At 47.0% G+C, this 141,142-nt stretch overlaps 4 protein-coding genes and 2 non-coding genes across 11 annotated transcripts; 2 read left to right on the forward strand and 4 right to left on the reverse strand.

Annotated features, from left to right (window-relative positions):
• Window positions 1-729: 729 nt before the first annotated feature.
• On the forward strand, window positions 730-67,213 carry ARMC9 (armadillo repeat containing 9). Of its 6 annotated transcripts, XM_027751054.2 has the most exons (26): window positions 730-769; window positions 1,402-1,489; window positions 3,153-3,272; window positions 3,831-4,001; window positions 4,987-5,142; window positions 7,624-7,716; window positions 8,967-8,991; window positions 14,896-15,053; window positions 16,981-17,079; window positions 24,285-24,320; window positions 29,489-29,523; window positions 30,588-30,699; window positions 31,680-31,772; window positions 33,046-33,136; window positions 33,992-34,115; window positions 36,018-36,157; window positions 36,951-37,027; window positions 39,016-39,090; window positions 40,106-40,196; window positions 41,500-41,558; window positions 46,016-46,120; window positions 47,270-47,385; window positions 51,164-51,288; window positions 54,669-54,795; window positions 58,695-58,867; window positions 62,235-67,213. In XM_027751054.2, the coding sequence occupies exons 2-26, from the start codon at window positions 1,439-1,441 to the stop codon at window positions 62,255-62,257; spliced, it is 2,475 nt and encodes an 824-aa protein (XP_027606855.1). In that variant the 5' UTR covers window positions 730-769; window positions 1,402-1,438; the 3' UTR covers window positions 62,258-67,213. The 6 variants fall into 6 exon arrangements, with proteins under 6 accessions (XP_027606855.1, XP_039233992.1, XP_027606856.1 ...); XM_027751055.2 differs by lacking the exon at window positions 730-769 and having other exon boundaries at window positions 1,276-1,489; XM_039378056.1 differs by lacking the exons at window positions 730-769; window positions 1,402-1,489 and adding an exon at window positions 1,657-1,809 and having other exon boundaries at window positions 54,672-54,795.
• A 16,647-nt stretch (window positions 67,214-83,860) lies between these two features.
• B3GNT7 (UDP-GlcNAc:betaGal beta-1,3-N-acetylglucosaminyltransferase 7) lies at window positions 83,861-91,799 on the forward strand. The gene is made up of 2 exons (XM_027751067.2): window positions 83,861-83,883; window positions 88,354-91,799. Exons 1-2 carry the CDS (start codon window positions 83,873-83,875, stop codon window positions 89,552-89,554), a joined length of 1,212 nt encoding a protein of 403 aa, XP_027606868.1. The 5' UTR covers window positions 83,861-83,872; the 3' UTR covers window positions 89,555-91,799.
• A 1,732-nt stretch (window positions 91,800-93,531) lies between these two features.
• On the reverse strand, window positions 93,532-101,563 carry NCL (nucleolin). The gene is made up of 15 exons (XM_027751061.2): window positions 101,380-101,563; window positions 100,641-100,748; window positions 99,760-100,060; window positions 99,366-99,518; window positions 98,769-98,951; window positions 98,476-98,559; window positions 98,087-98,222; window positions 97,600-97,736; window positions 97,002-97,128; window positions 96,643-96,776; window positions 96,150-96,285; window positions 95,886-96,037; window positions 95,248-95,374; window positions 94,600-94,820; window positions 93,532-94,341 (listed from the first exon to the last, which is right to left on the reverse strand). The coding sequence occupies exons 1-15, from the start codon at window positions 101,395-101,397 to the stop codon at window positions 94,265-94,267; spliced, it is 2,094 nt and encodes a 697-aa protein (XP_027606862.1). The 5' UTR covers window positions 101,398-101,563; the 3' UTR covers window positions 93,532-94,264.
• On the reverse strand, window positions 95,682-95,758 carry LOC114003784. Its single transcript, XR_003546350.1, has one exon. It is a non-coding gene; the product is annotated as a small nucleolar RNA SNORD20 (small nucleolar RNA).
• Window positions 98,303-98,372, reverse strand: LOC114003783. The gene has a single exon (XR_003546349.1). It is a non-coding gene; the product is annotated as a small nucleolar RNA SNORD82 (small nucleolar RNA).
• Window positions 101,564-117,904: 16,341 nt separating the features above from the next.
• NMUR1 (neuromedin U receptor 1) lies at window positions 117,905-122,784 on the reverse strand. Its single transcript, XM_027751012.2, has 4 exons — window positions 122,714-122,784; window positions 121,804-122,130; window positions 120,460-121,356; window positions 117,905-119,217 (listed from the first exon to the last, which is right to left on the reverse strand). The coding sequence occupies exons 3-4, from the start codon at window positions 121,352-121,354 to the stop codon at window positions 118,814-118,816; spliced, it is 1,299 nt and encodes a 432-aa protein (XP_027606813.1). The 5' UTR covers window positions 121,355-121,356; window positions 121,804-122,130; window positions 122,714-122,784; the 3' UTR covers window positions 117,905-118,813.
• Window positions 122,785-141,142: the final 18,358 nt, after the last annotated feature.

The raw sequence follows: 141,142 nt of genomic DNA on the forward strand, positions 1-141,142 counted from the left end.
GCAGATGGAAATCTCTGTGTTCAGTTTCGGCAGTTGCCTTCAGGAGCCTGGATAAAGGGAGATGGATGGTGCTGTGCTGTGTCTGGGTGTGGAAAACAAGGCTGCACAAAGTGATGCTGAAACCCTGGGCAGGATGTTGCTGGCTATAAAACATTTCACTGTGTCGAGCAAATACTTTCTAGGAACTCAGCGTTAATGGCAAGAGGTTCATTAACACCACTGTTAATTGAAGAAGGGACAAAGCCTCGATAAGGGGCTTGGCCAATCCTCCTGTTTGCTCTGGTGAGGCTTCCATGAGGTAACGACCCACGGGGCTGGTCCTGGCATCTCTCATCTCGGCTGTGCCAGGGCTATGGATCAGGCTCCTCACGCCGTGCTCGGTCTCAGCAAAGCTCTGCCCTGGTTGCCCAGCATCTTTTTCAAAGGTGCCTCCTAAGCTGGGAGGTTTCAAACGAAATTTCCAAATTAGAAAGCTCCTGGCCTGCTCAAGGTGTGAAGGGGATCCAAACGCATTTGTTAAGGCCGCGAATAATTTTTTTTAAAAAAATGAAGCTGCCCCCAAACTCCGTGGAAGTTACACGGGAGAGCGGGAACCTCCTCAAGGCGTCAGCGGCACCGCCGCCCGCCAGGGGGCGCCGCCCGCGGGGGAGGGACCCTCCTTCGTCACGTGACGCGCGCCTTCCCGGGCTACGATTGGCTGAGAGGGGTCACGTGCGCGGGAGGGGGCGCGGCGCGGAGAGAGGCCGCGGTTGCCGGGGAGACACGGACGGTGAGGGAGGGGGGAGTGGGACACGGGGGATGGGGATTGGGACGCGGGGAGTGGGACAGGGGAGACTGGGACAGTGGGAATGCGGGACAAGTGGGAATGGGGTTGGATGGGAATTGGGACGGGATTGGGGCAGGGGGAATGTGGGACAGGTGGGATTGGGACGGGGGAGTGGGAATGGGATTGGGATTGGGACAGGGACAGCGGGGATGGGGATTGGGACAGGGCGAACTGGCATGGGTGGTTTGGGACAGGGGGAGTGGAAGAGGTGGGATTGGGATTGGGACAGGGGAGACTGGGACAGTGGGAATGTGGGACAGGTGGAATTGGGCCAGGGGGTATTGGGACGGGGGAGATGTGGGACAGGTGGGATTGGGACAGGAGAGATGTGGGGCAGAGGGGCAAGGGGGATGTGGGCAGGTGAGGTGGGATGTGGGCAGGTGGGACGAGGGCAGGTGGGACGATGTGGGAGAGAGGGGATGGGGCAGGTGAGACGTGGCAGGTAAACTGTGTTTCTGTGGGTGTGTCTGTGTGTGTGTCTCCTCCTCGTGCTGTTTGGAGATGCGGTGGCTGACGGGCTGTGCTGTGTGAGCCCTGTGCTGCCACTGACACTCCCGTTCTTTACCATTTTCCAGCTCTATCAGCGATGAGGCGTAGCAGTAACGCTTAGCAATGGGTGACGTTTTAGCGTACGAGGCTGAGTTACTTGGACTGGTGAGAGAGGTTGGTTTTCTCTCATTATTTCTTTTCCTTTTGTTGTTGCTGTTGAAATAAGCAAGGCAGATTTTCATAGCCAGACACTGTAACTGTGGTCTACATTCTGGAGTTTTTATCTGGCCAAGTGTTGCTGCAGTCTGAAATCATACTGACTCCTGTCATGCTCTATAGGTTCAAAGGGCTCAGTGTCTGTAAAATGTCAGCAGTCAAACAGCAGATCAATCCAAAATTATCTATTGTTCATTGGAAATGAGGCTGTCATTAAGGGAAGAATGAGGTTGATTACATCTGACAAGTTTGGGGCTCAGGTCCAGCCTACGGTAAAGGTGAGATCTTTAAAATCTTGCTTGGCTGCCACCTTATTCCATGTGTGTATACAATCAGAAGCATATAAAAACCCTAGAGCTGACAAAGCCCAGACAAGTCCTGAGACTACTAATCTCCATGGTTTAATGCCTAAGCAGTATTTTCCAGCTAGGCACTCCTCTACCCCTATTGCCCATAAGAGGAAATCAGAATAAAGTGTGAAAGAATCCTGTGAAAAAGACAGTGAGAGACAAGTGTTGAAGGGCAGGTACCTCTATGGCAGTCTGTGCTTCTGGATAAATTGGCTAAAATGGGATGTTTATGAATTAGAACAAAGACACAAACTGTGATCTCTGCTGCTTGTTGCTTCCTCATCCTTTTAATTGACCCTGTGTTGGTAGCCTTGCTTAGGGCCCTGAGTGGACACCAAACTGAATCCCTCTGCCCTGTATGATCCATCCTGTTGCAGATTCCACAGGTGCTGGTGCTGCAGAGGGGTGATCAGGAGTGGCAGTCAGCTCCCACTGTGCCCAGCTGTCACCAGGCTGTATCTTGAAAGCCAGGCCAGTTACTGCCTCCCAAAAGAGTCAACCATATGGCAAAGTCATACACAGCTTAAATCTTTTTGTGGGTCTCTAAAAAAAGTTCTGAAAAGAGGTTTAAGTTCATAATCACTACTATACTACTGTTTATGTTTATTGTGAAGAAAGCAATTCTTGTTCTCTGTGGCAATGTTGGGAATCCAGGTCAAGTTTGCAAAACGAAGTGTGATGTCTTCCCTCAGCAGCCAATGACTAAGACTCCTGAGATGAGGGGAGGAGGGGAAAGCTGTGTCTAATATATTGACTGTACACTGTGGGAGGAAGAGGCAGGGCTGTTTATTTCTTCCCTAGAAGAACAGTGCCTGATGAGTTGGTCATTGGCTTGTACAGCTTCACATGAGGGCTCTGGCTAAGAGCTCAAGCTGTCTGACTGCTGTGCCCTCTAAGAACATTGTTTGCAAGGAAGTAATTTACTTGTTTCTTCAAACAGAATATAACACTAATGGATTTTACTTAATTTTCTTCTTTGGTAGAATGAAATTCCTGACTAAACCAAGGGGCATCATTCTTTCAGAGAGGATGTACTTGGTTGTCTCTAGGATGCAGGAGGAAGTTTAGAGTCAGTATTTTCCTACCAAAAGGTATCAGTTCCTGGTTTGTCAATGTGCAGTTTTTGGCACTTATGGATCCTCCTATACAGAAACTTTGGCATTTCATGGGTCATTCATTGAAGTATTAATCATCTAAAAAATGATTAATCATTTATTTTGAAACATTAATCATCTAAAAAAATTTTTGTTTCTGCATTTTTTTTCTTGTAGTATTTGGATTTCGCAGAATTTGAAGAAACAGTGAAGGTATTTAAAAAGGAATGTAAAATAAAAGGGAAGCCACTCCCTAAACCAGCAGATGTTTCCTCAAAAGATCCATTGCCTGTTCAGGTAATGCATCATTTACATTGAGTAATGCTAAAGACAGTTAAAGGCCACTAACGACCCTGTGAGTTACTACAGCAGTGAGATTATCTGAACTGTCTGAACAGATTCTTGATTATTTGAAGAAGTCTTCTAGCAGTCTTCTTCCAGTACAGGAACCCTCAAGTTTGGGTTTAGTTTTTTTTTTTTCAGAACTCCAGTCCTTTTGAACACAGTAGTTTTGATTCACACTACTTTTAGTTTTTAGCTTACCACAGGTTGAAAAGACTGATTTTCACACACTCTGAGCATTTATTTTTCCCTTACAGTAAAGCTGGGTTCCCAGAACTTTTGAAAATTTGGGCTTTACCTCTTGTATTCATGGTTGCTTCAGGCTCTCAAAGATATTAAAAATACATGGTGAAAGAATACTTAGGCAGTCATTGAACTGTGATAGATTTTTGGATAAAACCTTTAATTTGAGGTTTTCAGATGGCACTTGAATTCTTCATTCACTAAATTACTGCTGTGCAAATGTAGCTCTTCTGTGTTTGTTTTTTCACTGAATGCCTTTCCCCTTTGCAGGAAGATCTGCTTGCAGCATTTGAAAATGGTGAGCAGAAAGTTTTCTTCCAGCTCTGGGAGGAGCACGTTTCGTCTTCAGTGCGAGACAATGACCCTGTTGCTCAGAAGTTGGAGTTCTATCTTCACATACACTTTGCCACCTTCCTCTTGAAACAAACTATGGGAAAGCCTGTAAGTTTGGTTCACAATTCAAACCTCAAATTGCTTTTGTTTGTTTTGCTTCGTTTATCTGTCTTTAGTGTGAATGAGGATGGGATGGTTTCTAAGAACACCCGGAGCATGTATCCAGTTTTGGGCCATAATCTGCATTTTAGTTGAACCAGACCCTTTGTATTGTGAAGTACAGAGATGGAAGTTGGAGCTGCCCGTATCTTGGAGCTCCTGAAATATTTTAACTTGGAAAATACCAGCATGCCAATACTTTCACATCTGTAATTGCAGAGCATAGAAGATTCTTAAAACACTTTGCTTCCAGTTTGAACTGTAGCTGTGAGTTAAAATATAATAATTTCTGATGAAATGGGGAAGCTGAATCTTGACCAGCTCAATATATCATATTGAAAAATATAATTCCAAGCTGTTATAAAATAAAATCTCTCTTCCACGGGACTTTTATGATGAAGAGACATTTAAGTAGCCTGTACTCAGCCAGATCAGCTGGGACTTAATAGCTCCTGCCTTTTACCTGTCAGCTGCTACAGGAGTATTTGGATGCCTTTTGTGTGTTTTCCAGCCTCTAAGGAACTTCTGTTCTGTGTGCCAGCTTCCCTTCCTGGTGCTGTGCACCAGGATTTTTGTGGTTCTAACTTATCACTGATATAAAGCATGTCTAGTAGGTGTTTCCTCTTTGCCTGAGTGTGGAAATGGCATTTTGCTTTAGAAGTCTAGCCTGAAGTGAGCAGGAATGATTTACGTTCAAAATCAATTTTCTGTCTCTTCTTTTGTTGGACCTACATGACAGAAACAGCAACATTGGTTTAAATTTTCTTTTATGACTGGTGAAAACGTGATATAATGTTCTCTAGTTAAATAAATGTTGGGGTTTGGAATATCAGCCTTGGTATTAATATACTTGGGTCTCTGCTTGTATTTTCCAGCTTTGCAGTGCATTCAGAGTGGTAGTTTTCTAAATTAAATATGCTACTTTGTTTCCTAGGACAAAGCTAAGCTTGAGGAAAGGATTTCACATTTTAAGGCATACCTGGAAACAAAAGGAGCTGCACTGAGCCAGACTACAGAGTTTCTTCCCTTCTATGCTTTACCTTTTGTTCCAAACCCCATGGTACACCCTTCTTTTAAAGAACTTTTCCAGGTAAGTATCTGTGTTGCATAGATGGTATTTATGATGACTTTTCTCATGGGGTGATAAATATTCAATAATGTTTAGTTTGGTGTTTGCCTTTATTGTTCCTTTTAGCAGAAACTGTACAATCCTAAAAAAACATATATACAATGGAGGAAGGGTTGTGAGAGTGCTATCAATAACAGGGTGCCATCTTAAATATGTATTTTATATTTGCTTGAGTCTTGAGTGGTATGCCATCTTTGTGTCCATAAATTAGCATTGCTGCCTCTCCTTTTCCACACATCCCTGAAATATGAATGCTTCTGGGAATGACTCTGTAGTAGTTCAAGTCAACTTACTTGCTTTGAGGTTGTTGCCCAAGACCACTATCTGTGTATATATAACTGCATTTAAAAGCATGATATTTAGGCATAAGGAGACCAAAGTGGTTTCATTTAATGTGGAAAAGAGAAAGTCGATTTAGTAAGTAATCCTCTTGAAAAGGAAAACGAATCAGTGTTGTCTGTGTTTTGAGACTTTTCCCCCCACCTCCCAAAAATAAGTGCTGGAAGAGCATAGCTGTGCTTTGTGGTTTGGTGACTCTTGCCACAGGCATTTTTCCTAGTTAATTTTTTTTGTTAAATATGTTTCAGCCTTTACATTTGAAGGAATGTTTCAGAGTTGAGTTCTTAGACTTGCATGTGCAAGGTGAGAAGAGAGTGTAGAAGTTTGGTGTGCTTGAATTTCAGAATAGGTCTCCTTTCCAGGTGCACTTTCAGTGTGATGATGATCTACAATTACTCTGCTGATGAAGGGGTAATAAACACCCTTACACTGACCACTCTCTGGGCAGATGGTTAGGAAATGACTTTCAGAGCTGGGGCTTGATGTTCCAAAGTATTGGTGGCAATCCCTGTGGGGAGGGTTATCTGCTGGGAACGCTTCTCTGTCTGACCACGTGGGCAGTTGTGCTGGCCTGGCTAAGCAGCTGTGGGCAACTATTGTGGTGCAAGGAGATGCCTCCAGCCCCCATTGCCACACACTTTTTGATATCAAATCAAAGCTTAAGTGATATTTGCCCTAGGGCTGACTTTGGATGTACCAGCTGTTGAGGAGCTCCAGTTTATCACCAAAAAAGGCATATACTGCCATTTTCCTTTGGGACTAGCTATAAATAATGAGATGGACTGGTTGACCTCAGAGATGGGATATGCCTACTCTTTTTTAATTATGCTTAGCAGCTTTTTTTTTTTAATGCCTTATCTAAGACAAGATCCTCAGGTTTATTCATAGTAACCCAGTGTCCAAGCTCTTAGTCCACAGTCACTCATATTTTCTTGTGGGAATTGTACAACTCATTCCATGTGAGTGTTGAAACACAGATTGTTTTATGTTTGAGAAAGAGCAGCAGTGAGTCACTAGTCTAGTAAGCACTGTTCTGATGGCATATATTTTTCTCAGGCATCTGATGCTTTATATAGTAGGAGTTCCTGTCAGTTTGTGTAATACATCTTGAAAAATAATACACACTCCTCTCTGTAGGAGACAAGGTTCCTTAGGTAATATACAGTGTGCTGTGGTACACCGCTGTCTGGATACTGAATTGGTAAATGCAGCAAGTAAATTCTGTACATTCTCCAGTGTGGTGAAATAAGGGCAAATCTGAGCTGTGAGAACAGCTTGCAACATAAACATATACAGCAGTAAATTTAGGAAGCTCCTGTTACTTTTTGGAAGATAGAGCTTTTTCATCTGTTGGCTAGCTTTTCCTCAAGCAGAAACTGGCTTCACTGAAGGTGTGAAATAGAAGAAATGAGTATTTGGTGGATTCCTAGGTGTATTTTGGCTTTTTTCCTTAGCTGTTATTTTCTTGTGCCTATGAGACACTACATCAGGCAGAAGACAGCATTCCAGTTAATGGTGTTGATCTGTTATGTTGGTCTGTTTTTTGTATGAGTTGTTTTTCTCCAAATCCTTATTTTAGAAATGTTGTACCCTGATCACCAATGTCATGTCATGATGCTTGCAACAGTTATTGACAAAATCTACAGTTCCCAGATCTTGTTAGGAGTGAAAGATGATGAAAACTGAGCACTGCAAAATTATTCATTTTGTACTCTATTTAATAAATGTAAAATTCATATTAAATTCATGTTAATTTTTTTATCTTTTTCTCAAGTTGCTTGTATTTAAAGGTACTTCTACTTTCGGGGCAGTTGTTGCATGTACCTGCAAGGCACCAACACTATGTGATAGTTTTGCACTTGAAATAAAGCCACATTGTGCTTCTAGAACTCTTGTCTAGAAATAATCCTGAACTCCTGTCTATCTTCTTTAGGCTTTTATGGGAAGTGAGCAAACACATTCACTTTAGTAACAGTGAAGGGGAAATCTTTTCAATCCAATGCTGGCTGCCTTCTAGTGGAAGGTTGCTGTGATCCAAACAGTACTTTCTGCAGAGTGTACATATTTGGTGAACAACTGTCATTATTTGTTTTTCTTTTCAAGGATTCTTGGACGTTGGATTTGAGGACGAGATTGGAAAAGTTCCTGTCTCTGACTCTCAAAGCCAGACAGACTCCTCGGCTTCTCACTTTATTTGTATCCTTTTGAGAAAACACTTTGATGATAATTAGAATTACTATAAAGAGGCAATATCATTTATTGCAAGAGTGTGCTGATAAGATTTATTGCAGAATTGCAGTAATGTTACAGTTCAGTGTTTTTATGACAGGAAACGTTGTTTATATTCCACATTCAAAAAAAATTTTGTAAAAGTTATGTAAAGACAATGTATGGATACATAGAGACATATGAACCTGCACTTTTATCATATGACCATTCTTTGTTTCCATGTATAAAGTGCAGCATACTTGAAGGCACCAACCTGACCCGACTTCTTTCTCAGCATGTCTAAAGCTGTTAGTCTTTTAAATTAGCCATTTCAGGGTCTAACTGAAAGTTTTCCAGGGATTTTAAGGATTCCAGAAATTATTGGTTCACTGAATGGCATGTGCTTCAGACTGTATTGTTTTTCTGACAATACTGTTTAAGCTGTGTTGTCAGACCTAATTTGCAAACTAACTAGCTATATGGCAAATTTTCTTCTCCAGTTTTGGTCTGTACAGTTAAAGATAAGGTAGACAGAATGGAACTGGAGTCTCTGTTTCTGGCTTTTTTTTTTTTATTAATGCAACATAAGTTGAAAGTCCTTTTCCTGCTATATCCTACTTTTTTTCCAAAGCAGCATGTTGCTACGGTGGTATTGAATAACGAGCTGGAAATTAGATCCCTTCTGTTTCATACCTGCCCATTTACCAGGAGGAGGAGAAGCAATCAAAACACTGCTTTCACTCCCATATTACAGATGTTTGTGTGGGAGTCTGCCATACAACAGTTGAAGAAAATTTTCTCTTTGCTTATTCCTCTTCATGGAGTAATGGACTGAATCCTAATTAAGCCTTGGATATTTCTTAGATATAAAAACATCACTTGCCTTAAAACACTTGTAGGTTGATTTTATGTAAAATCAGCAGTTTGACTTTTCATTTTGGTATTAATGCAGTTAGACTGGAATTCCTGTATCTTATATATCAGGGCTGGATCTAATGTCTTTAAAGGTCAACCAAAGGTCTCAATACTCTATGCAACATTCTGCTTTGTGCATTTAAGAGATTTTCATGTATTTATTGTAGATTATTTTATTCTTCATCTCCTGTGGCTGTTGCCTGGGGCAGCAGGACTGTTTAGTTGAGTTTGCCAGTTGGTTGAATTTCTCATTCTGTGTCTCTGGAACAAACATGTACCGAAAGGATGCACATTTTCCTGAACTGCTCCTACTTGTGCAACAGAAAGAGAATGGACAATGCAACAAAGGTAAATGCTGAGATGTGGTAAGGATAACCTGGAAGATTATTAGGGGCTGTGATAGTAGCAGAAGGCGTGCCTGCAGGGAGGGGGAAACTAGTAGTGCGTGGCAGAAAGTCCTTTGAAATCCAGACCCCCTGCCTTGGGGTTACTGCTGGACTGCTTGAGCTCAGAGGGTTGAGCATCAATAGGCATGTACTAGAAATGGGAGAGAGCCCAGTAGTGGGATTTGTATTTAATGTCTATTCTGTCCTGAAACGTGGTAAAAAATAGTGGAGAACTCCATAAGAAGTGCATACCAGCTCTCCACTTTTAGTTCTGATGAAAGTTGCCTCAGATTGCTTTCCCTTACCCGCTTGTGCCTATCTGTATCTTCCACATTTTAAATCTCATACAGTTGTTCTGATCACTGTCTGATGACCTTAGACATGTCTAAGTTGATTTCACTCATCCTGTTTAAACTCCTAAAATAGTACATATTAGTATCTTCTGAATAATAATGTGTTAATTTAAATGTGACTGGCTGATGTGTTGCATTTCGAGGTGCTGCTTATATGCGCTGAAGTGTGTGTGTGACGTGGGGCCCTTTAAAAATAATGAATCCCATTAGACGCTGATGACACTTGAAATATGTGCCTTTAAAAATCAGTTCAATAAATAGAACTTAGTTTCCAATACCTTGCATTCACTTTTTCACATGACTTTCTGCATACACTTTATAGGTAGAGATCTGTATGAGACCAGCTGGGTTCTTAAAATGACTTTTCCTCTTGAGTTAATTTAATCTGTAGGTTTACCCTGAGGATTTACTCTTTGTAGATTGAATTAAAGAGAAAGTTAGGCTTTCTTCTAGTGTGAGTTCCATATATTTTCTTTGTTATTTTCAGCTTTGTGTTGCATTAGACTTTCACTGAATATTAGAAAGATCTTTGTGGATTTTTATTTTCCAGAAGTTACTCTTTTTCCTCATGATGGACTTTCCTGAAGGCAATAATTCCATACTCTGATTAAAAAGAAATTACTATGTGATTGTGCCTGAGTTATTTTGGGCCTAATTATTTTTCATTTGGGAAGGTTCTGTGCTTTCTACAAGTACGGGAACTGTCATGGAATTGAATCCATGCAGGTCAGCCTTTATTTGTAGATCTGTTATGTACCTTGGAGGTTGAGTCAGTTTGGACTTTTCATAAAGGTTACTTGAGGACTGTCTCGTATGAAAGTTTTGGATCCAAGAGGTTATTTTTGCAGTAACTGCTCAGCTCACGTGGGATCCACAGCACTTCCTCGCTGCTGGAGAATGTTTCCTTTATCAGTGAGGGGGAAACGCAGAGAAAATTTATAGGCAACACATGAATGAAGAGCAGTATGTCAGAGTCCTGGAAACAGCCTTTTATAAATAGTTGCCAGTCATCAGTCTGACACACTGAAGTACTTCAAGTTTGGGTGGGGTGGTGCAAATGCTCTTGCGGGTGCCCAGGAGAGTTCTGTGTGTTTACCTTGCCTGATTTACCTGCACAGTCTGGCTTTTTACCCATTTGCTAAAAACCTTCAATCCCTGTATGACTTTGAAAGCTATTTGTGTGGCAGTGGTGCTTAACTTTCAGCTCTCCCATATGTTTTCAGTTTGGCTGGAAAGGAAGGAATTGCAGAATGGTTGGCATCTTGCACTGAGAGCTTCAGACCTTCTTTGTGTCCTCTGTGCTAACAGGAATGGAGGGAATTAAGTATTTGGAAGGGTGTTCAGCTGCTGTTCCCTTCACTGCCTCATTACAAATCTGTGGATGAGTTCACAGCCACTCTTCCACTGTTTTAAGGAAGGGGAGGGTGGGAGAAGTGTGTCAGGCTGCTGCACAAGAGAAAGTGAAGTGTGACCTACCTGTCTGTCAAGATTTGCTAAAGTCTAAATGACTGTTGATGTGGAAATATGTCAGAATATGGATAGTCATTTTTATGGAGATGTGATAAGCAAGAAGGAGACTCCTGCCTCTTCTGAGAGCAAGGTTTCAGTGTCGCCTAAGGAGTCCCAGTGTCTGACAGCTCTTGGGACCTGCAGCTCCTCTGCTCAGAGCTCTGCTGCATTGTGTGCAGGAGCTCAGCCTGGCCAGTGTCAGTGCTTCTAGCAAAGTATGTGAGGGTAGGCTGAGATTAAGAGAGAAGGAGACAGAGCAAGCACAAGTTCAGGAAGCCTGTTTTAGGAGTAGGTAAGTTGTTGTAAAGGAAAACAACCAATCTCTCACTTAGAACAAGAAGTTTCTTATGGAATTATGTGCATATGTGTAACCACACATGAGAAAGCAGGCAAGAATACTGGTAGAAACACACAGTAGTTCAGCTGATGCTTGGTGCCAGCATCTTCATTTGGCAGAGTGACAAGCTTTGCTGTGTGTTACATCTTCCTACACCAGGAGGTTAGTCCTCTGTGCTGTATTTTCCTCTCTTTTCCTCCATGTATGAATAATGTTTCATATGAATAATAAAGGTCTAGAGAGCTTTTTTTTTTTCTTCCTCTATTAAGCTTATCATATGTAAAAAGGATTTGTGAGTGTTGGGAATTGTGTTTGGGAGAGGAAAGAGAGAAGCCACATGTCTTGAGTTACCCTCTGATTCCTGTTATGGTACAGTCTGATCACTTCTGCAAGGTGACATAAATGTAAACTGAAATGCCTCTGAAAGGCACCAGTTCCTTTTACCCAATCTTGACTCAGAGGGTAATGATTTAAGGTTTCAAACAAGCCACTAAATACTGATTTTTACCTGGGCTAGTAGCTCCCTGATCTAAGTGAATGCCTTTATTGGGATGTGACAGGAGTGCAAAGGGGAAACGGGGCAGAGCAGGACCAGCTCTTCCAACAGCCCTCTGTGCTTGGAAGAGGTACTTGTCAGTGATGATCTGCACTGAGTTTTGGTTATGTAGTGTTTTTCCTACTGACTCTAGTTGGAAGATGGATTTTCCTCATTGGAAATTTTACCCATTGGGCATTGAAAAGCAGGCAAGCTTTGAGAAGGTTTACGCTTTGTGATTTGGTGCTTCCAACTTTCCTCTGAGTGAAGTCACGCTCTAGATACATCCATTGGAAATTTCTGAATCAAATGTGTTGTGTCACAGTTAAATAAAAATATATTCCAATTTACTTGTTGAGGCAATGGAATAAAGTGCTGGAGTGGCTGCCTTTTGTGCCATGGTTGCTCTCCGAATCTGTTAGTTTAGAAAAATATTCTTGTTTTGGAGCTGTATCATATTAAAGCTGTGGTAGCAGTAGTGGCTGTGGAATGAAGATAAAATCAGAGTTGAATTATTATTATCAAGGCTGAATAATTTGGGTTGCCTTTGGAAGCTATCTTAACTTCTCTGAGTTTTAAGTTAATGAATATTGATTGCGGTTGAGATGGTTTTAAGAGCTTACAGAATTGTAAAAAGTTTGGTACTCTCAGCAGAATTGCTTAATGTTACTGGGAGCTGTTCTAGTAGTATTTCATTTTTTGTTTTTGTTTTTTTTTGAGTTCATTTGCTGGATTTGAACAGGATCTGTGGCTTGTCACAGCTTCTATTGTTATTTCACACTGGATTTGGCTCCCTTCTAGAAAGTGTAAGAGAAATATCATTATGGTAGTTTGATTTGCAGCTTGATATCAGGTGTCAGTGACAAACCCTGGAGGTACAGAATGCTGTGGCTCATGAATGGTTTTCAGAAAGAAGCCACCCTTAGAGGGGAGGAGGCTTTGAGAGTAAAATAATTCTGTGGGGGTTTTTTTCTCTTAACTTGTAGAAGTAAGAAAATGTACCTTCTGTGTATATTCCATGTTTAATTTTAAGATTGTCCATTTATAGCTACAGTTTATAGCTAAAGTCTGTTAACACACATTTTCTGTAAAAGATCCCATTAAAAAGATAATTTTTCTTAAATTTTCTGGTAGCAAAAATGAGCTGTTCTGCCATCTACTGCTTTTAGTATAAATGGGATAAAAACCCCAACGTATTTCAAAAACTCCAAAATCCATAAGATGTGACAAATTTTTGAAGCAGTCTCCTACATTTGAAATCATAGAAGAAGCCATGGTCCTAACACAGGACTTCCCCTCCCCATTTTTCCCTCTCCTAAGGATTACCACCCTGTGCCACCTGCCATGGGACAGCAGAGGTTTGTGCCCCAGTTCAGAGAGCAGTGGAGCAAAGGGACAGATTTTGAGTAACTACACCTTAATTCTCCAGAGCTTTTTTATCATAAGGTGTTATATGCGGAGCTTTTTTAAACTCAGAGGTAACTGTGCAGTGAAACTTTGTACTACTTAGAAATGAGGATCCCAGATTTCTACTTACATCAGTTATGTTTCCCAATACTTTGGTGTTCCAGGGACATATGACCTACGTATTTGTGGAAAAAGATAGTGAATCATGAGAGAGGGTAATGGTTTCCTAGAACGTCGTGGGCAAAATCTGTTCAAAGCCAGGAACAGGAACTAGTTTCTCTGGTTTCCAGTTTTTATCTTGGCTATTTTGTTTTTCTTCCCTTTGGGTCTACTTGGACCTAAACTGTGTCATATCGGGCTGTTTGGAATGCTCTACCCTCACCCCAAATTTTTTTAAATCTGTGAGAAGGAATTCTACTTCTGTCTGAAACTCTGGAGTCAAGCTGATTCCTGCCCATTGTTTCACAGAAAATCCTATGGTAAATATTCCCTCTGTTTGCAAATGGGCCTGATGCCATTTTCAAAACACTAAAGCAATACTGGCTTCTCAGCAACCTAATTTAAAACATAATGTTCTAGCAAAATACAAAACATCAGCAGTAACAATAGGATTATTGTACCTCCCTTCACAGTTTTGTCTAGTCACAGAGATGTGCACTGTGGTACACAGCTCCAGATTCCATGCCTGAGTTCCATGTAGAACTGATTAGGATGAGTCTGACACTGGGGTGGAGGGTACAGATTCTGATACTCAGTTTGCTTTGGTCTGTAAAGTAATTGAACCTGAAGGAACAAAATGTGTCAGAAATGTAACAGCTATTATTAATAATTTATTTACTAAAAAAAGACCAATTTGAGTTATTTTCAGAAACTGAAGGTACTAAAAGTGACTGATACAGCTTACCATCAACCAGAGTCACCTGAAAAATTTTTTGAAGTAGAGAATTCCCTGCAACTTCAGTGAATTCAGTTGAAGGAAATAGCAAATGAGGAATTGGATAACTTGAATGTTTTGGGGTTGGATTTGGGGTTCTTTTGTTCTGTGAATTGTACTATTTTCCCCCAAAAAATCGAAGACTTAGTCTTTAAAATAAACAAAGCACTACATAACCTAAATACGAATTCCTATACATTAACTGGATACAACACCCAGCCTCATGGTGTAATCTAGCAAACAGTGGCTTGAATCTCGGGGTAGTGTCCTTCTCCTGTTTTGGTGTTTTACCTTTGGAGTGGCTACTTGACCTTTCCAGTTGCTGGTCATGATAATGTTTTCTACCCTGTGTTACTTTAGTGAATGTCACAGATAGTGCATGACTGCTCTGCAGACAGCAAGTCCAGTTAATCAGCTGTGTATTGTCATTTGTTCTTCTGATTCCATGCCCAGAGTCTTGTTTCGTCATGGATAGCCTGGAACTTCTCCTAGTCACAGACCTTTAAACCAGTGTCTTCTTCACAAATGTGTTCAGTGCTGTTCACTGTCTAATAGTTATGTTACTGCTGTAACTGGGAATCAATTGTTTCTTTCGTGATTAAGGCTTAATAAATACTTGTAGCTGTTGTGATGGAATGGAATCACACTAGAGGTGCTGAATTATCCTTGCAGTGAAATTCCACACCTTGAAGTCAAAGTTTGCCTTCAGAGCAGTAAAAATGCCTGTGGGTTCTTTTGTCCTTTTGTTTGAAAAGGTGATGCTACTTCTCTTTTGATTATTCTCTTGACAGAAATGTTGCAACATCTTCATCAACAGTTAGTGGAGTCTGAGCACAGGACCATGACCTACCTGAAACGATTTAACAAAATGCAGGCAGACTACCACAATCTCATTGGAGTCACTGCAGAGCTGGTGGATTCTTTGGAGGCCACAGTCAATGGCAAGATGGTAAGTAATGACTCAGATGGGTGCTTGCTTCCACACCCCCTGGAAAATGGAGATCAAAATGTGAATTAAGCTTTGTAGTTATGAGAATTTCTGTTAGTACTGTGGCTCTTTACTGATGAAACACAGCACTTTAGATGAGAGGTTCTTCCTTTGACCCTGTGTGGAAGGATAAATGTAGTGCAAAAGATGAGTTGAATTGTGCTGGCTCAGAAATCTTGAAAAAACTAATCACCATCTCACAAGACACCTCAGATCCCTTATGAGAGTCCCCTTTTGAGCTGTGGCATCAGCAGTGATTAGAGGTTATTTCTGTGACTACTGACTGCAATCCAGCCCATCAACAGTTGTGTGTTTAAAACTTCTTTCAGGTCTGATTTAAGTTCCATGGTGCTGGAAACAATCTTCTCATCCAAAATTTTGGTGAGGAAAAGCCTTGCTCTCTGTTTTGCTAAGCTGAACTTGTTAATTTAATTGATAAAGGGAACTGGGGTAGGAGAGAATGAGTTACCATGTGAAATGGGCCACACGTACGTGACTGAAGAAGGTACAATTTTCTTATGGGTATTTTTTATACGAAGTTTATCGTATGTTTCCTCTGTTGTGCTTCCTTCCCCGCGAGCGTGCCTCTGTACTATCACTTCTGTGTAACCTGAAGGTTATTCTTACAGCAGATGTTAGTGGCCTCTAGATGGTTTTAAAGGAGCTGTGAATTGTTAGCAGGAAGAATGACCTGGGGTTTCCTGTGCTGCCTACTGAAAAGTCAATATGTACTGTCCTTCTGCCATCAGCAGGAACATCTTGTGGTTTGCTACTGTGCATCTGGGATCACTGACTGCTCACGTATTACTGCAGGGAAGAATTTGCCTGTAGGTGTGGATTATGCTTTACAGCAGATTAGGGAAGGTGTCTGCTCACATGGACTTCAGAAACAATAAACACATAGTCATTCATTTGCTGCTTCCCATTGCACACCTCAGTGCTCTCCAGGGTGATATCCAGTTACCTTCTGTGGGAGAGGAACCAGGCGCTGGTTCTGTTTTGTTGCAGATGCTTGTTTTAATTTCCTTTGTAAGCCTCGTGCGGGGCAGTCATTTAATCCTTCCCAAGTGTGTCCAGCTGAGGGTGCTCTTCTGTTATGAATCTTGGTTTCTGTCATTCCTGAATCCAAAGTGGAGTTGGATACTGAATAAAGTCATGTTGAAGCTGCAGCATTCTGAATTTGAAGGGTTTTGTCGTCTTGCTGTAGGTCTGGGAATATCAGAAGTGTCCCCCATTTGTATTTCTGTAATCTCGATGCTCTTGCCTCTGTTCTGGGGAAGTTAATAACTGTTCTGAAATCAGGCTGTTCTATTGTGGTGTAGATTTCCCAAAGCAAAACCCTAAATCCACTGAGATGTTTTGCATTGAAATGCAAAGTGCTGTACTGTGTAATTCATATTTATTCTCTTTGCATTGAAACACAAAGTGTTGTACTGTGTAATTCATATTTAATCTCTCTGCTGTACAAGACAGTTATGTAAGTTCTGCTCTCTAGCTAGACAACACATCAACATATGATTGTTTAAAGCACAAAACTGCTTCATTTTTGAATTTGATTTGATTTGGAACCTTTTGGTTCAGGAAAATCTGTATGGAAACATAGGTGTGACAAATTCTAGTTTTTTTCTAGACTCTCTGAAAGTGTTTAGTGTTAGTCTTGTTAATAGCATAACAATTCCCAGATAAAGGGAATTTACAGTTATTTTAATTTCTGAATGGAACAGTAGTTGCAGTATATTCCTTGTGCTCACGTCAATGAGTCTCAAGTGTGTGATTTCTTACTCTCTTTAAAAAAATCAACCAAACAACCTTTAATACAGAAATACTTGTCTGGTAGAAGGTGTAAGTTTTATATAATCCTATTCTTGCTTTGTTTTCTAATTTTTAGATCACGCCAGAGTATCTTCAAAGTGTTTGTGTTCGCTTGTTCAGCAATCAGATGAGACAAAGTGTAGCACACAGTATTGACTTCACAAGGCCTGGAACTGTAAGTAATAACGTTTGGGATTTTTACAGTAACTATCTCAATAGACAATACTACTTAAGCTGCATATTGAACAATAAATGTGAGATGGTAAAGACAAGACATATGTGTTCAAGCTAATATAAGAACCTGGCAATACGTAACGTTTTGTTGATCTCAGCTGCTGGTGAATGACATGGTTATGCATTCGTAGCTGCATAAGTATATTTAATTCTGTTGTTGTGAGGACAGTAAAACTTGTATCTGTTAAAATGCTAACTGAATGTTTTAAAAAAAAAAACAAAAACAAAAATAAACCCTAAAGCTAATGTTCTGAGTGGGTCTGATGGCACATATTAGCCAATTTAATTTAGCTAAAAGGGGGAGTGGTTGCTCAGCTCTGGACTCGTGCTCTGTTCCTTTCTGCTGTCAGTGATGTTCCTATAACCCTAGAGAGAATTGGCTTAGCCAGCTAAAGGAGAAGCATCACACAGGATCATGAGAGCAAATGAAGAAAAGAGGAGGAAGGGAGGACTTCCCTCTTCAGTAAGAGCCAGTTGTTAGATGAGCAGTTAGAAGATATACCATAGCCACCTTATTGATTTACATGATGGACTTTTAACATCCTATCTAAGAATCTTTGATCTTATTGATAAGCAGCTCAGGATCCCTGGGGTTGTTTTTTCCCCACTTCACCAGCCTCCAGTTTCTTTTCAGATGACTGCACTATACCTTGCTCATTAATATTCTGCTCAATCTCTTCTGCCTGAGCAGGGAAGGAGCTTTAGGGTTATTCTTCAGCAGCAGAACCAGTTTAGGATAGTTTCTAGCATCTATGAAACTATTCCTGTGAGATTCTAAATTACTTAATGATAGCAGAAGAGCAATTCAGTGCTACAACCTTTTTTTATACCTAGCTTGTTCAAATTATTCAAATAAGTGTTAATATTAAAACGACATTAAAATATTTTAATAATAAAATATTGTGTGCCACTGTTTTACAAAGACAAGCCAAAATCATGAACTCTGCTTGTTGTTTTTGCTGTGGCAGGTGTTCATGTGTATTTGTAGTAGGAGAGCTTGGTGAAGAGTCAAAGGAAAAGCAGAAGAAAACAAAATTCCTTATTCTAGCCAAGATTTCTAATAACAGTGACACTATGGGTACGTTTTGTTCCTCTTGGAAATCTGTTACAGAAAGATAAGGAGATAATAAAAATGTTCCCTTTTCTTGACTACATGCTAATATTTTCAGATATCAATATTATTCCTTGTTGTTCTTCACGCTGTTTTAAATGCCTTCACTTCCCTGTTAATGGTCAAAACTCCTCTCTCTGACTTGCCATGAATTTAGGAGGTGCTTTCTTATGCAATCTGCAAAAGCCACTACTCCAGGGTTTGAAGAAGGATCTAGGATCTGTTTTGTCTGCTACCTCAACATTATGGGCTATCTGCAATTCCTCTCTGCTCAGATTTATTTCTGAGCATTAGGTACCCCAGTAGTCTTCTGTATTTTTGCCATCTGATGTTGGGGTTGTATGTGTCTCCCCTTCCATGTACTGAGATAATCCATTCTGTACAGCCATGTTTCCTTTTCTCTCTGTTCCTGCTCTCTGCTTGGATCAAGACTTTTCTTTTTCTCCTGTGCTTTCAAGGTGCTCCATTTGCCCAAGGTTTTGCTCATTATTTTTTTCTTTCTATCATAAATTGATCCTTCAGGCTCCTGAACCCTTTTGGGAAGGGACCAGAGGGAAGAGTGTCACCCTCATTGAAGGTGCTGACTTGTTTCTTTATCTACTCTGCAGAGAGTGCAGAGTGGCTGAAGCTGTGTCTTCTCTGACAAAAGCTGGCTGGGTTACTGCTAGGCTGCATGTTTTTCTGTACACCTATCACATAGCTATTTTAGCATAAACATCTGTCCTGATATGGTTTAGCGTTTAGGTATAGGCATGTTTCCTTCTGTGTGAAAAAAGAGACTTTTAAGAGTTTTAAGAACGATAAATGATCATTGAAGAAGTCTGTGGGCGGCAGAGTATGATCAGTATTTCAGCCAGAATCTCTGTCACTGGAGGTTTTTAAGAACAAGGTAGACAAAAGTTACCATTCACGAGGAGTGGTTGATGCTGCCTGACAGCATTAGGTGACCACTCACTCTCTTACAGCCACACTTCTGTTTGCTTCTACTAAGAGATTCTCATCTGTGAAATGATTGTTGATCTTGTGCATCATTACTTCTGCTGCTCTGAAACTGTCTCTAAAAGCCTTTCTTCTCTGAAAGCACCTTTTCCACTGTACTTAAGCCACTCCAGCCACTTTAACAGAGTCTCCAGCTGTGCAGATAGGATAGAGAAAGACAATGTGTCAGTGGTGGATTTTTTTTCCTGCTGGAGGTAAATCTTTGCCTCTCTTTTGTCCCAAATTAGCCAGGTTAAACTGAGTAAAGCTGTGTTTTTCTAGCACAGTTGTATCTGTTTTTATACTAGGCTTTACTAGCATAACTATTTCTGTGTGACTTTGTGGCTCCTTTACCCACACTGTTTGAGGTAGTTGCTGTGCCATCCAAGCTCTCTGGTGAAGGACCAGTCCAGTTATAGCACTGAGACTGTTTAGATTACGGGTTTCTTGACTGTTTCAGGTCACTCCTTGACAATGAGGTTATAGTAGCTACTGTGGTTGAAATCTAATGTCATTTCTATAAGCAGATCCCCACAGGCTGTCTGAGGCATTTAGCCAAGTTTTGGAGGGCTGATCACAGTCTTTGCATATAGACATTCTCTGTGTCATAATCAGGTTTCCTCGTCTTATTCTTGATTGATCGTAATTTCTTAATTTGTTTCCAAAGTAAAGAGTTCTGGTTTTATACACGAATAGCAAACATGTAGAAACACAAATAAGTGTAAGAAGAAAAACATACATATAGCCTATCTTATGAGAACAAAAACGAAACTCCTTTCTCATAATCTCAAAAGATTTCTAGCCACTCCCTGACTGTTGATCCAGGAAGCCAGATGAGATGGACTAAAATTCTGACTGCTTGCCACTAGGCCACTAAGCCATCCCATTACTTTTTCTTCAGGGATTCAAATACTTCATTGTTATACACTCAGATGTTATTGTTCTACCCTTAAGTGGTTTCAGGTTTTTGCATAAGTTTTGGAATAAAGCTGGAGGCACCGTGACCCAGACTAAGCAGTAGCACAAGTTCACAGCATCTGTGCTGGATTTGTGTTGGAAGGTTCCCTCACTTTTTGCTCATAAATACTTAGAGACACCGGTCCTTCCAGCTACTCCATTTCACAAAACACCCTCTGCTGTAAGGGACAGTCACCTGTATAATTGCAGAGGGAAGAAACTTGCAGAGGGGCAACTTGTTTGCTCATCCTTACCATTAGGTCTCTGTATAGGCAAGATGAGTGAGAGGTTTTTTTGAAAAAGTAATTGTCTGAAGAGTTTTGACAGGCATTAAATATGGTGGTTTGTTGTTTGGCTTTTTTTCCCCACTTTACCTTGGGTATTCAGGATTTGATCCTCTCTCACTTGACATCACCAGTGTCAGGGCCAGACCCTTAAATAAATTGGTTCTGGTGGATCAATGTCTCTAAATAGATGAGCAGAATAGAAAATCATTAGCAAGGAAATTACTTTTTTGTGGTGCTGTCATGCAGCCTTAAATTCCTATCTCTGTTATTTAGGGAATGAGTAAATGTGCATTACATAGTTTGGAAAGACGAGGTGCTTGAGTTTACAGTCAGCCATACTGGTACAACTGAGGGCACAACCCAGGTTTTGGGTCAGGTTCTGAGAGCAGAAAATGCTAAAACTGCAGCATTCTCTGAGATCTGTACTTGAGCTCTACAGTGATTTTTTTTAATCAGCTACACTACACTGGTAGTTTGAAGTTATACAGGGAAGGAGCATTATATGAGTGCTGTTAACCAAAATGAACAATTGCCCAAGGAAATTAAGGAGAATACTTTGGATTATATCCTTGGTAGCATTATTTGTATGCAAACTTGATTTTTTTCCCCAATGCATTGTGCTCAATTTTTAATGTCAGGAAAGCAGTACTGTGTAATAGAAAGCCTTGAGGTCTCAGGTTTTGAAATTACAATAAAGGTGACATGTATCGGTTATTAATGTGTGCTGTTACTGTACAAACATCAGCTTCCTGGTTTGCCCCCCACCATGACTGAAGGCCTGTATTTTCATCCTGGAAGAAATTTGTATCAGGAGGACAAATCCCAGAAGCAAGTCTGGCTTTAAGACTGCACTGGCTTTAAGACCTGAGGCACTAATAAGCAAAAGAATTTTCCATTGTAATCACACTGTGAACTCTTACTTAGCAAGGGCTTCTGATGTCAGCTTTGTGCTCTCTGATGATCTGGCTTGGATCTCATTCTTTTGCAGTGCAACTCCATGTCTCTTGCCATCTCTCTGACCTCCTGGGTCAGCTCATGAGCCTGACCCACAATCCATTAACAGGATGCATCTGCTGCACGCAGTGGGAGAGAGGCCACAGAACTGTATTACAGCTGGGAGATGTTTCCAAGGCCTCTCTAAAGCCCTGTTTTACCATAAGGCTTTTTTCCTAGCTGCAGTTGAATGTTATCACCACCTTCCATCATGTCATTTGGCATATATGGTCCTGAACTGGGAGATAAGAAACCTGAGAGAATTGTCAGAGCAAAAGGTCTGGGTTTAAGAATAGGAGGCCAGAGCACCAGGCCTGACAAGCTGAGGAAACATTTATTTAAAGGTTTAATTGGATTTCCAACTTTCTGATATCCAGTAGGACAGGGGACTGATGTAGGTGGTGGTAGATTTGAATAGTTTCAACTACAGTATTCTATCACAGTACTATCACAGTTTCTTATGTCTTTCGTACTCTGGAGATGTGGTGGTTTAATTTTTTTTTTTTTTACCTTTCTGGTAGTGATTTGTCTGGTGGATAAGAAGCATGGGTTGTGGGCTTTTTCTGTTCATTACACATCATGAAGCCAAGAGGATTCTGGCTTTTTACCACAAACCTAGCACATTCACTCCCTATCAAAAGTAGCATGGGTTCAAGTCTTAAACCCAGAAAGAACCTTTTTGGATTGAAGTAAGATGTACACCTTCCTAGAATTTCTTGGATTAGTGATAAGGTAATAAGATTTTCTAAACTTTGGATTGAAGGGCAAACTGGAATTGTTTCTTCAGATACACAGTTTCTGTCAGTAGTAGAGGTGTGTGTTAACCAATGGGGAATCTTTCTGTGACCTGAAAGCTGTGTAGATGTTTGCATATATTGCACCTGTGTCATGGAATAGAATAAATGCCCATTATGTTTTTTGCTGCTATTCAGTCTGATTATATTTACCTGTAGCTACAATTAGGTGAATTAATGTCCCTTGCAAGTTTTAGGTCTCTTTTGTTGTTTGTTTTTTTTTTTTAAGTTCTGTCACTGAACAAAATCACCAGCTACTCTGTAAAGTGAAACTGTCATTTACAAATTGTAAACCAAGAGGAAATTTTATTTTAATTCTTGGGATAACTGTAATGACTAGCACAGGCTCCTGTTTTTCTTGTGCTCTGTGCTTTTGTCCTCAAACACCCTTTCTACTGCAACTGTGCATATGCCATCAAACCATAACAGTTTGTGGCAGGTGTTCAGCTTCTTACTCGTGAAAGTTTTCTGCACCAGGAGACCCCATGAAACCCAGGATCAGGGTAACTGAAGGTTTTTAGTTTGAGTTTTTAATCACTTTGAACCACTTAAAGTGGATTCACCAGGCATGATGTGGATGTACCCTCTTTCATTTAAAAATAATATCTGCATTGCAGCAAACTGCATCTACTCTAAGTGAGCTTTTCTTAGGATGACATATATGAGTCTTCTGCATCCCTGTCCATGGGATGATTTTTATATGTTGCCATTTATGTATGGAAATGAAGAAACAAACGTCTCTCTTTATGTAAGCAAGAAGTTCTTTTTTCTGCTGATACAGTATATGATGCCTTTTTCACAAGTTGCTGCGGGGTTTTTTATTTACATGAATTCTTCATCTCGAAAGGTGAGATGTTGCCACCAGTAGGGGTTTCCACAGACTTTTCCTGTTACTGTCCTCAAATCATGGAATAGCTCAGGTTGCAAGGGACTTTGAAAGTTTGTTTGGTCCAACCTTTTGTGGTTTCCTTTATTGTTAAAACTTACCTTTAATGTAGTCTTTGTCCAGATGCCTATGTCCATTTTCACTGGCTCAGGTCATGCATGTGTTGAAATGTCTTTCATCACAATACAGGTTATCTCCTGGTTTCTGCCACTGAAGAGTGGCAGGTTTCTTATGTCTTCTTATGTAAGGCTGTATATGTCTGTTAAAGAGCAACCTCATAAATACAGTGTTTATGTGCTTATTCATCTGCACAAAAATGTCCTCTAAAGTAAGTACTGGCAGGTTTGCACAAAAAGATTGGAAGCAAAGGTAATTAGCATTGGTCTTATTTCATTGTGTTGAACTGTGTACTTTTATTTTGAATTAAGACTGTTCTTTTCAGATACAAAGCTGTTCTAAGTGTTTTAGTCTAATTAAAGAGAACATGACATATTTTGTACTAAACTACTTGAACCATGAATTATCACCATCGTTTATTTTAGTAACAACATCTTAGGCTTCCTTCCACAGATACTAAAAACTTCCAGTTTTTCTTAGTTTATCCTTGGAGCTTTTTGAGATGAGGAATTGCTAATGTTGCTCAAACACCTTAAATTGTCTGTCTTGGCTTTTGTTATGTGCTGATCAGAAAAACCAGTCAAAGCAAGTATGGAGAACACTGGCAGCTGCTTTTCTCAGAAGCTGAGATCTGATCGATACCATGTTCATTGGTATCTCTCTCTGAGCTGCCTCACTGAACAGTACAAGCCATATATTCACATCCATGTGTCAGTGCTTCATATGTAGCTGTTCTAATTAATGATTACAGTGGAATAATATGCAGACTAGGTATGTTTGCCAGGTGTTGAGAGGAGAAACTTGTAAATATATCACAAGAGAGACACACCAGTTTCCATTCTAAGACATACCAGTATGAGGATTAGGAGGTGACTATTCTTTTCAAAGCTAATAGTCTGTTAATTTTTAGCTGATTTTTCTTGTTATTTTTTTTAGGACTGTGCATTTCTCTGTGATTTATTTCTGTTAACTTATTTTTTTTTAATCTTCTTTATTTTAATGTGTACCTGTTTGCCCATAAAGGGATATTACTCTATGAGCCCTTGTGATGACGGATATGTAAGTGTCTATATCTTTATATCCTTTCATGTTGCCTGCTCAATCTGTCATGCTCTATATTTCTCTTCGTTTCACAATGTGGAACAATTTTCTCTGCATTTTAACTTGTCATGACACTAACTGTATGGTTTATGAAGAGCCAGAAACTGTGCAAGGCTTGGAATTTCTGCATGGGGAATGGAATAGATGTTCTTCATAATATACATAATGCAGCATGTCAACACAAGAGCAGCTTTGCCCACAGATTTTACATTAAACTTTACAGCTTCCTATAGCATGCAGAAAACAGTTGTTTCTTCCATGTTATCATCTGTACATAGCATACAATGTCCCTGATGTGTGCCAACACCAGCTGATCCCACAACACCTTTGACAAAGCAAATAAATATTATTGCTCAAGGTAATACAGCAAGTTGAGTTGTGCTCTTCAGAGGGGTATCGTGTTCTACGTGTTTGTATTTTTAATTCCAAAAGTCAAACTTTCTTTCCGTAGTAAAGGTTATAAAATTCTTTCATACAATTAAAATGGATCTTTTTTCCTTGAAAACTGAAAATGCAAAATTATATTCTGTGTACTGCCTGTGACTTCTGTAACCCAGATGGAAGTTCCTATTCTGGCAATACTACAAGTACACCATAAGTATCTAATTTTGCCCATATTCAGTGCATTCTTTGTGAAGAAAGGAAATGAGTTTGCTTTTAAGTAACTCAGTATGTAATCAATTCATAAAAGTGATTGACACCAATTCTGAAAAATGTCAGTCAGCTTAAAATAACACATATTTATATTTTTATTGCTTTCTTTAGGTAAAACAAGATTTTGCCTTTCAAGAAAGACTACCTATTTTTCCAACATATTTATCACCTGGAATTACAGTAAACCTGTGTGGGCACTCAGCTTTCTCCTTAAAACAACATTTTGTTTTGAGAAATAGTCATAGAAGTATTGAATGCAATAGACAATTCCTTATGTGATTCTTTTATCTTGATATAGAGAATACTACCCCTATTCACCTATGGTAAAAGATCACCTGTGTCAATCAACCTGTTCCTACTGATGACATGAATGTTCATAACAGACACCTTTCCCTTGATCTTTAGGATTTTGTTCCCTCACATAAGTCTGAGGTTTGATACTGAGAAAAGTTGATTACAGATGAGCAGTTATGAATGAAAATATCTCTGCTAAAAAAAAGTTTTTCCCTTATACAGATTAGTATAAAGTCTTAGTTAAATGTAACTTTATACAATGTAGAATGTAATAACTTACAGTGTAGAGTTGTTTATAAAATTTCTGTAAAGCTGTCTGACTCTAATTCTGAAGCGTTTCTTGAATACATGGATAGCTGTCAGCTCCTCTCACTGTTTATATATAGTATTTTATACTTTTTTTCTGGCATTTTGTCTTCTCATTACATTATCACCCAGTATTACAGTGTGACTTTTTTATGTACACTTCAGATGTCTTAGAGAACCTGTTTTATATGGCAAGTGGGAAGTTTTCATAACAGCATATCTCTAGTATAAGTAAGAAAAAAAATGAAAAACATTTGCAGATCTTCTTATGAAATAACTTTGCATAGCCCCAGAAGACCTGCCAGGTTACACAAGCTCAGAGTCTAATCCCTCATAGACTACATGTGGAGCAGTCTTGTTATTAGCATGTAACAAATGAGCTCAACATAAATTTGTGAGTTTTAATATGTAGAAATTTGCTCAAATTTTGGTTTTACTCATCACATATTCATCACTTATCTTTGACTATTAATTTGGAATCTGCATTGAATTTACACGGAATTCTTACAGCACATTTTCAGAATGGGAACTGAAGACAGAATCTGGCTTTCAGCTTCACCTTCAGCATATTATGAATATATACATCAAATAGCAAAGGGGAATTGGTTTGAATACAGGGCTACAGTATTCGATAAAATCAAATCGTGGTCTTGGCTTGCACATGAAATGCATCTGTTTTCTTTTATAAATATTGATTTTTTTTTTCTTTCCCTTTGAACTTCTTTGGTTTATTCCATGCTGTTCATATTCATGCCTCGCTTTGTTCAAAAATGAAGGGCTGCCATCTGTGGCTAATGTGCATCGTGACAGAATTATTTGACTTCATGTGGCACCTGGTTTGGCTTTGGCAAGAACCAACACAAACATGTCATACCCCATGATCCTACCAGAATGAGCTGTGCTTGGGCTGTTGTTTTCTTGTGTTTCTTTCCCTTTCCTTTAGACACTGAGCTTCTGCATGTGTTTCAATTATGACAAATGATTCTGTCTCAAGATAGGTTTTGCATGAAAAGTATTTTGTTCAAGATTAAGTCTTTGAGCGCTGGGACACGCTGGGACATGGGAACATGTTTGCTTCATGTTCTTCACACTCTGTCTTTCACTGGCAATTTAAGGAATACTGTTTCTCAAAAGGTTAAAGTAATATTTAATCTGTTCCAGGAAAGGTAAGACTGGGGAAAGGGCTTGGAAGAAAATGCTGAGGAAATAAATCTTGTAATCTAAGAAAACTGATAGTGAAGAGGAGCTACTAGATCTGTTGTTTTTCTGTTTGTGGTGGCTGTGCCATAAGCATTCAATTGTTTAATAGCAAAATAATAATTTTTAGCTCTTCCACCCTGCCATTCATTGGTAGATCTCAAATCCCAGCTTATTCGAGAGATTGATGCCTGCATCTGCTTTCCAGATGAGAAAAATTGAGGCCCAGAGACACGAAATGATGTGTTTTGATTTGCCTGCAGTTGGTGGGTGAATCAGGACTAGCAGGGTATCTCCTGAAACCCAAGACAATGCCTTACTCATTGTGCCACACTAGATGGATACAGATTAGCTTACTTATGACTAATGGCAATAATGCAGATATTTAAAGCAATAATATAGATGAAAATGAAGAAAGGAAACATCTGCCTGTAACATGGTTCCATTCTTTCTGCTTATCAGTAGTACTGGCCATAGTCAGATTGTGAAATGATAACGCAGTGAAGGACAAACTAGCCTCCCAAAAACTTTTCACGTTTCTGTTTAGCCTTATTGAACCTGATGCAACTTTATCCTTATTGCTTTCCCAGAAACCCTGAGAGCTTCCTTCTCCCTGAGCAGGTTCCAGACTGATTAACTGAGTCTGATCAGCAAAGTGACAAGTCTCTCCAGCTCAGTGGTGCTGCCCTCAGAGCTCCAGTGCAGGGCCTGCCTCACTCTGTGGTGCCCTTCTGGTGTAGGTAGACTGCAGAGGCAAACCGTATTAAATGCTTTGCTGTGCTCCATCTGCCGGCCTAAAAAACGAATTGGGAATTAACAGGATTTTGTCCTGCTTGATCTGATTGATTTGTAAAAATCTGAATGTTTTTCCAGTTGAAGTTTCTGCAGTTTGAAATTTATAAATGCTTGCAAAGTCTCACACTTCCCCAGAAGTTTTATTTGTGTGGAAGGGTGATGCGTGTATCTTTACCAATTACATATCCTTTAGTTAGATTTTGAGTGGAGCACATGTTTTCCTAAGTCAACAAAGAGGTGGGTAAAAAGGACTTTGCTGAGAAGCAGAGAGCCTTTATATACATCTATATACCCCTAATGTCCTGCTCTTTTCTCACAACTGTTCTCTGTTTGACCTCCTCATCTTCAAGGGCTCTGTCATTTCTTTTGCATTAAAGTACCATAATCACTTTCTTTCCTGTTTTCCTCTAATGGAGGAAGGTGCTGAGGAAAGCAAGGAAAATGATTTGTGATTTCATTGCACATTCAGGTACAAGATGTTAGGTTTTGACTGGGAAAACAGTTTTGTTTAAACAGAATTAACTCTTTATACTTACCAAAAATGCTAAGGAAAATGAATACAAATAAATAAGAAGAAGATAGTCTAGGGGTAGATATGATAATTTGAAAGACCTGTATTGTGTAAGATAAACTATGATGTGAGAACTGCTGTCAAGACAGGTTACTTTTGAGGTGTATGACCTGTTAATTGTCTATTGTGAACAAGTATTGATAATATAAAATGCTTTCCAATGTGCCTATAAGCTTATTTCACATCTAAGAGAGCAGTTCCTTGTATTAGGAGGGCACCCATGAGGTAGTGTGTTCAAGAATATGTCAGCTGGTGTAATTCAATATTCTCTATGGTATTTCATGCTTTTTGTCTCCTAAATCCCACAGTTTTAAATCTGACAGTAGACATTGATTATATAGCTCCCATTGAAAGAGCCTCGGTCAGAAGAAAAGACCAGTTTTACAGGCATAAGTGGTAATGAGAGATTTTTAGAAAGTGAGTAGAGAGATCAGCACAAAGAGATGACATTGAATATTCTGCAAATATGCCATGTAGTTGACATCATGAATGCATGATATGAAGCACTTTTATGCCAGAATTACTGCTTCCTGGCTCACTTACAATTAACTCTGGCAAAAAATATTTACTGAAGCAGATAACTTTTATGTGGAACTTTTATATTGTGTTGGTGTTTCTAAGCTCTGACTTGTTGTACAGTGGTGCCTGTATATGCACTGTGTCCCACTGCACCAGAGAGGATATATCCAGGATTAAACTGAACATATCTTAGGCAGAACCACGGAGAAATTACATGCTGTTCTATATTGGTTTTATCCATACTAGAATACATAGTCTTTTCTTTACATATTAACATTTATACATAGGAGTATATTTTAGTAGCAACAGGCACTTGATAACATTAGTGTTGAAACAAAGAATTACAATAAATTTGGACACAGGAATATGTGCTGAGTCTTCAATGAAATATTGCAACTTAAACGTATGAACATTTATTAAATCAATGAATGTGCTCAGCAAGTTCTTCATCTTCCTCAGTAGGCTTCAGACAGTAGTTTCTACTATTTTTTATTATTATTCTTTTAAAATGCTTGAAGTGTGGATAATTTGTGGAGTATGAGTGTGAGGATAACATAACCAGATCATAAAAGAAGAGGTTTTTTACCTGTTAAGCACTTTAAGTGAAAAGAAAGATAAATACTGAAGTGCTCTTTCTTTAGCTGTGTTTCTGGGTTTACAGCACAGGTTTTATAGGAAAAGAACTGCAGAACCTCAGTGAAAGAATTCACTGTGGACCTCATTAGTAACGTTGATGTGAAATTTGGACTAATCTGTTGTAATTTTTTTTTTCTTTATTTTTCTGATCCAGGCTTCCACAATGTTAAGAGCATCTTTAGCCCCTGTGTAAGTATTTGTTGCTGAGCTTCATTTCTGTCTGTGGAGAAGAGAAGGAGGGGTTTGTAAACTGAAGTGCATTGCCAGTTGTCTGCAAATGGAAATCACTCCCCCTCTGTGCTTCCTCTGATCTCACTGAACATTCATGCAAATACTGTGTGATCTGTATTCTTCTGTTGAGCAGCTTCAGTTCCATTCTAATTACAGCAGGATGTTGCTAATCCAGTAAATCTGCCATTCCACACCTGTGAGGTTGTTTCTGTATTTTTACTGTTTCCGCATGTTCCACTCCTGTTGTTGTAATTGGTTTGATTCTCACAAATCCAGGAAAAGGGGAATTTTGAGTGCTTCAAGTTTAATTTTTTGGGGACTGAATTAATTTAAGCTTATAATATCAAATCGGGATGGTATATCCAAAGTGAAGTTTTATTAAATTTTTGAGACACTGTTTTGATTCTTCTGTTGTTTACAAGATAAACAGTTATACATATGACATAAAACTTGTTTTGAAAAGTGGTTAGATGGAAAGATAGTAAAACATTTTAGTGTATTATATTTAAATACTAAAATTAAAACATTGACTGGAAGCAATTTTATTAAGGGAAACTTCTTTTGGAGTGTTAAAACTCAAAATAGCAAGATACTACTGATGCATAAAAAGTGGTCCTGTGTTAAATCTCAGGCTGTGAAAATCCATTCAGCCCACGCACACACCACCTTTGTCTTGGAGAAGACATTTATGTGTGTGTGAGGGCTTAGAGGTGGAGTTGGAGCTGCAGCTTGTTACTGCATCTGTTTATAATTGTGTGCTAAAAGCCAGGAGCTGCTGCCATCATGCCCTTGTGGTCCACACAGGGGAGGGAAAAGTGAGCTGCATGCATGGTTAAAAAAATAAACCCAAGATTAACAAGTCTGTTGTTCTAAAAGAGAATAAAAGTAACAAAAGTGTGAAAATGTGGAAGCTCTTTTCCTGAAGCAGACTTCCTGTTTTGGCTCTTCTCACCTCAGTAACATCAGCTGCACTGAAGGAGGAGAGAGAGTTTTGATGAAATGTCTTTCCCATTTGCATTTAGGAAGATGCAGGATGTGCCATTGTTGCCCTCTTTGGATTATGAGAAGCTGAAGAAAGATTTGATTACAGGGAATGATCGTCTCAAGGCCTTCTTACTGCAGGCTCTGCGCTGGGTAAGGAGAGGGCCTCTGGAGAAATAAAAAAATAGATCCCTTCTGAAGGAATCCAGAACTGAGACCCATTTTGCAAGTGAAATGGTTGTTCTGGTGATCAGTTCAGCATTACAGGCAACTTCTCTCTTTGTCAGTGAAGTTTGCTAAGGATCTTGAGATTATGAAGATAGCTCAGGGCAGTAGGTATCTGTAGAGTAACCCTGTCCTTCTCATCTGAGGAAAGACAGATTCCTCACATGAGGAATTTCCAGATTCCTGGGATATTCAGTGGAAGTAATTTCTGATATATTTTCAAATAAATTGTTGTTGTCTGAGGTAGTTCCTTTTTCCATATGTTGCACTGGTTTACATTTATACAAATATTGCTGTATCCAAGACATATCTGACTCTAATCACCAGTTTTTCTTTACAGTCAAGGTATTTTACAGGAGCCCTCCTTTTGTTTGACTTGGACTGTGTAATGACATTTCAGAAAAAATACAAGTGACAACAGGAAGTTACATTTTCCTGCTGAAAAGGAAGCTGATGGGTTCAAAGTGACAGACATGAAAGATGATAATAGTGGAATTTTGACCAAGGTGCAATGTCCGTTTTCACATAAAAACCCATCCATTGGGTCTGACCAGTGGTGGTTCTATCCCAGTGCTCTCTCTCAGATGTTTTAGAAAAACACCACATCTGTAGCTATTAAGAGGGGCTTTTTTAACTTCATGGGAAGTAATGCTGTATCCTTCCTGTAGGGACAGTAATGACAGCTGCTGCCAAGTAACAGTTTTGTAATGGATCGCTAAGCTGAGGTCAGGTCAGTTCATTTCATCTCTTTCCCTTAGATCACTGAGGCTGAATTCCTCCCCCCTATGAGAAGAGGTTTCTCAGCTATGGAGTATCAGCACCTTAAAAATCTTCAGAGGTCATTAATCTACACTACCTTTTTTTTTTTTTCTTTTTTGACTGGTTTATTTTATTGTTATTTATTTTAGCGCTTGACGACATCATATCCTGGAGAACAGAGAGACACTGTCCTGCAAGCCTACATCAGTAATGATCTCCTGGATTGTCACAGCAACTGTCAGGTCAGCTGGAACTGAGAGTTGTCAGTTGTCCAACTTCTGTGTGATACTGCTCATTTCTGTCTATAAAGTGCTGATCATAAAATTTTATTGCTCTTTGAAAGAGGAGGGGAAAAAAAAAAGTAGTAGTGTCAAACTCAGGTGATATATTTAACTTCTACATCCTAATCTTTAAATGTGGATGGCAAAACTTTGCATTACAAGAGCTCTCAATGTAGACACAGTTCTTGTAGACAAATGGAAATTTATCACCTCTCCTGGTGCTTAACTTCTGTGAGTTGAGCAGAAGCCAGAGCCCTTATTTATGAGTTAGCTCTTGCTTATCAGATCCTGTTTGAGTGATTAGGTATTGTTAAATAACACACTCAATTCATTTCACTGATTTACAATAAGAACTCAATTAGTACTTCAGTCCCAATACTGCTGTGGAATATGTCATTATGCACCTGCAATAACAGGTTCAGCAGTACTTGTATGAATTTGAAATGGTTTGGTACCCTTCTATAGAAAGGGGAATTGCTGATTTGTTGATTTTGAAAGGTTGTTTCAGTCCTTGATAATCCAGTACTGTTGCTTACAAAAGTGCAACTTGTTTTCATCTGTAGTAGTGAATTTAGTGCATATTTGAGTTCCCCAGGTGTTTGAGGCAGTGGGTCTACTTGTTATGTTGTGGCTCCATTGTCATCGCAACAGTAACTTGTACCTCTAAAAAAGTTAAAGGATTATTAAATCAATGATCTGTTTTTCTCTCTGTAAATTTCTGTAAGAGGGAAGTTATATCTATAAGTAATGCCTGAAATAAAACAGATGAGAAATAAGTTGCAATGTGGTGTTGTTTGTAAGTTACTGAGCTGCCTCCCACACTCTTAGTTGTCAAACAAAACTGTTCTTATTCAGGTAACTTTACTGCATTTCAGTTCATAAACAAAATTAAGTTGTTTGCTTTGTGGGCTTTTTTTTTCACTGACTGAATATTAATTTTAGATACCAGCTTTAACTGAACTGTGTTGGCTCATTGTAATTCCCACTCTACCCCAGTGTTTTAACAGACTGAGCTGAGAAGCTGTAATTTGTTTGTTCGTTTTCCATTTCTCCCTCACCCCCCGCCAATAAAAAAGAAATTGAAATGATATTGACATTACTTAAGATATCAATATGCATTCAAAGTTTATTTGCTGTGTAAATTTAATGAAGCTTTCAAAACAATACAGAAAACTAACTTTGCTTTTTTCCTTCTTTAGTGAGATGTAATTAATGTTTGCTTTTTTTTTTTCAGAGAAGTGTCCTCAAATTATTAAATTCCAAGAGTGAGGTAGTCAGACAGTATATGGCAAGACTCATCAATGCTTTTGCTTCACTGGCAGAAGGTAAAAGATTCACTGCAAAAAATAAGGTAGCATTTTCAGCTAATGCTGGCTTATAGGTACTTCACAAGTGCATGTCACTGTATGTGAAAATTTAGAGCCTTATTTGCACCCTTTTTCTAGGGATTCACTGTCTTTTGTTACATGCATTCAGTATGTAGAAAATTTTCATTTTGACACAGTGTATTCAGCATTTTTGACTTGTTTTGCTGATTTGTGGTCTATGTGGGAACTTTAATATAGTCTTCAGTCTCTTCATGAGGGTTAAAAAGAAAAATCCCCATTAATTAGAGGTCCTGTGAGCAGACCTGGTACCAGGCTGTGCAATAGTGGCTACTGTGTCTGCTCCTACATTTTCATGGTCCTCACCTGAATAAATCTTTGTGCATCACTGCCAACTAGATGCATATGTATATCCAGCTTTCTATCTCCACCTGTCCCAAATTAGCCTTTGGTTTGCTGCTGCTTTTGGAGCTAACTATTGCTAGGAACTGAAATCCCACTTAAAGTCAGTAGCAGCAGGGCACTTGATTTTCCCAAGCTCTTTGGACACCTCTGTTCTTTTCCTTGAGTGTACAAAACCGTGATAGATCAGAAAGCATGTACTGAAAGAGGAACAGTGGATTCTGTGTGGTACTGATTTGGCAAGTGTGGGCCTCTAATGCCCCAAGTGTCTGGATTGAAGGCAACTGGTCTGCTACACAACTTCATTTGTGCAGGTGTGTTTGGGTTTTGGCACAAGACTGTGGCTTTTCAAGAAGAAACCGAGGTCAATCCTGCTTACGTTTCCAAGGATAGGGAGCTTTTCTGTCACAGCTGATATCTCAGCATCTGTTCTTTCATCACTTTTTGCATCAGGTCGTGTCTACCTTTCTCAGAACCCAACATTGCTGCGAATGCTGGAGGAGAGACTGAAAGCTGAAGACAAGGATTCCCTTACATGGGAGAATGTTCTGGGGGCTCTGCAGAAATTCAGCCTCAGGTGATGAAAGCACAGCATGCAGTGGTGACAGCGGGAGAGGAAATGCAGGCTAGTTAGGCTCTGTTCAAGGAGGAAAGAAGAGCACTTGATTTTCCCATAACAATCATCAGAACCCCTGATGGCTGATGAAAGCAATGGCATTTATTATGGAGGAGAACTCAGTTTTGCTGAGTGAATTAACCTGACTTCCTACCAGCTGTCCAGACTCAAGTAAATATACATCTCCTGCCACTACCTCGTGTGCTTTATATGTGTTCCTTAACTGAACAAAGTGAAAATCTTAGTGTAGAAGCCTCTGACGATCCTACACAGAAAAAAAGAGTTGTGTTACATTCCAGACATAAGGTTTTCATTATCCTTTCTGCAAACATATTTCAGGGATTTCATCTTCATCCTGTTGATCCTCTTTCCTGGAGCTGGCTATGCAAGGCCTGTCTTGTTTCTTACTTTTGCATTAGCAGTCTGACTCAAATGCCCACCACAAAAGAAATATGCAAAAGCAGTAAAGGGTATGATGGTGCTCTATTTATCAAATAAATATGATCTTAGGAACTCTGTTTTCATAGTACTCAGGAAGAATATTCAGCCCTAAATAGTTAACTAAATGTAAGTTAACTAAATCTAATTGTTTAGCTCTTGATACTTTCATTCAAGTTTTTTCTAAATTCAGACTGCAAGTGTTCATTTGTTTTTGTTTGAGTTTGTTTGTTTGGGTTTGTTGATGAATGAGGGCTGCCCTTGGATTTGCTTAATTTAGAACTTGTCTGGATGAAGCACACATAAATGTGCTTTGTGTAAAATTCTGCACTGCTTTCTGACAAGATACCTTGTACGTATCTGTGATGAAAGAGAATAAATCTTCATACCCTACTGCTTGAAATCCTAAACCAATCTCAGAGAAAATGGTATTTCTATTAAAGCAGTTGTTGGTAGTACAAGTTAGTTTGGATTTTGGGGTCTAGGCACTAAGCTGCTGAAAATTTGAAAGTTTTTTACTTTCTAAAGAGTAACAGTTAATCTTATAGGAGGTTAATTCTAGATTCTCGAATGAGGGAAACTCTTTTAACATGTGGTCAGGTGCTCCCTTGTTTTGCTTAGTCCATGCCATAGGCCTGCTGCAATATCCAGCACTGAGAAAGTATGTGAGCTTTCAGGACTAAAACTAGGAAAATACCTGCTTTGATCTTTGCAATTTAAACTTATTGCCTCTTGGAAATAATGTTATTAAAAATTGTGTTCTTCAGTAAGACCTTTCTACCAGTATATACTTCTTTTTTGTATTGTAACGCGTGGAATTTCAGTTGTAGAGCACAGTTGGCCACCTGGCACTTTATTCAGTGTACTCTTCAAGGGCAAATGCAGGTTGAGTTAAGAGAACATGTGATTTAAGAATCTCTAGAGAAAAGAGCAAATAAATTCAAGCAAAAAACCTCATTTGTCAAATCAACAGTACAAAAGTGCTACAGTGCTGTGGCTACCTATGTCAGGAGAAGTAATTAATTTGTTTTATGGAGCTGTTGTGTGTAGCTGGTTTTTTAAACCAATTTTAAAAGACAATTGAAAATGCCATTCTAGATGGAGTAAGAAGCCTTAGAAAACAATGAAGAAACTTACCTCAGCAGTTTGCAGGTTTAAAAAGAACAAAACAAAGACAAAACCACCCCAACCTATCCAACAATGTTTTACTCCTCTAACCTATGGGAATCTGAATCTTCACTTTCTTCAGGCTTTGTTAATTACTTAGTTTAATGATTCTGCCAAAATGGGTATATTGGGGATTTTTTTTTGGCAGGCTAGTGTGTTTTTAATGTGCTTATACTAGCTATAAATGTATTTGAAAACTATTTATGCAGTGATCTGATTTTTGTGATTTGTGATCTGATTTTTGTTTTTTAATCCTAGGCGTGCACTACAGTCTGCAATGATCAAAGATGGGCTCATTTTCTGGCTGGTTGATGTTCTAACAGATACAGATTGCCTGTCTGATTACACCCTGGAATATTCTGTTGCCTTGCTCATGAATCTTTGTCTACGAAGTGCAGGTGTCTTACATTTTGTATTACAACTTTATTCCAAGAAATGGAGAGGGAAGATTGTAAATCTTTTTTTTTCCTGATATACCAGGATTCTTTCAAGTGACTATAATCAGTAGCAGTGATTTACATGACCAGAGATATTTGAGTGTTATAACTAATGCTTTTGAGCAGATCTCTTTTCCCAAGAATCCCAGTTATGGAGGTTAGCTTCACCAAACTCTAAAGAATTAAGCAAGGAAATAAGCAATGGAACCCTATAAGATTTGATTATTTTTTCATATCAATGAAGGCTGCCATTCCTACATTCCAGGCCCACTTTTCAAAGGACACTTTGTGTCCACTTACACAGTCTGTGTAAGAGATTTCTTTGTAAGCAAGAGAGACCTGGGTTGAGGAGTAACGGAGAGGAGTTTAACCTTCACCTTGTGCAGTGAAATGCTTACCTGCTTCACTTCTGCAATGCAGAGATTCTCCCCAAGAAAATAAGGTCCTATCTATGCCCAAGAGACTTAAAGAAGCTTAAAGTAAATTTCCTTTTAAAAAGGAGAGTAAGGTAAGGGGTGGAAAATCGATCTGCTTGTTGTAAACAAAAAAATGCCTTTGTTAAACTTTTTAAAACCCCTTTGCATCCTGTCCAATATTACAACTGCATAAATCCAGAGTAACTTCACTGATTTCAGCTCAATTATTCAGCATTTGTCAGGAACAAGCAACAGTATTGCTCTGTCTAAACTAATAAAGAAACTTACTCTGATCTGTTTTATTTTTCCAAACATATTTATGTGTTCTGCCTTTTCAGGGAAGAAAATGTGTGCAAGGATTGCAAACCACGTGCTCAAAGTTCTCTCTGATCTTCTTGGCCATGAGAATCATGAGGTATTTGTACAGCAAACTTTGGGTTAATGAAAATGTGGAAGGAAAAATTAAATATTAAGAAAAAAAACAAGAAAGGAAAAAAATGGAGAAAGAATTGCTTTTGTTTCCCCTGTTAGACCGTCATGTAATTAAGTTGCATGAAATTTTCCTAAAATTCACGATTCCTTAAATTTTATTTTATTGAGCACTGGTCTTTCTAGCCATAAGTATGTCTTCCTTTAACAAATGTGGGCAGCTAAGAATGGAAGTCTTTTAAATGCATAGTTACCATGCAGTCCATGTGCCTTCTTGATTGTAGTTTCTGATGCTGTTTAAATTTCATCTTGCACCAAATCATCTCAAGCTTAACTAGTTCATGAGATGAGCAATGTGTGGTGCAATTCCATTATGCAAAACATCAGGTGCAGAGAAGCACATTTGCTAGTAGTTTTAAGGAATGCTAAAAGAAAACACTACACTCCTGACATTCAAGCCCTAATATCTTTTTATCTACAACTTTCTGTCTCTGGACACGCTTTCATCTAAGATGCTAAATTGAACTACATCAGAGGAAAATGCTAAAAATTATTGGTTATTTCTACCTAATACTTTTCAACACATCACTGATGCCTAATGTGTGATATAGAAAACATTGCTTCAGCTGTCTCTGCAGAGGGGCACTTCTTTAACCATGGAGTAAAATTCAAGGCAGGAGGAAATGCAGGCAAATACTGTACAGACTGAATTCAGGGAGGCAGAATTTTTACCAGGATATTCTAGAGTGATTCCGTGATGATTGTGCAAAGTGTCTGGGGACTTGTGCTAAAAATGAAATATGAACTCTAATGTCTTTATGTTTACATGCAATGACTGAGTCATCAGGGGTTTTTTTGCTTATAACTTGAACTGAAAATAGAGAATAAATTTCAGTGAAATGCTTAGTCTGTGTTTTGTAAATTCATTAGAAGATGTAGATCAGTTCTTTACTTTTTATTAAGTTTCTTTTTTTAAGAAACTTGACATACCTTTATTGGATTCTTTCACTAGCTTGGTTTTTGTGAATGATGAAAGTTTAATACAATACATATTAATACAAAATAACATCTCAGTCCCTAGACTGGAATACTTAGAAAATGCTACCATATTGTTGAAATCTGTGCCTTAAAATGACTTTGAACTTTCTCTCGGGGGTGCATTCTTACAACCCAGTTTGCTCCAGCAAAGCTGACAGAAGTTTTATTATCAAAGGTAGAAGACAGTGCTCTTGGGTGTCCGGAGAGCTTCCTGAGGAGCTGTGGAATCCTTGTGTAAATCCCAGTCCCTTATCTTCCCTTTTTTCCCCTTGCTCCCAGTCTAGCTCATTGTTCATTTTTCCAAAGGTATAGACAGGATGACTGAAAATCTTAGTGCTGCAAAAGTAACTGGCCAATTGAAAGGGTCACATAAGTGCTGATAAAACGTGTTTGACAGATCTGGTGGCTTTCACTAACCATATTTCAAAGCTTTCATGCTGGCTGGCTTTTTGCCTCTCCTGAGGGACAGTAACAGGCAGCAAAGTGTTTGAAGCTGCTACAGCTTTTATCATCCTGCCTAAGGCTACAATGTTTGAAGCTTGTCTTGAGTTCATGCTGACAGGGTCTTGTCCCTGTTCTTTGTCCTATTTTTTGTAGTGCCACTAGTGTTTATCAGAAACTAACCTTTTTCTGCTTTTCTCTCCTTTTTTCTCTTTTTTTTTTTCCCCATGGTTAAGTCAATTTGCAAGAATACATTTTTGGAAGGCAGAAGGTTTGAAATTGGCACACAGCGATACTGATTTATATCCATATCACAGTATATTTGCATCCTGAAAGTTCATTGCTTCCCAAGTGGGAATTTTTGCAAGTCCTGTCTAGCCTGGCCTAACTCTCTGAAGTGTAGTTGTTCTGCACTTTCACTCTTACATTTTGTTTTAGTTAACTGGGATGAGCGTAAGCGTTTTTCTTAGTGATATGATTATTTCTTCCTCTCAGATCCAACCATATGTGAATGGAGCACTCTACAGCATTCTTGCCATCCCTTCTGTCCGAGAAGAAGCCAGAGCAATGGTAAGAAGTGCTGCATGGAGATCAATGCCTGTGCCAGAGATGGCCCACACAGGCACCTGCTGAGCAGGACATTCTGAGAAGGGAACACACAAGATACTCAGGATAGTGTGAATGTATGTCTCAAATGCTTTTGCCATATTTGCTGCTTTTTTTCCCAGAAGTGGACCCCCAGCAGTGTGAGGGATTCTGTCTAAATTAAAAATTAGAATATTTTAGAAGTGTGTCCTTCCAGCATTTTGTACATTCCAAGTGGCCCAGGAGATGCTTTCATCTGCCCTGCTACTTCTTCCATTTATGTAACTCATTCTGCACCAGTGAGGAGCCACTAAAAGGATGAATTCCTCTTACTGCTTTTACTTCTTCCTGGTATAGGTGTAGTTAGTTGTGGAAGGCAGCAGGAGGAAGGTTTTAGAACTGGGAACTGATCTCCTGTGGAAGTTAGTCTAGTGGTAATGACTGTGTTTTAGCTTCTGGATTTGAGGAAGCTGCTCCTGGGATAGCAGCATGTCTTTGTAGCTGAAGAACTAACCCAGAGAGTTATGCAGACATAATTGTTGTCAGGTGTTTTACCTCACAGAGTGCAGAGGATTGGAAGTCATCTTAAATAATTAAAGACACAATATCAACCCTATAAGGAGCCATAAAGAGAGAGCAGGTTTAATGTCAAAGTGGATTCTGCTTTTTTGTTTTCCCTCTGAACCTTGCACTGTTGTCTCTGTGGATGCAAATTTGCCCTGTTCTGATGACTACTGTGTACTGAGTTCAGAAGGCAGAAGCAGCAAATCTATTGAGAAAATTTGCTGTTCATCATGGATATGTCTGTATTTAAACCTAGAAGCAATCTAGACAGCTTATTCCTTTTGTGTAGGGTGCACTTGGAGCTGGACACAGTGGTTTGCTTCACACTGCCTCTGTTTTTCCTGACAATAAAAAAAAAAAGAGGTTTTAGCTAACAAAACTCTTTCAGTGTGATCACATGAAATACTGATCTAGCAATGTTTTCTGCTACATCCAGGGAATGGAAGAAATTCTGCGCTGTTTTATCAAGGAAGGAAACGCAGAGATGATCCGACAGATTGAATTTATTATCAAGCAGCTCAATTCAGGTCAGAAGAACAGATGCAGCTATCAGAGCTTTAAATCTTTCACAAAAGCCATAAAAAAGCTCATGTTTTCACTTGGCGCTGGAACGCTCAAAGAATAACAATACTGTGATGGTCTGAGAGAGGGTGAATAGTGAGTGTCAGGATTTGAAAGTCAGATGTATTTTAAAATTTCCTTTTATGTTACAATTATAAAGAAGATATAAAAGGCTGAGTAGGTCTCAATTCCAGAGTTTTGGGACTGTAAATAGAATGACCTTGACTGTTTACTTTCATGCCAGTGGCCTCACAGTAATGAGAGACTGCTGTCAACTGCAAAAATGTGATACAAATTTGTAAAACAGGATTTAGGGACTAGGTCTACCTGTGCTCATCTCTTGCTCTCTTGAGGTGTAGCTTTATCTGAAATGGCTTATCAGAGACCATCCTTTTTGGAGAGTATGTTGATGTAGATGCTGCGTTAATACAGACAGGTATGAGGATGTAGAATATTTATTCTATTTTCTGATCCTTATGACTGAAAGGAAGGCTGAAAAAAGAGAGCGCAAATAATGAAAAGGAGATTAATTCTGATTAAATCTTTCCATACAGTAAACATAGAACAAGTTTGACTGCTTTCTTTGGCTTTTGGAAAGAGAAGAAATTACAGTTTAGCTTGTAAAAGACATTACAGTTGTAGCTTGTGACAGAACAAATAAAGTATTTAAGCACTGTATTGCCACTATAGAAAAACTGTTCATCAAGGTTATGGAACTGCTCCTCTTCTACCTGGGAATGGTGTTTTTAAGAGGCTTTGTCTGATTGGTGAGTCCAAGTAAATGCAGTTTTCCAGCATAAGCCTGGCTGCTTTTTCCGAGGAAATAATTTTGTCCAAAAGTTACAAGAAGTATTCTACGTGAGTACTAACTTTTTATGTACAGAAGCAGTATAATATTGAAGTGTTTGTAGGGAGAAATAGGGTCTTTTATCAAAAATTAGTTGAAAAACAGACAAACTAGCAAATGCACATTCTTCCATTCAAGTCTTGTCAGTAAATACAGTGAGACATCACAGTGGGTTTTATGAGAAAATAAAAATTCCAGAGTGTTTATATTTCTGCCATTTTTCAAAATATGAATTGATTTTGGTGATTTCTAGAATGCTTTATAGGAGCAAATGATTCCAATAGTTGTCTGGAAAAGGATGGGGCATCTGTATGAGAAGCAAGCTAACTCTTGCTCTTGTCAAAGTGGGTAATAATGAGATTCTGTTAAGTTGTGCATGTACAACTGAACTTCCATAATTTTGTGGGTTTTTTTCTTTTTAGAAGAGCCATTAAATGATGGTATTGTGTCTGATGATGAAGAGGAAGAGGAGGACGAGGAAGTAAGTATAAAAGCCTTCTGACACCTTTTAGAAAAATCCTTAACCTTCTAGCCAGAAAATATTTATGTCAATAAACCAGACTTTGTTTTTTGGTGGATTTCGGTTTTGTTTTTTCCTTTTGTTTAGTTATTCTTGCTTTAGTAAGAAAATTGGATCTGTTTCCATTACCTTTTCTTCATTTGAAGTCCTACTGTTTTCTTTTGGCAACTCACCACCTCTGTGATAAGTAAAGGATTATAGCTTGACACAAGTGAAGAGATGAGGAGTTACTGTAGCAGTAGAAATCTTGCTTTCAATCAGACCCATTTCAGCAGTTAAAAATAAAGGAAGCAAATGAACCTGTATATTACCAAAATAGTTTATAAACAGGTTGTCACTTTTTCTTAAAGTATCACTATCTATTCTGGGTGTGACTTCTTTTGCTGTTTAGAAACTTTGAAATATATTTAATAAATTGCCTGAATGTAACGAAGAAAAACAGTAATTATACCTAAGGAATAAGTCCTGTGAGAAAATAAAATTTTAAAAAATGAAGTAAGCATGAGAAACTATATCATAGTAAATATAACATGGTTATCTAGTTTGTGTTTTGGCACAATAGTTGGTGAACACAGTGAACTAATCACCCTTGTGACTGCCTAAATTTAGAGCTATGTGGAAATTCTAAGTTTAGAGCTAGAAGGAAGTTTTGTTTAACAGTCAACTCTCCCCCTTTTGTTCTAAGGGGGTACAGTTAACTTTTTTTTAAATAGAATTAGATTACTGTAATTATTTCACCTCCTGCAGTCCTGAAGTCACTTTTTGGTAATCTTTCCACTCCTCCCACCAAAATCAATGCTTGCCCTGCAAGATTGGCTTCCTGGGGACTAATCACTAGAACTTCCCTTTGTTTGAAATGCTACTTAACACCCTTTTAACTGATATTCCAAGGCTTTGAGTGTCTTAGATGTATCCTGAGAATCCAAGGTGGCGGTGGGATTGCTTGAACTTCAGTATACTTCTTTGAAGGATACTGTCTTTTGGTGGGAAAGCACATAGATAAGATTTAGTGCTACAGATAATTAACTCCTTCCTGAAAGGTGTGGCATTGAATTGCATGATAATGTTGAACACTTTCATCACTTTACCTACTCTTGGGAATGAAAGGATGAATTCTCCTGTTCAGTCATACCCTCTAGATGAGTTGCTGCTGCTCACAATCTCAGCCAAGGCTCTAGGTCAAATAATTTTGAAATGCGTTTTTGCCACTGAACTACCATGTGATTAAAACAGGCTTCTGGCACTTATTATTTGACTCGAAAAATAACAGTAGGCTTTTGAAACAGAGAAGTGTCCAATTCCAGTTTTTCATTATCTTTGCTAGTATATTAAAAAGAAAAAATCTTGTTAAACAAAGTGTAAAACTTTTTCTAGTGTAACATTAATTGCAACACATTTTAAGTCCTTATTGCTCCTGGGAACTATAATTCTGTTCTGCTGCAAGGACGCCTGGTTTCTTAGTCCCTCAGTTTAGAAAATATACTTTACAAACAACATGGCAGCAAAATGTTGCTACTTTGTTAAATAAACAAAGATTTGTTGACTCACTACCTCAGTGCTTGGAGGCCTTTTGTATTTTGGAATTGCAGTGAGTTATTGTTCTCTGATGGCGTTCTGTGATAACATCTGATATGGTGATCTGGCAACCGAAAGTTTTGGAAAACTTTATCACCAGTCTGGCCTTTACTTAACTTTTAAACTACTGCAGACTGAATGCATTCCTTGCTCAGTACGGATACTTACACCTTTAGAACTTAAGAAACAACAAACAGACATTCTTAGGAGCCTTAGTTTGCAGGTTTTGCCCCAGCTTTTATTGTTTCCAAGAAAGTTCCCCTTGCTATTAGAATTACCTTTCATGAATTTTTTTGCTTTTATCTGTGTTTAATTTAGGATGAATTCTCTCCTGGCTTTGAGCAAATCTTGTGGTAATGACTACTTCCTCCTAAATACTGTGGCCAAGATACAGTTGAGCCTGTTAGAGTAAAATTCTGGGATTTCTAAGAGTATCATACACTCAGAAATTTAAGATTCTGTACTGTGTGACACTGGAGCATATAAGCCAAATAAAAAATATAAATGTGTATACTCTTATTAGAAATAAATTGGCTTTTGAGTTTGTCTGGTGAGCTTTAAGTTCACTAGAGTAGAGCTCAGGATACACTGACTCCTAGAGTACATACCCAACTTTGAAACGTTGCCATCTGGGGTGTGTTGAGACCCACAGTTGGTGTGTGTTTTCTGGTGCTTAATACTCTCTTGACTGGTCTGTTAAATACTAACTTAATTTATCTTCAGTATTTGATCTTTACATTTTCTTTTTATTTGACTTGGACCATCGTAAAAAGCTGCTTGTAAAAGTGAATATGTGATACTGCAGCTCTAATTCAAAAGTTTAGTTACAAGCTGGAGCTGTGTTAGATAACTGTACAGTGATGATTTATCAGACACCCTCTGATCCACCATCACTCAGCACCTGGCAATAAAATCAGTAAACTGCAGTGTGAAAATACACTTCAGCTAGAGAGCACATCAAAAGAGAGAGAGCTTAATCCCAGGACTTCAAGCCATTACATTACAGGGCTTTGCTGCCAACATCTGCTGCAGCCTGTGAGCAGTGCTGAACAGGGCACCAATTGTGTTATTTCAGTAGTGGAATGATGGCACGTCGGGCAAAGTTCTTGTTTTGTACAAGGAGACAGAGCAGGGACACTTTCAGGCTCAGTTACCTGTTATTTTAAATAACATCAGGGAGCAAAATTGGCTGCATTAACAAACCATGTAAAAGAAAATTCCATCAGACCTATTTATAGAGCTCATCTGTGCAATTTCCCCCTTCCCCCCCCAAGTACAATATATTATGGACTTCGGAGTGTGAGGTTTTGTTGGGTTTTTTTTTGCTTTGCTTGATACAGATGATTGTTGCCTAGTCTACAAGTGTTTATCTTTCTCCCATTATCTGGGTTATTTTTCACACGTACCCAGATTTTCAGGTAATTAAGAGCTGATGGTAATTTATCTTGCCTTGGAGAGAAAGGCAGATTGAACATCTTGGTGAGGTCCTATACAGCCTTATCTTCTATGGCTGAGCATCCAGAGAATACATCTTTAGGAGGATAAAGAAGATTAACAATCTGGTAAATTACAGAAAAACTAAGGTACAGAAGAATTAAGTTTTTTAGTAAATCCATACATGAACAAATACATTATGGAAAAATTTTACTCTAAACCTTGGAACACTGTGTATTTTTGGCAGTATTTCTGTAAGTACTACAGTTCTTCACACGCAGGCATCTAATGTCTCTGAAGTTTAACTACAGCATCAGAAACACCTGCACAAGGCTGTGGGATGTGACTTGGGACCTGTGAGAGGCTTGTGCCCTTTCAGAGTTGCAGTGGAAGACCAGACAGGATATTTCAAAGCAGGACTGGATGGTGCCTTGGGCTACTGAATTGAGCCCTTTGTGTCTGTACTTTTTACCTCTGCTTGACATCTGTGAATGAGAAGGTGATGAGCAATGAGAATAACTAAATCAAAAATTATGGGGTTTAAGCCATTTGATACAAAGTTCAATTAACTTGAAAAAAAAGGCAAGCCTGCAGAGCTCTGGGGAAGCCAACACCTACTTTTTCCAAGCGATGGTAGTCTTGTTTTGCACCAGACAAAGACTGGAATCGGTTATCAGCCATTTCCATTCTAGGAAATACCTCCTCTGTACACACTTCCAATGTTTTTCACGTTTTTTTTGTAGAGCACCGTCCAAGCATCCATGTTATTGGCGAATCTTTGTGGCAGAGGGTATTTCTTACTTTGACTATGTAAAACTAAGTCTAAATCTCACTAAATTGAAACTGCTTTTCATTTTCTTTGTGCTCTGGGGCTCATTAAAGTCCAGTGGCTGTTGTTTTTAAAGGAGTTTATGACAGGCTCTCTACATTACTATTACAATATATCTTATTAGAATGATTTCTGTACTTTTTCTCATTTGATTTTTCTGACAATCATTTACATTTGCTGTCACAACCTGTTTCAAAAGCAAAGCACATTTTCTTCATGTGGAGTGGGTCTTATTTAGGGTATCTTGTGCAGGACAGAAGAGAATTCTTTTTAGCAGCAAAACACTGCCTTGTTCTTGTATTACTAGTTTTGGTTTGCTGGAGGAGTCCCTCAGACTTTAAAATTTCCTGGCTTGTTGATCTGTAGGAGCTGCAGAGCTTCCATGAAAGATTAATCACCCATAGTTATTCTAGAAATAGGTACTGGAGAGTGAATTCTTGGTAGTTTTTACTTGAAGTTGATTACATTTGGGTTTTGTGTACGATATTTATATCCCAAAGTACCGATTCCAAGATATTTGTACCAGCCCCATATTATCAGCTTTAAAGCTTCCTTGGAAACCTGCGTGTTGCTGTTGCAGGAGGACCATGACATCCTGGAGGCTGATCTGGACAAAGATGAGGTTTTGCAGCCTCAGCTGGGAGAGCTTTCAGGGGAGAAGCTGCTAACAACCGAGTACTTGGGAGTAAGTACCACTCCTTAGACTATTGAAATAAATTAATTTGCTGGATTAAGTGTTTAATTTCAGTAGTTTCACCACTTTCTTCAATTTGTTGCTTGAAGAGCCAGGTGCTACCCGCATAGCAATATGAATCTTTGACAGTCTCTGCATGAGCTGCTGTTCAGGAGAAGTAGAACAAATCTGGGAAATGATCTACCCTTTCACAGGGCGTGGTCAGGCTGTGGCTTAATAATAAGCTACAGGCAGTCTTAGGGTTTTAGTGCTACATCAGTGTGTGTGCTCTGGGCACACAAAGCAAAGTACTGAGCAGGTTAATACTGGAACATTCTGCTGGTCTGAAATTATTTTGAAAAAAAAAAAAGAAGTTGAAAAGTTAACTGCTCCTGCAGGCGTTATGCCGGATCGAGTATTGTCCGTCTTACTTCAAGCGGCAAAAAGCTATTAAGAGAAAAAGCATAAAGTTTGTATGAATGCCATTTAGTGTGCTGTGACTAATCTGAGATATTCAGAGGGCTGAGCACTTCTCCTGTGAAAGCAAGCTGAGGGAGTTGGGATTGTTCAGCCTGCAGAAGAGGAGGCTCCAGGGAGACCTTATTGTAGGGTTTTAGTCCTTAAAAAGGGCCTACAAGAAAGCTGGAGAGGGACTTTTTCACAAGGACATGTAGTGACAGGACAAAGGGGAATGGCTTTAAACTGAGAGTAGATTTAGATTAGATATAAGGAAGAAATTCTTTACTGTGAGGGTGGTGAGGCACTGGCACAGGTTGCCCAGAGAAGCTGTGGATGTCCCATCCCTGAATGTGTTCAAGGCCACGTTGGATGAGGCTTTGAGCAACTGGTCTAGTGAAAGATGTCCCTGTCCATGGCAGGGGAGTTGGAAATAGGTGATCTTTAAGGACCTTTCCTATCCAAACCATTCTATAATAAATGCAATTCTATGCCTTCCAGATCCCAGAGTCCAATGCTGCTGATGGAAACATGACCTGAGATAAAATGTCATGGAAGAGCCTACAGTGATTCCAGGCAGTTTTATCTAGTGACACCAGAATGGGATATAGTTTCTGATACAGTGTTTCTATAGAATGTTCTCTGTGGCTCCAATTACTTGTCTTTTCACTGATTTATTTTTTTTCTTCATTTTCTGTGTATCAGATAATGACTCATACTCCAAAAAGTAAGAAGAAGCTATTTTCTGGTGTCCATCAGAGTATAGATGAGCCTCTCCAGAGACCTGTGACACCAGGTTATCACAGAACTGCCTACCTAATGTAAGTCCAAACAAATGAGACCAAGTTGAGTTTTTTAAGCTCCTTTAAAAAGCAAAACAACAACAAAGAAAAAAACCACAGCAGTGCCTAATGAATAAACCTTCCCTACCTAAAAGTGCATTGCCATTGTCATTCCTTAAAGATAATTTCAAAAAAAGGAGTGGATTATTGTAGGCAGAGGTAGATCCATTGGCTGAGGTCACATACTTGAAATAGTTGAGTGCCTTAATTTCTGAGATGATACCTGTCCTGCTCACTGTCCTGACCGTGGAAGTAAAATACCAATGAGATTTCAAATTTAAATGATTTTTTACTTTCAGTTCCATTCAGTTTTGTATTTGGTCAAATTTAGGTAGCTACGATACAGGCAGCTGTTATTGCGAGGATTTCATGTTTTCATTTCTGTGGATACTTAATCTGAGAGACTACATGTCTAACAAAGGATGAATAACAGGTACTCAAAAGTCACAGTATCGATATAGCCAAGTGTGTTAAAATGAACAGGTAACCTGAAACAGAACAGTGCAGTGGAGTTAGATGTGGTTCTTAGAAGAACCCATCAGCACTGATGATTGTCCCATGTCATCCCCCCTGCCACTGTTTGCTTTCACATTCATATTTTCTTAGGATACATTTCCTCCTCTTTTCAGTGTGGAAGATGGATACAGAGGACAGTGAGGACTGATTCAGGCTGTAGTTACACAGGTGTAGTTGAATCTGACTGAAGTCTGTTGTTGTTTCGGACAAGGAGTGGTCGCAACTTTATCTTGCCCATGTTTATTCCCTCCTACTGTCTCATGCTGGCATTAGCATTCCTACAAGCAGATGATCTGACTAGGAGCCCTCCTGAGCCATCCAAATATGTCTTTTTGGCAGGTGTACTGTTTGTATGGGATTAAACATATCAGGTTACCAGGGCCTTAGAACAGACAAGTGTAACGTACCAGATCTGGGCATGGAAAAATGACCGGATGACATTTAGTTTTTTAAAAAGCCAGATGAAGGAAACATACACTTCCGAAGCAGGAAAAAAAAGAACCTTTGGCTATCCCAGGGCAGAATTTGTCTTGCAGTCTTCATTTTTATTCTGAGTACTAGCCTGGATAAAATGGCATCTGTTTGAACGTGGCATCTACTTCATCTGCCTGGTATAGCCTGAATGTGAATTTGGTGTTCTTACTTTGTGTCCTTTCTCACTGTGGTCAACCTTCTGCACCATCATAATGTCCACAGCTTTTGCAAGACCTCTCCCTATGTGTTAAATCTGTGTGTTTGTATGTCAGCAGAAAACAGCAACTAATTAATATAAACTCATATTAGTAACATAGTGATTATCTAATCTTTTTCCTGCAGTCCTTCAAAAGAGCTGCAGGCCTTAAAAATCTAGACTAGCTAAAATATGACTAAACATATGTTGCCATTTTACTGTGGGGTCAGTGTTACAGAGTTCAAGGTCCCACTTTCCCGGTGCAGTATTTATCCCGTGGTGGACTAGGAGACCTGGACTGATTCTGTGGAACTGGCTGTTAGGACAGCCTTACAGCCTATTTAGAAAGTATTTTTTCAGGAAAAAATATTAGTTACCACTGAAATGTCTAAGCATTATGTTCCTGCTTTGTAAGCAGAGAGAAAACCAAGCTTGTGAGAACGAATTGACTTTCTTATGGGAAGTCAGAAAAACGGTGGCAGACCTGTGGGAGTGGCTTTTTATTTCATGGTGCCATGTAGTGCACTGCAATTTACGCATCAGAAATAACCTCTGGAAGCGATCTCGTGCCTCTCTTTACCACCACCTCCCCGGGCAGTGTGTTTGCTTAAGCGTCCCGGGATACTGGAGTGACGCACATTTTGGCGAAACTTGAATCTCCTCAGCTGAACAGTTGTGCAGCTCGTGCCTCTGCAAGATGGCTTCAGGTCACTGCTGGAGACGAATTAAAAACACATTTCTGCCATACTGGTTCTGGTAGCTTTGGGTCTAAGAGAAGTGTTAGTTTGAAGGTGTGAAGCAGCCTTTACAGGTTGCCCCACTGTGCAAACTAGGAAGGAAAAATGTAAACGGCAGAAATCTAACAAGGTGAAAATATCTGAAAATTAATTTCCCTCCTGCTCTGGCCAAACGGTAGAAATAATATGAGTGTTTGGTGCTCACACGTTTTAAGTAGGAAACAAGTGATACCACCCTGAATGAGAAGCTTGTCCTTTCTATCCAGCTAATTTGTGCACAAGAAAACTGCAGTGAATAGATGAAGACATTCTTGAACTACATTTTATAGCAGAAAAGGACAAGCTTTGATGGCTTTTATGCTGTTCTAATTTTAGTACTAATTCATTGACTAAAATGAGGACGTGCTTGCTTAGGAGTTATTGCAAGAGGAAGACGGTAAAATCTTACCTGCCTTGATTTGAAAGCAATATCTCAACTGGATGTATTTAAGTGGCTTGTATCAGATGAAAAGTTATGAAAAATGTTAAACACTTCTGCCTCATATACAACTTATCTACCTGATACAATCCAGGACAGTTGATCTGAATTATCTGAAATTTTTGATTCATCGGAGTAGTTAAACTACATTAAAAATTTGTGTAAATGCTTCCATTCAGAATTGAAGTGAATGTAACTTGTTTGAATTTCTTCATGTGACACTCCACGTAATATATTCCGTTTAAAAACATCATGAAAGAGGAAGCAGTTGGAGATATTATAACGTATCTCTTTGAGTTGTTGGTTCAAACCTCCAAAAGGAGGAGGAGGGGTGGAGATTTCTAGTGCTGAATAGAAGTATTCACACAGAAAATTAATGCAGAATAGCCACTGCACATGTAGCAGCTATTCCATGCTAATTTTTCTATGACTTCCCAGTGCAGACAAGGCTGTAGTTACTTCAGATGAATTGTCATGGGATCCCTGTATGGACAAGCTCTTGCTGTATGGAGCTGAGGGAGTCAGGAAATACTGGAAAGCTGCCTTCTTTCTTTTTATTTTTTTCATTTTTCCCTCCTCTTTAAAGACTCGCTGGCTGAGATCACTCAAGGGGGATTGAACTATTTAATATTCTGCTAGCTGTTCCTTAGAAACTGATTGAGCTGTGAAATCATTAACTGCCTCCTTGGACTGCATCGTTTTCACTAGAGATATAGTTTAGTTACCTTAACCTGATATTGGGCAGGGAAACTTTCTGTGTCTGCCAACTTCTTTTCACACATTTTTTCGCACTGCTCTTGCTTTTGCTGTGTTTTATTGCTTACTGTTAAGCAGTTGTGTTCCTGTTCTGTCCTTCAGCTGCTTCAGTTTCTCACTAATCCACCTCACTTGTGAAATCAAGAGTTCTACTTCTCACCTACTTTGTTTGAAGTCTGTGTTGCATACTGCTCTTTAAAGTGAGATCAGGAGTGAATCTTAAATCCTTGAAAAAGCTAATTTTTGAAGATCTCTCAGGCCCATTTCTGTAGTCTTTTTCTTTAAGTGTCATGCTGGTATTTTGGATCTTCAGACTGCAGGGAGTTATGGTTTCCTTTCCAGTTACGGTTTCCTTTCCTCAGCTCTTTTATTGCAGTAGGAATTGCAGTAGGAAAAAATGTTAATTTCAAATACATCTGATGTCAACTGGTTTAGGGGAGCTACAGTCAAGCAGTTATGTCTTTAGCACTGGTTTGCAATATGAAATATAAAATAATTTCAATATCTACTATGTCATTACAGGCAATTAGAAGAAATTAGAATTTACTCTCATGCAACTGTACTGTAAGCATTCACCCTGCATTCTCCTTTCTCCTCCAGGCCAGAAAACGATACCAGTTCTTGTCACGATGGGGATGAGAAGCTGCAGTCTCCTCCGAGTGGTCATTCTCCCATTTGTGGTGGGAGCCAGTCCAGCATTTCTGACCTCTGCATTTCCCCTTCATGTAAGGATAGTTTGTGAATGTTGTTGTTAATTGCTGATGCCTTTCTTGACTGGGGCAGCTGTTGGGGCCCTCGCTTGTGTATTGTAGATTAAGATTTTTTTGTTATAGTGTGGAGATGTCCCTCTATTTATAGACCCTGCATCAGTCTGCAGGACCTTGGTGCACACAGTAGACTTTGGCTCGAGCTGAGTGAATCTGTGGTCAGCAGACACCAATGGTTTCACTTGCCTGGCTCCATCTTGTTTCCTGTGGAAGTACCGAGGATCAAACCAAGGGCTTCCGATGCATGAAGGATACTGTATTTCACTCTGCAATGTCCTCTGCCGAGGCAAAGAGCTGCAGCCCAGAGACAGTGCACTTCCCAACAGGCAAAGCCCCTTGCATGATCAAATATACCCTTGTTTGGATCTAAATGAATCACTGTCTGCTGGCACCTGCAGGCTCTGTTGGCTGGACCTCTGTGTTAAAGTTGAAGGCAGCTGCAGTTCTCTGCTTAGATTTGCAACTGTATTCAGACCATCCAAGGTTGTGGAGGATGGGCAGCCTGACGCTGTGTAGTTGCATTGTGGGTGATGCTGCTAAAGATTCTGCCCTTGCAGCTTCAGCTGAAATGAATGCAAACTCAGCTGGGCCTGAGAGCTCAGAAACATGTGGTGGAATTTAAAAGGGTATAGACTTCTGAAATACTTGATTTCTGAATTTCTGATATGCACAAGATCATGGAACTTTGAATATGAGAGTTTCTACCTTCTTGCAGAGATTCATTAACATTTTCCAGTTATGGATTTAAGGCAAAATGTTCAGCAATCTTAGATAAAGGATCTCGCAGCATATCCGGGACAGAATTATTAATAGGTTGAAACAAAGTGTGCCTTTACTTTGCTGAAAAATATGCTTTGAAGCAGTAAGGGAAGAGCATACTTTTTACTTTCTCTTCTATTTTTTTTAAATTTCCTAAAGGAAATGAAAGGGATTCTGAGAGAAGTGACCGAGGCCTTGCAGACAGGAATTTGCTTGCATAATGCCTTAGAGCTGATAAATACAACATGCTGAATGGAAGCTGTATGATAGAAGCAGGTGAAGCTCCTGTCCAAGATGGGCACTTGAGTTCTTGCTATTGTGTAGGAATGAGAGTTTCCGTCCTCAGCTTGCTGTGCACAGTAACACCTTGAGTACAGCTGAGCCCATCCCAGGGCCACGACTCAGGTCAGCAGAGGTTTAAATTAGTCAAAAGCATACTGACTTGACAGTTTTCCTATAGAGAAGAAAATAAAGAATGCATTTTTACATACTCATGCTTTGTAAAGGAAGTTAAGCCAAGAAGATATCAAAAGTGTTCCTATTTGCTGTTTTAAAGTGTAATTGGATGCAATTCCTAACGTGTTATGCAGCCATTCAGAGCTCAACATGCCTTCTGAACCACATCTTGATAATATCTTGCCAGTGAAATGCATTCACTCATCTCTGTCACTTTTTCTATGCTGCTGTTGCTGTCTGATAGTTTACTTGTAGAGATTTGTGAGGAGTTTTAAACAGAGAGCCTCAGTAAGTCAGCAGTGTAAATGGTGTTAATTTTTGGTGAATATTGATTCAAAGCCTTCATGCTGAAGAAGTTCCTGCCCACTTTAATGCTTCATATTGCCAGAACTTTGCTTGCAGCCTATGTCTAAAAGTTTATCTGTTTTCAGTCAAAATTAAATGCAGATGGCTACTAATAAGACTACTGGATTATACTCTTTTCTTGTAGGAAAATCTTGGAGGTCATAATATAGAGCATATTGCAAGTTTACATGCATTATAAATGTGAAAAGACAAACAATTTTTCTGTGGCAGAGGCAATTCTGTACATTTCTCTACATATTCTTACAGGCTATAAAATAACACTGAGACTACTTGAAGGATTGCCTGAGTTTGGTTCTGGGTTTTTGCAAGTAGCCAGTGACATACGTGCTTGTCTTTCTTATCTTTTGGGACTTAGAACTGAGTAGTAGGAGAAGTGAAAAAAGAGACTGCACTGCTGGACCCCTTGGTTGTTATATCAGTGACAGGACTTTCATTCTACATAATGATAATTGAACTGGGTCTTTGGATAGCTCCTGTTTTCCAAAGGGCAGTGGGGTTTGTAATATTTAAATCGGAAAGGCTGTAATTTAAGACAATGGAAAATAAACCCTTTCTCTTCTAGTGCCTTCTAAGATACAGCAGGGAACAGTACATGACAGAAAGGTGTAAAAATAATTGTACTACTTCTAGAGGCCCTCATCATTCCCTGCCAAACATCTTTGCTGTTCAATAGATATGCAATTTATTGAGTTCTGATCTTGGTCTGATGGTCGTTCTGCAGCACCAGAAAGCTGCTTACTTCAGAATATGTGTTTTCCAGGATCACATGAATGCTTTGAGACTCAGTTTCATGCAGGCAAGTCATGAAATGAATAGTAAGAGATCAAGAGTGAAAAAACAGAATAAAAGCTTCATGTGAACAATTAGCATCATCAAACTCATATCTATCTCAAGAAGGCTAAATTTAGCCTCAGGAAATGTTGATCCTATTTTGTTTTCTAAAAATAAGAACAGTTCTTAATGTCCTCCATGCCTGGAAATATTCAGCTGTTCTTGGTCGGTCTGACTTTGTCTGGGTCCGTCCTCCCTTTTTGTCACTTTGGTAAATCAATAATTGTGGCACTTTTCCTTTCTTGTCTCCTGTGAGCAGAAAACTTGTGGACTAAAGATGAACCCTGGTTGTCTTACTGCACTTATTATGCTGAATGTCAGACAGAACACGTGCTGGGCAGAGAAATGCTTGTCTGACAGTGACCTGATCTGCATTCATATCAGCATGTGAGAGCAAATCAGGACGGCAGCCTGTCCTGAGCACAGCAGGAATGGAGCTAGGCATTTTCCCTAAACATTTATTGAACTTGCACATCTTGATAGCCTTGTGTCTCTCAACAAACTGACTGTACTTCACTTCCCCATTAATGGAAGAAAGCAAGTCTGACAGAAGTGTAAAACACTGGGTTTTGTCTGCAGTGGCTGCCTGTTACTGTGGATACAGAGAAGTGCAAGTGGTTGAGTTGCTGTGGTTTTAATTAGATAGTGGACATTAGCTGATATATGTGAAGTGATGGTCTGCATGCTCCTATCCCATTGCTACTGCAAAGTGCAGCCAGTTTATTTTCCAGCCACAGAGGACTGGAAGTATCACAGTTGCAGTTGTTTTGCTCAGGTGATGAGTTGTAGTGCACTGCCACACTAACTCAGTAGCCTGCTAATACCTCAAGGACTTCTTCATACAGCAGGAACTGCGACTTGATTGTATTTCTAGTAAAACTGTAAAGAGAAAACTGCTCCCTGAACTGTGTTTCTTTTTTAAATAGCAGTTGAAATGAAGTCATCTGAAGTATTCTCACCAGGCCAAAGAATGGACCGAAGCATCCCAGCTGATGACAATATCTTGTCTTCGCAAGACTTCACTGAGGACAACATCAATGGGCAATTGTATAGGTATGATTTATCCAGAGGATATCTAGAACTATAAGAGGAGTCTGATGGGTTTTACCAGCTAATTCCATGCTGCTGTAAAGACAATCTGTGAAGTCATTTGATGTATGATGTAGTCTGGCCTGAGACAGCTGTGGTGGCGCTTGCCAAACAAAATACCCTTAGCTGTGCCAGAGGCAGCTGTTCAATTTCGAAGCATCTGGTTCAGAATGGGAGAAATCTCAAGCAAGACATTATTAATGAACTTCACATGCGTGCTCAACGCAGTCTTCTGCAAATAAAACTTCCTGATTGCTTCCTTAGATGACTTGACTCTAGCCCATGAAAAATCATTTATTAAAGAAATAGGTAGGACTGTGGGAACAGGGCAGGAATTAACTTGCCGAAGGAAGAAAAATGAAGCATTTAAAGTGGGTTCAGGGTGTTTAAACACTCTGAGTTGCTAGCACTGCTGACCAGAGTCTCTGATTTATCCTCTAGATGGATATAGCAAAGGAGGCAATATTATAAGGTCACCCAGCAATGAGATTGAACTCTTCCTTGAAGTTATTCCTGTTAAATGAAAGGTCTTGCTCTCCTTATCCTACTGGTACCTTGAGCCCTCTGTAAAGCCTTTGTCATGTGTACAACTGTGATGTTATATATTGGATGAGAACTAGGAATTCATTAGCAATTGGACCAAGGTTTACCAAAGTTTTCAGGGCCTGCATGTGTCCTTCAGACATTAACAGCTTTTTCCTATAGCGAATTTGATTGGGCCAAGTTTTAAACAGTAAGTGTAGAGAAATTTTAAAAGCAAGTACATTCCAGGACTAAATCACAGAACGGGTGGAGATGTGTTAAAGGAAAGGTTTTACTAGCTCTTTATGGACCTGATTTTTCAGAGGTCTTGATGATTTGTGTCAGTTAAAGCTCTAGCACTTCTGAAAACTGGACTCTCTGCCTATAACTTTGTTTCCTTCAGGTCTACAGATGCCCGTGTGTGGTTTTGGGTTTTTTTAGGAGGTTGGTGTGCTTTTGATTGTTTGGCTGGGAGGTTTTGTCCCAACTGAGATGTTTCCGTGGTGAGATCTGAGAAATTACATATTGTCAACAAATTATCACTGGTTTCAGCTGAAGTACTTAGCAGTCATACCTCTGTCCCATCATTACTGGTTTTATTTCTGTTGTCCGTTGTAACAGTAGCTGAGCACATCATAGAAAAGAGACCATGAAAAGTTTATGGCCAAATTGCTTCCTTTGTGATGGAGAGAGAGATTATTTTTCAGGCTTTGGCTTGCAAAAAGCAAGTCAAATTGGCAGCATCTTGCCCCCCACTTTAGTGAGGTGATTTGCTTCTCTACAGTCATAACCTGTTATTAAAAAGGCATGTCCCCAGTGATCTTTAATTTTTCTTCATAAATGTATGTCTAAATCTCAGTCATGGATGGACTTGATAGAACTGAAAGCACAGGTGCAATATCCTGCAGAGGAAGATAATATCTTTTCACCTAGTACTTTCTTAGAATTCGTACAGTAAATTGTATTTCCAAATGCAGCCTCGAGTTACGGATATGGGAATGTAGCCATTCACACAGTGCAAGCCAACACAGGGTTTTCTATGTCTAGGGTCTTTTGTTAATATGTTGGTGTTGCAATAGCTAGACCTGCCTTTTCATTCTTTCACTCCTGTTGTTTAATTTGTTTGCATAACAAACAGAACTAATAAATCACTGCTTTGCTCATGATTTTGTCCACTGTAAGAAATGTCTCCTTCCTAGAGGCAAATACCTATTAGGTAAATACCAAGACCTTCCTAAAGAGGTATTTATGAGAAAAGGAGGACTGAGTTGGAGTGGGGAAACAGAAACTGCTCTTTCCCCTCTTACTTACCAGTATAAATTGGGAATTTAACTGCACAGAGATAAGTGAAATTCAACAAAATCAGTCTGAGAGAAGAACGAGACCCTGGCAGTGACATTTCTGTTGCAGTTGTTTTATTTCCACAGGAACAAATGATTATTCCAGCTGATGCATGTCAGACTGGCAGCTGCCCCGGCATTGCTATTCCCTCCCTGTTGCATTTTGATCATGTAAGAATATAGCACTATTTTGCTTTTTAGCCAGTCAAGGATAAATTTATAGTGGACTTGAGTTTACAGTTGTGACTGATTGAAAAAGCTCTTTTTTTAATTGTGACTGAGTCCGGTATTATCATAATAAAGAACTTAAACTCTGCAGGGCCTTCTTAGATCTGTATTGGCTTTGCTTTTCTGATGATCTGGTAAAATTGGTCAAAAGTCCAAGTGTATTCTTGGAGAAAATGGTCTAATTCACCTTTGTGTGTTCCTGTCTCATCTTCTAATTGTTGAATTAGGAAAGAAACCCCTCATTTGTGGCTCAAAAACTGCTTTGAGGCTGTTGAATCTCCCTTTTTTATCTACCTAAGAATATCATAGCACACATAAGATTATCATGAAGAGCACAAGTGAATTGAAAAACCAGTTCACTTGAATTAGCTCACTTTACCGAAGTGAATAAAATGACAAAAAAGCAATAACAATGAGACTGTTTTATGGAGAGAAAGATATTTAAATATTTCTGTGGTCCACGCCTTGGAGTTCTATGTTGACGATTTTACTTTTTTGAGTTTGTTTTGCTAGTATGTTTCTGCTGCCATCTGCCACCTCTTCCTTTGAAGTGAGACAAGTGTTAACACTTGTAATACTCGTAGGTAGAGGGCTACAGAGATGGTTCTTAGCAGAGCAGTTGTTATCGTATACAAATGCAAAATACAGGCAGTAATGCTATTTAAAATACAAAAGGAACAGTTGCTCAAATCTCCCTGCAAGGTGAAGTAGGGCTGTGGAAGGGCTAATCAGCACTGACTCAGCAGCATTCCCAGGGGAGGAGGAGAGATTAAATATCTTGAAAATCCTCCTAATCACCCTTTCTGATTGTCACAAAGGGTTCTTTTGGTGGAGTTGGTAACACGGGGACTTTCCATTTTAATCGCTGCTCTTTGGATGGCACCTTTTTGGATTTCGTTTGACTCTTTCATTACCTTTTTTAAATATGATGAGCTTTTTCATGTAACTATTAGTTCAGTTCAACTTTTTCTCCTTTTAAGAGAAAATCGAATCACTACTGCAAACATTAATATAGATTCAGAATTATTTTAGAGCCTTGCTATTTCCTGGTAGCCTCTATTTTTGTACCTGGGAAAGAATACATTCTGGGAGCAAGGAAGAACAGTGTATCCTCACACATTATTGACTAAATTTTGAAAAATGGTATTCTTGCAGCACATGCAGACTGTGAAATAGCAGCAGATGTTTTATGTTCTCAGTGTGAACAAGGAACCTGTGTGCTTAGGGAATTTATTTTATAGATGCCATCACAGCTTTTTGCTCTTTTGACAAAGCCTTCAGGGAGTTCTACAGATCTTATCTCAGCCAGGAGCCAGGGAGGCTGCCTGTCTACCAAAACTGTGACCTATACCTGGCAGAAATTATGGTGTCTGTGCCCTAAAAGGATGTGTTCCTGTGCTGTAGCATATCTGTGTATTTTTTCCACCTCAGAATGAGTCACTGAATGTGATAAATACAATGGAAAACAGGCTAAAGATCAATTACTGATTTACAGGGAGCTTAACTGAACCTGTTCAATCCTGTTGTGCAAAGAATGAGGTTTGAGTAGGATGGAGAGGTCGGCAGAGCCAGGTTAGAGGCTGCACAGTGAGTACATATCCCAGGGCAGTACCTGTGGTGCCATGTTCTTCTCCATTTGCAGTCTCCCTGAATTTTGAGCAGCCTGTCATGCTGTCACAGCACAGCATGTTCTGCAGGTTTCACTTGGTTGCAGACTTACTATGCATACGTATTTCTCCATGCATTGCTAACCCTTTCCATCTCCTCCTACAGCGAGTTTCCCTCAGCCTTCACCAGCAAACCTAAGATCCCTCGCACTCCAGAAGGGCAGAGTACCAGCCCTAGAAAGGGAAAGGTCCCAGCCATTGCCCCCCAGTTCTCTCAGTCTGGACCCCAACAAACAAGCCGTCCCAGCTCCTCAGGATCATCCACAAGGAGCAGACAGAGTAAGTGGAAAAAGTCATCATTCTATTTGTCATTCCTTGGGGTGGGAAAGGAGGGAGCACTGTAGAAACTCGTTAGGAATGAGGTCGTAGGCTACTAATGTGCCAGGAGTATATGACATTGTACTTGTAGTCTGCAGGATGTACAACCATGTAATTACACCCTGCTGAACACTGCTCTTATTTCCAGGCTGTCATGTGAGCAGTTACAAGATGTGCTTTTTCTTGTCTCTGGGTGGAGAAAAGTGGCCCAAATTCTCAGAAGTTTTTTTGGAAGTTTCTGGTCTCAGATTAGACTTTCTTTAGGTGTCATCAAACTTTTTCCTTTTCTTTAGACGCTTGTTCACTCCGCTGTGTAACTTGTTTAATGTTCTTGAATTTGGATCCCTGGGTGTGTCTACACTGCAACTGAATGTAGACCAGAGTCAGGCAGTTCAGAAGATGGGCTCAGGGCAGCCTGGTGAGCAGAGAGCCAAACAAAGTGTGCTGCTAGTGGCAGTCACCATTCTTCTGGAGGCTTGTACTTCAGAACCACATGGCTGTGTTGTGGCCTGAAAAAGTTTAAGCAGTACTAGTCTGCAGGCACTTCAAAAGAGAGGAGGGCTTTCATTTGAGGTTGGAGGAAAAGGATGGACACTTGCTTTAAACCAGGCAACACAAGCCCAATAAAATGGAAATGTTGATCTTGAATACTCACACATCACTAAACACGTGGTGTGTTAGCTGTGGATGTGTTTTGGGATGGAGAGGGAAGAAAGATGCATTCTTCAGTAATTAATAAGCTTTTTCCCAGGAGTGTGGATAGGACTAACTGGGTTCAAATACACCTGGGTCTCCACCATCAGTGAAAATGGCAGGAGCGATGTATATCCTTGTTTCAAATGCATCATAACAAGTTCAGTGATGATTATTTTATCACAATGTAACATCGATTCTGTTCTTTAACTGTAACTGTTACCTTGAAACATTTCACAAAAACATAATAACTAATACCTTCCCAAGAAATTCGAGGTATATATATATGGTTAGCTCCTCATTACAAATATGGAAAATGAAACTAAGAGATTTGAAATAACCTAATAAATCAGTAACTGGGCTGGAAAGAGCATCCTAAATCTTCTGTCTTGCTCACTCTTTTGTCATTCCACACAGTTGCATGTGCAGGGAAATGGTGTGATTTTATTCAGGCAGTACAGGTGTTGCAATGGAAGGGAATGTCCTTGGTGGTGGAAGGAGGTTTTGACCTAGACATTACTTGCTTGAACATTCCTGTGCTGAGGTAATACTGCCGGCTCTTTCGGCTTAACCTTTGCTGCATGTGCCCCGTGTTTCACCTCTGGCATCAGTGCTTTCTGTTTCCTGTGACAGCAGCACTGTTCTGCCCTGACTGGCTGTGGTGTAACACCCAAGAGTCTGTCTCTGGTTCCTGTTTCGGTTCATTCCCAAAAGCATTAGCCCGTTGAAAAGAAGCCCTGATGAAGAAAGGAAAAGCACTGCATGTGTGTGTCTGTGTGTGTGCACACAAAAACTCCTCTGCATATTCTAGTTTCTCCAGGGCAGCTTTACATTCCTGGGTGTGTGTGTCCTAGGAAAGATGTGACATATACATCTTGGTTCTGGAGCAAGATCCTTTTCCAGTGGCACAGTGCATAACATATTTTATTTTCAAATTGCATTAAAGTAGGTCACTTGGGTTTCTCTGTGGACTCAGTATATGTGATTTGTTAGTCCAGACTCTTGAGCTCTTCTAACTTTTATTGGGTAGGATATGTCTTACAATATTCCTCTTCTTCGTCTGTGCATCCCAAAGCTGAATGTATAGCAGGCATCCCAACTTGCTATGTGTCCATTTACCTTTTCTCCAACTTTTTATCTTGGGATTCCAGGTTATCATTTTCTATCTGTCCACATGTGCCATGAGACAGACTTAGCATCAACTGATGCTAATTGAATGTTAAAATCTTCCTGCTAAAAATAGCAAAGAAATTATTTTGCAAACAAGTCATCTTCCATTCACTCTGTGTACATGTATCCAGCCTTGTTGTCTGCTGTCACAGAACACCTGTTAGTTCTTGTCCATCCTGCTGGGGCTTTCACACAGTTGTTTGTGGTTGGGAAAAGTGAGATGAAGGTTATGAGAACCAGATTTTTAAAGGACTAAAAAGGGGCTTTAAGCTCCTGTGTTAAAACTTGAGGTTTTCAAAGGTGAATCTCAGCTGTTACTTAAAGGTGCAGGCAAGGTGAGCCCCTAATGTTTCCCTAGTAGAGCTCTATGCTACTGCTCCTTTAATTTCCTGATTGACTCATCTGTAAATCCAAAATGGTATCAAATGCACAGATATCAGCAATCAGTAGATTTCAGCAGTTGCTGCCTCCATTTGCCTGCTGCATAGGTACGTAGTTTTTTACATATCAAGAGACTCTGTTCCAGTGGAAGACTATCTTTAGTTTGTGGATTTCTTGGTATTTCTGGAGAAATGCAGGTTTTTACAGATGAGGGACATGATTAGAAAAAGATGAGTTTCTGATTGTACTTGCTGTGCTCACTTATTTTAGAGGCACATTTTTAGCTTGATTTTAATATTTATTATAGGTGTATTTTCTGGAAACAAGTTGATTTTATATAAACCTAGCTGAACTAGCTGGACTGCTCCTCTTGGAGCGTGGAGTGTTCGGAATGCCTGAGGAATGCAGAGGAAGCACAGGTACTTAGTTCAGCTACAGGCCTGGGGCTGGATTCCTGCCTGAGATGCAACCAGCTGCTGTTAGCTGAGCTCTAAAACTGTACCTTAAAGCAAAACCCAAGCTCCTCCAAATAAAACCAACCATGCTGAGACCCACCGTGATTTCCACTTCCTAGCTGGCACAGGGATGGCACTGGCAGCATGACTGGAACATAGAGTTCCAGAGGGAACAAAGGGACCTCCAAATTTAGACCTTTTCAACTGTGCTCCATGTGGACATGGTTGAATGGTTTAATCTACCCTGTTCCTTATTCTGCATCTATTCCAGGCAACCCTTCATGGGCATGCTGAAGCTGTTTGCAGTGTACCAAGTTCTGTCTAGGGCACATTGGAGCTAGGGCAGTACAAAACTCTCTACCAGAAGAATGAGGAATGTTTTTTGTCGGGAGTGCGACTGGGCCCTGGTGACTCCTTTTCAGTTCTTTCTGTGTCCCTAGACAAGGGGTTGCCATAAATATGTTCTGCATTTTTAAGTTGCAGCATTGGGAGATAAAGTGCCTTTCTGCATGTTTTTTGTGATGTTTGTGTCCCTGTACAGGTCGCACAAGTGTTGCCCTCGGGCAGCTCCTATCTTGTAATAAATCCTGCTTTCAGCTGACAGACTCTTTCTTGCTGTTTTTCTGCAGGCAGCCAGTCCTACAGGAAGTGAGAACAGTTCCTTTCCTCGAGAATCACCTGTCACATTGTTGAAGGACAGAGCCAGCTTCCTGTAATGAGCTTTACTGGTGACCTACGGAGCAGAGAGTGATGTCGTTGACACCACATGGCATTCGCCTCGCACGGTGATTCCGGGATTATCTGATGGGATGCGTCTGTTGTGGTCTCTAAAGCTGGCTAAGACAAGGGCCTTGTTATTACAATTCAAGGTCTCAGCAGCAGCCCAGGGCTGATATGGGACATGGATATAGCCCCCGTTCCTCTGATAGTTTACTCTAAAGTGACATTGCCACCTTGAGAAGAAACTCTTGCTCTCTGCCTTCTGTGTCAGAGTAAATGGCCCTTGAAGACAGTATGTAGGGAGACAGCAGAGGAGTCTGACCAAACAACTGTCTTTTTAACATATTGTTTGCTGAACCAGCCTGTCACTTGCTGTTTTTTAAATTATGCCTTTGTGAATGGGTTGGGAGATATCTGTGTTCAAAGGATCTGCATTAGGAGGGACAGTGTACATCACGTGCAGAGCCTTTACTGCCTGTAGCAGTGGTGTGGGGTGAGATCTGTTTGGCCTCCAGAGACTGGAGTAGCTTCTGGTTGACCTGTAGCAGATGAAAAACACTGTGACAGTGTCCAAGGCAGCATCCATGTTCACCTCTGAGGATCTGATCAGCAGCTTTAACTGCAGCAATTACTCCTATTCCTTCGTTCTACATTTTTTCTTAATTCTACTGTAACACATTTGTGGAATGAATAATCCAGAATAATCCATTTTTTCCACTGGAACGAAGAGCTTTGCTTCTTCATAGAAGAAACGATGAGAATGTGAACAGATCAGAAGCAACTTTCTCTTTACATGTGACTGTGGTCAATCTTCTTTGGTCTTTGTTGGTTTTTTTTAATGTTCTTTACTTCAGAACAATGTCTGGTTTTGTCTTCATAGAATTTGTGCTGGTCTTTGGTGAATATGAAGTGCTGGCTAGGCAAGAGAGATCAGGAAGCCCTCCACCAAATAAAAAACACAGCATTTAGTTCTGCCAGTGGATTACAAAGCTAGTGCTCTTTGTTGTTCTTTCTCTCAAAAGTAACAGTGACCAGGAAACACTAAGTCTTCACTGGAGATTGGATTTTCAGTAGCATCCCCTCATGTGACAGCTGTTAGGACACATAAATGCAGTTTAAATTGGAACTTGGCTGCTGCTGAGGCAGAGATGTACAAAAAGGAGGCAGACTTCAAAACCAAATGCTTTAACCAGTATGAAAAGGGGGAAGGTAAGGATTTGGTTTTGGAGTTTCACCTTGAGAAACAAACAAGTGGTACACAGCCTGAAAGGTAAAGCAACTCCCGCAGTGACACTGCCTTCCCCTGCAGTGAGGAGTTGTTAAGCCACTGGTCGTTTCCATAGGACCAGAAGAAAGCTTTGTGCTTCTGCCGAGGTCTTGAATTGTGCCTCTTGGTGTGTTGTGGCAACTGAAGAGCCAAGGCCACTGATGTAGTTGCCATGAGACCCACTGAGTTCAGTGATGCGGTGTCAGATGTTTGCAGAAAGGACTCCCACACACAGGTTCAGGAAACCCCTTTGGATAATAGACTTTAAATTGGAATTCGGACGTTTTGTAGGAGAAGACACCCTCTAACTTAAAATCTGGTCAAATTCATGTGGGAGTTACAATTTACTACTCAGTACCTTCAGGGTGTTCGCAGACCTAACACGAAGCAGGCAGAGTACAGGTGTTGCTTTAACTCCCAAACTACATAGGACATGAAGTGACGAGAGACACTGGATAGCCCCCATCACATTGATCCCCATGTTAGACAAAGAAATCACAGAAAATCGCTGACCTGTGCTTAGATCCATCTGCCTCCTCTCAGAGCTGATCAACACCATTAATGGGAAAATATCCTCTGGTTCACAAAAGGGCAGTAATGGAAAAGCCATAAAAGCTCACCTTGTGGTTTTCCAGGATAGGCAGCTTTTCTCTTTCCTCTGAAATTCAGAGGTTTTTCCATCATGTGGTATCAATGGCCAGGTTGTTAACACTGAAGTGCTAAGCACATTCATTTGCATACACGGATAACACAGAATGCTCCAGCAGTGAATTTTATTTATTTTACAGCAGTGCTGAGTTTCATATTGGAGATCTGATTCTCTGATGTGGAGAGCAGCTTTTGAAAAGTGTTGAGTACAGACTATTTTTTTTGGGGAGAAGGGGGAAGCAACAACCTCAAAACCTCACTGATTTTATAATGAATTGAGATCAAAATGTTATCACTCCTTTCCAGTCACCTGAGGGTGGTTGGTAGGTATGGCTACAACTGCTCCAGCAGATCAAGATTCGTGAAAAACCAAAATGCATCTTGCTGAATTGGACTGAAAGGAACAACTGAAGTACGTGTGCTTGTGTGTTTCTTACTCAGGCCTGTTGCAATGCAGAACTCTATATGTATATGTTTCCATGTTCAACTCTTATATGTTTTGGCGTGTGAGTATGGAGTTTGAAAACAGAGAGTATTTTTTATATTAATGCATGAAAGACTTCATTTTCCAAATGCCTGAGAGAAACTGTGGATATGCTTAGAAATAATTATCAGCTGAGCATTAATTTGAGAGACCAAGGAAATAACATGTCCTCCTTTCCCTGTCTTATTCACAAAAAGCCCCTATGATGCCAGAAGGAAGGTTTGAAGCTAATGAAAAATGTCAGTTCTGCCTTTGTTCATAGGACTCCACTGTTCAGGGGGGAGAGGACCCCGAATGCAGGTCAGTAGCACACACATAGCAAATTCAGCACCTCACTAAACAGTTGTTGAGTGTCTTTTGTATAAGCCACATAGAGGCTGCTGCCAGATTCAACACCCCCCTGGTAAATTCATAACAGGAGCAGTGGAAATTGCTGCCTCAACGGGAGGGTGTGATTGCACTTTGGCTGTGAATTCGTTTACAAAAAGCAAGTACAGTTATTGCATAGGACACACAGATCTGCAGGTGAAGTTTTTCTGGGACCAAAGTCCTGTGTGGTGCTACCATGCCTTTTGGATGTAACTTCTGTATATTGTGTAATTTTATTTACGGACAGTGTTATTTGAGACAAACTATGTAGGTATATATAGGTTTGCATAGAACCATCGTTCTGTACGAATGCTTTAAAATTATCTGTCAGTGACTAGATAAAAATGCTTCTAAAGGGATTTTTTTCCCCCCTTCTTTCTCTTTCTGACATGTTTGTTTTTGGGGGTTCATGAACTTCCACTGTGTGCATTTCTTTACATTTCACTCTGGTTTATTATTGACAAATTCTGTCTCCAACAGTTTTATCTTCATCTAAGTGGAAAATACAACTCCCTTCTGTTCAGCCTGGCCTGCCTCTGCAGAGGTAGCGTTGTTCACTCAGAAGTGTTGCAAAGCAGGTGCTTTGTTCATGGTCTCTCATGAGGAGAGCCCAGGCATGTGGGATGCCACCAGCAACATTGGTTTGGTGTCAGAAGTATTATTTGCTGTATGATTTAAGTGTGTAGGGAAAGACAAGCAAGGAAGTTCTCTGAAAGGGAAAATATCGCTGTGATGGGGAGGGACAGTGGTTGCTTGGTTTGGCTTTGAGTTGGTTCCTTTAAACAAAGTTTGTCTAGTCTTTATAAATCATGGTGGAGATTGCAGTGTAGAGATAAAAAGCACTGCGTTATGTTCGTGCACGTCTTTGAGTAGTGGTAGCAGACAAGCGAACAGGCTGCCTTCCTCCCAGGTCATTAAGTACATCTAGGCTTGCCTTTTAGCTTGGGGCTTGAATTAGTCTTTGAGACACAGCTTCTTGGCAGTTTGGGCCGTGCTCACGCTTGCAGTCTGGCTCGACATTGGAACAAGCCCTTTCCCGAGAAAGGAAATGCTGGAGTTGCACCTTGCTCAGTGTAATCTAACGAAGGAGTGTGTGAGCCCTGCCAGGCACCCTGGCTGTGCAGTGTGGCCCACCAAGCTTGAGGAGGTGTGTGGGCATGGCCAGCAAAGAGGGGATAGATGGAGCCTTGCAAACCTCCACTGACCCTGTGGGAACTGAGTACCAAAATACTCTGTGACTGAGCCACATGGGCTTCTCCAGGCTATGCTGCACTTTCCCAACCTCAGCTATTCATAGAAGTTGTAAAAGCAGTGGGACTCCTAATGAAGGGTAAGAAACAGCAAGATGTTGCAAGACAAACAAAACAGACTAAGACCAGACCGTTCTGGCCAAGCTGTGTGGGAATCTGCTGCTAATAGATTTTAAAAAGAAACCAGCTTCTAGGTGCAGAAGATAGAACCTTGCCCTACTGCATTATCAGACCAGTAATTCTTCTAGCCTGGCATGTTGTCAGTGGTTGGGATCTGATGTTTCAAAGCAAGTTTCTTCCCATCTCTGGGCTGCTTTCTGCCCTGCAGTGGAAGGCCACTGTATTCAGTTACAGGATCATGATCCAAATTTCCGCATTTTGAGGACCTGGTGCTCTCTGAACAACGGGCTCAGTGGCACACTCTAAGACATCTAATAACTTTCTGGAATGTGTCCTCCTTTTAGTACAAGTTCTCTCAGCAGTGCTTGGCATATGGTCCAAGTTTCCAAGAAAGTAGGGCAGTAATTTGTTGCAGTGAAAGTGAGAATCCTTCAAATAAGCAGGAAGAAATCCAGGTGACAGCTTTAGTGCTTTGTTCTTATCTTCTTCAAATATGGGAAATGCTGTTCTGATATAATTCTAAGTCAACAGATCTAGGGAATGTCAGTTGTTTTGTTCACTCTCAGTGACTTGGCACCGTATTTAATTTAAAAAATGATTTCCAATATGCCTTGCTGGTTTTCAACTTAAAATGTCTTTAAAGTGTTACTTCATTGTATTTGTTTTTCTTTTAATAATGCTCAGAGCTAATTCTGTTAAGTAAGCAAGTAAACAGGACAAATAAAAATGAGTGGATACTTGAAACCATAAGGTTTGTGCTGTAGATGTTTAAGGTGCCTTTTATATTGAGTTGTAGCTGACAACTTTGAATGCTGAGGCCATTTGCAAATCAGACCACTTGCTGAGGGATTTTAGGAGTCGAGGACACCTCCCTCTACTGATCTCAAGGAAAAATTCTCGCCCTTGTAGATCCAGATTTCATTACAGGAACATAGTCCTCCTCCTCTGAAGAGTGAAAAAGTTGAGCTAGCATGAGGATGGGATGTAAGTGCTGGAAATAGCAGCTCTGTGCCAAGTGATACAGCTCCTCCTTTGGTGTGCCATGTGCCGGTCTGACTGCCCTCGCCGTTGTCTGGATCCGGTTGACTGTTGGCAGAGGTTGAATGCTTCCTGAGAACAAATCACTGTATTGTTCGTGTGTGCTCATGCACTGCCTTTTGGGAGCGTGGTTCATGCTGGTATCAAGAAGCAGAACCATTAGCACCAAATGAATTCTTTGTCAAGCAGGATGTCTCTCTGAAAATTTTATCCTTTTCTCCAAGTGCTTTCCCCCTGGACTGAATTTGCAGTATCCTTCTGGACTGGCTCCTCTGAAGCAGGTGACTTTTTTTTGTTAACTCGGCTGATCGTGGCCTGTCATGATTTTCCATGAAACTGGCTCCTTTCTATTTCTTCCTCATCCAAGTGAGCAGCTGGGAAATGAAATACAGCAGCTCTGGCACTTGAGGAATACAGTTCTGTTTCGATCAAGCACCTTCCATCCTCAAGGCCTGCGGAAACTGGGCTGTTTGAAACAGCCAAAATTTCCACCCTGTCTAACCATACCAAAAGCTCCATGCCAGGGAGTTCCTAGTCATGAGCCACCACCTCAGGGAACGATCCACTGGCAAAGTACAACAGCAGTTCTCAAGGGTCCCAACACTCCATGCCCCAGCAGTACTGGCTGCAGCAGCCATCACTGTCCTGTTTCTGCCCAGATCCAGGGACTGGGGCTGTCCAGAGCAGCTGCACCAGTGTAGCCACCCTGCAACTGGGGCAAATAATGAATTATGAGCCATCACAACTGGTCTTATGGCTCATAGTCAACCTCAGTGCTTATGTGAGGCCATGAGGAGCATGGCCCATAACTAAGGCTTTTAGGCCCGTACACAGTAACACCAAGAAGGATTGGGCTTGCTTCTCCCAAAATTTAGAAATTGGTCTGGTTGAGTTTTTAGTCATGCATACCTGGAGCTGGCCTGACATTTAGTGTCATCATCTCACTCAAATTCAGGACCTGGCCATTGCAGAGGATGGTTTCCCATTTGTCCAGAATTTGTTTTCCACATAGATGAAAAACTTTGAGTGGCTAAATGGCTCTTTCCCATATTGTAGGTTAAAACTTCAGTGTGCTTTGGGCAGGGGCAAGAAGAGGCATCATAAGGCTCTTTCTCTCTAACCCTTGTTATCCTGTGACTCTGAAGATGCAGGCGGTGAGGGTGCAGGTTTTCACAAAGCCGTGCTGAGAGTTACAGAAAGGTGGGTCTGAACCACTGTGAATTTCCACAAATCTTGTTGGGGCTCCCAAGGTTCTCTGAAACCACCTTTACAACAACTAAAGCAGAAGCCAGTGTCAGCAGTTGTGCGTCACTGCCCAAGTAACCCAGAAATGGCAGCAGTGACAACCGATTTCATCTCAAATCCTAGCGGGTGACTTGGCTCCTGGGTCATGGCCATGCACAGGGCAGAGACCAAGGCTTTTTAACCATAATCAATCCAGTGATCTTACACCTTTCTGGTGACAGTAACACATTTGTGTCTGTAGAGTCCAATCTGAAAAAGATATTTCCTTGATCTACATCTCATTATTTTCATTATTCATTGCTAGTGAAAAGGAAATATGTCCTATATTTCCACCCAGTCAAGCTTCCTCTGAGCAGCTGTCAGAAGGCAGATAGTTTTCTCCTCACTGGCAGCAGGGGATGGTTTGAACCTTTGTGCAAAGCTGGTAAGTTTTGTTCAGGTGCCTAAAGTAAGTTTCAGAAGGAATCTCAGCACATGCATAAAAATCTGTCCTTTTATCCTGCAGCAGTGGCCTCTCTGAAGAAAGTCCTTGTAGTTTCCTGTCTCTGCTTCCTTCCGTTGCTCTAACTTTTTGTTTTGTTTGGAGGGGGATTTGCCTTATTTTTCCCTGCAATGGGAATTGTTCCATATGGCTGGATTGTGTTCATGCATTACAGAGGAAAAGGGAGGCTTTGAAAGGTGCTTGTCCCAGGCTGGAGCTCTTTGAAAACTGGCTGGATGTTTGGTTCTTGCTGGTTGTAGCCCCTTCCTTTCACCTGAACCACAGCCTCTTCCTGCAGCACAGACCTGATCCCAAAGAGATCTCAAATGAGAGTATTATGGTAATCTCTGGTATTATACAGGAATCTCCTTCCTTCTGTTCTGGGACTGATTAAAATCTCTCATTACCTTTTGACGTCAGTACTGTACACAAAACCATTTCCTAGTGAGAGCAGTTCAGTGCAACTCAGCCCTGAAGTGTTACCTGTCCAGGGTTAAGACTTCTGGGCTTCATCAGACACCTCGCAAACCATTCCTGAGCAATGGGAATGGGACAGTGTGATGCCAGATGAGCTGCCAGAGTCTTTTGCTTCTTTCTCCCAACATGGACAGTTGTGCTAGGCAAAGCAGTGAGTCTCAAACTGCCTTATCTTCTGAAAAGGTGACTGGTCCTGCAGCTTGGCACGGTTACTGGTGTTACCCACGTGCTGCTTTGAATGACTTTTCTCTGGGCTATGAGTGTGGTTTGTGCCAGGAATACCCTGTCCTTGCTAGGAAATCAGCTCCTGGGGAAATATGTCCTTGCTTAGGCATGCTGGAGATGATGGAGGGGGTGTTATCACCACAGCCTTTAGGGGTGTGTGGTGGGTTAACCCCAGTGGGCAGCTCAGCCCCACACTGCTCTCATTCACTCCTGCCCAGAGCAATGGGGGAGAGAAGCAGAAGGGTAGAAGTGAGAAAACTTGTGGATTAAGATAAAGATAGTTCAATAGGTGGAGTAAAAGCTGTGTGCACCGGCAAAGCAAGATAAAGAATTCATTCACTGCTTCCCATGGGCAGGCAGGTGTTCAGCCATTTCTGGGAGAGCCAGAACAGTTACTCCATCATGCATAACTGGTGTTTGGGAAGACAAACATCATAACTCCTTCTTTCTCCCAGTTTTTAGTGCTGAGCACTTTGGCACACGGTTTGAAATATCCCTTTGATCAGTTGGGGTCAGCTGTCCCTGCTCTGTCCCCTCCCAGCCTCTTGTGCACCCCCAGCCTGCTCACTGCTGGGGCAGTGTGAGAAACAGAGCTGGCCTTCATGCTGTGTAAGCAACAGCTAAAACATCCCTGCCTTATCAGCACTGTTTTGGTCCCAAATCCAAAACATAGCACCATACCAGCTACTACAGATAAAATTAGCTCTGCCCCAGCCACAGCCAGGGCAGGTGCAGGTCTGTTCGTCGTGCTTTGCGTGGGACTGGCCATCAGATGTGATGAGTGGAAGCACAGTAAGACTCAGGACAGGCAGAAGCTCCTCTGAGCGCAGCTGGGCACCAGAGGAAGTGGGTGGGTGGCAGCAGCAGGAGGTGTGAGGTGTGAGGCTGGCACCCAGTTACTGGGCACAGGCCAGTGAGATAGTAGAAACTGGGGTTTCCTGAACACCTGTGGAGAGATCTCAGAGGAGGTGGCATAGAACCCTGAAAGGAGTGAGGGCTGTTTGTCATCTGCTCATCTCCAGTGAGTTCCTGGCAGGCACCTTTAAACCCCCAGTTGGACAGAATGGAGGAGAGCAATACTGCACTGAGAGGTGAGGTTCCCTTTTCACCAGTTCAGCAAAGGTTCCTGCTACTGCAGCAGCTCTTCCAAGTCAGCCTGAGCTGCTGCAGGCTCCTTTTCAGCCCTGAGGAGCAGAATATCAGTATTTTAATCATGAAGAGCTTTTCTTCTGTGTCTTGTCATGAACTGATGCCATAGATAGAGCTGTAATGGCTCCAAAGGCTGCTGCTGTGCCCGACTTTCTGTGCAGGCATGTGCTCTGAAATGAAAGGAAGGGGAAAGCAAAGAAGCAAAAAGCTCTGGTTTGCTAATGTAGCACCAGATGGACATGACAGCTGCATTTCAGCCTGGTTTATTACCCAGTGCCATTTGCATGCAGGATTCTGGAGTTTGACCTGTGTGGAGGTGTGTATGTACCAATGGGTTTGTATTAGGCTTAGCCATGGAGAAGGTCATACAATAGTCTTGGTGCAGTAAGGGCTGAATCAATATGAAATTGATTGTTCCTGTAAAGGTAAGAATCAGGAATGGAAACTTTACCACCACACCTACTTTCAGAACTTGCATATCACAAAGAAGCTGAGAAATACCTTTGTGGCTCCAGTGTCCGGTGGTTGTCTGAAATGCAAATGTGATAGTTTAAAAGGATCTCATTATTTTAACTCCTTCCAGCCTGAGAGAGCTTTGCATCTGCCTCTGGGGAGATGAAGAGATTGCAAGAGACAGGGAAGATGTGGGGCTGCCCCTGAGCCTCGTTGGGGTGTGAGCAGCTGGGCTGGGTGGCTGCTGGGCAACAGCCAAAAAGATAGAGATCAAGTTTTAGGGGGAGTCCTGCTTTAATCCTTATTATTTAATCTGGGGGTCCCTTTTCATGTTGGTGGGGTGACTCTTGTGATCCCTTGGTGTCATCTCATGTGTTCTTGCAGCAGAGTGAAATCATTTGGGCAGGGTGAAGGTGCAAGGGCTGCCCTGGGGGTGTAGTGAGGGTGGAGATGGGGGAACCATACCTGCAGTGTTGTGCTTATGGGGCTGTGGCTGGAAATTGTTTGGAGATTTAAAAGGTTAACATGATCAGTACTAGCTTCTGCTTATTATCCTTTCCAGGCACAGTTTGAACCTAACATTTGTGACCCTGAGAGCTAGAAATAGATTGTGTTTGTCAGGATAACTGCCTGTCTCCCCCACTCCTGTGTTTCAGGAGGGAATCTCCTACATACTGTTAGTTTCACAGTGAAATTGCGAAATTTTTGATCCTGCATCTGCATAAACTTGGCCTATGCTGTACCCACATCAGCTAAGAGCTGTTACACGGGATCTGGCTTTTCCTCCACGTTCATTGAACATTCAGCCCACGCCAAAGATTGGGGCTGTGCACACCCAGCCCCGGTTTTCCATTGCCGTCCCACCCACAGCTAATGGGGTGCAAAGTACCAGATCAACGCCTCTCCTCCTGCACGTCCCTTTTTCTGTCCCTTTTTCTTGCAGGCTGGATTTTGCTTTTTTCCTGCTGCTGCCTGAATTTTACTTTTTTCCTGCTGCGTTGCTTTACGCAGGCAGCATCTGGTCGGGTTTCTGTTGCATCAGTGCCTTTGGTGGGTATTACTCAAACAATGTATTCTGCCACAAAGGAGCGGGTTCAAGCAGGTTAGAGCTGTCCAGCCTGGCCGTGCAGGAGTTGGTGACGAATAAAAGCTCCATAAATACCTTCTTCTGCCTCTCCCCTTCCTCCACACATATATCAATTGCTTTTCCAGATTATTGAGAAAAGAATCTCTGCGTTTCCTGGGTGTGAAATGTGTTGGTTCTCCCTTTGCAATCATTGAAGATAATTTTGCTGGCAGCACTGAGGCTTGGCCCAGGGCTCTGCTGTTGGATGGTTGATCCCAAGGCCAGTGGGAGCAGTGGAGATATTTGCCTCAGCCCTGGGAGCAAGTGGCAGGTGCCTCCAGATTGCTCCAGTGCGCTGGGACTTACATGGGATGTGGGACCAGCCCAGAATGGAGCTGCCAGCAGGGGCAAGGCTCCCCTCCTTCCCTGTCCACCCCAGCACACAGTGCCCTGCAGGGCTTCAGTGTGGGAAATGTTCACTGGCCCTTTCCACACTTCAGCAACACTGGGCCTGGGAAATGCGGTCCCTCTGGGCTGTAGGAGTCTCAGGGCTCTGTATATATTTAAACCTTATCCATGAACCATTCCCCTGTGACTGCCACCACCCCCCTTTTGGCATCATAACATCTGGCACAGTTGCCATTGCCCCTGAATGGTGAGTCTCCTCCTACCCGTACAGTCTCTGGACTGTGCTGAGGGGTTGATAGGATCCATCCTCCCCACTCCTTAACAAACCCAGGCAATGTTGGAAGGATAACTGGGGAGGAAAGGAGTGGAAAAAGGTTTTGCTGTGCTGTTTCTGCAGCCTAATGTAGCAACACTTGCCGTCTAGTCCAAGGCAGTTCAGCTCCATGGGTTGTTCTCACCACGGCATCGTGCAGTGTCTGGTGACAAGCCACCTCCTTCCCCTGTGGCTGCTGGTGCTGGTGTCCACACACAGGTGGCTTGACCTCATGGCCAGGAGGGCAACTTCTAGGTGACCTTTCCCAGGTTAAGCACAGCTTGCAAAACCCTCATGCCTCTCTTCAGGCTTATAAAACTCACTGCATTTGCTGTGGTGGTTTCAGTGGCAATAGGAGCTGAAGAGGGACTTCACTGCTACCGAAACCTGGCAAACACCCAGAGGGGAGGGAGGCTGCAATGAACATCTCAGCCCTTCAGATACCACGTTCCTCCCACTGTGATTCTGAGATTTCACCTCTCTGGCCCTACCTGTGGAAGAGAATAAACAAGCCCTCCAAGGAGAAATGCCTGGGTAAGAGCAGAGGCTTGTCAGTCAGTAGCAGACCCTAAGTGGAAATTCCCCTCAAGCCTGTTCAACTGCCTCTTGCAGTCTAGCACAGTCAGAGTTGTAGGTTTTTCCCTTTAGCCCTGTTCCCAAGCGTGGAGCTCAGCTTGATGAAGGTTCACATGCTCCCCAGGTGTAAGCCAGTGCAGCTTCAGCAGCATTGGTGACCCCGTGATGCTGCCCAGGGTGTGAGGGTGAGCAAGCTCTTCATCTGGTCTGCACTGAGAGCTGTGGTGATGGTGATCTCCGACAGACAGAGGAGACTGTTTGGTCAGCTAATTTGGGCATTTTGGCAAACTGAACAGAAAATCACAGGTGAAAAGGGCAGCAAGAGGCAGGAAGGAAAGAGACAGAAGACACTTGTGCAGCCTCATGCACAGAGGATTCTGCTGCATTTGTGCACCTCCCTGCTGTGTCACTCATGGTCACAAGAGTTCACCTTGCTCTTTGTGTTCCTTGAACTGTGCATGCCTTACTGGAGAGGCCGTGACAGCTAAAAAGCCCTGGGGTTAGGCTGTGGCAGGTTAGTAAGGCTCTTTTTGGGGTACACCTGAGCACCACTCTCCCCTGCAACTGTGTGCCTGGACTTTCCCAGGCTCCAGCACTTCACCCCAGGCTATTAGACACAAGTCTCTGGGGAAGGCAACAAGTCCCCTTGCACGAACAGGACCCAGTGCAGTGCAGGGGATGGTGCTGTCCTGCAGGCAATGTGCCTCCAGCTCGCTCTCTGCACAGCTCTAGCCCTGAAAAATTGCAAGTGGCTTTTCCAGTGGCTCATCTGATGGAGGATTTTGCAACGTTTCCAGGTGAAGGGGTGGTTTGTATGGTGGTGCCCACCCTGCTGCCAGCTGGGAGCTGGGGAACAGAGAGGCCCCTTCTCTGGCCCCATCCCCACACAGCAGACAGAGCCCTGCTGTTGATCACAGGAAGTTTGGTGAAGGCAGAAGGGAGGAAAAGATTCCTGGCAGGTTTCATCTGTCCAAGCCAAGAATGGTCCTGTTAGGAGCTTGTAAACCTTTTTCTTTTCAAATACATCTATTTATTTTTTTTAAACTGCTGGCTGTTGCTCAAAGCAACCTGGGCTGTGAGTCCATCCCAGTCGGTCGACCTCTTGCTTGTGCCTCATCCTGGCCCAGATTACTCCGGGAAGGTCTTTGGCTTCTCAGCCGTGAAAGCCGCTCTCTCAGGGAGGGCGTGGATGTCTCCCCTTGGCCAGGAGCCTGTGCCGGCAGCGGGTGCTGGGGGGGGCTCGGCGCGCTGGGAAGACTGGGACACTGTTTGGGGCCGAGGGCTGCTGAAAGGGCTCAGTGTGTGCTGAGCGTGAGTCACCCGCGCTGGAGGGCAGCTGGGAGCCGTCGGAGGAGAGCAGAAGAGCAGAGGAGAGCTGCTGCAGGAGGGGCCAGCTCCCCAGGAAAAGGTGGCGAAATGAATATCATTAGCGTGGAGTGGAGGCTGAAGGGCCTGAGGAAGGAGGAAGGCTGGGAACTGGTGTTTCCAGGGGCAGAGGGATTTGAGGGACCCTTGCGTCACATCTGGGTATCTGTGTAGGGTCAGGGATGAGAACAGGAAGGGGGCAGTGAAGGCTGGGTCTGTCTGCACCCCAGGCACCTCACTTAACCTTCATGTGGCTTTGGATGTCAAACAAAGCCTGAGGAAAGGCTGGGAAAGCCCTGAAAAGATTCGTGGGGTCCTCGAGACAGAGAGCTGTCTTGTGTCACCTTTCAGTGCCCCCAGTGCTGGTTTGCAGGGCTGGGACTCCATCCTGGCTGGTGCAAAACATCCCTGGAGCTGCTGGTTTTCTTTGGCTCACTTTGGCTGCGCACTTCCCGGTCTGGCTGATACACACCCAGGCGACTGTCGGGCTGTGCCAGCACCTTACACATCCTCAGCATCATCTCCTGCTCCCCAGGGATGTCACCTGCTGTGGCAGACCTAGGAGATGGCTTGTCACCTCCTGGAGCAGAGGATATTGCTGATAGCTTTGGGCCACTTCCAAAAGGAGAGTGGCTTCCTGGTGGTCCCAGCCAGGACCTCTGGGCCTGGCTGAATGTGAGATGAGAAGCAGGGAGGGTTTTCTGGTTTAGATTGAACACAAGCATGTGTGGAAAGGTCTGGGTCTATCTCAAAAGCAAACAACCTTCACATGGTCGTGCCAGCACCCAGAGAGGTCCCCCATGATGTGTCTGAGGGTTAGACGTGTCCTGCTGCTTCCAGGGGCATCATGTGCTAGTGCAAGACACCAGCATATGGGCAAGAGAAGAGTAGAGTCTCCTTGGGGTTCAGCTTGCCCCTGTCCTCAAGCCCACAGCTGCTGGGGACAGCAGGAGGCTGCCACTTTCTGGTGCAGAAAGTGTGTGTCCAGAAAGTGCTGCAGTGGTGGTTGATCAGGAGATGCATCCTAAGGGGATATGCTTTTTAATGGGGATTTAGCTGACTGGACTGTAAGGGAGTTGATCTCTGTGGAAAAGTCATGCTAAGACATTTCCCTCTGACACAAATAGCCACAGCCCAAAAGCAGAGAGTCTCACCAGTTGAGCAAGTGGGAAGGGCATCTGATGGCCCTGGGCAGACTGGCCACATTTCTGTACCTCCAGACCTGCAGAAAACCACTCCAGAGACTGGGAATAATCCTATCAATTTACTGGCTGCCATCCCAGAGCCAGTTCCTCCACCACACCTTTGGTTTGTTGATTTGTGGAGCCCCATCGCTGAACTCCACAGCCACGTGCCTGGTGTTGGCACCGTGAGCTGCTGGTACCAGGGAGTGTCCCTGCCACCTCTCCCTGAGGACTGATGGGCTTTCCATCCTGTTCTTTCCATGCTACCCAGCTCTCCATCCTTCCCCACCTCTCCTTAATGCTGGATAGATCCCCAAGGCTTTGGCCCTGCAGGAGTGACCTCTTAGGGTGGTGCTTTTCTGTCCTGTTGTCATCAGTGGCAGCAGTAGGATGAAAGCAAAGTAAAACATGATGGGGAGCACAGTTGGATGATACAAGTGGGCTGGAAGGACCCAGGAGAGCCATCAGTTTGTCCCTCCACCCTGCTGCAGGAGCTGTTTTCCCATGGTGAGGCAGGGATCAACCCAGCAGCAATGTCTGGAGCCTCCCCCCTCCAAGACAGGAGAAGCGCCAGAGCCACGCAAGAACTGTCAGGCCAACGGATGGCACAGGACTGTGGCTGCGCCTGCTGTGAATCAGGGAAGGAGCTGGATCCATGCATTAACTCACTGGCCATCTCAGCCCACAGCATAGCATGACTTCACCGTCGGGTGAACATCCCACCATGGAAACCAAACCTCAGGAATGCGTCTGGGTGTGCCGACTCTCTTCTCCTCTCCGGAGGGCTCTGTTATGGCTCAAATACTCCCAGGCTAGCAAATTGCTATTGTCACCTCTTCCACCAACATCCTGAGCTGGGCTGGGGAGCAATGCCCATGCAAAGGTCATCCTCTGTGCCAGGTGGGTGCCTGCCCAGGGGTGGCACCGTGGGTGCTACCCTCCATTCTTGTGCATGCAGAAACAGGGAGCTTTTCTGTGGCATCAGTCCAGTAGCCCCAGCCAAAGAGGGGAAATCTGTACTCTGCATGCCCTCCTTCTCCCTCTCTCTCTCTCTTGTTAGAGACAGATCCACCAGTGGCTGTAGCAGAGCCCAGGTTTTGGCGATGAGCAGCAGCAGAGTGATGATTAATGACCAGCAGCAGAGCCACAGAGCCAGGGATGTCTGAGTCGCCTCTGCCTCCCTCCTAAACCAATTTGGCCAAAAAAGGCTAATGTGAGCATTTCTGCATCTGCCAGCCTGGGAGGGGGCCCAGCCAGAGCTTGGGGTCTCAGCAGGCATGTGCTGTGCTAGGGCTGTATGTTTTTCCACTTGGGCTGGAGAGGGGCTGTGGGCAGGCAGCCGCTGGGCTCAGGTGACTCCTGAGCCGCCCTTTCCATCTGACTCATGAGAGACGTCGTGAGTGCTCTCCTGCCCGACGGAAAACACGTTGCCTTGCAGCTCACGGCTTCTGGGCCTGGGCCAGTCCCCAGGCAGCCGAGCTTCCCAGGGCTGCGAGTGCAGTGTGACGGCACCCTGGGCCAAACGCTTCCCAGGCTGGGGCTGGGAGAGCAGTTCTGTTGGGCTGATGCCCAACCAGGGCTTTACCTTCAGCCTGTGCCCATGACTGGCTTTGCAGGACAATCAGGGTGGCGAGGCTGGGCAGGACAGGCCCATGGTCCCTGCAATGGGCAGGAGCATCTCTGCTGGCAGGGCTCCTGGGTTCTGGTGTGACATTGCTTTTCCAACACTCCGGCCCGGGAACTTCTCCCTCCTGGTGCCCTCTCCTCCACCTTTTCTCTTTGAGAGGGTCTGGGATGCAAGTGATCCCCTTCAGATGACAGGTCTTTCCCTTCTCAAGGCCAAATGCACCATCCTCCTCCACTTTCCTCTCTGTGTCTGGGCAGCATGAGAGTGTCTCCCTTCTCAACCCCACATTCCCATCCCTCTTGGCTTTCTCCATTCTGTGTCCTCATGGGCTTGTTTGTTTCAGTGCCCGGATGCCATCCTGGCACAGGTTCTCGGGACAAACCCAGACCTTGGGGCTTTCTGCATGAGGCTGAATTGATTGATCAGCAAGGGGGAAACTGAGGCACATTGGGGTGAGCTCTTCTCACAGGGACACGCTGGGCTGGAAGAGACAAGCCCGGGCCTGTGGCTCACTGCATCCAACCACGAGGCTGTTTGCAACACACCACAGAGGCAGCCCCACCAGTGGTCTGCTCCCTCTGTGCTTGCTGCCTGAGCCACAGCATTGGGCTCCCCCTGCTCCTTTGGGAAGGGAAATGTTTTCCCTTTCCCCTCCCAGCCCTGCTTGCCAGTGTGAGTCCGGTTTCCCCTGCGCGCTGCCGCCAAGCGCCTCTGGAACCACTGGAAAATGCATAAAAGGCCTGGGCAAGGCTGCGGTGAGGGTTACTTGCAGTCACAGCTGGATCCAGCTGCTGCTTTAAAGCAACAGCACAGCCACGCTGGGCTCCTCAGGAGACCCAGGTGTCCCAGGGATTCCAATCCCAGGCAGAATCCCCACTGGGCAGCAGCCCTGAGGCTGGGGGCTTTTCACTGGAGAAACTGAGGAAGGGGCAGCCCAAGGAGACAAACCCTTGGGTGGATCCAGCCCCAGGATTTGCTCACCCAGATTTGCAGAGTGCTTCCCCCTGCCCTGCTCCTGTGGCTCCTGGCACAAAGACCAGGAGAGTGCTTCCCTGCCAGCCCTGGCTGCATCCCACCTGGGGACCCAGCTGCCACAGCATTACCTCCACCAACACTGTGTCACACCCCTGCCTTCCCTGAGCCTGTGACACTCAGGTCTCACCCCATCGTGCCCAACACTGTGGCTGTGGGGTCTGTGTCCCTCTCACAAGCACTGTGCTCTCTGCCCAGAGGCAAGTGGGTCTACAAAGGGCAACAGCAGCTCAGGGACCCCTGAGCAAGGGGGGGACTGTCCCAGCCATCACCCTGCAAAGCAATTTCCACTCCTCCTCTGTTTTTAGAAGAAAACATGCAAATCCCATGGTGTTTGATTCCAAGCAGGGCAGTGGGCATTTCTTTCGGCTGTGGCTCAAGGTGTTTCAGCAGCCTCCAGTGTTTCAGTGTGTGAGCTGCCGAGGCCGATGGAGTGGGACGGAGCAGCTGACTTTGGGAAGGCAGAACACCTTCTCCTGCATCCACCTGGGAGCCAGCACCGCCCCACTCTGGCAGAGGTGCTGGGAGGGAAACAGCCACGGGGCACTGAGGGTTAATGAGTAAAATAACTCACCCCACTTGGGGTCTGGTTTATGGCCCTGTGGGCAAGTGGAGGGAGGTTTCTGTGGGGGTGGTTGTCTTTCCTGGTGTCCCACGTCAGACCTGGCCAATACATGACGTCTGCTCCAGCTTCCAAAACTCAGCAATAAATCAGGTTAATAATTAATCCTAACTGCCCGGGGGACTTTCCCGGGGACAGAGGCAGTGGCGGTCCCTGGTCACAGCCCCACATTCCACGTGAGAGCTGCGGTGATGGGTGAGTCTCCCAGGGTTGCTCTTTACCACAGCATCCGTGAAAGGTGCTTAGAAAACGTGGAAGGAGAAAGGAACATCACACCCTATCACACCCAGGATGTTTGTTCGTGAGAGTGTGCAAAGTCTTGATGTGGTTTAAGTCTGGCTCAGCTAAACAAATAGCAGTGTTGACCTCCCTCCCTGCTCCAGTGTATGCCACAGGTGAGTGGTTTAACGAAGAAAAACCTAAATATGTGACCACCCTGTGTGGCCAATCTCTGGTCAGGCTGAGCCCTTGGTCCTGCTCCAGGCACTCAGAGGTTTGGGAGGAGAGGGCTGGTTTGTGTGTCTCTGCAGGTTGCAGGGCAATGGGACCTTGGCTTGTGTGGGAAACCCAGCCCAGGGACCACAGTGTTGGCACAAGTGGCCAGGAGGTGTGCGAGTTGCTGGGAGATGAAATGAGAGTTTTTTCTGTATATGTGTAATTTTCTGGAATGAAATCAGAGAACAACATACAAAAAAACCCCCATATCAAAGAAACCAGAGCAGCTTTTCCCAGTGAAACAAACCCCAAACCATCAGTGGGAAGACACTGGCTGGGTCAACCTGCCACTGGCCAGTCTTTTGGGATCACATAAGCCTGATAAAAAAAGCTCACTTCTTTCTTTGTAGTTATATTTTTAAAAAATATTTTAGTTCAGGTCCACTTTGAAATTAAAAGAGGATTCTTGAAACAAAAAGAGCATTGCGGTTCACTTTGAGAATATCTAAATTAGCCACTTGGGCATTGCTCCAATCCTCACCCTTTCCCTTTACCCAGATGATGCCCCACACCCCTGTTTGATGCCAGCTCCAAAGCCTTGTGGTCCCACAGGTTGCATCCCCTTACAATGCAACAATAACGTGTTCAAGTGCTATTTCTCAGAGGTCCCCTGCCAGCTCTCTCAGGGCTGCAGCAGCTCAGCACACCTCAGACATCACCCGTGGTGTGCAAGGCAAAGGAGCCTTTCTATGCCAGAGCAGCACCTGCCACCCAAGATTATTTATCCAGAAACCCACAGCACTGCCAACAGTTCCAAAAAGGCACCCAGTGCCTCCAAATTCCAGTCTAATGGCTTATACCTAAGAAATAAATGTGCTGCAGTGAAGGAGGGGCAGGACTACAGATCCAGCTGCTCTGCTGAAGGCAGGGCTGGGCAGGAATGGCAAGGATCTGCTGGTGGCTGGGTCTGCTGAGGTGAACAAAAAAACTCAGGTTTCTCTTTTTCATGTTTCATTCTTAGCTGAGTGGTAGTGGTTGCTTGGGTAAAACCTGTTCTTGCTGGGTGCCAGCAAGAGGCAAAGAGAAGGTGTGTGGAGGAAGACTTTTTAACAGAAATATGTTTTCAGTTAGATTTTATCCTTCCTGCTGCCTTTCTGTTTTCATAGGGTGAATCTGGAGAGTGTGAAAAGTTTGTCCTAAACTTTCCCATGTAAGGATGGGAAAAAAAAAATCATAAAAATGCTGCTTCATCTTCAGATTCATCCTTGAAACAGGAGGTGGTGGTGCCAGGGGTGCCCAGGACAGTGTTTACCTCTGGCATCAGTAGCCCCAGACCTGACAGGTTTTGAGTCTTTAATGAACATCAGAGGTAAAGCTTTGTGCAGCCATCACACCCCAGGCCTGCAGTGCTCTCATGAAGAGGGACGTGCATCTTTCCCACACGGGAGGAGGCGGGAGGGGGTCTCCCTGTCCAGAGGGGGTTATTTGAGCTGAAACCCTGCACAGCAGCACAGAATCATCCTGTGCTTGCAGCCCTGCCACTTTCCTGCACGGAAGCAGCCGTCGGAGAGGCGGAAAGCTGGGAGCATGGCTGGCAGAGGTCCCTGCTGCCGGCTGCCAAGAGCCCTCCTCGGCCTGCAGCACTGCCACTTCCATGCTGGAGCAGCACAGCCCAGGGATGTGTTTTGGGATTTACTGCAGCTCCCCATGAGTGGATGCTGCTGTTTCTGTACCCATCATGGTCCCAGGGCACGTGTCAAGGAGGAGATGGTGGCTGCATCTCTTGGAGTTTTGCTTTTCACACCCCTCTGTGCCTGTTTGTGCAAGGGAGGTTCTCCAGTGGGATCCCCCTCCACTGTGAGCCCCTCTTTGCAGAGTGGGGTGAATTCCCAGCCATGGGCTGGTGTGTACCTACCATTGCTGTGCTACAGGGATGAGATGGGTCCTTCTCACACCCTGTTCTGGTCAAGCTGATGCTCAGTGAATCCCATGGCCATGATTTTCTTGGGGTCATGAATGCTGCAAATACAGATTTTCCTGTGGGCACTGGGATTCAAGGAAGGAATCAGGGAAGGCATGTAGGGACCCTTGGTGGTGATAAGGTCATGGGATGCTGTGGAGCTGGTGCAGCCTGTTTGGGCAATGTTTCCTGGGGAGCTTTCACAGTCTCCAGGACATGGAGCTGCAGGGCATCCGGGAAAGTGATAAGCTGAGATAAGGAGAGAGAAACAGGTCTGGAGAAAGCAATGCAATTTTCCTCCCCAAACTGGGCTGGACTTGGGGTTTTCTTGGTGCAGAGCCAAATGTTGTTTGGCTAGTGGAGGCTGTGTGGGTTCCACTGCATGCCCAGCCTTGGAATAGAAGAGCCTTTCGCATGAGAAGCTCAGTGTGTCTTAAGGGTTGTGAGAGCTGTAGGAGACCATGACCCTCATAAAAAATGCAGAGGGACTGTTGAGAAAGATATTGAGATATCTCTGCTGGACAGGGAAAGAAATTTTGCAAAGGATTTCCTGCAGGCTTCCCATCCCGACTTCATGGTGGTCATGAGCAGCTGGTGGGATTGGGAAGGTGACAAAAAAGGCAGATATCAGAAATTATGGGGACCAATTTTTATGGCTGACAAAGACCTTCAACTGAAATGCTACATTTAAGAGGAAAGGAAGATCATAAATCTGCTTCTCAATGGTCAACGGGGTGTCCCATGCTGACATGATGTAGCAGAAATGCTGGTGAAACTGCACCCAAACCAGGGCTGAGGGAAGGACATCTCACCTGTTTGTGGTGCTGTTGGAAATTTGACCCATGAGAGGTCCTGGCATGCCAAACAGACACTTCCTGCTGCAGCAACTCTTCCTCTTGACTCCCTACACCCCTAGGGGAGATGTGGGTCCTGGGAGATTTTTGGGTCCTGGACAGAGTGTGGGTGCTTGATGAGATGGGAGTCCTGGGCAGAGTGTTGGTCCCTGACAAGGTGTGGATCCTGAGTGAGATGTGAGTCTTGGGAGAAGGGTAGGTCCCAGGAGATGTGGGGACCCAAGGCAAGATGTGTGGCTCCATTGCCCCAGAGATCCCAAACCACACTGCGCACAGAAGCAAAGCTGGGATCTCAGTGCTGCTATGAGAAACTAGGGTGTTAAACCCTAGCTCCCTTTTGGGATTTATCCCAAAGTTACTGGTCCATGTTGGGTGGTGGTTAGAAAAGACCCACATGGTTTTTCCAGAGATCCCAGCTGCCAAAAACACCTCTCTGGGTGACTACTGGGATGCCCTTTCCATAACTGGGCTCCTTTGCACTAAAGGCTCTGGGGCAGAGCTACAGCACCCCGAAGAGGTCACTGTGCCCGCGGGGCCGGGCTGGGACTCCCCCGAGCTCCCAGCTCCCGTTGGTTGTCCCATCAGCAGCGTGGACGGTCCCCCGGGAACGTGCGGGCAGTCACCCTTCAACACGTTCCCCGGGCAACACTGGGGAGGTCTCTGCCTGCTGGTACGACCGGAGGGGGGGGGTGGGTGGGGACTAAAGGGCAGGGCAAGAGTTAACCTACCTGCTCTGCCATCCCTCTTGGCTCCACCTCGAAGAGCAAGGGGAGGGAAAAAGGAAAAAGTAGGGGGGGGGGGGAAAAAAAGAAGAGGAGGAGGAGGAAGAGGGCAGAGAAGCGCCCGGACCGCGGGCAGCCCGGCCAGCAGCGGAGCGGCCGCCCCGTCCCACTCCCAGCATGTTCCAGTGGTGAGTGATCTCCGGGTAGCGGGGAGCCCGAGCCCCGCTCCTGCCCCGCTCCAGCACGGACTGAGCCCCGCTGTCCCCTGCTCCGCCGTCCTGCCGAGTGTCCTCCGCTCCCGCAGCCCGGCACCGCCGTCCCGGCGCCGCATCCTGCCCGGAGCCGCGGGACTGCGAGGTCCCCTCTCCGTTGGCTCCCTCTGGAAAGTCGCCCCGGTCCCCTCCTCACCGGGTCCTTCTCGAGGGGCGCCCCAGGGGTGGCTGGCTGGGAAAGAGCAGCTTCGGTGGGGAGGGTGGGCATGGGGAAGCGACTAAGGACGGCGTTTGTCCTTTGTCCCCTGATCGTCTGTCCTCATCCCAGGAGCGAGGGCTCTGCGGTGGCTCTCAGATGGGGTCTCCCGGGCCCAGTATCCTGGGGAAGGCTTTCTGGGCTGTCCGCTGCCTACGCAAATCTCTCTCCATCCCGTGGTACATCCTGGCCCACCGGGACCCAGGACAGGGGCACCGGGCAGAGGCGGGTGGTTGGTGCCCCCCATCCCTGGGGGTGCCTTTCCCAGCCTTTCCCTGCGAAGAGCTGGTTTGTGTGGTGGGGCCGGGGAGAGCGGGGCCACCAGCCCTGCCCCGTGGGGTCCCTGTCCCAGAGCAGTGCTAGCCCGGAGGCAGATGCCCTCGGCGTCGGAAACACCCGGGATTTCGGCTCTTGCCTGTTTTCCAAATCTGCGTTTGTACTGCTTTCTGTTTAAACCAGGTGGCTTTTATAAGGAGGGGACACGTCTCTGGGCACCCTGGCATTGGGGAAAACCGTTGGGAACTGAGGCCCTCCTTGGTGCTTCCAGCTGGCTGGCACAGGCTACTTTTGGGGATATTTTGGTGCTTTCTGCCCAGTATGTGCCCCTAGATAAGATTCTCTCTTCCAGTCCTTGGCACTGCCAACAGACAAGGCTCTATACTGGCCGTGCCTCTAGTGACTGGATCTAATTGAGGGGCCAGAAAAAAAACCCACCCTAATAAATAGACAGTGCTGGCGGATCAAAGAGGTTTTCACGTGAATCCAAAGTGAGATGGGATGGGGTTAGAAAGCTCCAGTCTGCCCTCCATCATCAACACCTGAAAGGGAAACCACCCACCTGTAATTTGGGATGATTTACATATAATTGCCTGCTGGTGCAGCCATCTCACAGGGAGGCTTTTAGAATTTTCCTGATGGATAAAAAGAAGAGAAGAACCAGGCTGGGATCCTTTCAAAGCTCTCTCAGTGGCACCCATACCAGCAGTTGGGGTAGTCGGTTCTGGTTGGCACAGATGGGAGCCCTGCGAGTGGCTGCTGTCCTCAGGCCCTGCAGTGCTGGGTGTCCCCAACTCCTTGGGATGCTGCTGGGGACTGGATGGGAGCTGTGCCCCAAAGCAGGGTCCTGGGGCTCAGCAGAGTGTCTTCTCTGTAATGGCAGCAACCCCAAAGCCCTTTGCCAATGTGGTGGTTCTTGGCATCTCCAGAAAACAGGACCTGGTTCTCCCCTCTTGAAGTACTTCCCAGCTGAGGAGACCACAGAAAAAGACTTGAGATCAGAAAAGATGTGCGTATGATTCTCACTCTTTTGCCCCCCAAATCCTCGGTTCGATGTGGCAATCTCCGGAGGTTGTTGCTCAGGGTCCCCCTAACCCCTTTCGCTTTCCCATCCTGTGCAGGGATGGGATTTCTGCAGGGGAGAAGTGGCCATGGGGCCCCCGTTCCTGCTGGACCTGGTGGTACCCCGTGGTTTGCAGTCAGACCTGTAGGAAAAATCCCAAATAGGTTCTTGTAATAAAGCAGGAATTGTACATTGCACTGGTGAGAGCTGGAAAATGGTGTCCCCTGAAGGAAGGAGGAATAAGTTTCTGTGCTGTTGTGCAACACCTCACCGACACACTCGGATGTACCCAAGCCACCTGACTCTTCACCTCTTACTAAACACCAGAGGTCTCCCCTCAGCCCCGGGTCTGATCTTCTGCCTGGACCCACGGAGGGTGAAGGGGGGTGAGTGGATCCATGTAGCTTCCCTCTGTTAGGCAGAGTCTGCCAAGACTAGGACCCATCCCTGCCAGTTAGTGATAGCCCTACCTATGCAAATTTTTAAAAATTATAGCAGTAATTCCCTGCCTTCGGCTTCTGGGGAACCTTTGGCCATCGTTCAGTTTGGGTATTTTATCACTTGTTGTCCTTGGAGTGGTGGGGAGTGCGAGGATGGGATGGGACAGGATGGGATAGAATGGGATGAGATGGGATGGGAGTAAGGCTGGGTTGTCAGGGTGGGATTGATGCAAATAGAGTTACTATACAGGGGCGACCAGGGTTATTTTTGTGGCAGTGGTGGGGTACTGATGAGAGGTTTTAAACATTGCTTGGCTGTGCTTGGAGTGAAGTTGTATTGGAACTGAAGGGTTTCTAAGAACAAGCTCAAAGCTGTGCGGGAAGGGCTGGAGAGGGTTAAGGGAATGGTGAGATCTAATCAGAACTGCTCCCTCATCAGTCTCAGATGAGTGGCCACATATAAAACCGGATGGGGAATATCTATCCATTTACCCGTAATTACTTATTTCCACGCTTGCTCTCACACTAGTGATCACAGTTTTCCCACGACAACGTGGGGCTCAAAAGTTCTTTGTGCTTCAGGGCGAAGCCAGAGACAGGAGCTCCTGAAAGCTCCCGGTTCCTGTGGTTCCCATTTGGGGTTCCTGCATTTAAGGGTGGCTGGAGTCCCCAAGGACAATGCTGACCCCTGTCCCAGGGAGCCTGAGGGGCTACAGGGTGTCCCACCAAGCAGGTGCTTTGCTGCAGCCTGTGGCCCAAAGCCCCAGCAGCTTCCTGGCAGTGCTGATCCCATTCAGGCCCCCAGGTCCAGGAGAGTTTCATGGCTTTTTTGGTTTTTTGGCTATCTGGGTAAAATACTTGGGTTAAATGTTTTCACTTCCAGCCCCAAGCTCCTTCTCTGGACTGTCCCAAAGTGAAGATGCCATTTGCCTCTGAGAGATGATTTTGGATCTTTCTGGCTCTCTGGAGTGGGAGACTGAGGGCTGTCCCCAGCTGGTGTCACCCAGGCTGGGACATGCTTCTGTCACCAAGAGGACAGGCTCATGGGAGTCACAAGACCAGTGCCATGTCTGTCTCCTTCAGCTCCCCAGCCAAGGTCCTTTTCACCCACTGGCAGGGAAAGCAAGTTGGAGCAGACAGAGATGGGACTGCCCTTAGGAAGCTGTCAGGAGTGGGCATGAGGAGGTCAGCTGCCATCCCCCCATGCCCAGTGCTCATTTGCACAGGGAGATGGCTCACTTGCACAGGACTTTGGCGGGATGGAATTGGTGCAGATGTGCCAGATGTGGAGGGGAGCCAAGCATTTGGGAGCAGCATAGCTCAGATGGGCAGAGAGGGCAGTTCCTCTCCTCTGAAGAAGTGGGAAGAGAAACCCACCTTTACCTGTGTGGAAAAGTGGATTGGGGGAATTTGCGCTTCAGTAATCTCTGAGTGCAGCCTTCCCACTGTCCCAAGGACCTCAGGAGGATCCTGCTCAATCCCCCCATGAGTTCTGTCCAAGGTTTGTCCCATGAGCCAGCAGCTTCCCTGGGAGATGGGTCTGCAGTGAAGGAGAGAAGCAGGATGGCCCCACAAGGGGCTGGGTTTGATCTACCCAGTCCCCTACACACCCTGGACATGCAGACACCTGTGTTGCTGCAGGCTGGGAAAATCTGTCCCCCTATCTGCCCTGAGTCCACTGCTCCTTATCACCACAAAGGAAGCAGTGGGACCCAAGAGCTGGCCAAAACGCCCAGCAGTGCCTCCAGAAATGCTGGTTCCCAAGGTGATTACAGCGTCAGGGATGTCTTTTCCCCACTGAGTCTTGAAGTTTGACTTCTTCTTTTGTCCCGATGTGCCATTTTGGAAAGGAATAATAATGCCAGTTTCATGTTGACTCTCGTGGTCTTCCCAGCTCTGGTTTCTCAGTGTTGCCAGTCTAGGGCCATGGGCAATATGTCTGTGTCTTGGAGCTAATGCTTCTATAGAAAAGATAATTCTCTTCTGCTCTTGTCCTAAACTGCAATTTTCAGATGGCTGAAACAGAGGTTTCCCTTGGGACTTTCCTCCAAAACGGCTGCCTTGCCAAAACTCTCACCCTGACTTCATCTTTCTCAGCCCATTTTTTTTCCCCCTGAACCCTTCCCAGCTCTTTGCACTGGGGTTATCAGATGACTCTGCAGTCACCTGCCACATGCCTTGAGCCTGTCCCTGCAGTTATGTGTGGCCCCAGAGCCACCCCACAAGTGGGATGCAGGTGAGAAGAACATTTGTGAAGGTGTCCCACAGCTCTTTCCATGAGGCTTTTGCTCGTCAAAAGATGATGGGATGCAGATTATGAGTATCCCATGACCTCTCCAGGAGGTGCTTTTGCAAACAGGTCTCTCGCAGCCTGCAGTTTCCTCTCCTTAACCCCCATCTCGTACCTTTAGGAAGAAGACCATCTACAAAACGGTTTGTCTCTCCTTCTTGCTGGTCATCACGGTGACGGTGCTGCAGCGAGGAATGGCTCCCAACCAGTTCATGCAGGGCCAGCAGCAAAAAGACCTGCCCCCTCCAGAACCTCTGAAAACACAGAAGAGAGACAACGCCTTCTCCATCACCAGCACCTTCTGGAAGACCAAGAAGGAGAAAGCTCCTGTGAAAGAGGAGAGCGTGACAGCAAAGCAAACAAAATTCTGGGATGTCACCACTACCAACTGCTCAGCCAACCAGAACTTCAGCAAGGTGGACTGGTTCAAGGGGCTGGAGCCCAACTTCCAGCAGTTCCTGCTCTATCGGCACTGCCGATACTTCCCCATGCTGATCAACCACCCGGAGAAGTGCAGTGGGGACGTTTACCTGCTCATCGTGGTCAAGTCCATCATCACACAGCACGACCGCCGCGAGGCCATCCGGAGGACCTGGGGCCAGGAGAAGGAGGTGGAGGGCAAGAGGATCAGGACGCTGTTCTTGCTGGGCACGGCCTCCAAGGAGGAGGAGAGAGCCAACTACCAGAAACTGCTGGATTACGAGAACCACATCTATGGCGACATCTTGCAGTGGGATTTCCTGGACAGCTTCTTCAACCTCACCCTCAAAGAGGTCCATTTCCTGAAGTGGTTCAACATCTACTGTGACAACGTCCGCTTCATCTTCAAAGGTGATGATGATGTGTTTGTGAGCCCCAGCAACATCCTGGAGTTCCTGGAGGACAAGAAGGAGGGAGAGGACCTCTTTGTGGGGGATGTCCTCCACAAGGCCAGGCCAATCCGTAAGAAGGAGAACAAGTACTACATCCCCAGTGCCCTCTACAACAAAAACATCTACCCACCCTATGCAGGGGGTGGGGGCTTCATCATGGATGGACCCCTGGCCAAGAAGCTGCACAAGACCTCGGAGATGCTGGAGCTGTACCCCATCGATGACGTCTTCCTAGGGATGTGCTTGGAGGTCCTTAAAGTATCACCTGTTGGACATGAGGGCTTCAAAACTTTTGGCATTGTGAAGAACAAGAACAGCAAGATGAACAAGGAGCCATGTTTTTTCCGGAGTATGTTGGTGGTTCATAAACTGCTGCCTCCAGAGTTGCTCCAAATGTGGGACTTGGTCCACAGTAACTTGACATGCTCAAGAAAACTCAATGTCCTTTAGCTCAGTCTCTCTGGAGAGCTGGGACTGGAGGGGCTGGGACAGCTGATCCCTGCTCCAGAATGGGGTGAGCCTCTGCTGGTGGCACATGAATCCTTCGGGGGCATCTCCCTCCGGGGCAAGGAGGGCAGAGACTTTGCGCTCGTGGGCAGGGTTTGGCTCGCGGGCAGGGTTTGTGATAGTGTTTGTTCCTGTACTGTATTGTGGTTCGCTTATCTCCAGCTGGGTTGGGGGTTGCTGAAAAAAAAAAAAAGAAAAAAAAATAACAACATGACAAATCAAGCACAAAATGGAAAAAGAGAGAGAGAGAGAGAGAAGGCACAGAGGTTTGTGCTTTGCTTTAAGCACCTCCTTCACAGGAGCGTGATAAGTGAAGGAGTCGGGGAGGCAGGGAGGGATGTGGCACATTTTTGGAGGTGTTCAGGTCTGGCTATCCAGGGAAGCTGCTCCAAGGGAGTTCGGCTGATCGCAAGTGCATCAGCCCCCCACAACACAAAAATCAAGGGATTTTATTTGTTATCTCAAATTTCTCCTCCATGCAAGGTTTCGGTGACCTTGACCCTGTGCACATTGGGTTTATCCCCATCAAAATCCTCTCTGTGTCCCCACATGCAGCTGGGGGAAGGGGCTCTCCTCCGAGGCTGGCCCTCAGCAGCCCTGGGTCCCCTTAGGATTTCAGCATGGCAGTTGGGGCACCAGGGTCTTTGTCCCTATAAGAGGGTCCCAGGCGATGGTGGCTTCCAGACCCTTTGTGGCCTTGCTGTGCATGCCCTCAGAGGAATGCACCCAGCTGAAATTCCTCAGGGATTTGATCCTCCTGGCAGGAAAGAGAAGAGACCAGGCAGACTGTCCTTGCCTGTGGCCCAGGAAGTGGCAGAGAAACTTGGTGGCCCCCAGCTAGAGTGGCCCGGGGGTTTGTTACACCTGGGACCTCAGCTTGGGTGCAGGCATCCTGGGGGTTTCCTCTGGGGAGACCCTCTCCTTGCAGCAGGGCTGCCCTGGTGGGTTTGGTTGGAGGGGGACAACAGCCCCCAAAGGCCCCATGCATGGCTGCTTCAGGCTTAGCCCTGGTTTGGCAGCAACTGTGATGCTCCAGGGTGAACTGGGGAGCACTGGTCCTGCCCCAGCACGTGGAGCAGGGTCCAAGGGGACAAGGTAAAGGAGGGCTGGTGTTTCACACCACATCTGCTCTTCTCAGGGTTGTTGCAGTGTTTATGCTACAGGATGAGGTGCAGGAGCACAACAGGGAGTTGTGTCATGAGACGTGGCCCTTTTTATGGCTGGAAGGGCCATAGGCTCTTTAGGGGAGCCCTGGGTCAGCTGCTGTGATGGAAACACCCAACACAGAGAGACACATGGCCACGAGAGGGCCATGGATGTTCTCCAGCCACCGACTGCAGGTGTGAGCAAAGCAAAGCCACACATGTGCATGGGTAGGGCTGTGCCAGCTCCCAGGCACAGGGTCTGAACACTCAGATGTCCCTGCACAGGGTGGACAAGCACAGCCACATCCCTGGCCCTGACCATGCACAGCGAAATGCAGGCACAGGTGCGCTCGCTCTCTCCCTCTCTGGTGCCAGACATTGAAAGGAAAAACTTTTGACTACCTCAAAGGTCCCCCTGTGCAGTGCCTTTTTTTTCCTTCTTTCTTTTTCCTAATGTGTTTTGGAAATGGGCCTGTTTCGTTTACTCCAAGTCTGTATGTTCCCCAGGTTAGAAAATGAATTAAAAAAGGGCATAAACCAGTTAAAAAAGGCACCTCACACCAAGCCACGCCACTCTAGGCAAATGTACCTGTCTGCAGATTTGAAGAGGAGAAAGAGCAAGAGCCAGTGCTGCCCAGGGCTTGGCTGGCAGTGATACTGTGAAATTTGATGTACGATGCACTCACCCTGTCCCTGGGGCAAGTGCCAGCAGTGCAGGGCAGAGCCCTGAGGGCATTTTTGGTGCCTGGATAGGTTAGGCAGCACACAACACTCTTTTCCTTTCCCCTCTCCTCCCTCCTTCCACTGGGAGTGAGTTCAGAAATACTTTCCAAATTGACACCTCCATAATTTATGTCAGGTACAGTACTTTGGGCAGTTTATTTATCCTGTATGCAGGGTTGGCTCTTGCTCTTTGTAGCAACGTGTACAGGGAGCAAGGGCTGCGTGCAGACATTTCTCTGTGTTGTTCTTCACCTGGTGGGACCTGTACAGAGAAACCTTGTAGATTTTGGTGAATATTCTAGTTTCTAAATAAAGGTTAAAAGAGGAAGAAAAAAATCCTACAAGCCCTCAGCTCCTGTTGTTACTAGTGGGTTTCTGCTGGGAACAAAACCTGGCAATGGGCTACAGTGACAAAACTACTGCTTGGACTGGACATCTGGGGACTGTAGCTGCCCTGTTCCAGTCTGGCACAGCTTCCTGGAGCCTGGCATGGAGTTTACAAGGCCGGCAGGTATTTTCTCTTTCATGCACTCCTCCACCTCCATTTTAAACCCAGCTAAACTCTGGATCCTCTTGGTGCCTTGCAGTGAGGAGCTTCTCATCTTGACCTCCATGACAAGGGTCACTTCAGAAGGGTTGGAAGCTCACCTGTTTTGTTGAACACCCTTTCCCGCTGAAGGAGATCGACACCTCCTGTGCCCACCACCCTCCCCACGGCAAGACCTTCCTCACTGCCCCTCTGCCCCAACCAAAGCTCCACCACAAGGTGACACAAGCCCTGGCCACAGGGCAGTGGGGGATGTATGTCAGAGCAGAGTGAGCTGCATCTTCAGGGACAAACCCACATCAGGTTTGAACCCGGCTGGGGTGAAGAAGAGGAAAGCCACATGTGAGCCTGTAGGGCACTGGGGGCTGTTTCCAGAGCTGGCTCCCAGCTCAGCTGCTCCACATGGTGATGGGGAGTAGAGAGGTCAGCAAAGCAGACCACGGCATGGTGGACTTGGTAGGCTGGGCCACCTGCCACTGGAGCCGCACCAAAAATTTCACACATGGAGACCAAAGGCAGGTACACTTGTGGGTGGTCCTGCCCTTTCCTGCTCCAGTGTGACCCCGAGCTGTCATGTCCCACTGTGGGACTCCACTGCCGGGTACTGGGGTGCGAGGGAATGCTCCAGCCAGCATCCCAGGGTGCTGGAGTGGGCGCAGGGCCCATATCCCGGTGCACGAGCCGGTGTGTCCTGAGGGACGAGTCCCGGCGGGAACAGCGGGCGGGTGCTGCCCCCTGGCGGCCGGACCCGCCCTCCGACCATTTGCCGGCGGGGCGCGCGTGCGGCTCCAAAATGGCCGATTCCAAAGGGCCGGGGGAGCCTCGGGCAAGGGACTGGGGGGGAACGGGGGGGGGGGGCAGGACGCGAAACAAACAGAACACACAAAAACCGTAACCCTCCCGACCGCCCCCCACCACTGGTTAACATAAAACATTAAAGTCATAGGGAATCCCTGCTCCCCCAGGGCTCAACGTTGGGAAGCCACAAGAAGGGCTGCAAGGGCTCTGCCAAGTTCCCAGCGCTGGTACAACGGGCCTGGAGGGTGGAACAGTCTGTAACTGCAGCCAGAGCCGACGATGAAGGTCATTGGAACGTGGCTGGAATGCCAAAGCCCAGGGCAGGACCTTTCAGCAGGGCACAGGCCACCGACATTTGAGCCTGCGGGTCCCTGCATGCAGGAAGGCAGAGCCCTGCTTTCCGTGCCTGCTTTCTGCACCCGCGTTTGGAGAAACTCTGTACCCCAACAGCTGCCACTGTAGGACAGCAGCCATATCCCTGGCTAGAGAAACTGGCTGGTCACCATTGCCACTGTGCTCCATCATCTCCAGGCAGTCACCCTGACCCAGCCTGAAGAACAGCAGAAGGCCTGTGTGTAAGCAGCCACTTACCCCGACCTCCTGTTTCAATGTATTTACTTCATACTTAGGGACAACTCAAGAGGAGACAATTTGGAATGATACACAAGAGGAAATGCCTGCAGGATGGAGCAACTGAGCTGCAGAGCCTTAGTACAAGACCTGATTTACTCATTTGTTTAAAAAGAATGTAAAAGAGCAATTGGCTACTAAGCACCATCACAGCACCTTTAGTTAAAAAAAATAAAATAAAACATGGTTGTGGTCACAGAGCTTACCTCGGCAATCATATTCTTCTGCCCTCCTTCCTGCAAGCACTCTAACACAGCACACACACACAGCTGGGAGCTGACACAAGCTCAAGCAAAGCAGGACAGAAGCTGCTGCTGTGACACTAATGACCTTAATACAAGAGAGGGAAGGCTACAGACAGCCTCTTTCTCCCAGCCTGGCTTCATTTAGTGGCACAGAAGTAACACGAACCAGTTTAGGTCCTTTAATCTGTCCAAGACAGGGTGCTGAAGCACAAATGATAAAACATTCTGCATTTTTACAGCAAAAATGCTACAGAAGTTTATAGGAAAAAAAAATTTGTACATGGTAAAACATTATAAATTCAAGACAACTCACAGACAAGGGGTAAATTCCCACATCTATCACTTGTGTTTTTTTTTAAAAAGTTCCTTTGAACAGGCAAGCAGTCAAAATGGCTTGCTCTCGCTTCCTTGAAATGAAAATTAGTATTTTCCAAGTGGCTCACAGTACTGCTTCGCTTCTTGGAATGTCCTCCGAAGGCTCCGCCAAGATCAAAGGAGAATAAAAACCCCCGGAGTCCTTTCAGATAGTCTCGGAGAGCAGAAGAAGGGGAAGGAAAGGGGAAGTTTATTCAAACTTTATCTTTTTTCCTTGTGGCTTGTGATCTCCACCTCCTCCTCTGCCTCCTCGGAAGCCACCTCTACCTAAAAAGAAAATTATTGCAAAAAACAGAGTTAGAGGTAAAATATATATGATGTGTATATATATATATATGCACACATATATATATTATAGACATATGTAATATATACCACTGGCCCTTCCAAAGCCATCCTGGCACAGGACAGAAAATAAATTCAAATCCATTGCTCTGTGGTAGCCCCACATCATAACCCCAAGAATGGCTTTGGGTTAATTTCTGAGCACACCCCCTCAGAACAGAAGCATTTGCCTCCTCTTACCTCCAAATCCTCCTCTGCCACCACCTCTGCCACCAAATCCACCTCTTCCTCCTCGGCCGCCTCCTCTGCCGCCACGACCACCAAATCCGCCGCCACGCTGGAAGTCACCCTTTGGCTTGGCAAAATCAAGGATCACTTTGTTGCCATCTATCTCTCCGTCTTCCATGGCTTCTTTAGCTGCTTTGGCATCTTCTGCAGAGCTGAAGTCCACAAATCCAAACCTAGAGAACAGGTTACAAGAATGACAGTCAGTCGCACTCTGCGAGCTGCAGCACCACCTTCAGGTACCCGACAGCAATCCCTTCAGAAACAAACACTGGCACTTCTGCATCTCACACACATGTCACGTGTAGGACAGCAGTGGCTAATCACAATCAATGGATCTCCACTGTGAGTTTGCCAGTACTGAACAGTTAATATCCTTCTCGTGCGAATCCATCAGCTGCCACGGATTTGTTGGCAGGAAGGAGCTCATTGAGAAGAGGTGAGAAGTGAGCATGTGCTGCACTCCATGCTCTTTCTCTGCTTCCACCCAATTTAGTTGTTTCACACAATTACCCACGTGAGCATGAGAACCTCCCCCACTGCACAGATCAGTGTGAGGTGCTTTGTAGCACCTGAACTGATCCCAGGGGATGTTTAACATACCCTTTAGATGATCCAGTGTCTCTGTCTGTGACTATTCTTGCACTTATAGAGCCTTCAAATGATTCTCTTAGTGTCTCTTCCGTGGTGTCCTCAGAAAGGCCTCTGACAAACAACGTTTTGCTTTGCTCTATGGAAAAGGAATATATTCACAGGTCATTCAACCTGAACAAGGAACCTTTAGCTTCTTATCACATCCAGCTTGCGCTACTGGCTCGCAGAACAGGTCCCAGGGATGATGGGGCTGTTTTCAAGTAACACCTCAGGCACCTCAAACCCGTGAAAACTCTTCCAAGATTGCAGTTAAAAACTGACATCAAAGGATTTCCATTCGCCAACCTGATAACTGTCAAAATAAGTTCTTCCTGCTCCCCCATTTTGTAAAATAGATGCCTGCATCTTATCAACAGCGATAACAACTAACTGTACAGACACTGCTGGATCAGCACTTGACTATCTAGAGGAATTTGACAACAGTTTCATCAGCAATTCAGATAATCAGTCATCATATCCAGCACACTCACTTACAATGCAGATCTTTTACTCCATTGGCGCAGTTTTTTGTTTTAAAACAGCCCCAAGTTTGCCTGACTGTTGCCCTCCCGACACAGCTGTTTCACGATCAAGCATGCAACACTTACGACTGAATCCTCCTCGTGCGTTCGTGTTCCCTTTCTGCCATGATGGTGCACTGAACTCCAGTCTGATTGTTCTGCCTTCAACCTCTGTGTTGTTATAGGAATTCAATGCCTCCCTGGCATCCTCAGCTGTGGGAAAATCTACGAACGCATACCTATATGGACAGGAAGATTTCAGTCAGCCTGGGAGCAACAGGGAGTATCTGGAGGCAAGTCATTCACAATGCCAGTCTGGGGGGGGGGAGGCAGGAGAAAGGCACAACATACCCTTTAGACCTGCCCTGGTTGTTCTGTGGCAGCTTGATGGAAGAAGCTTTCTTAAACAGTTCTTGGAGCGTCTCTTCTGTAGCGGCGTACGAGAGGTTGTTGACGATTAGGGTCTTTGACTCCCTCTCTCCACCTCCTATGGGGAAAAAGTCAGTTCTGTAAGTGCAGGATTGGAGGAGAGCTCTCTTCCTCTTGCTACCAGACCCTGTCTAAGGGTGAGTAGTTGTTGCCTTCTCCTTGTCTCAAGGTGAGGCACAAAGTCAAATCCAACCCTGTTTTGGTCACCTAGATCTGCTGACCCACCTTGTCTGAAACATGCAGTAGAGACATAAAATGCATAGGATGCAGAGCACAAGTCAGGTAAAAGGGCCCTTCCTGATATCTTAGTTTTCTTGCAGTGCTTAAAGTTGCCATACCCACAGAAAACTTCTGAAACAAGTGGACTTAAATCCTGAATGTCATTTGTATGCACGTTATCAGTCTGGAAAAGTACCTTTCTGATGTTCTTGCTGGCTCTTCTCACCAGTGAAGTCAATGATCACAGCACGACCCTCAATCTCCGTGCCCTGCTTCTCCTCCAGAGCTTTGTTTGCCTCAGCTTCTGTTTTGAATTCAACATAGGCCATCCTACAGCATAAGAAAGAATGTAAGCAAATGTCTCCTTCTGGAAATGACAAAGCTCATGAATGGGGGGAGGAAAGGATGTGGAAAAAAAATGCTGCAAAAAGTAGCCTTTTCAGTATACCTAATGCAGCAGGTTCCTTTAAGGCAGCTAAAGGACACACAAGCTTATCAAAATACGCCAAGAGTCAAAGGAACAGCAAACATCCAACAGTCCTCTCAGCTACACACCCTCTGCTGCTTCCATCCTTGTTCAGTACTATCCGGACTTCTACTGCATTTTCAAACACCTCCTTGATTTCATCCTCGGTTACACGGTAGGGCAGGTTCTTCAAAAACAGTGTTCTGGCATCTCTCTCTGCAAAGAGAGAAAAGTTACTTTCAGGTCACCAGCTAAAAATCCCCCCTCTTCTCCACTGCCACTGCCACTGCCAGCAAGTTATCTAGCAGAAAATAAACCACAGCAAGTATTCACATTTTCAGAAGCTGCAAAAGCAACTATTATGAAAGTTAACGATGCTGCCATTGAACTTCTTTTAAGGGCATCAAGGTCAGGAAACAGGTCCTAAAGCTTTAAAGGTTACACATTTCCTCCAAAGTCATCACAATATGTACTATTTCTTGGGACCACATTTGCAGATATTCCAGTCTGAACTTGCACATCTACATGTTAGCATTTGAGAAACTTTACTATGTAGAGGCCAGAGCACAAAGATCTGCCATAACAGAGTAGAAAAGCAGGCATCAGTAATACCCCAAGCCTGCTCCAAGCTCCCATTGTAACAACTCTTCTTTGATGTACACAGCTATGCAGAGTTATTGCCCATACCTTTCTTATTTTCTTTCATAGTTTCCTTGCTCTTTGCTTTTTCCAGTTTGATTTCTGAACCCATTAACTTCTTTCCATTCATTTGGAGAGCTTTATCCAGATCTTCAGCAGATGAGAAGTCCACATAGCCAAACCGCCTGAAACAACAGTAGCCTTAATATCTCAATGATCTCCCTCTGGCAGCAAAGACCACAAACAGAAACCCAAACCCAGGGGTTTCCACTGGTCAAGTTTGACTGTAATAAATTAAGTGCTACCTGTTCCACCTAAGAGAACAGCTCTGCAGCAGCAGCTCTCCCTTTAGGAAGACACTCTGACATAGCTGCACACCAGGCAAAGTATTAAACCCTTATCAGTACTGTAGCTCCTCCATACACTACCAAGCAAACCATGTTGAAGGCAATCAGCATGAGCACACTTGCACCCCTCTAAACAAATTATTGCCAATTAGAAGAAATAAGCAGCAGAATTCTGCTGATGAACTCACTTGGAAGCACCAATTCTGACATCTAAAACTTCAATATTCTTCTTCCCAAAGAATTCTCTGATGCCAGCCTTCAGCTCTTCAAATTCCTTGGTGCAGACCAAATTTCCCACAAAGAGGGAGAAAGCTGACACAGGCCCTTTAAATAAAAAGATAATAAAGTGGGGTTTTTTAAGACAGTTTTTTTAACAACTGGGAGCCAGACTCCAGACAACTTCAGCACATCAGTTTCTGCTCAAAAGTGACATCATGTGTCAGTATTAAGTCCCTTATAATCATCATTTGTGCCGGGAAACCCCACCCCTGGCATTCTGGCTCTTCACAGTTCTGTTCCTCACCCAGCAGTCCAATCTCAGTCCATCAAAAAAGTATGATGATCCCACAGTACTTACCGTCTGTTTTCTTCTTCTTGGCCTCTGGTGCACTTTTATTGGCCATTTCTTTCTTCCTCTTTCCAGGTGCTTCCTTGACAGGTTCTGTGACAGAGAACAAACAACAACACTGAAAAATACAGAACTTCTTCCTATACAGAATCAACACAGGAGCATTAAACTTTACACCAGTCATACACAAGACTTCTTGTCATAGAACAACTGCTCCTCAGCCCAAAAGACAGGACAAAATTTTTGTTCAGCCATCCTTCCTGTTATTGAGTAGTTATGATCTCAAAAGCATTTAAACTCACTTTCATCCTCACTTTCCTCCTCAGCATCCTCCTCTTCATCATCCTCATCATCCTCTTCATCGTCTTCCTCATCATCATCTTCCTCATCTTCAGAGTCTGCCTTGGCTTTCACTGGTGTGGCCTTGGCTGGAGTGGTTTTCTTCACTGGAACAGGGGCTGTGTCCATGGCTTCATCTTCAGACTCTGAAACAAGTTAAGCACAGTATTTCAGTCAGTTTCAGATTAAGCCTCTTTTGAGACTAAGAAAAGAAAATTCTGTGAAGCAAAGTAGTGTTTCTCGCACCTCCTTAAATTTGTTTGTTCTCAAGAAAGAAGTCTGATAGTTATTGTTTATAAAAGCTGCCTCTCCCCCTAAAGTTTTATTGCACTAAAAAATAATACCCGTTCACCAAAAGTAAGAAGTTTTACTAACAGGGATAAACTAACACCCATTCAGCCATATGGACAACATCAACCAGCTAAAACCAGATGAGCACACACACTGCATCATTCCCACTAATTCTTTAAGTTACTCCCCTTCCCAGGCTCCCTATAAGTGTTTATTAGTTACCCACCCTTTTTTAACAGTCAGACAAAATTTCCCTAAATCCCACATACCATCATCTTCTTCATCATCATCTTCCTCATCATCCTCTTCATCCTCCTCTTCAGATTCCTGCTTTGCTGGCACAACTGCAGGCTTTTTGGCTGGTACTGCTGCAGGCTTTTTGGCTGCAGGCTTCACAGGCATTGGTGGTTCCTCTTCCTCATCTGCATCAAAAGTACAACAAGTCTTTATTATCAAGGCTGGAAGACTGAGTGATATGGGTAAAAAGTATTTTGTTTCACAAGATTTTTACAAAGTTCAGCAAAGAACAGTCAGGAAACTAGGAGGTGCTTCACGGGCTGTGTGTAATGCAGCTGCAGCCCAAGTTCTCCTCCAGACTTCACCGATTCCCCACCTCTCCCACAACTTATACAAGGATCAATGCATATTTCAAAAGTAACTTACCAGAATCTTCTTCCTCTTCATCCTCCTCCTCATCCTCCTCCTCATCTTCATCATCATCTTCGTCGTCATCCTCCTCCTCGCTCTCTTGCTTCTTGGCATTCTTTCCATTTTTTGCTCCTTTGGTTAGGACAGCTGCCTTTTTAGGTGATGGAGCAACAGCCTTTTTGGGCTGTGGAGTAGGCACAGCCTTCTTTGCAGGTGTAATTGCCTTTTTCGCAGGAGTAGCAACCTTCTTTGCAGGTGTAGCAACCTTCTTGGCTGGGGTAACAGCTACTTTTTGTGGTTTCTTCTGAGGGATCATCTGAAAGACACATTAGTATAAGACTCTTATGCTGCCCCTTTATGCCACAATTACGTCAATATCAGACAAACATACAGCAACTGCAATCTAAAGCATTACCTTCTGACAGTTTCTGTTAAGTTACCTTAATTACCCATCCTGTTAAATTAATAAAGACCAAACCCACATTTTCCATGCTTTTAACAGATTACTTATGTAACGTTCAAGCCCCTCCAAATTTCCTGGCCCTGAAGCAAGACCAGTGATCTCTAATAGCATTTAATAGGTTGAAACTTTTAGATTTGCATATAATTTGTGCTCTACAAGAGTTAATATTCACCTACTTGCTCATCAGCTTTAGGACAGCTTTGAGATCCCAGCAGTCCTTCCAAAGCTTGGAAGTACAGACTTTTCTACATTTCTAAGCTAGTTTTCCTCCCTATTGCTTTTGCCTTATAAAATTCACTTTATTTTTTAGCCACAGTTAACTGACAGACACCGATTGTTTATTAATGTTCATTTTGCCACAGTGTAACCCATAGGCCCCATGACACTTTTGTAACACGTGCATCCTTCCGACTTTTATCTATAGATCCATCACCTCTTCTCCGCTGCTTTCGTCTAGGTCAGAGGACTCTTCCTCTTCGCTCTCCTCGAACTTTTTCGGAGGAGGAGCCATTTTCTTCTGTTTGATCTGGTTCTTCGGGGTCTGAAAGAGAGCGCGGGCAGCACGTTTAGCTCCGTGCACACCTTGCCCGCCCGCGCTCCGGCGGACAATTGTCCCAACCACGTGGCCGCTCCGCCCGCCCCCGCGGCGCTCAAGGGGCCGCCCCGGGGTAAAGGGGGGGCGGTGTGGGGGTCTCCCACGGCCGGTGTGCGGGGCCCTTTCGGTGTTGCGGGGGTCCGGGGGCCGCTCCCACGTGCTCGCAGTTCCCGCGCCCCACGTGGCCGCGCGGTGACGTAGCCCCGCCCCCCCCGTCCCGCGCGCCCTTACACGCGGTGCTCCCCCCCCCCCGTCCCTCACACACACGGGCCCCCCCCATCACCGACCCTCCCCTTCAGCCCCGCGCCCCGCTGGCGACCGCCGCTCCGAGCGCAGCGGGACGGGGGGGGGCTCGAAACCGCTCCCTCCGGAGCCGCGGCCCCTCCCCTCGCCGCCATCTTTACGGCGAGGCCGAGCAGGCCCGGATCCGCCGCGCGGCCCGAGCGAACAGCGGCAGGAAGGAGGCCCGGCTCCCTCCCTGCTTCCCCATCCCATCCCCATCCCCACCCGCCACGCCACGGCGGCGGCCGCCCTGCTCCCCCGCCCGGCCGGCTGCGCCCCGGCGGCGCGCCCTCACCTTGGCGATCTTCACCATGATGGCGGCAGTGCCTGGCGGCGCAGGGGCGGCGGCCGGGGCTGTGCAGAGCGCGGGGCGGGCGGTGCCGGCGGCGCGGCGGGAGCGGTGCCGGTGGCGCGGCGGGAGCGGCGGGGACGCGCGGGCGGCCGGGCCGGGCACTGACACGAAAGAGCGAGTGCGCGCCCCTTCCGCCCCCTTTGCTCGCCCCGCGCCAGGCCCCGCCCCCGCCGCCCCCACACGGGCCAATCGCCGCGAGCGCCGCGCCGCCCGGCCAATCCCCACCCTCCGCCCCTCGAGCCCCTCCGCCAATGGCCGGCGCCCTGCCATCGGCCAACGGGAGGGCGCGTTACAGCCGCGGGGCTGCGGGGCGGGGGGCGCGGGCGGGGGACGCACCGCCCGCCCGGGGGGAATGGGCGCCGGCCAATGGGGGAGAGGCAGCGCGGCGCCTGCGTGCTGATTGGGCGGTGGGGCGCCGGCAGGGGGGGCGTGGCCGCGCTCGCGGGAGAGCACGTGGCGGGCGCAGCCACGTGGTGCGGCAGAGCCGGGGTACCGGGGGTCCCCAAACCCCCGGGAATTCCCCGGGAATTCCCCGGGAATCCCCGCCCTCCACGGCTGGCCCTGCGGCAGCGCGGCGCCCGTGAACACTGGAACCATGCCCGAGCACACTTTCGCCTTATTTTTTGGGGCTGGGGTCTCCCCAGCGCTGCATGTGCCAGCCCCGCTCCGCTCCCCCGCGGGCATCCTCTGCCGGCCCTCAGGAAGAAGAATCCGCAGGAACTGGTCAGTGTACAGCTGCTGGGGTTGCAGTTGGCACAGGAGCACCCTGCAGCTGCCACCCTCCACCTCTCCCGTCAGGGAGAAAAGGCACAAAGCTGGAGAAAAAAATAAGCCCGTGCTTGCCCGATGAATGCTTTTGAATTCAGTCACTGGAAGAAGATACCAGATTTCATCCTGTGGAGTTTTACCCCGGTGGTTGTAAAGTCAGGATAGAAATGACCCCCGGTGCTCCTGTTTAACTTGCTGGTGTGCTGGCAGGGCTGAGTGCTGCGTTCCCCCTGCCTGTGTTCCCCCTGGACTGGAGTGTCCTCCTTTGATGCGGATTCCCCACTGCCTTACCTCCCCTCCCACTTCATACTGGGTGTCCAGCCAGCTCCTGGAGTCTCCTGACTCGGGCATGTGCATCTGGCATGTGCATACCAGTTTGCCCTTCCAAGGCCTGCTTGAGAGAAGCCCCTGACTTGGGGAACACAAAATCCTAGTGAGACCTAAAGAAAAAAAATGCAGACCTCAAAGAATGCAGACCTCCATGGCCCTGATGGCTTTGAGGGGATACCCCTGGGTTGCTCAGTGCCACCTGAAAGCAAGGGACACACTGTGGATGAGCCAATATTACTGGCTCCTAGGCTGTCCTAGTTCTACTCTGCTGGGCAAGGAGAGGCAGTTTCCAGGCAGGCAGCCTATAGCTGAAGGCACCTGCTAACAAAGAGGTGATGGGATCAGCCAGCCTCTCCAGGAGCAAGCCAGCCTGTGGAGAGCCTGCCACCATCAGCTAGTACGAGGAGGGAGGGAGCTGGAACAGAGGGGAGACTGCCCGTGTCCCAGCCCTCGTCACATATGCAGGCAGATGGGATCCCAGCTGGGAAAACCGTTTGTGTAGGGCAGCTGGACTCTGCAGTGAAATAGCCACGCCTGGCTCGTGTCCCACTGTGTGCTGCAGGAGCTGTCCCCAAGTGGCTGGGGGAAGAAGTGACACAGACCCAGGGTGGCCCGAGGGATTGCAGAGTGATGGAGACAGAGGACAGAGAGACCTGGAGGGCATTTTTATCTGTCTGAAGCAAGAGCTGATTGCACTTTCCTTGCCATCCATGTAGTGCAACAAAATCCCCTACTATGATTGCCTGTACAGCTCTGCTGCCAGTGCTGGGGCTGGCCCTGGCTCCTCCCCATGCTTTGGGAGGGGTGGTTTGCCATGAGAAAGGGACAACTGTTGCTCCAGCCAGGGGCAGTTTTGGCTGCTGGGACACTGCGTGTGTCTAATAACACAGTGCCAGTGGTGGGATCAGTGGAGAGCTGGGCTGGAAGCTGGCCAGTCTCAGTTCCCAGCCCTGGCAAGGGACATTTCTGTATGGCCTGTGCTCCAGCTCTTTTCCCAGCAGTGTGCTGGAAGGTTGTCCTTGGCACTGGCATCTCTGAGGGTGCAGCAGGACCCGATGTTCAGGGAAAGGAGCACAGCACCCCCATGCAGAGGAGTGAGAACCAACTCTGCCTACAGTGTTGTGTTAATCCATTGAACAGGTCTGGATATGGCCCAAACCTGCCAGCTGCTGTTGTGGCCATAAAGGGCCTGGGATGCTGCAGGGAGGAAGGTAGCCAGGGCATTGCAGATTCCAACACTTAGGCTGGGCCTGTATCCTACCTGTGGTCAGGACCTCCAGGCAGCCCTAGCAGGGGGCAGGAGGATGCTGGAGGGGAGCAAGGCTAGCCTTGTTTTGGGAACACACCACATTGCAAGGCTGGCCCAGTGGCACAGCACAGCCCCGCTCCTCTGCAGGCACTGCCAGAAATTTCAGAGCCAAGGGAGGTCTGCAGAGCAGCATCAATGAAGGGTAATTTGGCCAAAAGAGCAGGTTTAACAGCTCTATTTGTGCAGTAAATATACTTTAGGTCCTTTTATGGCTGTCTCTTGTTGCAGCATGTCTGCAGCTTGGGAGCGTTGATCTAATTCCACAGTTAAAGGGAATTTAACTGGTTTAGTGGAGACCCCAGGAGGGATTTGCCATGGATTTGCAGTTTCTGGCACAGCAGACTCATCCCCTATGCTTTTCCCGAGCCTGGCAGCACTGGAGACACCTTACCCAGCTGCTGCTGCCCAGGGCTGAGGGGAAGCTGGGCTGCGAGGCAAAACGGCCTCCCCAAAAGCCATGAAAAATGGGTGACCAGCTCGGGGGGATCCCCACAGGAACCACAGGTCAGGGGAGTGAGTGTCCCCAAACGTCCTGTTCAACCAAGTGCCTGGTCGCGGCTGCGTGTTTCCACTAGATGGTGACAAAAGGCTGCAGCGCCTGTCCCGGGTGGGAGCCCGCGGGGTTACCCGGCCCCCTGAAACAGCCTCTGTGGGCGCAGCTGAGCCGGACATCCCGCCCTGCCTACTGTATCACTCCCAGGAGATCTGGGGATGTGGAGAAGAGTCTGAGACGCGCCCCGCGTTTGATACCTACCAGATATAAGCAGTAGCCAAGTGCAGTCAGGAGAGGGAAAAGTGGCTGGTGAAGGCAATTGCTGCCGGAAGACTGTCAGGGATCTCCATGCAAACACCCCGCGGGTGCTCAGAGAGGGGGGAAACGAGCTAAAAAAGTCATTGAATGTGTCCAAGTTCCCCATCCCCAGCTTGCTTCCCTGGCAAGGGAAGCTCAGTGGCTGTGTGGTCTGAGCAGTAGCCCAATGTGGATTAAGGCATGGCAAAGATGGCAGCAAAAATACCACCAAATAAGCAAATTTACCCATCCCAGGTCTAGGTGCTGCTTAAAACCTCTTGAGCATCCCCATGTCCCACTGGCAAAACCTCTTCCCTTGTCACCAGTGCCCACCTCACCCCATTGTGCTGCTCCCATGCCAGCAGGTACCACAGATGATGGATGGTAACTCAGCAGGACCAGACACTCAAGGCTTGTTCTCTCTCTTCCCAACCGCACAGCTCACTTCAGATACCTGTCAGGTGGAGAAAACTATCCCCAGGCCCTGATTAATGCAGGTCATCAAATGAGATGGGTTTGTGTCGTACTCTAATTAAGTCTTTTCTTCATTATCCCCCTGTCCATGCCAAGAGGAGAGCCCTCAAGGCTGATGAGTATGAAGTTGGCGCAGGGCTTGCTGTGACGAATGGCATTTAATTTGAGTGGCCGCAGACCAGCACACGTCCTGTGCCTTGGAATGGGCAGCTTGGGACACATTAAGCTGCAGGAATGACAGTGCCTGGCAGAGAACAGGATTTCTTCTCTGCAGACCATCCTTTCTTGAGGTGGGATGCTGAAGGTATTGATGGGCCCCTGGAGCCAGAGGTACCAGTTGTCACTCCAGCAGATGCCGGGTGATAACCCAGCACATCCCTGTGCCATTTCCTGGGGTTCATGAACAAGGAAACGTCCTGGTGACTCACACAGGGAGTTTCGTACATGCTGCACTTAGCCCTGACCTCCAAGTATTCCTCAGAGTGGTCTTTTCTGGTACCCTGCAGAGAAAAAGGGCTTTTCTATTTCCAGAAGGAGCCAATTCCCGTAAGATGACCCTTCTGGCAGTCCAGTTCCTCTCCCTAATACCTCTTGCCTGGAGCTGGCAGCAGGATCTTGCTGCCTGCCTGTGAGCCCCCAGCAAGCCCATGCAGACACCCAGAGCCTCCGGGCCAGGAGGGACTCCCCTCTGGCTCTGCTCAGTGGGAGGAACAAGTGCAGCCCTGGAAAAAAGGTTATGAGGGAGAGAAGTGGGACTTAAACCAAGAGGACTTGCAGTAGGTGTGAGATAAAGAGGAGGAACCAGGATAGGGAGATGTAGAGCAATTTGAGTGGTGAGAGGAAGGCTTGGGAGCACTCTTCTCTCTTGGATTGGAGGAAGTTGGAGTGGAGAAAGTCAGTGAGATGGGAATTGAAGCAATGCATGCAAATGCCTTTATATCCCAGGGCAAGTCAATCTGGAGAGAAGCTACAGGTGATCCCAGTTCAGCAATCCCAGGCCAGCAGCCAGCTCACCTCACAGTCCTGTGCAACTGCACATCTCCCTGCACTGCCCTGCGGCACTTGGGAAGGCTTTCCAGGACCTTTGTGGAGACAGCCCAGAGGTGGAAGCTCTTCCTTGCACAGGCATTTCTATGCATCCTATTCATCTCCTAGAGCTGGGGCAATAGGGAACGGGATCCAGACAAGCACTGGGTCCCCAGGGATGACTGTCAAGACATTCAAGTAAAACATCTGCACCCTGCCTGTGGCTCAGCACATCTGCCCCATGGAGCGTGCTGCTCACACGTTACCTGCTGGAAACTCTCTCTGCTCCCAGGTCTGTGTTGGGCTATTTCCATTTCACAGCAGCTCCCAGGCACGGGGCCAACAGAAGGCAGACACTGCCTGGAGCAAAACCAAACCTGGCAAATTTTTTTCTTATTTTACTTCTCAACCAAAAAAAATTCAATCTTGAATCCGAACTGGAAAAGCAGGAGTCTCTCTCCACTCCCCTTATTTTTGTGTTTGTATCTGAGCGAGGGGGTGAGCTCATCCCTGCCTTGGGAGCCACATGCACCCATCACTCAGTGAAGGCAGAGAGCGGATTGGCATGGAAACCCTGGGCTTCCCCTTACCTCTAGAACCAGAACAGAGCCAAATGCCACCAGGGAGAGCAGAGCCACACACACGCACATGCACACGTGTCCCCAGTATAACGTGTCCTAGCCTCTGCCAGGGAGCAAGAGCCAAAACTGCCCTCGAAAACAGGCATCAGTGCCAGTGGAAAGCATGCCAGGTGGCTTCTTTAGCTTAGTGGGAAATGTTGTATCATTCCCTCAGGGAGCTGCTGTGCTGTGTTCTCCCAGCTAAAGTTGCCTACTGAGCCCCATCCATGCAGTTTGCAAACCTCTTTCCTCAACTTGCCAGTGGGAGGGACTAGCCACCCTGAGGGCTCTCATGGTTGCATGGAGAGATCCAGACACAAGCTGAGCTTTTGTGGAGAGGGCCACTTTGCACTTGGCTGTGCCTGCAGAGCTCAAGCAACCTGTGCAGGTGTCAAGGTGTAGAGACCACCTGAGAGCCTGGGAGAAGTCAGAGCTCAGGAGTCAGGGACACTGAGCCCATCCAGATTTCACTCTCTATCTGCCCCAGCCTCTCCTCCACAGCAAACTCCATCAAAAGGGAGGGCTAAAAGTACTGTCCCAGCCCAGACCACTCTTGGGTTGTTTGTGCCTCGTCCCAGCGGTACATTGGGCTGTTTCACTTACCAGCTCTCACTGCAGAAATTCCCACTGACAGGATGCGAGTTAAAACCACTGCTTTGAAACTTCCTACAACCGCAGTTAAAAATAAGACTCAGAGGAATAATATCCCCACTGTTGGTGCTGTCAGACCTGAAACCTGGTCCTGAACGACTCAGTGGTGTCTCATTAAGCTGGGCAAGCGTGTGATCATGATATGTGCATCCTGGGAGGGAGGTGAGAACATGGTTTCTTGGGGAAAAGTCCTCTCCTTCCCATCCCTTACAAGGCAACACATCCTCTCCCTGCGTATGAAATGGCAGAGGGAGCTTGAAGCAGACTGAAAATTACACTGCATCTCTCCTGCTTAGTTTTAATTGTAGAGCAAAGAAAGAAGCCCATCAATTCATCCCGCTGGGTAATTAAATGCTTAATGCTATTGACTATAAAAACATTATGGTTCAGCAGCCCAACACTAATGCATTAATAATCACTTATATCATGGCAAGGAAGGGGCATGAGCTGCTCCCGAGGAACGTGATAGTTACGCGGGATGGGAGCTTGCAGTGAAACCTTAGGGACCGAATGAATTAGTGCTGTGACAACCTGCAGGAGCGAGAGCTTATCCTGGGGAGCAGGGGAACAGGGAAGGGCTAGAAGGACCATGGAGAAGGCAGGCAGCCCCTACCCCAGGGAGGCTCCCCCCAGCCATGGCAGTGGGGATGGGAGTCTGGGCTCCAAGCATCAGTGCTGCCCCCAGCACAGCTCTAGGATGTTGTCAGCCGTGGGATCCGGAAGATAACTCTGAGCAGTACAACCCATTTATAACAAGCCATGGCAAAGGCATGAGAAGGTCTGCCCACCTCCTGCCAGGTTCCATATTCCCAGTAATTAGCTGTCTGCTTTAGTATATTTATTATGCAGATGATAGATGATGTGGAGCACAGGGTATAGCCTGTACATTGCCTGGGATTAAGCACATCAGAGTGGGGCTGAGTGAGCACTGCCAAGCTGGAGAGGGTGATTTGCTTGCTGGGAAAAGCAGTGTCGACCCTCAGAACGTGGCAGCAGTTTCTGTGCACTTCCCAAGGGGTTCTCAGCCAGTGAAGGATGGGGATTGCTATGGTGGCTGTACAGCATCACCCCCTGCGGGGACTTCAGAGCCCACATGGCAGGAATCCCACGTCCCATTGCCGGGCAGGATGCATAAGGCCCATTTTCAGAAGGTGGAGGAAGGAAGGACCTGCAGCAGCACGGGGGGAGGGGATCCTTCTCAAGACCATCCCCTGCTGAGTTTTTTCCCACTTACCCATGAGCGAGGCATTGCCCCTCCACAGCACTGGGTCACCCCAGCACCTCACCTGGAGCTTAAAAATCCACAAGAGGCACAATTTCCATCTAAGCTCTCAAACTCATGTCAGCAACCCCCTGCCCAAGAATAAAGGGAGCCCATGCAGTCCTTCCTGACCTCCAGCATGAAAATGAAAAGAACTTGCAATTTTCTTTGAGCAAAACCAAGTACAGATCATGCTGTCAAACCCTTATTTCATTTGTTTTTCTGGCGGCTCTGCACTATTTGCCTTCATTACTTTCTCTACCCTGCCATAGTCCAATAATGTAGCATCTGCCCCATAAAAGGTCCATGAATATAATTTACAAGTAGTTGGCACTTTCTGTCTTGCCTGTGAGGACGGGCTCCCTGGGTATGCTGTTGATTGGAAAAAGTATGGCTTTTTACAGTCATTCTCAGTGGGATAAGTAACCTCTGAGCACTGTTTGTAGCCTGATTTATCTTCGTGAGGTTGCAATTCTTCCAAACATTTGATTCATGGCTTGAAATTGAACCTCTTTAAGTATATTTCTTTACAGAGTTTAAAAAAAAAAAAGTCCGGAAAGAAAGAGAAGGTGCTTTCCTACAGGCCCAGGGATGAGGAAGAGGGTCCCTCTGCTTTTTGGAAATGGCTGAAGGTAGAGACTGAGCCAGGGGAGGAAGAGTACTGGTGCTCCCCGTGTCCCACCTCTCCGGGTAAGGCAGCCCTGACTGTGTGAGCTGCTGCATTTACTCTATAAAAGCCTTTATGAAACTAAAGTTAGCCTAAATACACCTATGTTGGTACATACGTGTGTATAACAGCCTTGCTAAGGGTTTGTTGGGATATTAGGAAAGAAATAGATTTCCTGAGAATTCTGAGGGTAAGGGAAGCACGTTCCTGTGTCTCCCTTTGGATGTGCCTGTGCAGTGGTGGGCAGAGGTCAGGGTCTGTGCTGTGGAGCACAGACAGTGCTTGCTCTGCACCCTTTTTTGGGAGCAGAATGAATCATTACTGCTATGGATGCCAAACCCAGCACCCTTTGGGCTCTGAGCCTCATAGCCTCACGCCTAAACTTGCTGAGATTGGTGCAGATGTGCCTCTAGGCTGAGGAGCGTCCAAACTAGTCCTACCACCTCACCGGGGCTCATCCTGTGCCTGCATCCTCACCCTGGCTCAGGGCATCACTCCCAGGGAAACTGAGGCTGCTCCACACAAAATGTCTCCTGCTGCAGGGCCTGCATTGTCCAGACCTTGAAGGTGATAAAACATCCCCAGTGGACAATCCACAGCCTTTGTGGGAGCAAAAGGATATTGCACTGGGAGAAAGGTCCAGAAGGGAAAATTTAATGGAAAGCCTACAGGGGTGCCAAGTTTTTCTATTTTAATTGGTTTTCCTTGGCCTTCAGTTTTCAAGTGCCTCTATCACACTGCAGGTAAAGGCTGCCTGTGCACAGAGAAGAGACAGGAGGTTTTTGTTCAGGACTAGCCTGAGCCCTCACAAACACCTGCTGCAGCAGTGCAGGGGTTAACACAGAGCCTTGTTTCACCATCAATCTTTTGCCAAAGTCTTGGCCAAAACCGGGATGGGGTTATTGAAAAGATCATGCAGATTGGCCAAAGGTGGGGGTCAAGAGTTGTTTTCACGTCTGACAAAGACGGAGGAGACAAGTGCACCCCTGGGTCCCTGCCCCAGAATCCGGCAGGGATTTGCTGGAAAACTATCTTAAGGCAAACCTTAGTGAGTCTAAAAGAGCGCTGAGCTGTACTTGCACTGTCATTCCTGCAGGACTAGTGCAGTACTGCACAGCCTGAGCTTCACCCTCTTGGTATTGAAAGATGAATTTAGCACAGGAACGACCAGAGGGTGCGAAAACGCACCAAGCATGGAGGGTCCTGCATGGACTGCAGTGGGACCATGTCTCCCTACAGCTTGTGCTTGGAGATGCTCCGGCTCCCTCTGGGTTCTAAATTGAAAGGATGCCAGATTGCTTAGCCTGGTCTTTCCTGCTGTTTTAAATTGTTCTCCCAACTCCTGCCTCAAGCACAGTCAGGCTTAGTGACCAAAATCATCATTGGCACAGAAAAGCCAAGTATTGGGACCTCCTGAATGGGGTTAGAGATCCCCAAACCTGTTACTAGTAGGTTTAGGGTGGATAATCATGAGCCATGCACAGGGTACCTCACTGCTGATCCCAGCATCTCCCAACACACACCTGCAGAATAAAATTGCACCACTGTCAGCCAAAGAATCTGTTCAGCTCTGGAGAGTTGTTGCACTGGGGGGATGTTAAACCTTTGGGGCAAGGAAGCAGGCCAGGAGCTGCAACCCAGTGGTTTTTGGAAAAGGGATTAAACTCTGTTACACCTCCCAGCTACATCTGCACAGAGACAATCACCAGAGAGACACGAATCCTATTTTAGGAGGAAAAACCTTTAAATGCTTCTATGGCCACACTCACCCACCCCACTGGGTGAAAATGGGTGTTTTTCATTGCAACTATCACCATTTACTCTGTTTTCTTTCTTTTAGCTTTTTGCTGCTGTTCAATGATCCATCACACACACAATCAGTAGAAATGCCTCATCTACCTCCCTTCTCCCAGGGCAGGGGGCTGAAGAAGTTCTCACCCAGCCCTGAACTTGCAGGGCTCCCAGCTCGCACAGATGATGCTTTAGCACGGCACTTGCTGCTGTTGTGTTTCAGGCTCCTGCCAGATGGACTCACCGCCTGTCAGCCAGGATTGCCACAGAAAAATAGGAATGAAACCCAGCTCAAGCCATTTGCTTTTCCATCTGTGCAAGGAGGTTGTTTAAATCAGTCCCATCAGAGAGATTTGGAGCTGAGGCCAGGATAAGTTTGGACAAGTGAAGAGCTGTAGCGAGATGTGAATCTCCCTTTAGCCAGAGCAGAAATCACTTGAAAACACAAATGCAAATACAAGGCAGTACCTGAAAAAAGGCAGCTTGAGCCTGGTATTGCTAGCAGGCTCCCAGGATGGCTTGGGGCTGTAGGTGTGGGAGAGAAGAGCAAAGCAGGCAGCAGCAATATCCTCCCTGTTCCTTATTAATACAGCGGTGAGGCTTGATGGGTCTCCTAAATTATAATGTCTTTCTTGTCATTAACTTGATTTCTTTCTGGTGACAGCAGCAGCAAATTGGTCCCAGCTGTTCTGAGCAAGGGATGACAAATTAAAAGGAATTAAACTGAGCCAAGTGCTGGAGGGGTTGGTGTGCAGAGGAGGGGGTGCTTTGGGCCAGTGATAACTGGGCGGGGGGGGGTGGGGAGCTGCAGTAATGGCAGTAGTGGGAGATGCCAGGAAGGGAGAAGTGGTGCCAGGGCTCACACTTCTCCCTGTGAGCAGGACACTGAAAAGCAGGTGTCTGCCACAGTGAGGTCTGGCTGGGGAAGGAACATCCTTTTGTGTGCTGAAACCACTGTCATGCGAGAGCACACATGGAGACTGATGGGTTGTGGGACTTAGCCCAGCCAAGGGAGACAGGGAACCTGTAGGAATGCTTTTTGAGGTGGAAGTTGCCTGAAAGGGATAAGACCAACAAGCCAAAAGCCTCCCTTGAGAAAACAGGACCTTGTCCACCATTTGCCATAAAGCTGCAGCACCCCAGGGATTCCCCCCCTCCCCTTGGAGCATCCCCTGGCTGGGCATGAAGGGCTGTGCTGCTGAGTTTCTTTATGAGCCTACACAAGCAAGTGTCAGGCAGCAAAGAGTTTCTAGCAGCTGTCCTGGAAGAGGTCAAGCACAGAGCTGAGGAAAAACAGATTTATGTCCGTGTATTTATTTTCTACTGCCCACTGGCAGCTCCTGCCCCTGCAGGCACCTACCTGCCCTGCCAGGGAATGGAGAGGAGCTTGCCTGGGGAAGCCACTCAGTCAGTCTCTGCCAAATACCTACTGTGAACCTGTGTCCTCACCTCCTGGCAGCCTCAGGCTGATTGCCGTGTGAAATACAGCTTTTGGCCTGGCTTTCAGCCCCAGAGCCAGCTGAGACCATCCTGTGCCTGATGCAAGCTCTGGGGGCGGAAGGGGATGTCTCATTCTCAGTCTCAGCATCATTAATGTGAGATCGTCTGTAATGTGAGACAGTCACTCCGGCCGCCAAAGAAAGATAAGAAGAAAGATGTATTTGGCCTCCAAATGCCTCTCAGACAGCTTTCTCCAATGCACCACATTAAATAGTCCTGAACTGAGAAGACAAACTCGCCCTGGCTGCCGTGATAAGCACAAAGAGTGATAAACCCACATAATTAAAGTCTGCCACTATAATAATGTTGCAGCAGAGACAGCTGAGGTCTAGCCCTGAGCCTGAGTCCATATCTTGGGTTTTTACTTGTTTTCATTCAAACTCATTTTGGAGGGATTCAGCCCAGGTACTGCCAGCTGCCAGGAGGGAAGGGAAGATGCCATCTGGGCATGGTGGAATGGAGGAGCAGGGGCTGTTATTCCCTTCCTGATTCTGTGACACAGACGGGTCCTTAGCAGAAGCAAACACTCTCACAACCACATTTGAAGAGGAGCTGACATCATAGAAAAGCACCCAATCCATGAGGAGGCATTTCCCCTTGAGAGACTCCACCACCACCCTTAGGGACCTGCTCAGGGACAATAGGGACTGGTCAGAGACCAGTTTCACTGGTTCTAAATATATATATAACACTAGATAAAAGTTAGCTTTTCCCAGTCAGGGCATCCCAGCCTTCCTCTTCATACTGGAATTTATTCCACCCCAATGAGGACTGGAGAGCTGGTGCCCCCTCATCTCACACAGGGGACCAGGGCAGACCCCTGGGACACGTGTGCTTGGGACCCAAAGTGTGGCTTGTGTGGCTGTGGGGAAGTCCTTTGCAGGGCTTTTATTCTCCAGGTCAGTCTCAGGGTGCTCTACTTGCACTCCCTAAGCCCTGGGGACCTGTTCAGGGACAATATGCAGGGACAATCTGGGGCCTAGGGGCTGAGCCCAATCCCTCCAGTCCTGCCAGCAATCATAGCCAGTCATTAGCGGTCCCCATTAGCCTCAGAGCTCTGCCATGCAGCCAGCTTTAATCCACTTACTGCTGCGCTAATTATGCATCACTTTCATTTCTTAACCAAAGTGTCCCCATGAACAAAATTAAGCATCACACAGGCTTCTCTGACATAAATTCTGTCATCTTTAGCAACAACACAGTCGCGACGGGAGAAGGCGTGGGCTCACCAGGCAGTCTCTTCTCTTCTAACCCACTGAGGTGGGGTTTTAACACTGTCCCAGGTGATGCTTGTGAGGTACCCGGTGGCTTTAATGCGTTGTCCCTGCTAGACTGCACTGTGCATTGAACCTCTGTCCTTCCCCTCACCCTGCCATGAGGACAGTGGGATTTCAGAAAGGAAATAACACCCAGACCTTCACTTCTTAGGGATGTCTTTTGTCCCTCTAGCCCTAGTTCGTTCCCTCCCTGCATGCCCTAAGGTAGGGAGAGGTGGGGTACAGGGATGCCATCCCTTCCCTGCACATGGTCTGGTTCCTCCAGGGCTGTTGGGTTTGCTGTGACGTGGAGAAGGACATCCCCAGTGCAGGTGACAGTCACACTGCACCGCAGCTGAGTCAGCCTGAGACATCCAGAACTGCACCTGAGCTCCTCCATCCAGGCCCTTGGGTGGGCTGTGCTTCCCACACCGCCTCTTCCCAGCCTCCCACAGCACGAGGCTGCCTGAAAGCTATTTTCTGTGAGAGTCCTGGCTCTTTGGGAAGCAGCAGGAAGATGGGGCTAAAAGCTGAGCCCAGGAGTGCCCCCTTGGAGCAGAATCAAATTCTACATATATATGTTGGGGGTTGGACTAGATAACATTCAAAGGTCCCTTCCAACCTGAACTATTCTATGATTCTATGATCTCTCACTGTCTGTCCCCCTGGGTGTTGGCTTTTCACCACCACCACTATCCTGAGATTCAAGAGAAATAAATGAAATATGGTTCAAAAAGCTGCCTAAGCTCAAACCCAGCACATCCCTGTGGTTTCCTGACAGCTGCATTTTCCTGCTTCCCTGCTCCCCTCACAAAGTCTGGGATCTTGGTGGCTGCTGTGCCACATCCATGGTTGGGCAGCCCAAATCTGCCCCACTGCCCAGCCCCAGACAGGGACTGCTCAGTCCCAGGAACACAAGGGCTTTGCTAAATTAACACTGGACAAGTTTTCCCTATGCCATGGCTGTGCGAAGGAAGTGAAAAACAATTCTTTTCTTGAAACCATTTTCCCTTGAAGAGGGGCGGCAAAAAATCTGCTGGCACACTCAGGAGCCATCTATCATGGCTACAAATATATAAGGCAATTGCTGTAAAACTTGAGTTTGGCTCTGTAAAGGAAAAAAAAACCCACCCCATGCCTGTTGCAAACAACCACAGCACAAAAAAAAAGCCTTACAAGGCTGGGGCAGCCTCACAGATGGATTGCTTTTTAATCCCCAAAGCTATGGTGATAAATCTTTTCACTGAAAGCTCTGGAGATACTGTGTCGCTCAGGGTGTGCGGCAGCGCAGGGGGAAAACAACTCCATGAGCTGCTGGGAGGGAGGGAGTCTCCTGGGAGCGGGGTCAGAGGTGATGGAAGAGGACGGGTGCTCACTGTGGGGGTGCTGAGTGGACATGGCAGGGCAGGAGGGCTCCCTGCAGCCAGGAGCAGGTGATTAGGCAGGAGCAGGACAGAAGCTGCTGTAAGTCTGGGAGGACAGATGAGACAGAGACACATTTTGGGGAATGGCTCTTCGGACTAAGTATTTGGAAAGGAGGTGGTGATGTGGAGCCCACCTTGGCCATGTGCTCCATATTGCAGGGACAGAGAGATGCTTCTCCCAGCTCCAAGCAAGGACATGGAGCAACAGCATCCACACACTCCCTGCAGCTCCTGGTCCCTCGATGTACTTCTGCTCTGTCCCCTCTGGGCTGCCTTGGGTCCTGAAATGTTTGTTCAGTTGACTCCCAGGCATTGTTTTGGGATGCCCCTTCCCTGCAACCATTCTGAAATGCCAGTCATGCCCCCTGGCCAGTTACATAGGTGAAGCAGTGGGAACAATTTACCCATCCCTTGCTTCTGTCTTCCCCTGTCCCGCAGGGCTTTTTACTTCTATACCACCTCCCTGGCAGGAATAATCCCTCTAATTTATACTGGGAAGGCAGCAGGGACTAGACTGACCCTGAGGGCTTGAGGCAGTTGGGAGCATTGTCCTCAGTGCTAACAGGCTCCATAATTCCCTTCCTGGGGTCTGCAATGAGCCTGAGGCTGGCAGGAGTCATCAACCACTGCTTTCCTAGTGATGGAGAGGCATAAAACCCTCTCCATGAAACCATTCTCCCTGAGGAGATCAGTTCTTTTCATTAGGTTACATGCCCTGACTGCAGATTTTACTATTAATTAAGGGATTAAAGGACTTGCCTGGGAGCCTTTGATTCCAGCATCTCTTGAGAGCCTGGCTGGCACGTGGTAACCCCGGACGTCTCCACACACTGTTGCCAAACCACAGCCAGGGGGGCAAAGTTTGCCCACACATCTCCACCCAGGAGGTGCCACCAGCTGTGCTGCAGCTGCAGGTTTGTCAAGTTGTTGGGATGTTTTTCAGGGTGATCCTGGCCCAGCTGTGTGTGAGGGGAGTGGGTAGGGGGGCAGCCCTCAGTATCACTGCCCAATATGCCACGGCCTGAGCAGAACACACCCCTCCTGCATCTCAGAGAGGGGAATTTGGGGTAGCCAAGGAGAATGGGGAGTCCCAGGTCAGGGGATGGCTAGACAGCTGGGGACATAACGCGGATGAAGGCAAAGCCAGTGTCTTGTCTTTCTGGCTGCTCTGAACTCTACTCCAGCTGTGCTGAGACCCAGAATGCCCTAAAAAAACCCTGAGAACACACACACTGTCCTCTGGCACTGACAAGGAGCTTGAGCTGGAGCAACCACAGCTGCATCCTTGCACAGCCTGGCTGCTCATGAGGAAGGGAACATGTTCTCCCGACTTTCAGCACAAGGGACCCCAAAGCTTCACGTGGGCACCTGTCTGTTGCTGCATAATAAAATACTATTGACTGCCTATTAAAAAGCCATTCCCTGGAGATTACTGGCTGGGGAAGTGGCTGGGTGAAGTAAGATGGGGCAATAATGGCCATCAAGGAGGCATCAGTCACATCCACTCATGTAACAGCAACAAGAGTCTTCACATGGCTGCCAGAGTGCTGTTCCCTGCCAGGACCATCAGCAACAGCAGACAGAGAGGGATGTCAATGCCCTTGGCCACGCTGACATCCTCCAGAGAGAGGCTGCAAGCAGTCAGCAGGACTGAAGTGCACTGAAGTGCAGAGTTACTGCAGCCCAATGCCCACCCTCATTCAGCAGCACCCAACAGGACCCACAAGGGCTGAGGAAGGGCTTTGCCCATGGCAGATCCTGCTGTGGGGGTGGGAAGTGGAGGGGAGCCATCTGCACTGCCCCTGAGCCAGGGACTGAGTGAATGGGGGCAGGAGGGAGTTTGCAAGCTCCAAATCCTGCCCATTTTTATTCACTGGCCTGGCCACAGTCCCGTGTGATGTGCTCAGAAGGGGCTGGAAGCAGAGCAGCAGCTGCCAGTGCTCTGCCTGGGGCTTGCTCTTGCTGTATTTCTGCTCAGGTCCCCTCAGGGTCCACTCTGCCCAGAGTACTTCCTTGCTGAGCCAAGGAAGCCTCCACAGCTGGCCAGGGGGAATTGGGGCTGGGGAAGTAGTGCAAAGCAAGAGCTCAAGCTGCTTGGACAGTCCCTCAGCTGCCGTTTCAGATCCTCAATATTTCATCCTGTGGGAGGACCTGGTGTACACCAGGGAGTCAGCAGCATTGATCTCAGACACGAAATTGATGGGTCCTTCCACCCCAGGAGAGCATGACCAGCCAGGCCACGCTCCCTGGCATTTTCACGACATTTTATGAGCCATGTGTCTGGGGACAGACTGATGGCCACCACTCTAGAGGCAGCTGTCCCTCTGCAAAAGCCCCAGCCCCAGCTCAGCCTGAGCATCCTGGAGACCAGGAAGGGTGCATGCATCCCACTTAATGCCCTCCCTGCTGTGCCCTGAATGTGCCTGGACCCGCAGACCCACAGAGGCAGCAGAGCCCTCAGGGAGACCTGGTGAAACACCCTGGTGCCCACCACCCTGGTGCCCACCACCCTGGCACATGGCCCTCTCCAGGAGCACGGCCCAGGTTCAGTCCCATGCTGGGAGCAGCGCTAGGTCTTGGGGGACACAACGAGAGCACAAATCAAGCCAATGACCCTTTTTAATTCTCAGTGAGGCTCAATCCGTGCACAGCAGGGATGGAGAAGGGCTCCCCACATTCCCCAGGGGTTCAGGGGGCCACAGTGGGCAGAGGAAGAAGAGGGTGGCACCCATGAGATGTTAATCAGGGGGGAGCATATTCATGGGGCACAAGGACAGGCATGGAGCTGTGCCTTGGCACTACAGGCAGTCAGGGGCTCCCTTTGTCCTGTATTTTCCCCTGCAGACTCCATCTTTGGAGAGAGCAGCCATACTCCTTCCCTTGCCCTCAAAGGGCTGGGAATGCAGGGTGAGAGGAAGGAGCTGTACCATCACCCTGCAGCTGGACACCAGCTGGCCCCACCGGTGCCACAAAATCAGGGTCATGTTGGTGCCAGAGAGCCCTGAGGACATCTTGAGGGAAAAGGCACCCACAGACTGTTTTTTCCCTGCTCCATCCCATGCAAACCTCTCCCACCTCCATGGGTCTCACCCCAGATAGGAGCACCTCTCAGGGCACCCATCCAGCACTGTGCCCCAAAACAGCCCGGGGTGCCTGACACCCCCAATACCAGCCCCTGCGTGTTCACCCCACTGGGCTGGGATGTTTTTGGGAATTGCTGGCATATCTCTGACATAGAAATCAACTGTTCCCACATTACAAGGGATGCCTTGGCCAGCCCTAATGCTGAGCACAGTGGGTGCCATGCATCCAGGGCACAGCATAGCCACTGCCACCATGTCCCTGGAGCAGTGTTGTCGATACAACCAGCCTTTGCATCCCAGTCGGATGAGCCCAGAGAGTCAGGGACCCCTTCATTACTCCTGCCCCACTCCCCACCACAGAATGAGTGTCATGTGGATGCTGGTGGTGAGGAAAGCTGGTCTCAGTCCTTCTGTGTCTCCCCATTCTTCAGTAGAGGGACACTGTGTGGGTGGTGGCCTGGCCCCTTTCCATCTCCTCCAGCTCGTACTCCTCGGCATCGGAGAGGGGCAGCCCGCTGGTGCCGGGCACGGGCTCGCACTCGGTGCTGCGGGTGGTGGTGCGGGTGACGCTGGGCGAGTATTTCCGTGACCACGGCGGGCGGTGGCCGGGGCGGCACATCACCTCCTTGAACATCTCCCGGAAGCGGGTGGACATCAGGTTGTAGAGGATGGGGTTGGCAGCCGAGCTCAGGTAGAAGAAGACACCTGAGATGATGTGGACGTACTGGAACATGTGGAGCATGTTGCTGGTCCAGGTGGAGACAAAGCTCCAGACGAGGCGGTCGGTGTGGAAGGGAGCCCAGCAGATCCCGAACACCACCACCAGCACGACTGTGGGGAGATGAGGAGCCAGTGTTACTGGGAGGATGGGGTTTACCAGAGACCTCCAGTCCATGGCCAAGCACCTCCCCATTTCAGCTTTGGCCATAGCAAAGAACAACTGAAAATGCAAGACAGAGAGGAAGACAGAGAGTGGAAAGGTCCATCTAGTGCCTTTTGGACTTGTCATGGAGGGATTTGGAAGTCTGGACAAGATCTCCCTCCCACCATCTCCTGCCGGGGTTGCTCTAGGGCTTCCTGTGCCACATATCTCCATTTCTCATTGGCAGGCAGCAGCCCTACCACAGCCCTGGAGCCATGCAGCACAGCTGGGGGACTCACCTATTGGCATCCAGCCCCCAGGAACCTGCCACCTTCACCAGCAAAGTCCAAGGAGCAAGAGCTATTTGCAACCTTTCCTTGTACTCCGGTTTTGGGGTTTTTTTTATAACCCAGCTCTGCTGATGGAAAGCAAAGGGGGTAATGTACAGGTAGTCCTGGGGTCTCCTGCTCTGCCGTACCTGTGCCACGATGCACCTCTGTGGCATGCAGGGACGGGTCCCCCTTTGTCCCCCTCCCAGCCCTGGTGCCAGGGGAAGCAGAGTTACCACTTGTCTGGGATGCGGTGGGGAAGCAGCTCTGGCCCTGTTGTTGGACTGGGCTGGGCAACCTGCCGTTGCTGTGCCATCATGGGACTGGGAGCGTGCAGAAGTCAGCATGCTGGGGAGAGACAGCTACCCATGAGCATCCAGCTCCCACTGTTGGAAGGGGGCCAGAGGCTGTGGGGACTGTGCTGGGGAGGAGATCAAGAGCACAGAACAGGGGAACAGAGGATGCTCCACTTCAGCCTTGGGTCATTGCCCCAGTACAGTGACAGAGGCTGTGGGGCTGGACAGAAATGGTCCCCCTCTGGGAAATCCCATCATTGCTACCAGCATTTGAGGTCTGGGCTGGGGGAAGGGGAGCAGGTTCTCCCAGTCCAACCCAACTCCTTTCCCTTTCTCACCCAGCACTTTCCTTGAGGAGGGGAGGTCTCATGGCTGGGAAGGAGCTGTCATGAGCAATCGTCGTGCTGTACTGGAACAACCAGATCTGCCTTTACCCTGACACCCCATAAGCCAGAGCCACAGCCTTCCTCCAGGATGACCCAGCTTCAGCATTCTGGACTGTCCATGCCTCAGTTTCCCCCCAGCACCCTCACAACACAGCCTTGGGAGATACTCCCTGGCTCTGCCATCCCCAGCATTGACTCACACAGCATCTTTGTGACCTGCCTCCTCTTGACTTTCTTCTGCCCCTGACTCCTGTGGCAGTTGCGGCTACTGCTGGTCTTGGCTCCCAAGGCTTCCAGCATCTTTTCTTTCTTGAGCTGCAGGCCGATAAGAAGGTAGAGGACACTGATGGTCCCCATAGGCAGGAAGAAGAAGATGATGGTGGTGATCTGGATGATGAGGTTGTAGGTCAAGCGTGGCTTCACCAGGGTGCAGATCTCTGAATCGGGCACCTGCCCTCGGCCTGGCACATAGAGAGGCTGCAGCCCATGGAGGCTGGTGTTGGGAATGGAGCAGATGACTGACAAGACCCAGATGGTGACAATAACCTTCTTGGCGTGATTCCTGGTCACCACGTACTTGGCTTTGAGTGGGTGCACCACAGCAATGTAGCGCTCCACGCTCAGGGCTGTGACGTTGAGGATGGAGGCGAAGCAAACGGCCTCGAAGAGCAGTGTCTTGAAATAGCAGCCGCTGGCACCCAGCAGGAAGGGGTAGTTGCTCCACATGTCGTACAGCTCCAGCGGCATCCCCAGCAGCAGCACCAGCAGGTCAGACACGGCCAGGCTGAACAGGTAGTAGTTGGTGGGTGTTCTCATGAACCGGTGCCGGAGGATGACAATGCAGGTGAGTGTGTTGCCCACAGCCCCCACCAAGAAGATCAGCAGGTAGATGACACACACTGGGGCAAAGAAGCTGGACCGTCGAGGCCCCAGGTACTTATCCCGCAGCTGCTCCTCTGTCAGGTTGGCATCCTTGGGGTCAAACAAGGTCTCTGCGTGAGTCCTGTTGCTGAGATCAGGACTGATGGGCTCCACAGGAAAGTCTTGCTGGGACAGGGGGAACTCAGGACTGGAGCAGTTGACGTAAGGATTCATGGCTGCAGAGAGACAGGGAGGTTTGCGGGATGCTTTCCCAACCCCTTTGCTAACCCTGCTCCCTCTGTCCCTCTCCCCACTGGTGTCAGGGTGCTGCTGATCACCATTGCTCTGCACCCTTGTGCCCATCCTACCCCAGCCACAGCCTTTCCTTTGGCAAAAATCTCAGAGGAAAATCTCCACCTAACCTCCCTCCAGGCTTCCCAAGTGCTTCTTGCCTAATTTCCCATCTACAAGCAACCCTGGCAGCTCCCCAGCCCACCTTAGCCCCTTCACCCCATCATCAAGGAAATGTCAGCAGGGCTCTGGAAGCAGAGCAGGACACAGCCCCAAAAGCCAAACCCAAAAATCACTCGCAGCTCCAATTCTACCAGCTGTGCAGAGGGACTGGCAGGGCGACCATAAAACAGCTGAGGAAAAATTGATTTTCCAACATGAGAAGGACTTACGGCTTGTTGAGAAGCTCCAGTTGAAGGCTGAGGTCCCACCACCCCTGCGCCGGACAGGGTCAGGCTGGGGAGGGAGTGTGGGAGGGGATGGAGACTTCACTGCCTTAAGAGGCAGGCTAACGAAATCTTGCGGCTGCTCTCCCCTCGGCTCAGCTCGGAGAAGCTGCCTGCCCTTATTCACCTTCTCCCTCTTGTTCTCTGTGAGCTGAGTCTGGTGGGTGAGCCGGGGGTGTGCTGGGGGCTTCCTTTCCCACCGCTGGCTGGGCAAATCCCGGTGCCGAGACCTCTATTCCTGACAGGGGTTGGCTCCTTATCTGCAACGTAGCACTGCCGAAAAGATGCTCCTCAGAGAGAGAGAAAATAACGTTAAAGTAATAAACCCCATTGACTCCGAGAGTCCCAGGGGAGGGCGGCGCAGGCAGGCGTCTCCAGCCCCGCCAGGAGCCTTCGCAACGCCGGCATTTGTCATTTGCATGGCCTCAGTGGTGAGTAAAGCGTCGATCAGCCCCGCTGCCGCCCTGGCACTGCCGGGCACGGGGGCCTGTGCAGCACCTAGTTGTCCGGGCTCATCTCGGGGACATGCAGATGGACCCTGCGGCTTCTTGGCGTGTCCCCACTTTCAGATGTGCAACCCCTGGGTCACCTGAATCACCCTCCCGTGGAGCAGGTGGCTCCAGCCGGCTCCTGTCACACTTCGGTGCGAGGAAGTTGCTGCGCTCGCAGCATCGCCCCTTGCTCCGCGTCCGGCTCAGCTCCCTCCCCGTTCCCAGTGCCTGTCTGCTCTCCAGCCTGTCCTCCGTGCGGGCACCCCGTCCTTTGGCAGCCCCCGGCCGCAAGGAGCACTCCCGCTTTGCCGTCCCGCAGCCCCCCGCACACACTCGCACAGATACGCGCACACAGAGGTACTCACGCGTTCCTGAGCCCCACGGGCGCGTGTCGAGGATGCGTGTCCCTGCTCCACCCGCGGCTCCTCTCTCCTCCACGTGCTGCACCTGCCCGAGACCCTCCTGGAGCCGGTGGAGCCCACGGGCTCCCGCTCCCCTTGCGGTGGCGAAGGGCTGTCGGCTGCGGGGCGGGGGTTCCCCGGCCCCGGGCTCTCCAGCCCGCCCCGACCCCTCGGAGGTGGGGAGGAGGCGGCGGGTGAGTAAGAGGGGGATGGGTAAGGGGGGAGGGGGCTGCGAATCGCTCCACCGCTCCATGCGACGGCTGCGGGCACTGCCACTCCGCGGGACGGGACAGGCAGGTGCCCGTGTGCACAGGGACACTCATCGGTCTCTTCATCCTCTCTGAGGGTGGCAGGGCCCAGGTGGACCCTGTTCCCCCCGAGGATGACACCTTGAAGGGCTTTGGCATTCCGGGACCCTCCTCATTCAGCGTATCCCGGCACCATCCCACTCTGCACAGGGGCTGAACCGGAGCTGAAAGAGCCTCCGGTGGGGCTGGATTCGAGCAGGTGGTGTAGGGATCTTGGAGAGGGAGCGTGGAGAGACTTACCAGGAGAGACCTTTGCTCCCCGCTCCCACTCAGGCTGAGCCCCAGCACAGCTCACTGCACTGCTGAGCCTGGCGCCTGGGGTGCTGCACTCCCAAATCCTCCTCCTGATGTCAGAGCACACAGCAGATGGGAGCAGCACCACTCACCCCTTGATGCTTTTGCTTAAAGAAATTTCAGAGCAGGTGAGGGATGACAGAGCAAGACCATCGAAGCCCTGGTCTGGCTTGGTAGCCTTAAGCTGGCCCTACCTCTGCTCACAGCAGCAAACAGGCATCAAGCAGAGGGACCTGGCAGAGCAAACACACTGAGGGCTGGAATTGTCTGGGGCTGCCCTGAGACATGACTTTCCTCGGAAAATCATCTTTTTCCCCAGAGGAAAGGAATTGCTGAAGCCAAAGGGCTGGAGGGTAAATGAGTGTAAACAAGACATTACTCAAGGGAAGAAATCAACAAGCTGGAAATAGTGTCTGAAATGGTGAGGGAGAGGGAGAAGAGTTGCTGCCTGCTCCTATGGAAGCAATGAAGGAAATGAAACTTCATCCCCTTTGGGGAAATGGAGACACAATCAAAGAGGGGTTTATGGCACAGTGCTGGTGACAGCTGGGACAGAACACAGGGACAGCAGCCAGATGATGCTGGCAGGGACTCAGCAGGACTGGCTCGGCAGATGCCAGGACAGGTGACAGTGCCAGGAAAGTGGCACGTTGCAGGTCACAATCTCTGTGTGGCAAAGCCAGAATCAGGAGCTAATAAGGCATGAATTTCTGTCCCTGCCTCCAGACAGTGCACAGGCTGTTTTCCCTGGGGAATGCCTGAGGCAGGGGACGGATCTGCGCCAGTGCAGAGACAGGTTGTGCTGTACTGCTGAGGCACAAGGAGCCTGAACACAAGCCCACTTCAGGGATTGCAACAGGGAAAGAAACATTGCCGGAAATCTCTCTCCCTTCCATCCCTCAGCTGTCCCCTCTGTTTTCTGGCCACTGATGAGGATGGTAACACTCACCCTGATGAGCCAGCTCCCAGTGCAGTCCCAGCTGTTCCCCAAGCTCTGTGCAGTTACACAGCCATCTCCCCATCCTTGGGGCAGTTCCCTGCATGCAGCCACAATGCCTCCCACCCGTCTCGTACCTCATTCCCGCCCAAGCTTTGCTGTGGGGCAGCCCCTGGGGAGCCCCCTGAGCTCTGCACCACTGTCCTTGTCCCTGCAGGGACCCCCATGGCTCATTTGTCCTGCACTCCCAGGAGTATTAGGGACATCTGCTGGGACTGAGGTGTTTGGAGGTTTCTTGGGTTGGAGCAAAGCAATGGAGATGCTGCTGAGCTCTTGACAAACTTCAACATCTGTTTCCCTAAAGTCTCCTTTCCTAGCTGAAGACAGCAGGCACATAGTAAGGATGGTGAGTGAGGAGCAGACAGAGCTTGGTTCACTCAGAGCTGAACCATGGGTTTACCCATCCCTCCCCAGGTTGTCAGATCCTGACTTCCAGGTGGTGACAGACCTCTCTGTCCCACTTAAGACCTACAGTCCAGCTCTCCCAGCCCCAGTTTTCCTGGGACACCAGAACCACCAGACATGGGGTCCTTCTCCATCAGCCTGCTCGAGCATACCACATAACTGGGGCCTCAACAGCTGCTCCCCCTCTACCTTCTGTCACCTCTTTGAGAAGAGTTGGTAGCTCTCAGGGACTGACTGCACATCACTTCTTTCCCTTGGATCTGCGTTTCTTGCTACACCCCACCTCTGAGGCCCCACATGTCTAATGTGAGGATCCATTCAGAATGATCCATTGTCTTTTTCAATTTTCTGATAAACCAAATGACCAGGAGGTGACAACCCCTCTTCAACTTCTGCTCCCTCACTGCTTTAAAGAGGGTGAACTGCACATGGGAGCATGATCCTTCAACCTATTCCCCTTATCAAATATTTTATTATATTAACCCTGCCTGGGGAGGTAGCAAGGGGCACGACCAGCAGCACAGCAAAACCTGCTCCTCCCCATGATCTGTCAGCCACATCCCAGCCATCTCCATGGCCAGACTGTCTCTGGGTTAGGCTAAAATTGCTCCTGCTCCCTGATGTAGACCCATCCCTCCCAATGAACCAGCCAGTGTGGAGGTTGTCCCTCCTGGTAGCTGGGTCCCTCCACAAGGGGGTTAAGGCTGGCACATAGAAGTTGAGAAAGCACTGCTCTGCAGCATTTCCAGGAGAATTAAGAGGCCGAAAGTGAAGACAAACAGCAGTTTTGAAGCTTGAGAGGCACAGCCCTAATAACCAACTGCATCCACTCCCGGCTCTTTTCAAGAGTGGATCACAGTAATTGCAGGGCAGCCCAGCACAGCCTTTTAGAGCTGTCTGTGCTCTGTCCCTGCTTCTTCCCCCACTTTGCAGTTTTAATTAACAACCTCTGGTCCTGAGCACAAAAAGCCACCAAGCCACAGAGTGACACTGCATCCAGGAGGAAAACTGAGGCATGAACAGTTGCTTGTCCCCTCCGTGCCATCCTGCAGCAGGCAAGAGCCCCTGGGATGCATCCTTCTGCCACAGAAGCAAGTGGATGAGCAGCCCCTTCTCAGGATATTGCTGCAGCAAATTTTCCAGGACAGGGATAGCCAGCACAGACAGAACAGTCATGAAGATTTTGGACAAGAATGAACCCTCTCCCCCTGGAGAGCAGGCAAATCTCTTGGCCATGGGGATGTGCAAGAGGCTTCTCTCCCTGCTGGGAGCTGCCTACTCAAAGTTGCCCCTCTTGGTCACCTGGAGGTGACGTGTCTAGAGGATGCATTTCACAGAGCAGGAGGATGCTTCTTTCAGTCCTCAAGGCCAGGAAGGGCCACTCAGACTCACAGGGCACTGAACAGAGATGGATCTGGGTAATTTTGCACAAACATAGCCCGGGGCGAAGGTAGGGCATTGGGGTGGCCTTTTCAAAGCAGTCCTGATGACATTTACCCAGCAGAGCCCCCCTCCCCCCTTGTCTCTGTGGGACACCCCCCTGTAGTAATCTTTTGGCTCCCCTGAGAAATAGGCATTTCTCCTCCACTCCATCTAGGCTAAAAGGAGAAGGAATGAAGGGGAGGTTAAAAAAAAAAAAAAACAAAAAACAAAAAAACAAGGAAAGAAAGGACCATTTCAATGTCCACTGGGGTAAAAGCAATCAGCTCTCTAAGGAACAGCAAAATTGACCTCTGCTCCATGGCATGTGTCCCCCAGGTCTGCTGGGGGTACAGGAAAATCAGGCATTCTGTGAGCAGGTATTCAAGCCCCATGGCAACCATAAGTTTGCTAATCAGGGCTGGCACAGACTTGAAGTGCTTTTTCATCTGGCAGGAGCACTGGGCTCTTGCAGGTCCCCATCAGGCCAAGTTGCCTGGTGGTGCTGCCTTGGCTGTGCTCCCTGCACAGTGATGGAGTGGGATGAGGGCTGGATGCAGCCAGGGCACCCTGACAAGAAGCTGCACGGTCCCAACACTGTGTCCTCCATCCAGCGTGAGGCTGGGGACCACGTTTTTCTACTGAGGCTGAGGTGAATCACCCAAGATCAGAAAAGGATCAGATTATTTCACCCCAAGCTGTGGATGTGTCTGTCAGCCAGAGCTTGACTAATAACACACTGTGTTTTCCTGCCTCCCCCTTGCCACCTCCTTCAGCTCCTATCTGATGCTGCTCCATGGCAGCATGCAGGGTCAGTAGAGGTGGCAGAGCCAACACTGGCATTGCAACCAGCAATGGAGATGGCATTTTGTACCTGGAGAGGAGAGATGTAGATGCAAGAAGAGAGGTCTTGTGGCACTCAGCCCCCCGCTCAGGACACAGCTACCACCATGTTTTCCTTAACCTGGAAAATTCCATTTTGAGGAGAATGAGAGGCAGCCCACAGCAGGTCCCAGGGCTGCAGCAGAGTGCTCTGCCAGCCCCAGAGGCAGCAAACAAGCTGTGATGGAAATCCTTTGTTTTGGCTGAAATCTCTCCTATGACAAAGACTGTGGCACACTCAGTGGGCTGGAGGGACTCGGCACCTGGCCAGACCAGTTCTTCCCTTGCTCAGAAGCACAGCCAAGCCAGGGAACACCCAAAGTAACATTTTGCCAGCTAGAAACATCCTGGCCAACACATAACAAGCTTGGGACCACTTCATCTCCAGCAAGACAATCTCTTAAACACATTTCAATGGAGCATGGGTCCAGGGCATTTTCCCAAGCATCAAGAAGTCACTTTGTGGGCTTTATTACTTTCCAAGTCTCCTCTTTTTTTAGTTATCAAAAATATTTAACTACATGGTATAGCACAGGGATGGCTCTCTCCATTCCCCTTGGTTCAGAGCCACTTTGTACTCACAGATTGATTTAAGGTGCCCCCCAGGTCTCCCAGGATTGATTGCCAAGACTTTTTTTACCTCCCCCACAGGGCCATGGTAGATATTAATTCCCTGCCAATGCACAGCTCTCAGCACCCAATTCATAAGTCTTTAAATGGGCCTGGGAAGAGGCTTTCAGCTGGAAGGAAAAAGAGCTGCTCAAGCTCTGCAAAACCTCATTTGCAAAGAATACCAGGCGAGGAAATGACATTTCTGTGATGGGCTCCATTTGCCATGTAGTGACTCATTCTCCGAGTCAAAATCAAAACCTATAGTCATAAAAAAACCTCAATCAGCTACAACAACATTCCAACGAAACATAAGCATGGCAGCAAATAGAGATGCAGGATAGAGAAAGGGAAAGTCAACACAGGATCTGCAGCACTTGCCCTGGAAGTAATTTGTAAATGAGCATCTCTCGGGTCTGGGATGGGATAGGGCTGAGGGACAGGACCATGGCAATGGCAGGGATGAGGTCTGCTGTGAGTGCCTTGTTCTTCATGCTGACACCCCCAGACACCAATTTAATCATCACATTAATGATACTGCAATTTTCCTTATTGCTTTGTTCCTTTTCAGTATGACAGCTGGTGACTGGGGAGGGTGGGAGTATCTTGCACTGGTTGCTGGTGCCTTTACTGGTTCACTGGGAGAACAAAGAGCTGGGGGTAAGAGAGTGGCTGCTTTGGGGAGAAGGGCAGGGAGCCCTCCCCACATCTGCAGCATCCTCCCCCAGGGCATAAGAAAAGTTCAGTGGGGCAGATGGGAGAGGTGAGAAAGCTTTGGAGAGGGTCACACTAACCTGTCACCTGAAACATCACACCCACAGCATTTCAACTGAGTATGGACCCTACAATGGTAAAGTGGGGGGACCTCCTGGAAGAGCTGGGCTCAGGGCTCCCAGTGAGGCTCCTGCACCTCCCTGTCCAGCTGGCAAGCCAAGGGTGCTGCCAATCCTCCATACAGACTCTTCCACATGCCACACTCAAAGCCCTTTTCACTCTGACTGCCAGGCACCGGATAAGATGCTCTCCCTGATCCTTCCCTATATAAGAAGTACCCCACTCTGCTCCATGTCCTGGGACAGAACTTTTCTCTACACCTCACTTTCCAGGTACTGATAAACTTCAGGGCTGGACTTTTCCAGTCTTGTTCTGCATTCAAAAGAAATTCAACTTAAAAAAAAAAAAAAAAGCAGGACACATGCACAGACTTCAATTTTTTTCAATCAGAAAGTTTATGCTGCAGCTAGAGAGAATTAAAACTGAAAGCACATCATGAGCTCTCAGGGATAGCAACATGGCAACTTCAGCATCAATAAAGGTCTCCTGACCCCCAGGAAGATGAAAAAAAGCCAAAATTGTGAACAAACAGCCTGAAATACTCCTGAGAAAAGAAATCTAGCAAACTGGTGGAGCTGGCAGGGTTCATCTCTGAGCACAGGCAGCAAATGGCAGCTGAATTTGTGAGACAGCTGCCAGCAGTGCTGCTGTGCTGGAGAGCAGGGGATGCTCAGGCTCCACCAGGGAGAATGGTGGCTCCGGCCCCTTCAGAAACTTGTAGTGTTTTGCTGCCAGCAGAATTGGAGATGGATACGAGGAGAGCTCCAGTGAGCTCCCAGTTCTCTGTGTAACCTGCCTGACCATTGCTTTGGTTCCGGGAGAAGCAATCATTGCAGAGGCCAGGGAGACTGGAGCATCCAGGAGTCTGATTTCTGCTCTGGGATGGATCAGATATATCACACCAGGATGGGCAAGAAGCAGAAGTGGGAGAAATGCCATGGCCTGGGCTTTTCAGAGGACTCACTTGCACTTCCCAGGGCTGTTGGCATCACCTCACCCGCTCCAGCAGCAAACAGAGGTCACCGAGGTGGGCAGGCAGGAGTTGCCTCTGTTGATGGTCCCAAGGGTGACAGTTCACTGTGTTTCAGGCAGCTGATCATCTGAGATGAAATTGCTGCTTCCCATGGTTTGCCCATCCCATCAAAACAATCACTGCTGCAACACACCTTCAGCCCAAAGCCACAACTCCACTTCCCACCTCCACCTCCTCCTCCTCCTCCTCCTCCTCACTGCCTCTGCAGCTCTCACTAGCCCTTCTTTCACTTCATTTGCATGGGAGGGGGCACAGGGAGAAGATCCAGCCTGTGTCTACCATGACCATGAAGTGCATAGTAACTGTACCTGAGGACACTGGCAAACCCAACCTCTCAGCATGGCACAGGATGGGCTGAACAAGAAGCCATAGGGCCAAGTCACATCAGCTAATTGGGGTGTGACATGCACAGTGATGGCATAAAGCCAGAGACCAGAGATGGGGACACAGGCACTAACAGGTTAAGCAGACACATGCAGGGTGGCAGGTCCAAATGACACCCACCCTGGGGGACCACATCAAGACACCAAAGTCATCCTGCCATTAGTTGAGACCTTGGGGACACCCAGGGGATGAAAGAAGATTAGGAATGATATTTCTCTCTAAGTGGAGGGATAAAGATGAGAGACTCTTAGCCTGATTTTTACACTCAGAAAGAAACTGGAATGAGTAATTAAACATCCCACCTGCAAGGACTGAGGATAATCCCAAACCCACATTTCACAAACACAGCTGGTCCAGCCAGTCCAGTTTCCCGTTCCAGCGGGATGGTGGTTTGTGGGTGAAAGCCACCAGGCTGGCACAGTCTCACTACAGGAAAACTCCCAGTGCTGTCTGGTACAATATGCTCCCAAACCTGGGAATAGGCTCTGGGGCGGCTACACACAGCTACACACACACTCTCCCACTTCTGCCCAGGCCCCATCACAGCCCTGATGCTGCCCCCTTTTCAAACATGGAGACCCTATTAGCCTTCCTACCCTATTAGCCCTCCTCCTCTATTAGCCCCTTTATAGTCCTGGGAACCACCCACCTCTCTGCCAAGCTGGGCAGCACCTGGGTAAAGGGATGGGCTGGGTTAACCCTCCACTTGCCAGCCACCAGCCTAATGCCACCCTCACCAGCAAATCTATAGGAGAGGGTTGGGGACAGCTGTGCATCCACATGTTTCAACGATCCTGCCTCACCCCATCCCACCAATCCACTCTCCTGTGTCTCAGTTTTCCTCTCTGTCCCTGCCTGCCACAGCAGTTCTAAGGAAATTCCTGTTTTCTCCTCTCTTCCCTCCTTGAAGTGTTTCCCAGATGGGCAGGCACCTTTCCCCATCCCAGCTGTCTCACAAGGCTTGGGGCATGCACACCCTGCTTCCAGCATCTCTGGGACTGCCGGGAGGGTCTGGAGCACAAAATCAACCCATAACGGCTCCCCGACGGCCTTGATCGGGTTTCCCAGCCAGGCTTGGTGGCCTCCCAGAAGTCTCTTGGCCTCTGGTTGCTTCCATGCCCCAAAGTCCCCAGGAGCTGAACATTTTCAGCCTCTCCATCAGGAAGTCAGGATTAAATGCCAGGTCTGGCTGGGATTTCCTCTCCCCGGCTGTGCCAGACCGCTCTGGCAGCAGTGCTGCCTGGCAGCCTGGCACTGTCTGCCTGGATTTGGCCCAGATCCCATTTATTCCATGATTTTCCCTGGCCCAGAGCCTCTCTCATTCTTGCTGACACCATGGCAGCCCTAGCCTCTGATGTACCCAAAATTTCCCTCATGCAGGTGAGGGTCTGGGGCTTTCAGACCAAGCTGATGAAGACAGCAGCAGTATTTAGTGGAAAGCAGGAATTTGGAGAGGACTTTAGTGCATTAGACACATAGTCAAAACGTGGCACCTAATTCAGCCAGGACTGGTGTGAATCCCATTCCACATGGCTGCCACCAATGACAGGCTTTAAATAAACAAGCAAATGCTGGGCAAAAGGGAGGGACTTTCCTCTGATGTCACACAGCATTGCCTGCGATATTTCTTCTCTATCTCTCACTCCACCCATCTCCAGTCCCCATCTGGCAGGTTATTTCCATCCTGCTCCCTTTTCCCACCAGTAATTTGTCCAACACTACCCAAACCGGGGGGAACGACAAGGTGTGAATGAGAAAGCTTCTGGTGTGACGCCACGAGCTGCCATTCATTCCAAGAGTTCCAAGAGCACCAGGAGCATCATTTCAACCCTCCCTTTCTGGTGCTTTATGTCTGCATTAATTTATGCTATTTACATCCACCATAAAGTGACCAGAGCAGAGCTGCTGCATCCCCACTCTGGGTTTGGATGTGGTGCTGGGTGATGGTTTGAAGTGGGGGAAATTCGCTGGTCAGAGCAGGGATTTGGGACTGCCCCAAGGTGCAGGGAGCACCCTCTTTGCTGCCACAGCCGCTGTTTTCGGACACATTTGGCCTCAAATTCGCTGCACAGGGAGGTGGGCTGGAGGAGAGTTCTGGCAGTGGGGTGCAGACCCTCGGGATTGGGGCTGCGAGCCCCTGACAGACACAGACACACAGTTTTTCTCTCCCCGGGCTGTGTGGCGGCTGGAAGGCAGTTTCGTGGCATTTACAAACCGCATGGAGGGGTGACAGCTCCGTCTGGCCTCCTGGGGCTGTGGCGTGTCCGTGCACCCCGACGCCGCGATGAGGGGCGTTCGTGATCGCGATTCGTGGCATTTTGGCTCCCTCTGGTGGGAACACGTGTGAAGTCCGGCGTGTCCCAGCCACGGGCCACCACTGGGTGGCCCTGCTGGCGTAAGGCTCCCGGGCAGGACAGGCATTCGCCCGCACCCCTCGTGGTAGGCTGGAGGGGTAGGGGTCGCGTTGTATGCACTCACTGCAGCCCCCAGGGACCCCCTTGGCTGGGCACGGTGAAGGGGGCACCCTGGGGACATGCTGACATTGCGAACCCCTGGGGAAAGGGAGACCTGGAGCAGGTCTGGGTTTGTCCATGGGGAAGAGTTTGCTGGAAAATGGGGAAGAAGGAATATGAAATGAGGGGAAAAGGGGGGTCAAATAGGGGGAGAAAGTTCTCATGTGGCAGAGATACTCTCTTGGGACTTGGGGGGCAGAGCACATCCCCCCCAGTCCCATCACATCTTTCCATGTCTGGCCACTTGTGGTCATTTATCGCCTCCCTTTCCATTGCCAAGAGAACTTGGGGGGTTCCTCACCAGATCAGGAGGTGCTTCACCCCTTAATGTAGTCACAGTTTAGGGGTGGCCAGAGCAGCCCAGGTACAGCAGTAGGGGTGATGGGGTGCAGAAGGAAGGGGCACAGCACTGGTGGCTGAGGGGAAGATGCAGGCAGAGGGCAAGATTTTGGGAGACTTGGAGTGGTGGGAGTGGGACATAAACCCCCCTGGTGTTCAGGACAGCCCAGGAAAGCAGCACTGCCAAGCTCAGTCCCTCCACCAAGGAAAGGGACAAGGGGTTTGTGAAAGTGTCGTGTGTCCACACGATGGCACCAGACCTGGAGCGGTGTCCCCAGCCGCAGTGGCATGGCAGGACCCAGTCTCCGAGCCTTAGAGTTGTGTGATCCTGCATCTGGGAGCAATGATGGCTTTCTTGGCAGTGCTCCACTCGAGGCTAAGAGCTGTGCAGCAGCTCTCTGCGAGCAGCTACTCTCAACAACCCTCCAGTTTTGGATGCTCCTGCTTTTGCCCCGGGTGTAAAACAGAAGGGTGGTGTCTAAAACGTGATTCTTGTTTCTCTGCTTCATCCCCTGGTCTCATATTCTGTCACCTCTCTACAAGCTTCACCTGGCTCAGGTGAGCACAGAGCCACCATGCCTGGCACATGCTCCCTGCAGCAGGGGCAGAGCCTCCCACCTCCCCACCCTCCAGACAAACCACAGCCCCCTTCCCTGGGAAGGAGGGAGGCAGTGGGTGGAGGAGGGGGATGCAGGGGAGCGGAGGCCAGAGGGACAGATCTTGTCCTTGAGCAGCTGGCAGGGCATCTGGGGGCTGCTCAATGGAGACTGGGTTCCTTGCTTGGGATCTGGCAGATGAGGGTTTTGACTGTCCTGTCCTACAATAGTTGGGGTGAGGAGCAGGAGACAGGCTGGAGACACCACAGAGGGCTTGGAAGCCTAATGACTGCAATAATGGCAAGCCTACAAATTACCTGGATTAAACCACAGGCTATGTGAGAGTCCCAGCAGATCCTGCACAGGCTCAGCACCAGCAGGATTAGTCCCCAAGCTTGTCAGTGGGCAGCCAGGCTCTTCTCCATCCCCAGCGCAGCCTTGTGCTCTGGGCTGGCTGCTGCAGGCCAGGATTCCCTTGGAGACTCCGCTGAACTCTTCCCAAGGAATACAGGATATCCTTCCTCTCCTTTCATTGCAGCCAGATTTTCCCCTGAGCCTCCTCCCAAAAGGCAACATGCATTAGTAGAGCATGAGGCCTCCAGAGGGGACTCTGGGGAGCCCAGGGTTTGTTCAGTGTCCCTCTGATGGAGCTCCCCCTTTGCCCACGTGCTTCAGCGTGGTCGAGGCTTTCCACTGCCCTCAGCTTGACCTGCTGTAAAGTTTGCACAGGCCTAGTGAGGAGCTTTCCTTGTTTGTCTCTGCAGTGGGCCCAGGGGTCCAACAGAGCAGCAATGCACAGGGTGCTCCCTGTGCCATTGGGACCAGCATGTGTCCCAGATGGAGCTGTAAGCCCCCTCCACCCCCTGTTCCATCCCCCAGCCATAGCTCCAGCCAGACCCCTCATCTCCATAACTTCAGCAGAAAACCTTTCCCTGCTGTCTCCCCAGCTGCCCATTTCCCTGGGGAGTCACCCAGGCTCCCTGTCCCCATGTCCTCCCTTCCTTGCTCCAGAGTCCTGCAGCTCCCCAGCCCCAGCAAGCTCAGCAGCTGTTTAAGCAGCAGCGAGCCAAGATCCCATCACAGCAAACAGTGTCTCGGTGCAGCCTCACGCTCCTCCGTCTGCCCATCTCCATCTGCCAGCTCTTGTCCTACATCTTGACTGGCAGCGCCATGCGAGCAGCATCTGCCCCTTCCCTGTCCCTCTGTCCTCTCTGTCCCTCCTGAGCAGGATGGACATTTGGCTCAAAGGTTATTTCCACAAGGCTTGGGAAATAACACGGAGGCTGAGGGCTCACCGGAGCAAAGGAAGACGCTGCAGGACACCCAGTTTGGCCAAGCCCAAGGTTTCAAGACGAGGTGCTTAGCTATTAACCCCAGGAAACCCCTTTCCCACTCAGCATCCTTAGAAGGGCTCAAGCCACATATCCCGGCTTTCCCTGTCTCCCTCTATCCAACCAAGCTGGCTGCTGCCTGCCTGGCACAGCTCTAAGTAGCTTTGGCTAAATCTCCGTCCAGAGGAAGCTGCTAATCCCTGTGGCTTCATGGCCAGAGGGATCACTGGAGCAGGCTCAGGGGTGGTAGGGTGGAGGGATGGGGAAGGTCCCCAGGAAAAAGGGGCAGTGAGTGGTCATGCCCACGGGTCCACTGCTGCCACGCCAGCTGAACAAAGCCACTGGCTGCAATGGTGCCTGGCCTGGCCATGGTCCTAGAGACAGTGGCAGGACAGGAGCAGGGATTTGTGCCTCGGAAGGAGCAGCTCCATTGCTTTCCATAGAGCAGATGTCAGGGTTTAGGAATAAATCACCTCCAGCAGGAATGCAAGCTGGAGACATGTAAAATCCACAGCTTTTCAGCAGTCACAGGGACTGGAACCAGAGTGGAAAATGGGCTGCAGTGCCGGGACGTGGCCAAGCCCCCCCAGTGGGCCCCACTGCCCCAAGCCCACTCTGCCCACCCGTGCCCACTCCCCATGGAGCCCAGTTCCACCGCTGCCTGTTTCCACGAGGAAGCACATTTCCCGTGGAAGCACATTTCCCATGGAACAAGAGGACGTTCCCGACGCAGGCAGCTTTTCCGCCAGGATTTCTAAAAATAATATCTCGGGACAAGCCAAAACAAAAAAAAAGCTTTATTTTCCTTTTTTCACTGTTTTAATGCGAAGCGGTTTTTTTAATGCGGTTCCCCGGGGGGTACACCACTCTCCCCGCCTTCGTGCCCGCCCCCCGCTCGAGGGTACGCAGGGGGACCGCCCCTGGGGCCGCCCTCTGGTCCCGGGGGAGGCCCCGCATCCCCCTCCTCCGTCTCACCGGCCCGTCGCCATAGCGACAGTGACCTCACACGGGGATGGGCGAGCGGACCGGTCGCGTAGCAACATTCCTGGTGACATCAGGAGCCCGGTGCGGTTCCCACGGCAACCCGCGGGGCAGGGAGGGAGCTAGGGGCCGTTCGCGGGGGGACCCCGGGCCGGAGGGGCCGGGTCAGTGGCGGGCTCCCCTCCCACCCGCAACCACCGTCTCGCCGGGAGCCCCCGAGCCCCGCGGGAAAAGGGTTAATGTGAATAAATCAGCATATCTTAGTGACGTCACCCCCCGCTGCAGCCAACGACTGGGGGGGGTGAATAGGGAAATGACCCCCCGCCGGACCCCACGGGGGTCTCAGGGGGCAAAAAGACGCAACGTATCACCCCCCACCACCAAAACCCTCCGCATGGCTCAGCCGCACCCCACTCATGCCTGGGGGCACCAACCCCGCCCCGACTCCCCCCCATGCTGGGAAGGGGACGGAGCTCATGCTCGGTGGGGGACACGGCAACAGCAGCTCTTGATGGAGAAGCACGGAAAGGTTTAGGCCGGGTGCTCCCGGGGTACAGCCAGGTGAGTGCGTGTCCTGGGTGAAGCATCTGGAGTGGGGTGCTTCCTGCCCCCCAGGCAAACCCTCGTGCACCTTTCATCCCTGGGAGATGCATCCTTCCCCCCACCCACTGCTGGCACCCCTCACCCTGGCAAACGCTCCCAGACCCTGCACATCCTCTCCTGTGGCTCCTGGCCCTGGATGTGCCTCCAGCCTCAAGTGAGGCCGGGGAAAAGCACAGCTTTTTTGGACGCTGGATAAATCCCTCAACACCTTGGGCTACCAGTTCCTGAGCTGGGATGGTGAGGCGACGCTCAGAGGGGTGACCAGTGTCACCGGAGGCCTTTGCAGAAGTTAATCCCCGGCATCCCCGGTGTCCCCGGTGGGATTAGCCACTAGATCGCACTCTTGCTTTATGCAGGGGTGAGGGAGCTGGCAGGTACTTGGCAGCAGGGAACGGGATGTTGGAGGCAGCCTGTTCACCCAAGCGCTACCCACCACGTAAGACGTAATTCCAAACGGGGTGCGCTGCAGGGCTGGGAGAGAGCCAGCTCCTCTGGCCGTGCCGCCAGCCAAAAATAACCACGGCGGGGTGACTTTCAGCAGGGAAGTGATCTGCATGGCTCTACGGGCAGGGTGCTGCATGCTGAAATGCAGCTGCCTCCAGGGAAGCAACTGTTCATCCCTTGGGATGAAAGTGGCAAGGATTAGGGGGTGATTTTGTTGGGGAAAGAGGGCTGGACTTGTTTTGCAGCTTGTCTGGACACAGTCCTGTCAGTGCAATAATCACCCCTTCCTGGGACAGCTGGCTCCACAGGAGAGCACCTACATGCCAGCCACTCACCATCACTGGGAGAGGCTGGATTCATCCCCATGACCCAATGCACGCTGCAAATTCCCCTCATGCATTTATTTCCCTCTCGGTCACTGTGACTCACGCTCTCCATCTGCCTGTTTACAGGCTGTTTTCCCAAGGTCCCTGCGGAGGCAATGACTGGTTGGGAAGAACTGGGCTATTTGCCCGGATACTTGAGGGAAAGCCCCTAGAAGTCTGGGAGAAAGAGAGAAGGAGCAGGAGCTGGACGCTGACACACTGAGACCTCTCTGAAGGGACAGAGGCCACTGTGTATCCCATAGCCCAGCTACACCCACAGACTGGCTACACCCACAGACTGGCTACACCCAGGAGCCTGGGGCAGTGCTGGGTTTGGCACCACCAGCCTGCCTGGCACTGCTCTGGCAGCCGGGTGCCTGCAGGGCAGAGATGGGTACCACCCACACCACTCCAGCTCCAAAAGGTCAAGCATCACCGGCCTGGAAATGGCACCCACACTGCTTCCCTTCATTTCCCATCAGTGGGTGTCCGGTGTGCCAAGCCCCCTTGAAGCAGGGATGGGGGGAAGGCCCTCAACGGGATCACAAAGGAATGGAGGGCTGATGGTAAGGGAAGGGCAAGAGGATGGAGGGAGTCCCAAGGGCTGGCAAGTTCCCCTTGAAATAGCCCCAGAGGGAGGTTCCCAGTGTGAGCATCCCCTCCCTGCATCCTGGCCCTGCCTCTCTGGGGATGCTGAGGCACAAGAGAGGGGGAGCGGTGAGGGGAGGAGGCTGTGCTTTGTGGTTTCACGGTGCATCTGTGCCCTTTGAATTCCCATGTGAATGTGGAGGTGGTAAAATGTCACCAGCTGGGCCGTGGGGAAGGGGGCTGGGTGCATAAAACCCCAACAAAGGGCAGGCATTGTCTGGGGAGAGGCGGCAGGGGGCCAGCCAGCCCCTGCCACCCCACAGCTCAGGTGCTGATGAAAAGGCAGTTTTATCCCCCCCAAGCTCCCTGTGGGAGGCCATGCAGATCCCTGGCATCTTGGGGCATGGTCCAGACAAATCCCCTTGGGATCCCTCCTAGGGGGAGCTGGAGGAGAGCACAGCGTGCCCCACCCCACTGACCCCACTCTGGGCTGCTGGGGCTGCTCTCCCCCACCCAGCCTCCCATTCCCACATCCTGGCAAGCCTGACCTGTGTGGGCTGATGGGATGATCCCGCTCAGGCTTGAGGAGCAGCCTGGCCCCCCCGCCCAGCTTCTCTATTTCAGGGCCTTTTATGGCCATTGGCTCCGGCAGGGCAGCAGCCAGGGTGACTTCCTGGTTGGCCAGATTCCTGCCAGGCAGGGGAAAGGGACACTGGTGGAGTCACCCGGGGATGCCCTGGAGGCAGTTCACCCTCTGCAGTCCCAGGCACCAGTTCCTGCTGTGGAACAGCAGTGTTGTGGGGGCACTGCATCCTGAACACTGCCACGTTTACTTTGTGCCTTCTGCCATGCACAGAGGTTGATGGATCAACGGACACTCCCAAATACTTTGCAAGGGTGTTGTGAACTCCATAGGGTCCTGACTGGAGGAACTGTAGCACAAAAAGTCCCCTCCCCTGCCATGAAGCAGGGCTGAACACCCCAGCTCTGCTTTGGGGTGATGTGCTGGAGAGCTGGTGGGCACAGGGTGGGTGGAGGAAGGCAAGCCCTCACCTCCATCCCTGGGCAGTCAAGCTCCTGTGCTCCACCCTGGAGCCGGCTGCACATAGAGAGAGGGGAAGCAGTCCCCCAGCCCTGGGATGAAAGGTGTTGCTGCAAACATCACCCGTCATTTCCTCCTCTGTGACGGGAGCTATGGAACAGGTTCTTCAGCAACCCCCTGACACGGCAACAGGACAGGGAGAGGCCGGGAAAGGTGCCAGCCGAGACTTGGCACTGCCATCCAGAACCGCCCTGTGTGCTGCCTGGAAAGAGGCACCCCAAACCCTGGATGTGCCAGTGGAAAGCCAAGCTGGATGGGTGCTGGGGGGTGCTGTGTGGGCCACTAATCTAGGTCAAAACCCCCCAGGAGACAGCTGTAGGGGAAAATACAGATGTAGTGTGTTCACAGGGTTGGGAACCAACCCAGCAGCTGAGCAAGGTGGCCAAGGCTGCATCCTGCCCTGGTGAGTTGGTGGCAAGATCCCCCCTCCCAGCTGTAAACCAGGGTCCCAAACAGGGTCCCCATCCCTGTTCCCAGGCTGCTGGGGGCGAGGGGCAGATGTGTCGGCAGCTCCACAGCACATGTATCCCAGTGTGAGCCCAAGTGTGGGAGTTTACAGGGCTTTGACGCAGGAGATGTGTGATGGGAGAATTGTTGCCAAGCTCGGGGAAGGATCCAATCGCACCAGGGCGCTCTCAGCAGATTAAGGATTGGAAAGCTCTGGTAATTACTTTGCAGTATAAAAATAGGCCTGGCTTTATCCCTCACCCCGATCTCCCACTCCTGCCTTTGCCTGCCCCACTTCTCCCCCCACACCCAAGGGTGAGCAGATGTCACCCACCCAGCGAGCACAGCAGGAGGGCACAACACAGCTGCTGGCCTGGTGCTGGCATTTCTGGATGGAGGGGGTAAAAAACATGGAGGGGGTCCAGGATGGGGTGGTGACAGCAGCACAGCAATGGCATCTGGCTGGCACGTGCAAACCGTGCGGATCGGGAGGCTGGGAGAGGAGCTGGGGCACGCACAGAGGCGTCCCAGCATACTGTGAGGCATTGTGCCAGGGAGGGAAGGGCCCGGAGACATCAGCAGAGCAGATGTCTGGTCAGGAGAGGACTATGTCTGTAGGACCATCTGACACAAAGAGGGAACATGGCTCCGGCCCTGGTCATCACCACATGCCGGTGGCTCCGAGAGGACCCAAGAGAAGGCTGCTCCACACACAGAGTGTGGTGCGGCATGGATTGACTTGGGGCAGTTCCCAGACCTCCCTTTTCCCTTTGCTGGGGTCTGGGAACACATGGTGGTTGGAAACACAGGGACAAAGCATGTGGGAAACACTCCTGGACGTGTAGTCCGGCCTGTTCCTCTCACCTTCTCCCACAGGCTGCAATAGCTCTGGCCAATCTGTGTCTCTTGGCAAAGTTAAAACACAGCCTCTCCTTCATCTCCATCCTTGCACGGTGCCACACTCCCTTGCCAGAGACCAAAGGAAAAGGTGGTCCCTGCAACCTCCCTGCAAGGCACCCAGCATGCAGGCAGCACTGCAGGCAGTGTTGCAGGCAGCACTGCAGGCAGAGTAGCACGCGGGAATCTGTAGTCTGGCAGCAAGCCCCAGCATGTTCCATGCAGCCTGTTCAGCCCTGGGGGCTCCCACCCACCCCAGCCCGGCCAGGGAAATGGCTCAGCTGCATCCAGAGGTTTCGGGGGGGGGGGGGGGGGGGAGCGGCAGCTGCCAGCCCCATTCCAGGCAAACCTCGGGCTAGTGGAGCAGCGCTATAAATATCTCCTTTTGCGAGACCCGGTCACGCAGCCGAGATCACGTAAGGGGAAGCGCTGCCCTCCTGGTCTCCGAGCCTTGGTGCCTGCGCAGCACAGCCTGGTTGCCCGGAGTTCCCCCCATCTCCAGGTTCACGGCAAGGGCACTGGGGTGCAGAGCCCAGAGGTGGCTGGTGGAGCACTGGGTGGATCGTGTGGGCAAGCACAGGCGGCGTTTCTGTCACCAGCACAGAGAGTGGGCAGTACCAGCCCCATGGATCCCCCATCTGCCCCCCAGCCACCCCCACTGCCGCCCCCATCCTCCTTTACAAGTGCAACTTCCCTAAACCCACCTCATACAGTGCCACAAACCCCCCGCATGGCATGCGTCCCCCCACCGTCCACCTACATATTCATCCCTCCCTGCAGCACTCTGGGCACTCTGCACCCCCCGACCCCTGTGCAAATCTTGCAGCCCCTCTGTACCTTGAAACCCGCGGTAGGATGGCTGGGGAAGCAGAACCCCCTCACCCATCGGGATGGCTGCGATCCCTGTTCCCTGGCAGAGCCCCCAGCTCCGAGCAGCCCCCAGCCCGGGGAGGGGGCAGGGGCGGGAGGTGGGGGGAACGCTGCCCTGGCACTCCCAGACCTCGCACCACGCACCGTCGCCC

Source organism: Pipra filicauda, unplaced genomic scaffold, assembly GCF_003945595.2.
Source record: "Pipra filicauda isolate LSUMZ 115617 unplaced genomic scaffold, ASM394559v2 scaffold98_size3848907_pilon, whole genome shotgun sequence".
NCBI classification, from domain to species: domain Eukaryota; kingdom Metazoa; phylum Chordata; class Aves; order Passeriformes; family Pipridae; genus Pipra; species Pipra filicauda.

Bases quoted from the DNA above. Each gene is read 5' to 3' on its own strand.
- ARMC9 (XM_039378054.1), top strand. From the start codon at position 1,756: ATGAGGTTGATTACATCTGACAAGTTTGGGGCTCAGGTCCAGCCTACG. The intron at 24,321-29,488 runs GTAAGTGTCTAT...TTTCTGATCCAG, and splicing joins GCCCTTGTGATGACGGATAT to GCTTCCACAATGTTAAGAGC. The intron at 40,197-41,499 runs GTCAGAAGAACA...TTTTCTTTTTAG, and splicing joins TATCAAGCAGCTCAATTCAG to AAGAGCCATTAAATGATGGT.
- NCL (XM_027751061.2), bottom strand. The intron at 98,560-98,768 runs GTGAGTTTAAAT...TCTCTGTCACAG, and splicing joins GGAGGAAAGTGAGGATGAAA to AACCTGTCAAGGAAGCACCT. The intron at 94,342-94,599 runs GTAAGAGGAGGC...TTTTCTTTTTAG, and splicing joins TGGCAGAGGAGGATTTGGAG to GTAGAGGTGGCTTCCGAGGA.
- NMUR1 (XM_027751012.2), bottom strand. From the start codon at position 121,354: ATGAATCCTTACGTCAACTGCTCCAGTCCTGAGTTCCCCCTGTCCCAG. The intron at 119,218-120,459 runs GTGAGTCAATGC...ATCTCCCCACAG, and splicing joins GCAGGTCACAAAGATGCTGT to TCGTGCTGGTGGTGGTGTTC.